At 38.6% G+C, this 121,896-nt stretch overlaps 2 protein-coding genes across 7 annotated transcripts in view; both read left to right on the top strand.

Moving 5' to 3' along the window:
* The first annotated feature begins 10,823 nt into the window (after positions 1 to 10,823).
* PPP6R3 (protein phosphatase 6 regulatory subunit 3) lies at positions 10,824 to 70,728 on the top strand. 6 transcript variants are annotated; one of them, XM_082058608.1, is made up of 24 exons: positions 10,825 to 10,979; positions 23,123 to 23,194; positions 33,543 to 33,775; positions 35,188 to 35,374; positions 36,252 to 36,389; positions 36,899 to 36,964; positions 39,227 to 39,339; positions 39,983 to 40,096; positions 41,253 to 41,382; positions 44,214 to 44,366; positions 48,386 to 48,535; positions 49,059 to 49,123; positions 52,322 to 52,437; positions 52,826 to 52,911; positions 53,223 to 53,309; positions 54,171 to 54,217; positions 56,258 to 56,312; positions 57,992 to 58,122; positions 59,341 to 59,459; positions 60,897 to 61,050; positions 62,056 to 62,162; positions 63,302 to 63,452; positions 65,969 to 66,082; positions 69,541 to 70,728. In XM_082058608.1, exons 3-24 carry the CDS (start codon positions 33,549 to 33,551, stop codon positions 69,590 to 69,592), a joined length of 2,562 nt encoding a protein of 853 aa, XP_081914734.1. In that variant the 5' UTR covers positions 10,825 to 10,979; positions 23,123 to 23,194; positions 33,543 to 33,548; the 3' UTR covers positions 69,593 to 70,728. The 6 variants fall into 6 exon arrangements, with proteins under 6 accessions (XP_081914735.1, XP_081914734.1, XP_081914733.1 ...); XM_082058607.1 differs by having other exon boundaries at positions 54,138 to 54,217; XM_082058604.1 differs by having other exon boundaries at positions 54,120 to 54,217.
* Positions 70,729 to 115,457: 44,729 nt separating this feature from the next.
* The window catches only part of GAL (galanin and GMAP prepropeptide), a 12,655-nt gene continuing 6,216 nt past the window's right edge, over positions 115,458 to 121,896 (top strand). Inside the window, exons 1-5 of the mRNA XM_082059395.1 lie at positions 115,458 to 115,598; positions 115,795 to 115,875; positions 116,592 to 116,646; positions 118,107 to 118,193; positions 120,478 to 120,555. Coding sequence (XP_081915521.1) covers positions 115,795 to 115,875; positions 116,592 to 116,646; positions 118,107 to 118,193; positions 120,478 to 120,555 — 301 coding nt within the window. The 5' untranslated portion in view covers positions 115,458 to 115,598. The remainder of the gene's footprint in view (positions 115,599 to 115,794; positions 115,876 to 116,591; positions 116,647 to 118,106; positions 118,194 to 120,477; positions 120,556 to 121,896) is intronic.

The following is a 121,896-nucleotide window of genomic DNA, read 5'->3' as shown; positions in this document are numbered from 1 at the left end:
AATTTAAAGAGAAGGATGTTGTGGTGGACCGTGTTAAAGACTTTACAGAAATCCAGATAGACAACATCCATAGCCTTTCCTTTGTCCACTGATGTAGTTACTGCATCATACTAAGTTGGTCAGGCAGGACTTGCCCGTGGTGAAGCCATGCTGGCTGTCTTGAACATATGTGCCATGCTATGAGGGCAGCCAGCTAGGAGAGATAGGAAGAGATGGTAGCTGAGATAAAGAAACCATCTTCATTCTCCTAAAATTACTGTGAAGGTAATTTCTCAACCTTACTGTGCTCATTTAATCAGCTACCAAAAGATGGGCTAGCTTATCATAGCAGTCTCTTCTGGCCTTCAAACAGGGAAATATCCTCCTACTCTGTTCCTTCCTACCCAGTGGAACAAGGGGGTAAAACCAAAATTTGGCTCTGTATTTCAAGGTTGCAGTACTTAAACTCTGTACAAGTTTCCATCTTGACCAATTTGGGGGATGACACACCCTTTACTGTGGTGGAATTGAATTGGAAGAAAGAGAAGGGAGAGGAAGGCTTAAAGCAAAAATAAATTGCAATTGCTGCTTATGACATGCACCTGATTGGATGACTATTCCTCATGTTCACAAGCTTGCCTCTGTGACCCAGCCTGTTTCTGTCATCACTTCCAGTCCTGGGCTAGTTTCACAGAAATGTGAACTCAGTAGTTATCAGGCAGCTATATCTTGGCTTGTTGGGAAATGACACACGATATTCACTTTGCACACTTGGAAAGCATTTTAATTTTTCTAGGAGAAGTACCACAAAAGTATTTTTCTAACTTGTTTTTCCACTGTGCTAGTTTAATCAGCTTAGCTATTAAAAGAGAACATGGGTTTAGGACTATCATTAGCCTAGAGCAGTCATGTGGTTATACTGGTAATTAGCACTGCTGCTGAACTCGGTGTTACTGTTTTTTTTTAAATAAGTAAAGGGATAACAAAAACACACCCATGACACATCTAAAGAAGCAAAAAAAAAAAATGAACACTCTCCCCAAATCTGTATTACCAATTATTTGTTTAGCAGCTTTCTTCCCTTTTTCCTTTTCTGTGATATTAGTGTCTCTATCCAAAGCATTTAACTGCTTGAAATGGGATTAAGACACTCCAGTCTAAAATTGCAATCCTGCAATCCTCCTGCTCAGCTGTTCTGCAAGCTTTAAGCTGTCAAAAAATCCCTGTGAGGGCTAAGCAGCTCACATCTGAATGACAATGCAGAAACTCTGCCTTGCTTGGCCTGGGTCCCCAGAAGTTCAGTTCAGTTGGCATCCCAAGTCCTAGGCAGGCTTCCAAGATACTGGACTCTTCACAACTCAGAGTCTTTGGTTATATTTTATTTTGAAGAGCAGCCATAGGGAAAAGAAATGGAGATGGGTGCGCCTCATATAAAACAGTCTAGGGGAGGGGTGTCAAACTCATTTTCACCAGTAGCCACATCAGCTCATGGTTGCCTTCAAAGGGCCAAATGTAATTTTAGGACTGTATGAGTGTAACTGCTCCTACATAAACATATAAACACAGTCCTGGTCTAGTGCCTAGCCCACTTAATGAATCTGCAGGATGAAAAGCTCCCATTCCCTTCTTTGCGCATGGGAACTTCGACCTGCACCTCTCAAGGTTACAAGATCTCCTGGGGTGGGAAGGTGGTGCCAACCTTCTGTCAGGCCAGTAGGACCCACAAAAGATGAGTGCTGCTGTAGTCCCATCATCAAAGACAACTTCTCTATGTCTGCTCTGAGCACTGCAAACATATTTTGCCTGATAAGTGTTTAATAGTTATTGAATTGAGTTCTGCTAACCTTTATCCCTAGACTTGAGCTTTAGCCTCAAATATTTGTATGTCATTGTTTCCTCTGCTGTTTTAGAAAATGAATGTGAAGAAATCACAAGAAGTACTCAGCTAAATAACTATGTTTCCTAGCTGTGCAAAACATGCAAGGAAGACCATACATATACATACATACACATAACACAGCATGGAAACACAGAGATACATCAGAGAGCTCAAAACATTTAAAAGGACCATATACTACTCATGTAACAACAGGACAGAATCAAATCTGAGAGAAGGTTCCTCAAAGCTCTTCACTACAGTCACATTCACCATTTCTAAAACATTATGGAGCCCTTAAACTTACCAGATAAAGGAAATCATGGCTTCTAGTCCTCTGAGGATTTTCTACAAGTGCATAAGACATCCTGATACTTGCAGACTTTTGTCAATGGCAATGTAATTGCTGTCCATCTGACTGCAGTTGGAGAAGTGAAGGAAACAGAAGTTTGAACAGCTCTTTAGCTCTCAGTATAAGGGTTTCTTGCCTCTGCAGAGATGACAGCCCAGCTGTAGAATTCCATAGTTTCTTCTGTACTCTTCTTTGTTACTGAACTTTTAGTTTGCTTCCTTCCAAGACAGACTGCTCTACAGAACCTTTGATACTAAAACAGGGATGTGTTTCTACTGATAAACTTGTGAATCTCTTTACTCTTTCCTACTAAAGCAAGCCCCTTCATCACTGCAACGCTTTCTTGGGAGAGAAGGCCAGCACCTTATACTTCCCCATATGCTGAGAAAGTTCAAATTTCCCCCCACCATGTGCAATAAATTCCTCTTGATGACTTCACAGCACTTGGAGTGTTAATCAGAATCTGCCTCAACCTCACCTATCTTTTTAATAAATATCAGCTGCCAGCTTCACCAGTCCTTCAGTGATTTCCAACTTTTCTGTTTGCAAAACCTCCCAGAGAGAGGACACACATTCCTACTAATTTCATACAAGCAACAATCTTGTCCGATCACATCCCAGACCCAAGGAACCTATAATTCCTGTAGGTTATTTCCTTTTTAGATTCCTTCTACACACCTTAGTAGTCTCGTTATAAGTAGGCCTCCCTGTCTCAGGAATCTCCTCACTGCTGCTCACTTACTTGCTCACCTGAACTGCCCCCTCCTACGCTTTTCCAGCAAGAGCAGCACAGAGCTCATGCTGGTGAGCCTAGTTGAGCTTATTAGGGATTCACTCAGTGTTTTGCCCATACTGCTGGCACACCTTGCCAGCATCCAACATCCTCTGAGAAAACATGAGAACCATTCTGCCAAGAGAGATGGGGTTGGTTAGCCAGGGCAGCTGTCATGTGGAGCCACCACACTTTCCTAGCCACCCAGCAGGCTCACACAGCTCATCAGTCTGCATGCTGTGCTCGCACTCTGTGCCTTGCTGGCAGATCACCAAAGCTAACACATTCTGTTTGCTTTTTGCTTCCAGGTGACATGCCATGATTGCTAATGCTGGGCAGGTGGGAAAAAATAAGTGAGGAGAGAGGAAGACAACCAGTACTGACATAAGCCCTCCCATGGTGATAGAACAGGGAATGGCTAAAGCTCACATGGTTCAGGTGAAAATCAAATGGGTTGGTACCAAAGCTTCCTTCCATGACTATACTCTTTCCAGCAAGGCCACAGGGATGGTATACAGGTCTCACCTTACTTCCCAGCAGCATTGCCTTAAAAATGCTAATAGGATCAGGGCTGAGAATGAGATTAGAAAACTGAATTTGTTTGAATTTTGTTTCAACTAAATGGATTAACTTGTGGATTTGGTACAGCAAAATATTCATGTTCACCCTCAGGAGCATAACCATGAAGTCATTGTTCAGAAATGCTCCTTTCTTTTTCTTAAAGCTTCTTAGTTTTCAGGATTTTAATAAGTGTTGGGCTAAACATTAAGTCATTAGAATTCTTTAAAGGGCTTCAATCTCTCCTGAACTATGAGGGCGATAAAGGATTTAGTAAGGCCTATGGTTAAATCAGAGATGTTTCTGTCTTGGCTGACCTTATTCTACAAATATTTAGTGTTAACACAGCTGGGGACTATTTGATGCAAGGCACCAAATTGTCCCACTTTTTCTAGGTTTGTTTCCTGAGTGTAACTTGTCAGTGTTCAGAAGAGTTAACTACAACCAGATTAAAACTGGTTTAAACTATGGCTTCATTTGTGCCCGTGGTGATCAAATGACCAGATGTTGCCTCTAGGAAGATTCAGCTCTAGACCTGTATGCAGGTGCTCCCGCTGCCTTGCAGACACTGGTTCTTCTCTGCTTCTGCAGGGAAACACAAGTCTGCAAACTGGAAATACATAACTCTTCATAAGGTCCCTCGCCTAGGTCCTCAGCCTGTCCTGGAGGGGCAAAGGGAAGACAACATATTACTAGGGACAGTACCATGGTTGTCCTGGCAGAGCTGAAGCAGCAGCACACCCCACATGCTCAGAGGCTGACATGACTATGCAGCAGCAAGTGGTGAAATGCTGCTGAAAGGGTATAGTCTTGCCTCCCCTCTTCTTGCGTCACATCTAGCAATCACAGAGCCACAGGATGAGCTGGCTTGACAGGCTACATCACTGCTTGGGAAGACAATCTTGCTCTCCAAGGTGTGGCAGAGCTGCTGAGTCACAGCAGCCCCTAGGAAACACTCCCCCTGGCACCTGTGCAGTGGGGTCCACCAGACCCTACCAACTTCAGGAGGCAGTAGCAGCTATGACTGAGGGGTTAATGGTGCACAGTGAGGAAATATGCTCAGCGTTGCTTGATGGGATGAGGGTGACTGAGCAGGCTGGTTGGTTGGTTTGTTTATTTGCATACTACTTTATGTTGAGGAAGTGGCTAACTTGAACGATCAGAGGAATCCATCAGAAGTGTCTGCCTCTTGAAGTGCACCAGACAGCAACCATTGCAAAGATACTGACATTTGCAATACTAACAACAACCCACTTTGTAAAATATTATCAAGCTTCAGTTCGTAGACCATGGCTATAAGTTCTCAGAGTTTGCCTGACAGCAATTAAATACTACATTCACAAAGAGCAGGCCAGTTTTTTGGTTGTTGGTTTGTTGGGTTTTTGTTTGTTTGTTTGTTTCTGATTTGCCTGTAATCACAGGTATAGGAATTGTGTGGCACTCTTCAGATTTGAACACAAGTCTCAGGGATAAAGGACTGGGATTTCAGGGTTTTGCCTCTGGTTTACCTTACTGTGTGACACTGGACAATCAACATACCTCACCTCCCTGTTTGACCTAACTGTTCAGCAGAACCTTGAGATCCTTCTTGTAGACATGAATTGTTTCTACCTTGAGATAGAAGCACCCTAGCACTACCAGCTGTCATGGAGGTATAGCAAAACTAATCCAAACAAAGGATAAGCTCAAACAAACTTTATTGCGCAACAATGCCAAAAACAAGTGACAGAAACCAATGTGAAATCGGGATAATCCAAAATCATGCAATGCTCCGATAACATGTAAGACACAAGTTCATTGTACCAGTTAGGGTATTATTACTGCACTTAAACACAGAAGAGTGATGATCGAAAGAATGAACACACTCACAAAGGGGAAAGTCTCTCAAGATATGATCAGTCACCTGGAGGGTGAAGGCTCTCTCAAGGATATATCCAGAAGAAATAATCACTCACCAGGGGGAGGAAAGAACACTCAGTCCTGGAAAGTTTCATCAAATGGCATCCCAATCTAGGGGGAGAGGTTCTGATCACAGACCTGCTGCTCCAAGGAGACCAACTCAAAGACAGTCTCTGGCAGGGGCCTGATTTATAACCTGGTCCTATCTGAGCTGTTGTCCTATCTGGTCATGGTCCAGAAGCTTCTCAGGGCTGAGGCAACTCATTGGCTGTGGACCTTGTCTGTTAACCAAGGGGTCCCACCTTTCTTGCTCCCCAAAATGGGAGAGACTGGGGTCACTGTACCCTGGTTTACTGGTTTGACTGAAAATGAGTTAATTTTCTTCATGCAGTTAGAAATCTTTCTTTTTCATAGCTAGCATGGTCATTATTTGGACTTAGCTTGAGAACAAGAGATAACACCCCAGGACAGAGTTAATGTTTTTAATTGCTCTGGTCTGAGAGCCAAGGAGGTTCTGCTCACAGGTGTGGGGCATTGAGGAAGGGGGACATGGATGGGCCAGAACTTGACTGACATCCAGACTGATAAATAAGAGTATCCCACCCCACTAGCATCAAGATTCATATTTGAGGAGAGTCAGGATCTCCCACTATCTTTCAATCTCTTTCTTTCTCATTCTTATTTGCTCTTTTTGTGGGAGCTGGGGGAGGTCAGCTCGGTATGTTTAATTTGGTCTTTTGCCATTTTGCAGAGGCCTTTGGGCCTTTCTGCCTTTTTTTCCTTTTTTCTCTCCTTGGGATCAGCTGTTTGGGACCAGGTTTTGCTTCCTGGGACTGGCTGCTCACTGTGGATGGAGTTTGTGAGGAATTGAATTGTGTATATTTTATTTAATACTCTATTTCTATTTTATATATATTTACTAGTACTGTATTAGTATTTTGTTATTTTATTAAACTCTCTTTATCTCAATCCAAGTCTCTCCTTTCCTCTTCCCGATTGTCTCAGGGGAGGAGGAGGGTGGGGGTGAGGAAGAGGGCAAGTGAGAGGCTATCATGGTTGTATTGCTAACTCATGTTAAACCACGACACTTGGTGAGTGAGTATGTGATAGCTGGCACCCAGCCAAGGTGTGTATATGATGACAGCCACAGTGGGGAGTTAAAGGCATGAAAATAAGGGCATGAAAGCACCAGCAACTGACATGTTAGAAATGCTGGTCTTTATCGAGGTGGATGCATCTGCCACACCAACTTATATGGTAATGGTAGTATCACCTAGGCAGTTGTAGATTTAAAAAATAATTACATGAAATCAAGATTTATAAATATATTGACAGGAACTCTGGAAGACTAAATCAGTGCCCGTGATGTCCCAAACTTCCCCAGAATTGAGATGGCAATGACAAAACCCTTGAAATTCAGATGTGTGCCAGTGTAAACACCATCCTGCTCGTTTTCAGTTGAAATCCATCCCTTACATCCAGGGCACATTTACTCAGAATAGAGGATGTGTCAACATCAGCACAGTTTAACAGCACTCTGTTGTAAACACAAGCCTTATGCTTGTCAAAACTGTACTATATACTTGGTAGTTACCTATTTTATTGTAGTAGCTGTTCTACACTCTATTAATCCTCTCTCCAGATACTGCCTCTGGTACTTGTTAAAGGTTATAACCTCATCACCCTTTTAACAACCTAGCTGTTTGTCCTGAGAATGCTGTTTAACATTATACTTTAATTTATCCACTATCTAAACCCACAGACCATTCTTTCCTATTATTTCCCTGCCTGCAGTTTCCAGGGCAATGTAGTTTGTACAGACTGTCATTGACAATTGACAATACAACCTGAACTGCCTCTATATACTTATATTGTGAAATCTCCATTTGCTGTGGTCAGTGCAGGTACTCACTGCTAGATGTGGAACAAATACAGCCTAGAGAGCTTTCTGGACTGAGCACCAGCTGAAATAATGAGAAAGAAAAAAAGAAACAATGTCTCATTTCATGATGATTGTTTTGAGGATAAACATTTTTTGTACATTTTATTATTACTACATTTTATTTGATTTATTATCTGCTTGCATGAAAAAGAAAACAAAATCAGGCTCTACACTCAAGACCTAACTGCACAACCCAGTGGATCAGCAAACACATTTCATGCTGCTGCATTTTCACCATGTGTTTGTGACACATTAAGATCACATGCATCCATAATTGCTGCAGCTCTATTAATTTCTTCAGGCAAAATAAGATGATAATGTGTCTGAGCCAGTTGTCAACAATCTCCTTCTAATGGAAGCAACCCACTGGCCCCATGACTTGGGGAGGGCTTCTGTTTACAGAGGTTTAGTGAAATAAGGATGTGCCACCATATGCTGAAGGGTAATGTGAGCAAGGTTGGCTGCTGTGCTATGATTCAGTCTTTGGGAGAACCAGTAATGGCTGCAGAAAGCACAGGAGCCAAAGGTTGGTCAACTTGTAGGAAAAAAACAGAAACAAAAAGAAAGCTGAGACCATGTCCCGCCTTTTATGCAATGGGCATTGTGAAACCAAGCACCTGAGCATCTGGCAAGAGTTTCTGCTTTGTACATGGACAGAGGCTAGGACATGTTAGCGTGTTTGCAGCTATTATATAATAAATCTGATGGCTACCTTTTCTTTACAAGAAAGCATCTTAACCTATCTTTCTGTATTTATTAGATGTTGGACTAGATAAAGTAGTCTATGATTCTAAAGTGATAAAAAACAGAGGAACTCCAAGCAGCCCACATCCAACTTTAAAGTCCCTGAACACAATGCCAGTGTGAAGTGGAAGATGTGATCTCCCTCTCATCTGCAGGCAAAATTCAGTTCTTACTCTGAAAGGGAGGGTATACACAGAAAGAAAAACACACAGCTTTACCTATTACATCTTCCCTTTGTCCACAAAACAACTTGAAGATGCTTTATGCTGAGACAGGCTCCCATTAAGACCCTACTCTTCTAGCCCAAGATTTGAGCCTATTTCTAGCTCGATTCACTGTTTCTCTCCTGAAAGAGATGCTTCTTTCTGCAGCAGCACCCTCAATTTTTATGTCTCTTTGTAATATCAATAATTTTGTTTTAATGGGAGCTAATCTGCTGAGTTGGTCATTGATTTGCAGCAAGATGTACAGCTGTACTGAGTTTTAACTTTGTATGTCAGATGAGCATGTGAAAGACCTGAAGACACGTTATTCAAAGTAGCATTGCTTTATCCTAGATTGCTGATTCATAATGAAATTAAAGAAATGTATCATTTTTCCATTCCTTTGGTATATGAAATAAACACAGGGATCTGTGCTACCCTTAAGTTCTCATGTGCTCTACAAGAGCTACCCCATCCTTAGGTTCTTTCAGCTCTGTTGTTTCTTCCCCCACTGTAAATAAATAAGTCATTGTTTTAACAATAGCATATCTGTTAATCTTCTTAAACATATTATAATGAGTAACTATCAAAACAAATATATGTAAATATAAAAAAAATAATTACCTCATGCATTATTCACACTCTTTATAAAACAGAGCTCTCCGCCGCCATTCACAGAAAGCACACGCCACCCTCATAATGGGCAAGGTAAATGCTAGCACGATGGAAAATCCGCTTTAGTGCACGTGGACTGCACCACATGACCTCAGCTGCTTGCTTACACACATTGATGAAGAGCTGCTAACACCATGCTATCATGGTGCTGCAGTGGCCTGATGGTGCAAGCCCCCAAGAAAGTTTGTTATGTCAATTGATAAGGAGAACAACAGGTTTTCCTGGCTCTGATACTATATATTGGGAAGAGGCACGGAGAAGACAGCAGGTGTGGGAGCTGGGACTTGCAGACAGGCTGCCTCCCTTTGCTCTAGAAGGTGACTCCCTGCTTTACACAGTGTCCCCTCCATGCACCTTCATTCACGGACAGGCGTACATTTTATAATACATAAACACCATAGTCAACCCTAAACTTTGGAAAAAAACCCAAACACACAAAATGTAAAGGGCAGAACTGCCACGCTGGGTCAGGCATAGTAGCATGGGCTCAGCAGAGCCCCTTTCAACTGCACCTTCCCTTCCAGGAAAACTGAGGTGGTCCCAGGGATGAGGCACCAAAAGTAGTTGAAGGTGGTGACCAGGCCAGTACTGCCATTCCAGAGTGCAACCAGACATTTTTGGCACTCCCCTGCCTTGCTGGTTCCACCTCCAAACAACAGCCTCCCACAGCTCTTCAAGAGCCACGTGCAATAGAACCAGTCAAAACCACACTAAAAACAGGCAAAACCAAATTGAAACCAGGTAAAAGCCCACCAAAACCAGACAAAACCTGTTGAAACCCAACAAGTCAACAGACCTGATGGCAGCTCTGCTGCCCACAGGTAAAGTACTGTTGACCACAGTAGGAGAGTGCCTCCTCTGGGGATGGGTATGTCATCCTGCCAATGGCAGGTCACTACCATTTTAAGCAAAGGTAAATCAGGAGGGTTTGTGAGGGAAGGCTGCAGGCATCCTGGCTAGCCAGAATGTGTTTTGTGCCTGTGACACAGGGCATGAAACACTGCATTGCCAGTGGGGTTTTTTTGCCAGTTGTGGGGCACACGAGGCCACCTCTTCACCCAAGCTTTTGAGCAGAGGTTCTTGCCAGTGGGGTTTAGCCAATTGGGGTTGCAAAGCTGCCTTCCCGGGTTTTCACACACATTTATTCTGGTGCACTTTGGTTAAAATATACTGCCAGCTCTTAGGTAAGAGTTGCAAGTCCCACAGGCATCCACATGGATGCTCAGACCAAGAGAGGCCCTACCTGTGGACACTGATCCCGCCATTTCTTTCATGCTAGGCAACTGCTCTACCATCTGAGCTGATTACCCTCCTCCCTCTCCTCACCCTTCCTCATCCAGTTACATCTCCCAGGCTGCGCGGGCTCCACTGACTTGTTGTCAGGCAGTTTGGCGCCCGCGCCGCGCCCTGAGGGGCGTGGCTCTATGCGCTGGCCAATGGCGAGGCGTAGGGGGTATGGCTACGGAGAGGTCGCCACCACAGGCGTCCATCCCTCCCGCTGTGGCCTCCTGCTGGGTGTGGATGCCCCAGCTCGGGATTGGGCGGAAATGGTTTATTTTTAAAAGGAGCCTACTTTTTCTATTGGGCGAGAGAAACGACTGTCAGGGTGTCGTTTCCTTGTTGCTAAGTCGGGAAGGTGGGAAGCGAGATGCAGCCGCCCCATGCGTTAACTGGCCAACAGGAAGCCGAGAGCCCGGCCCCATCCTTGTTCGACCCTGTTGCAGTCGCATAGCTGAGTGATTGACACCCACTCGGCCAGTGAGAAGCCGAACTTTGTACACCACCCAATAGAAAGGCGCGTGCCGAGAAGGAGGGTGGTGTTGGGACGGTATGATTGGCAGCCAGGGAGGAGGGAGAGGAGGGTTCGCAAGAGCTGATATGTCCGCCATCTTAGAGTGTCGGTGATGGTGGCAAGTGGTGGTTTTCCCGCCTGACCGGAGGCAGCCTGGGGCCTGTGGCGGGGGGACGCGCTTGCTGAGGTATGGGTGGGATAGCGGTGAGCTCTCCCTACCGCTGTTTAGAGCGGACCGGCATCCCGATGCCGGTTCATTTTGCGGCGGCGCGGGCCTGGCGCCTGCTCCCCTCCGCTTTAGGGGCTCCGGGCACTCCTCAGGTGCCGCTGGGCCGGGGCCTGGTGGGCCTGCTGGGGCCTGTCGTGTGCGGCGCATCCTCGTACGCGCACCATTGAGCCCGGAACGCCCGGGCCAGGGCGACGGCGCGGTTTCGGGGTGCCGGGGGCCTGGCCGCGTAGGGGAAGGACGGGGCCGCGCTTGAAAGGAACCCTGCCTACCCTTTCTTCTCGTGGTTGTGACGTTGCGTCCTTCGGCAGCTGCCCCAGATGTTCTTCTTGGCATCCGTGGCGCTTCATCCCGGGTGGGGAGCTGACCGGCAGCCACGGAGGGGCCGGGACGCCGTGGCCGTTCCAGGGCAGCTTTTGAGCGGGCAGTGTTGGCGCCCTGGTGCGGCGCGGAGTGAGTTGTGGCGCGGCTGAGTATGGTGAGCAGCGCTGTGTTTGTCGGTAGACCGGAGTAGCTATAAATTGGGTGAAGTGTTGTCGAAATGGGGGAAACTGCCTGCACTACTCCCTCCCCCGGTAGTCCCGTGTTCTGTTGCTGTAACTTAAAGAACTTTATTCTGTCTTCATTGTTATCTCTCGGGTAATAAAACAGATAAGCCTTACTCATAGATAATTTTGCGTTCACTTTTTTTTTTTTTTAAATCAGTGCCTCAGTATTTCTGTGAGGATGCTACTGGATTATTTTTGTTTGTTTGTTTTTAAGAGTGTAGCAGTGTTTGGGTAAGTTTTAACTCCTGTTAAATACTTATGGCAAAATCTGACTTTGAACCTGCCAGTTCTTTAGGTTTTGTCTTTCTTTAGTCACTAAAAGTTTCTTGAAGTAGAAGAGGCAATTATGTCACACGAGACACAAGATTATTGCACTAAGTACAACTGAGGCTAAAGATAATCTCTGTCAGGGTAAATGCTATTTAAGTTAAAACAGTAGGATACTTTGAAGGTGTGTGTTGCTGTTTTAAAAAAGTGTTTGTAGTGAATAGTGCAGAAAACTTACGACTGGGTCGTAAGTACTTTCTAAATCAGTGGTGCTTCATCCCGGGTGGGGAGCTGACCGGCAGCCACGCAGAGGGGTGGGAACGCTGTGGCCGTTCCGGGGCAGCTTTTGAGCGAGGAGTGTGGAGAAAGCGAGGAGCTTTAGAAAGTATTCCTTGTGAGATGTTGACGACTTAAATGAAAGGTTGTGTTACTGCTAGTAGTATTCGGTTTAAAATCTCCTCTAATGGAAGGAGTCTAAATGTACTCTAACAGTGTGATGTGTGTTTGGTTTTGTGTGGATTTTTTTTTTTTTAATTGGTGACTATTAAGCTGGTTTAAAACTTCTAGGTAGTATTTAAAGTAGCTTGTGAACTGCACAAATTACATGTGGGCTTTTTTTTTTTTTCTTCAGTAATACTGGAAGTTGGGAAGTCTCCCTGTTGCAGTTCAAATAACCTATTTGGAACACTGATATGTGTATTTTCAGTACAACGTGCATTCTAGTAAGAGTCTGTGGTTACTTAGCTCTGTGTTATTTATGTTTTCAATAGCAAGGCATGGACTAACTAACCATAGCTTGCAAGAGAACACTACAAAAGAACAGTACAGAATTATCTTGCAGTATAGAACTTGTCAATGAGACTTCATGCCAATGTGATATTCAGTCTGCACGTTTATTTCTTGACAGTTTGTAGTTCTAAGTACTTGTTTAAGTTCACTTAAGTGATTTTTTTTTCCTCTCCATCTGTGATATACCTTGAACAGAGGTGATACTACTTACTTGCTTTCTGTTTGAAAAGCAGAATGCGTAGGCAGTGTTGAATCCTGCACTTCCTGAGTGACTAAAGGAATTTGTCTTCTAATACTACCAGAAGATTTTTATTTTGGCCAGAAGAACTGTTGAAGAGGTCTGTTCTCAATGAACTTAAGGAGAACATTGAGTTAAAGTGAAAGCTGAAGTTTAGAAGTTCAGAAAAAGTGGCCTTTTCAACCAAAATGTCTTTAAGTAGGGTAGTTGTATTACAGCTTGTTTGGAAGCAAGTTATATTTATGTGTAAACTACTGTGACTGTGATATCTTTGTATTCTTTTAAATATAAATTAACTAGCCATTATTATTCTCTTATCAAATTAGAGATACTAAATAGTTTCTCTTCACAATACTGCCTGCAAACTGTTGACTTCTGTTGACTTGCTGAAGTGAGAAAATCTGACACCTTCAAGAACCCTTCTCTCTTCCACTTAACAGAAGTGATGTTATAGCCTTTATACCAGTCAGAGAATCAGGTGATGTTCTACGAGTGATATTCAAGTGAATTAATAGAACAGAATCAGAATGTAGTGGTATTAAACCAGAAAATTATGTATGTTGTTTTAGTATGAACAGATGGTTGAAGAGTGAACTCTCTTGTTATGATTCAACGACTTTGCTTGTCTACTCAGCTTAAGCTTGAAATGCATGTACTTACTATGAGATGCTGAAGAGCTGACTCAAAAACAACCAGTATGGGATTGAAACAGTCAGAAGGGAAAAAAGCTTTGAAGGACTGTCTGGTCTACTCTCCTTTATCTCCACCAATGTACTCTTTTGTCAAGTGTTTAAGAAGCCTTGATGTATTTACTGAGCTCTGCATTTAGTTAAGATCACTCTGTATCAGTATAATGAAGGTATTTCTAGCTTCAGTGTTCCAGCAGACTACCCAACATCTTGGTACGTAGAAGGCTTGCATATTCACTTCTTACGGTCTTTGGAAGCTATGATGGAAACTGTGACCTTTTTTGCTTGGGCAGAAGGGGCACTAGTATGAGCATAGTGATCTGTTTCTGTAGTAAGTTAGGATGCCTCAGGCATACTGTCTACCATCTAGATTTGACTCTCATAGTATCAACTTTATCTGTGACTCTTTACTCTGTTATTTGATATGTCAGGTTTAGGAATAGTGTGTTACCTCGAAGTAGACACCACATCTGAATTCCAGAAGACCAGATGTCTAACTGGATTATCTGAAGAGCAATATGTGGAGCCACTATTTTTGGCAAAACTTTCCACAATAATAAACCAAGTAGGAATAAATGAGAAATAATATCTTGTCTCATTTTGTTGAGTTGGAGGAAGAGAGTCAGGAACTCGGGGAAACTAATGATGATGTTTGATCCTGTAATTTTTGGGGTGGGAGGCAAGCCTGAAAGATCCATCAGAAAATGAATACAGAGTATGAACATAATGTTGAAAGCTCTGCACAGCATGTTTACTTGGTTTTGTGGTGTGTCAGAGTATCAGCATCTGTTTTAGAAACCATGTACTACTAAGCAACTAAAGTAAAATATTTTACTACTCTGGGGTATTATATGTGACTCAATAATTAGCTTGGGACGCTTCTCAGGAAATGGGATAAACTGAATTGATAGGATCAGGAAGACATTTGGTATAAACTGTTAACACCTCACTTGTCTGTAAAACACATATTGGGGAAAAAAAAATCTGTTACTGAGAAATAGAAGGCTCTTCATGACCTTTGTTTATTTAGTAACTTCCATAAAGTGTGAAGAAGCATGTTTAACGTGGTATATGTGGTTTGGCGTGGGTGAAAAAGTCCCTGACTAACCCTTTTTTCTTCTTGCTGTTACTCTGTATAGTAATCCTCTAATCCTGTTAAATGGATGTTACTTTTCCTCTTCCTTGGGAATTAAAAACTTGGAATGCTTAGTAGCAGAATCTAGGCAGTGTGTTGTATGCTAGCAATGGAAAGAATACCAAAAGTGTACAACTGGATGGAACAGTCAGGCTATAACATATTCTGCAGGAGTGGTGGTATGTGGTGTTAGGCACATTGACAAAAGGGCTAGGAAGAGCACCTATGAAACTTGAGGGTTAGTTAGTTATTTTCCTTGAAGGAAGTTTTGAGAACGTTCCTATTTCATTTTGAATGAGACTGTTCCAAGCATTTTTACACAGTCTAACTTGTGCATCTGCAAGGAGATGGAATGTGTGGCCTCGTGGTCTCCATCCTGTGTTCACTGAATCTTCTGGAAAATGAGCACTGAAAGACCATAGGCCAGCTTTTGTCAGTTGTGCTGGAAAATACTTATAAACATGAAGAAAACTCTAAAGCCTTTTTTATGATGGCCAGGCCCTGAATGAAGCTTGTGAAAGGGCAATTTGATTTCCAGTTTGGTAACAAAACATGTTTGGGATTGAGGATGGAAACCTCCAATGGTTATTGAAGTAAAAACTAGCGACTTGTTTCTGAGTTTATATTCCAGAATATAGCAATTCCAGTACTAAAAGCATTCTCATTGTTATTATGTATCAAGTAACCCTGGGCCTGTTTCGTCCCTGCTATGCAGTGACACAATCCTCACCTTGAACGACCACAGGTAGAATTTCTAACTGGATCTGAGTATATCAAGTAGGATTCTGTTGTGCAGATTTAATTTCTACTAGAGATTTTTGGAGTGAATCTCATTATATCCCAAACCAGTAGTAGAGAGAAGGATGTTTTCTGTAAATATACGTTATGCTTCTCTAGAAGAGTGAAGCATAAGAGGCTAGTCCCCAGCTAGGTGCTGCACATTTCTCACTTGTGGTAGTGCCTTAATTGATAATCAAAAGCAAGTTAATAAAACTTCTATTGATTTATACAGTGGTGGTAGGCAATGAGACCAAAGATATGATTACATCATTTTTTTTTTTTATTGTCCTGTAACTGGTTTGAGTGGTCAAATGAAAGCAGAAAACAAAGGAGTAATAGACATTTCTAAAGGCTTGGCTTCCTACAAATGGATGTTACTTCAGTGCTACTTGTGTTATGAAAGAAGTATCAGCTGCTGCCTCCACAGGGTAGATTTTTTCATCTTTTTACCAGAGTGGTTATACAATTAGTGTGTCTTGTATAGAAACTGTAAAAAACCAATGCTATTTGCTCTTGTTTTTTGTAAATATAATGAAAAACAAATCTTGTGGGTTTTATGGTTGGGGTGGGGAGGGGTGGTGTGTGTGGGTGTTTTGTGTTTTGTTTTGTTTGTTTGTTTTTTACTAAGAGTTGCAGTAGGTCAAAAAATCATACATAAAGTCTTGGTGAAAAAAACTCTTCTTTCTGTGAAACACACTGTAACTTTACCTTTAAAGCAGACATAGGGCTTTCTTCATATTCTGCTCTTACTCACTATGTACTGCTTTAACCAGCCTCTGATCTACAGAGCTCAGCTGGACACCTTAGAACTGGTTTGAACTACAGTAATTCACATTATTTAGTCTGTTGCTGCCCTGATGGACTTGTGAGATATCCAAGTATCTTTGGAAGCTAACTCTTCAAGAAAATAATAAATAGTAGATTACATTTATTTGAGAAGTTTAGATATTGTCACCAAACATTTTGAAAAAGGATGGAAACTCTATAGAGACTGCTAAAACAAAGCTGTAGTGGTGGCAGGAACATACCCATTTCTGAGTAGGTGGATTTCCTGGATGTTGTAAGTGGCTTGCATCTACAGGAAACCAACTTCAGATTAATGTTGATAGTGGTCAGCATGCATTTCAGATGGAAGTCCATTTGAAAATTGCAACAGCATAGGAGTTGCATTCCCATCTTCCATGTTTGTCTTTCTGGCTGTTACGAAGGGGGGAGTTTGTCACTGTTCAAGGCAATTCTGAGGGCTAATAGCATTTTGGAAAGTTTTTTTCCTGCTCATGGGTGAGAGCTGTGGAAGTTAGACTGACCTGGCTATGAAATAGTTAGTTCTTTTGGCTGTGATGAGCAAGCATTTGTCAAAGGATCTTTCCATGTTTACTTGATGCTGATGATGGGCTCTTCGTTATAGCTTCATGCCACATTTAATGGCAAAAGGTGTTGTATGCTGAAAATAGTATTTAGATGAAATTTGTCTGATGAAGGAGGTGGTAAAGATAACATTAGTGAGAGGTCTGCATTTCTTAATGGTCAACGTAAAAAAAAAAAAAACCAAAACTAAATGTGTCTTTTCATGCTGCTTGCCTTTACTGTAGTGATTAGTGTGCTGTTTTAATTTTAGCAAGTTGGCCTTCAAAGAAGGGAAATGGAAGAAGATTTAAAGGCAATGCAGATAGAAATCCAGTAGTTGATGAAAGATAATGTAATGCCACTGCACTTGTTGAGCTCTGCAGGTTGTAAGAAAAGATAATTGCTGTCATGGCTGCGAGTTGATAGTAACATTCTGTGCTTAATTTTAAGTAACTGTTAGATACTTGTAAAACTTTATAATTTCCTTTGACAGGGAGAAGCATTGAAGTAGAGCTTTAAAAAAAGATTATTTTGAAACTTACAGAGAAAACAGAGTAGGTTTGGCATTTCCATATAAAACTTTAGGGTTTTTTTTTCTTCACAAGTAGGATGTGTGTTGCAGTTGGAAGAAGGTGGCTTATTCTGCTGGGCAATCTTGGGGAAGTGGGGGGGGGCATGTATGTGTGTGTGTTTGTTTGTTTTTTCCTCTAGTATTTTCTATCAAAATAGAAGAATTCCATGGGGAAAGCATACTTTTGTTCAGTGGAGGCACCAGAGGCATCTGTGGCTGAAAAATGTGGTGTAATTGCAATGTGCATCGTTTGTAAAAGCACAGCGTGGCAAAACTCAAATTACTTTAGTGATTTTCTCCAAAACATGAATTGGCTAGGGGAAGGAGGAAGAAAGATAAGTTAATAGACACTTGAAACTCTTTGGTGCAAAATGCCTTCTCAGTGATCTTTTGTTATGTTGCTTGGCTTCTCATTTCTCTTCTACAATTTCTAGAACTGCTCTTCTAGAACTACATATTTTCATGTGGCCCAACATTTGATTTGCATCCAGCTTTCAAGGTCTAATCAATGAGGTGAAAAGGAGGATAAACTTGTTTATCTGAAGAGTTAAAGATTTTCAGAGAAAATGGGTATGTTTACTTGATACACTACAGTTTCTTGCTAGAAATGTCCAAGCCAGTTATGCATATGCTTTTGTTTAGTGTACAATGCAGAGTAGTGATTTGGGTTCAAAAACTCTGTGGCCAGTTAGCATGCTGATATACTTCGATTAATGGTGGGATGTGAGAGATGGGACTGAGTAGCTTTGGTACAGCAAAGTGTTTGATGCAGCCATATTGCCTTCTAGTAGCACTACTTCTGGTACTACCTCAAAGAACTCTTTATCATATTATTGCCAAATACTGGTAAGCATGCTCAAACAGTAGTCCTTTCGTCTCCTTTTCAGCAATGTTCTATCTGATGGTGTGGAGTGGGGCAGATTGAGTGAAATGCTGGAAATTAAAGATGTGGCTCAGGTCATGCACAGCATCATTGCAGACATGGTAACTGTATCCCTGTGATCTGATGGTAGATTCTTACACTTGGGGGAAAAAAAGACCACACACTTTTTGAGAGTACTAACTGAAACAGAATAGAATAAATGCCTAAGAAACCTCTGCTAAAATTAATGCATCTAACCTTAAGGCTGTTTCCTTAAGTTACACTAGTTTTTCCTTGAATGTTTAAACAAACAAAAAAAAAAGTGGACTGCTGAAACAGTCCACCAGCATTACTGATTTTTACATTTCCAGAGTAGTAGTGCAGGAATTAAGGACTCATTTATACTTGCATATTATCTGGTGGTTGAGACAATAGTAGAACTGATCTTGAATTGTCCAAGTTCAGCCTTACATGTCTTATTCTTATTTATCATCAGATTCAGGTGAACTTTTACTCTGCAATCCTGTAGCAAGCCTAAGGTGATATAATTTGGAGCAAAGATGGAAGACACAAATCCTGATTGCCCTGTCCCTAACGGTGTGTTCCTTCTTCTTGGTTGTGGTGGCCCTGATTGACAGACCCTTTGAGCTGATTCGGCATGTGAATTTGGCAGAAAAACTCCTTCCTGCCTTCTTCTACCAACTGTTGTTTGTCACCTGTTCAAATATATTTTTCACTTTGGTCAGACTTCTGCCAAGTAATTTCTGTGTCAAGGACCCAACAGAAGGAGACTGTACAGCAAGGGATGCTGTTGGGACTTCTTTGCATGGCCAGCTTATCTTCCTATAGCAGTCTTTGACAGAGACTGGATGGCATTTCAATCTTGGTCTTCATTCTGATTGTGGATGGTGACACTTCAGCGTACAAATGTTCCCTCTAAGCAAGGTGTTCAGAGCTAATAGACAAAGCATTCAAAGTTTGTCCTGGCGTAAGTGAGCAACTTCTTACAGTGTTTAGAAGTTGTCTTGATTATCATGCAGTGTTTTATAAACTTCACTAGTTGAAAAATTAGAATTTTGGACTAGATCAGATGCACTGATTTCTCTGCACTTCATCTGTCTCCACTGTACTTAATTATGGCTGTGGACATCATTTTAAGGCTGAGTTTATTTTCTTTGAAGACTATCTGTTCAAGGCATTGCTTAAATAGAAGCTTTTGGGAAGACATGATCGTGATTAACTTCTGTTAGAACGCTCATGTCTTCGGGCTTACAAGGAAGACACGTTATTTTTCCTGCGAGACGTTTGGAGAAGTGTGTTAAGGAAGAATGACGAGTCTTAAGTGATGATTTCATAGTGCACTGCCTCAAGCATTACCATTAAACAATTTTGTATTGCTAGACTGTAACTTCCATGGGGGATATTTCTGGGCCAATAAACCAGTGGCAAAAAAAGAGAAAAAAAAAAAGGTATTTTTCACTGAAGCACAGTATTGTACTGTGTACACTTGTACTTCTGAGTGTGACATGGTCCAAAGAGGTAATAGAAGTAAACCATTCAGTGGCTTCTGCTTCCCATTATTAGTTGCGTCCAGACTGCTTCTTGCTGTAGAGATGCTGATGTTCTGCTGGTGGTTTTGTCAGACTTATTGTCCCCATGATGGGGGTGTAGGGGCTGCAAAATGAAACTGGAATATTTTCACTGAGGTGTTTTACATTGCAAAAAACTAACATTATATAGCATCTTTATTTCAGATACAGTACCTTATATAAGTTACTGTTTTGAATGCATGGAATGAATTGATGTAAGAGCAGCATTCAGTAGCTTGCAGTTCTTGCACTTTTTTTTACCAGGACGTACAAATTGATTTCTATAAGCAAAGATACCTTTTTAATTTCAGTGTTTGGGTCAATAGATATGCATGGGATGGTTTTAAAAGTAGATGTTCCAGTCCATGAAGTGTTAATAAAGTTTTAGTCCTATTTATGACAACTGGTCACGTAGTGGTTAACTTCTCTACCTAAGAAAGCATAACTGAAGTTTATCAGGCAATACTTCAGAACAGACCTTACCATGCTATTGCACTTCACATGAAGTGGATAGTTGTGCCTTTCTTTGTTTTTTCAGGTATATCAGATAAACATGTGCACATGTTTTCATTGTTTCATATTTGAATGTTATATGTATACATGAAAATACTTCCATTCTGCTTTTTGCATGTTATCTTCAGGTTTAAATTTTTGATACCTTCCATTATGGCCCCACTTCCACCTGACAGAAGTACCATGTTAATGTGACTGAACTATTATTGCTGATATGAGCCATCCCTAGATGTAGGAAAAACAGACTTAAGTAGAATTGAACCTCATTCAATCAGTTGATTTTTTTTTTTTAAATTATTATTATTATTTTAAGGAAGGAATTCCTGTGGTTTTACTTTTTTTCCTTTATCTATACTGCAGTTCTTTTCAATAGCTAATCTGTGCTGTGGAGGTGAGCAGTCTGATCCAATAAACCATCCATACCACTACCAAGCTCTCTACTCTTGTAGACTGAGGTGCACTGAAAAGGTCCTGGTTGACCATGGCAGGCTTCTGGTGGAACAACCTTCCTAGGGTGTGCTGAAATACCTGCACTGCTAGTATCTTGTTAATTTCAGTTACACTAATGTTGTTATTTTCCTATATAATCGTACAGTTTGGAATTTGGAAGCTGACTGTTCTGGTGCTAAACAATGGTATTTAGACAATGAAGTTTGGGGGGGAGGAAAGGGGGTGTTTGCTTTTGGTTTCCATTTTGTTTTTCATATGAGAGGAAGAATAGAGAAATATCAGAAAGACATCCTTGTAAGGGGAGTTATGATAGTGACTTTCATTTGGATAGGTTTACTGCCAATTCAGGTCTCTCTGGACAATGCCTTAGGAATTTGTAAACACCTCTGAAAGTGCGTTAAGCTAAGCAGGCTTCTTATGTTGCTCACACATAATTAAGTGGTATTCTCTCCCTTCTTGGAGCTTTACTTCAGAACATAGGTGTGAAATGCAGAAATAACCAAGGAAAGTTTAGTAAAGCAAACTTAAGTCCATAAACTTGTTTACTTTTTCTGTTTTAGTTAGTCACTTGACTCAAGGGATCAGCAAGTCTATTTGACATGTGGACCTGAAGGTCTAAGGATGAAAAACATGTGACCTTTGAAAGTGTTACAGTATGTGTATTACATGGACCTTCAGTTCATGTGCATGCTGCTTACTAAAATAGCCTTAGAGAAAGTTGTGATTAGTGTTGTGTATGCTAGGGCTTGGAGTCTTTGTGCTGTTTTGAATAAAATGCAAATGTGGTGGCTTTTAATTCAAGAACCCCTGGAAATCACAAACATATTTCAAGCCACAAAACTCACTAGCCCTAACAAAGCTAAGAAAAAAAACCCTCATTTATTGGACAATTTTTTTTTTTAAACTGGAATACAAGAGTTTATTTTCATTGAAGAGGATTTTTTTGGTAGTATATTTCTTCAGGTTAACAGAGCCTGTCTATTAAAGGCAAAGATGGAGAAACAGCTTTGAAGACACAGCTTCTTATATTTAACGTGGGAGGTGTAAAGTTAAATAATTTTTTTCTGGCAGAATACTTTTGAAGTGCATGGTTTGGTTTTGTGGATTTTTTTTATTTTTTTTTTTTTTTAGCTGAAGATATATTTGTGAGGAACTCTGATAGCAGACTAGGTAGTCACTGACATGAATTAAGGAACATGCTACTATATTTGCTGCCCTTCATAGTTGCTAGTACTTCTACTTTTTTTTTTCCCATGAACAAAATTAGCCATGTTCCCAAAAGAAACAAAAGTCTTGTCTTGCTTGAAACCTACTTTGAAAAGCAAAATCATAAAATCTTCTGTAGCTGGTGGAAAGGGGAGGTTATTTTTTTTCTATTAAAAATTGCTTTTACAACTGCCAGAAACAGCTACATCAGAAAGAAGCATCAATTCATAAGATGCTTTTTCTTACCTGTTTAGTGCTGACCAAAGCATGGGCAGGTATCACTCTGAAGCCAGTTACGCATATCTAATTAAGCTCTTTAATGTTACTTTGCTTTTCATTGAAATAATTAAACTATCAAAAGGAGAGGTTGTCTTAATGATGAATTTTAAGTGACTGCTCTCTTAGATGGTTGCTTTGTAAGTCTGTATGTGAACTGTATTGGTTTTTGCTAAATTAAACTGTTTTCAAATACAAACTGGCTGAATTGTTTATGCAGACTTACGCCAAAATAACTGGAACTCTTAATGTTTGTATGTTTATTTCTGTGCAGGTTTGTGGATAAATCAGGTATTAATATAACAAGAGAATAGTTATGAGGACAAAAGAGACTGCTGCAAAAAACTAATAATGGGTATTTCAGGTCCTGAGATGTTGCTTCATATGAAATTGCTAATAGTTTATAAAAAAAAGTCTGGATTCATGTTAGATTCAACAGTCAAGTACAGATTATAAAGGCAGATTTATTTCAATGAGACAATGAAGTTTCCTCCTTTGTCTCCTAAAAGTAAAACGGGATGTTTAATCAAAGTCAGTTTAAAAATAAACTTAAGTCTTCCAGATGACAAGCTGCTTTTGAATTTATTCTCTGAGTTACTGCACTGAACTGACACTTTTCTTCCTAGCAAGTTGTTTCCTCCTTCAGTTCATATGTCTTATTCCTTGCAAAGCAATGTTTAGTATTCATGCAGTTATTGAGCTATTGAATAGAACCTGTTAACAATATTAAATTATAAATCTCTTTTTTTTTTTCATTGTAGGAAAAAATCTGCTTCATCTAATTCAATCCTGCTGTAGATTGAAAGTTGTTTTGTTTGTTTGTTTTTTTTTTTTTTTCCTCCAGGATACCCTGTAATGGGCAAGGAGCCTGAGAGAATACAAATAGTTCTGGTTTCCTGATTTTTGTGTTTAACAGGTAAGAAACTACTAAACTTCACCAGTAGATTTAGCCTTTTGCAAATATGAAGCTTCTTAAAGCATTCAGAAACCACGTAAAATGGGTTTCATTTCCCTGATGTTCATTAAAGGCTTATCTGCCTGAATTCTGTAGACTAACATTTACCACCTAAGCTGTTCTTCGTTCTGCAGTTCAGACTTTGGCCATTCCTTCTCTTTTGTTGCAGCTTTTTTGGCTGCTTTCTAGCTGGCTCTTTCTAGCTTTGTCTTTTAACACACTCTGCTGTTGTACTGTATGCTTTCTCTGCCTCCATTTGTTCTTACAATCAGGGGTCATCTAGACACATAGTTGTGGTTATTCTATTTGTTTTACAGGGAGCATTTTCATTGCTTTTGTGCCAGGAGGTGTATCTGCTGCCCAGCCTCCAATTCTGTGGAAGAATTTCAAAGCAAATGTGCTCATGAACTGACATACATTAGGCATGAATGATGTTTAGCACTACAGGTTGTTATATTGAAGTATGGTAATACTATCTTCTGCAATTGAATTTTTGGTATCTGCTTGCTCCAGTGTAAAATTGTCTTTTGAGTAGTTATGCATGGTTTAGCTTTTATTATAATATTATGGAACCATCTGCTTTTCTCAGTACATAGATCTCTTCACTTCTGTTTTGAAGATAATTAGGAGAATTCAAAATATGAGGAGTCTTAACTGAATTTTGTGACCAATGAGTATTTTAAATGTGTAAATGTCTGGCTGTTGAAGTGGAGTTACTGGAAAATGATTCATCTTTTTCTGCTGGGGCAGGGGACATCAGTGTCTAATTTGTAGGTTGCAGGAAATTAAGATTGGTATTTATTAACACTTGCTAACCTGTGGTTTGACAGAGTGTGCAGAAATTGACAAGGATACAGTTGTTACTTGGTATTAAATTGTGCTTTTAACTTCATTGCAAACTATAGGTTTTGGCTGATTTTTTTTGTGCTTTAGCTGGACAGTTACACCCTTTTGCATTTAGAGGGATTGGTGTCACAGAATGTCCTCAGATGGAAGGGACCCACAAGGATCATCGAGTCCAACTCCTGTCCCTGCATGCGACAACCCCACAGATCACACCATGTGTCTGAGGGCGTTGTCCAATCTCTTCTTGAATACTGACGGGCTTAGAGCTGTGACACCTCCTTGGGGAGCCTGTTCCAGTGCTCCACCACCCTCTGGGTGAAGAGCCTTTTCCTAATGTCTAGCCTAAAGCTCTCCTGGCGCATCTTTCTGCCATTCCCTCGGGTCTGTCACTGATCACTAAAGAAAAGACTTCGGCACCTACCCTTCCTCCTCCCCTTTTGAGGAAGCTGTAGACTGTGATCAGGTCTCAGCATAGTATCCTCCAGGCTGAACAAACCAAGTGAAGTCAGCTGCTCCTCATATGGCTTCCTCTCCAAGCCCTTCACTAACTTTGTAGCCCTCTTCTGGACACTTGCTAGCAACTTTATATCTTTCTTTATACTGTGGCACCCAGAACTGCACACAGTGCTCCAGGTGAGGCCGAACCACTGCAGAGTAGAGTGAGACAATCATCTCCCTCACCTGCCTGGCAGTGCTGTGCTTGATGCACCCCAGGACACAGTTGGCCCTCTCAGCTGCCAGGGCACACTGTTGGCTCATGTTCAGCTTCCCGTTGACCAGAACTCCCAGATCCTCTCCATGGAGCTGCTTTCCAACATCTCGTCCCTCAGTCTGTAGGTACAGCAGGGGTTGCTGTGTCCCAGGTGCAAAATCTGGCATTTGCCCTTGTTGAACTTAATGTGGTTGGTGATTACCCAGTTCTCCAGTTTGTCCAGATCCCTCTGCAGGGCCCCTCTTCCCATGAGAGTGTCAACAGCTCCCCCCAATTTTGTGTCATTGGCAAACTTACTAAGCAGTCCCTTAAGTCCTGTGTCCATGTCATTTATGAAAACATTGAAGAGTGCTGGCCCTAAGATGGATTCCTGTGGAACCCTGCTAGTCATTGGTTGCCAGCCTAACATTACCCCATTTACGAGAACCCTCTGAGCCTGGCCCATCAGCCAGTTGGTCACCCACTGCATTGTGTGTTTATACAGCTGTGTGCTTGCGATCTTGTCCAGGGGAATACTGTGAGAGACAGTATCAAACATTAACTAGTTTGGATTTGTTTATGTACTTCAGGATGTTAAAGCAGTTGATTTTTTTTGTTTTTTTTGGGGGGGTGTTCAGTAAAATTGTGTGTATGTATATGCACATGATGGATATGTATTGTCTATATATTATATAAAAATATATATATAGATAGATAGATCTGACCTAGTTAGAAGTGGCAGCTAGTGTACATAAATAGGGAGGCCAGTGTGATAAATAAGGGTGGAAGTGATTTCACTTCTTTGTCAATTCTTAACTGTTGTGCAGTCATAGCAGGTTCCTTCTTGGGGGCTATCACAAGTCAGTTGAAGCATGTGATTGGGAATAGCCAGCATGAGTTCACCAGGGGCAAGTCATGCTCAACAAACCTGATTGCCTTCTAGGACAAAATAACATGCTCAGTTGACATGGGACAAGCAGTGGATGGTGTTTACCTGGATTTTCTCAGTCTTTTGATATAGCTTCCTGGGTCTGCCTCCTAGGGAAACTGATGCATTACCTTCTAGACTTCTGCAGTGGTTGGGAAACTGACTGACAGGCCATACACAGAGGGTGATGGTAAATGGCTCCTTTTCAAACTGGCAACCTGTCATGAATGGGGTCCCCTAGGGATTGATATTGTGCCCAGCACTGTTTAGCATCTTCATAAGTGATTTGGATGTTGGGATCAAGTGTACCCTGTGAAGTTTGCTGATGACCCCAAATTGAGTGAGCAAGTGGGACACTTCCCTGCAGGGTGACCTGAATAAGCTGGAACAGTGGGCTAACAAGAACCTTAGTAAATTCAACAAGGACAAATGTGAATCTTGCCCCGGGAAAATATAATCCAGAAGTGCAGCACAGACTGGAGTCTACCCTGCTGCGGAGCAGGTCTGTGGAAAGGGACCTGGGGGTCCTAGTTGACAACAAGCTCGATATGAGTGAACAGCGTGCTGCTGCAAAAGTCAAACAGGATGCTGGGCTACATTAGCAAGGACATCACCAGCAGAGACAAAGAAGTCATTATCCTGCTCTACTCAGTGCTTTGTCAGGCCACACCTGAAATACTGTGTTCAGTTTTGGTCCCTACTATACAAAAAAGATGTGACAGGCTGGAGAGGGTCCAGAGAAAGGCCACAAATGTGATTGAAGGACTGAGAAGCCTGCCATATGAGGAAAGGCTGAGAGAACTGGGCTTTTTCAGCCTTGAGGAAAGAAGGCTTAAGGGGCCCCTCATCACCATGTTCTAGTATTTAAAGGGTGGATACAAAGAAGATGGAGACCTGCTTTTTACAAGGAGTCACATAGGAAAGATGAGCGTTAATGGGCACAAGTTAATCCTGTGGAGATTCCGATTGGGCGCAAGAGGGAAATGTTTCATGATGAGAACAATCAGCCATTGAAACTATCTCCCCAGGAAAGTGGTGGATTCCTTAATACTGAACACTTGAGATTCAGCTAGACAGGGTGCTGGGCCATCTTGTCTAGACTCTGCTTGTGCCAAGAAAGGTTTGACCAGATGATCCTTGTGGTCCCTTCCAACTAGCTATTCTATGATTCTCTCCCCTTGTCTGAAAGGGGAGTGAAAGCTCCTACTTAATAGATAAACTACATCCTCATTAGGTAGAGGAGGTGGCAGCTATTAAAGAGGATGTTATGAAAATTACTGTCTTCATGCAGTTTTCTTGATGTCTCAGGACTGCCAGGTGGTGTCCCTTGCTTGCATTTTGCTCAAGAGTATGTAGTTACCATTAGCCCTTGTCCTGTCACTACAGGCCCTGTTAAAAAGTCTATCCCTATCTGTTTTATAAGCCCACTTTAACTATTGAAAGGCTGTGATGTCTCCCTAGAGCCTTCTCCAGCCTGAACAACCTCAACTCTTTCAACCTTTCCTCATAGGAGAGGTGAGGTCTCACCAGAACAGAGGACCAGAATCACCTCCCTTGACGTGCTGGCTACACTTCTTTTGATTAGCCTTCTAGGCCACAAGTGCACCTTGTCAGGTCATATCCAGTCAATATGCATAAGTCCTTCTCTAGAAGGCTGCTCTCTATCCCTTCATCCCCTGGCCTGTATTGATACTGGGGGTTGCACTGACTCAGGTGCAGGACCTTGCACTTGGCTTTGTTGAGCCTCATGACGTTCACATGGGCCCACTTACTGAACTTTTTCCAGGTCCCTCTGAAGGGCATCCCATATTTGAGGTGTATCAACTGCACCACTCAGCTTGGAGTCATGGCATACTTGCTGAGGGTGCACTCAGTCCTGATATCTGTATAATTGATGAAGGTATTGAACAGTACTGGTTGTAATACAGACCCCTGAAGGACACCACTTGTCACTGATCTCCATCTGGACATTGTGTCATTGACCACCACTCTGGATGGAGCTATCCAGCCAATTCCTATTCACTGAGTAGTCCATCCAATTCATGTGTCTCCAATTTAGTGAGAATATTGTTGTGGGGGGCTGTGTCAAAAGCCTGACAGAAGTCCAGCTAAATTACATCAGTAGCTCTTCCTTTGTCTGCTGATGTAGTCGGTTTATCATAGAAGGCCACTAAGTTGATCAGGCCGGACTTGCCCTTGGAGAAGCCATGCTGTCTGTCTTGAGTCACCTCCCTGTCCTCCGTGTACCTTAGCTCAGCTTCTAGAATAATGTTTTATGGTCTTCCCAGGCACAGAGGTGGGGCTGACAGTTAACTTTCACTAGATCAGATTGCTCAAAGCCCCAGCTAACCTGACCTTGAACACTTCCAGGGATGAAGCATCCTCAGCTTCTCTGGGCAACCTCCTCCAGTGTATTACCACCCTCATGACCAAAGGCAGTTCTCTTAGTGTGTCCTTCTGTGCCATGTACCCTGGCCTCTTACCATCTCGAAGGCCCTGGGCTGGGCCCACACCTCACACGTTAGTGTCTTTCATGGACTAGGGAGACCAGGAGGGGACAGAGTCCATATGCAGTTGGAAAAGTACCAAATAAGAGTGTTTTTACTTGGTTTGTTGTTTGTTTGGGGCTTTTCCATGTTTGTTTTTGTTGTGTTTTGAGGTTTTTTTTGTTTGTTGTTGTTGTTGTTTCTTGTCTTTTTGTTTTGTTTTTTTTTTGGTTTTGTGTTTTATTTACCAACCTTGAAAAGAGCTCCTAATGAAGCACCTAGAAGAGACCTTAATGCTGCAGGCCAGCACATCTTCCTAGCAGAACTGCAGTGTTCTGCTTCTCTATAAGATCAGCTGTCTATACCTTCTTGGCTTGATCTGTTGCAGAGGCTGAGCTGATGGTAGGGTGCTGGCCAGGTGTTCCTCTGTGTTGATGGTGTCATGAAGGGGAGCCCTGGCATGGTGTTGTAGTACCAGGGTTAGCCATGCTGGAGGTGGATCCACTCCCATAATTTCTCGATCTTTGGGTGGGTCCACATCCATGGGCTCCATACCATCAGCCATATGAGCAGTGTGCATCACTACCATATGGCTGATGGTGCCCCCACTATGATGCTGCCTCTTCTTCGTGTGTCTCCTGCAACCACCTATCTGTCTTCCCTCACAAAATTATGTAGCTTCTCACTTTACTGTTGTGGGACCTTTTTTTCTCCAGTCATCTTCAAAAGCTGAGGGCCTTGAAGCTCAGTGAACTGTTGGCTAGCTCCCAGGGTCCGTGTATTTATAGAGCCTGGCATCAGGAGGCCACTGTGATGGTGATGCATGTGGCTGAACATGACTGTTCTGGGAGTTGGGGCAGCTGTGGCCTGAAAGATACCCTCATGTGGGAAAGGAGGAGGGTAGGAGGGCTGAGGGCTCCTTTCCTAGAGATTGCTCTCTTGTGGCATTCTGCTGCCCCTTGGGCACAGGAACTGCCCTCTACCTCCCATTGCATGCATGGCCTCCAGCACCCTCTTCATTTTGTGCCTGGGGTCCCCTCCATGAGGTGGTGGCAACAGTGTTGCAGAAGAGTCTGGGGTTCTCACTGACCTTCCACTGACCTGGCTCCCTGCAAGTGATGCAGTGTCCCCAGCCCTGTGCCCCATAGGGGCTGAGAGGGCGTGAAGTATCTGGATGTCAAGGACTCCTTTGGTGGTTTCTCTCCTTGCATCCAACAAAGTTGTCCTTTGTTATTTGCTAAAACCTGTTTTTCTGAAGGAGGCTATGTAATTTAGGATGTGTTTCAATCACGGAAAAGTTTATGCGAAAATAATTTCTTTTTAATCTGCATACTTGAACTGTATAGTAAGAAAATGTGGTACATAGAGAAAACTGAGTTACATTCTCAGTTTAGTTTTTTTATAATACAATCCTTGTTACAACTCTGGCATCTCACAGACTTTCATATATTACAGAATCTTCAACTTGACGCTGATATACTTTTTTTAAAAAAGTTTCTCTTGCTTGAAGAATGAAATTGGGTATTACTGTAATATCTACAAAGTTCCTACTGGAAGCTCTGTGTATATGCATTTAACATCCAGTTATCAGGTAAAACAGCCTTCAGCTGGCAAGCTTGAGGTCCTTCTAGTCCTTTCTAGTTATTCTAGATGCCCATGTATACTTGCAGCTACCAATAATATTTAACTGTTAGTTAGAGGTATGAGGTACCAAGCTGGAATTAACTCCTTGTGAAGTATGTTTCTCATGTTTGTTTTACGTAAAGCTTAACTTAAATGAGCACTTTAATAGTTTTCTTATTCTTATTAAAGCAACAAGTCTGTTTTGTAAAAGGTTCAATATAAGAGGCGTTCCTAAAATAAAACTCTGCTTGTGTGGCTAGAATTCATGTGTTTGTCCTGTAGCTTGAAAACAGGAATGTCTGTATCCATGAAAGTTATTTGATGGCTAGGTCAACTCAAAGCTACAGATAAACTTAGTGATACAATTGTTACTTTTTTTTTTTTTTTTTTTAAATGCATGTGGCAATTAAGGATTTGGCCCCTAGACTAACCACAGGCTAGTTACTGTTAAAATATGTACACTCTGGTTTTCTTCAGCTATGATAGTCAGAAGACTTCAATTTTTCCTTGTCTGGAAGAATTGCTTCTAAGCTTTATTTCTTCCCTTCATCAAACAATTATAGTGAGAATTTCAGTTACCTGTGTCTCAGAGGAGCTGATAGGCTTTCTTCATTTTGGTGAACTTTCTTTTAGATTTAAGTCAGGTGTTTGTTACATGTAATGTCATTTAGGCATTCATTTGGAGAAGAAAGAATCTATTAACAATATTAACTAAGAAAACAAAGCACTATTTTTGTGAATGATAGGTGTTCCTTGGGATCTTGAATTGTCTAACTTGTACGTTAGCAAGTTGATGTAAACTTTTAGTTCTGCTTATATGAATTGGAAGTCTGTTAGTCTCGCTTGCTCGGAGTTTTGAGATTATGGAAAGCTAACTCAAGTTAAAAAAGGCGCTCAAATATCTGAAGCAGCTTTACTATCTTTACCATAATTTTTCTTTCCACATCTGATAATTTTAATAGTATCCTGGATTATTTTGCTTCTTGTAGTATCTAATTTTGAGCAATGCCTTGTATTTGGCAGTCTTCTGCATCTTGCATTGAAACCAAATGTGATTTTTCTGGTCACATTGCTGATGTATTTGTACATGGGGAATAACACAATCCGATTGACCTGTGGAGTTTGTCCTAAATTTCCAGTTAGTGACATTTTGGGAAGAGCACTCCTGATTTGTGGACATAAGGCCTAATTCTGACTGTGAATGGGACTGAAATTTGAAAAAGCATGAAGATAATTCAGAATTTCAGAATTGATAGGTTTTGGGAGGGAGGGTAGAACTGTGGGAAGAATAACAGCTGTTTTAAAACTTCAGACCTATGGTAGGCTGATTCTAGATAATCACCCAAGGAAATTCTGTTCAGGGTTCCTGGACTTCCTCTTTGGCACATTTTATATTGTTTATTTTCCTTATTTCAAAGGATCTGGGCTCCTGTTGAAAAGTGATGGAATAATTTCTGGCCAGCACCTGACATGTTGAGGGAGGACCCCCTAAAAGAGCTTGCTTGGGAGACAGTTTGTGAAATAATGCAGCAACATGTTTGCAGTAGTATGCCTCCTTGTTGTTGTTGCTATTTTCCATTGTTGAATTTCTCTTGAAATAAGTAACAAATACATAGAAGCTACTGAAATGAGCTTTAATTGCTGTAGAGGGATTTATGTCTGAAGTTAGCATTGGTAGTGGTTACTTGTAAAGATGCTGCTTTCACTAAATGGGGCAAGGAGAGGGATTTGGTCTTTCTAGAGGCTTAAAAACCAAAAAGTCTGTTAATTTAATAATGCACTAGTTTCACTTGCTTACAGTAATTTTCTGTGTAGCCTGATTGCCCACAAGCTGGTGTTTTTAATAATGACTTTCTATAACTTGATGTAAGCTAAGATGTTTTGAACCCTGCCTGTAGGTTTACTAATACTTTTAGTAAATAAATTTTATTTATTTGTAACCACTTAATCCTTGTGTGGGATCTCAGATGATCATAAGTACTGATATTGCAAGTGAAATTATCTGGATCTTTTCCTGATTTATTTTGTTTGACTCCCATATCTTTAAACAGAAAGCTCTGTGATCTAGGGGCAGTTAAGTATGCTTACAGCCTCTCACAAAAGGCTAAGCAAAGTAAGGTGGTATTAAGTGATCAGTGTGTAATGATTAAAGCAACAATGAAAACCCTAAAATCAGTTAAAACTTCTTCATAGTGAGTATACCAGGCTTTTCAATATTTAGGTCAAATACTGGAAGTCTTGCTGATGAAGAGAGTCATAAGGGTTTTGCTGGATCCTTGGACTTGTATCTGTTTTCTAAACTTCTCAACGACTATAATAAATTTTACAGTCCACTGTTCTAAGTAGCTGTAGTGTGCATGCTGAATCAATTTTAATTTGGAAGTAAATGTTTAAAGCTGTTGACCTCTTTGCATAAGAATAAGATATTTATATTCTAGTTTTTGTAGATTTTTATAACAGTGCATGGCAAAAGCATAGTTTGATTATTGTCTTTAAGCTTGCTTCTGCATACAACCTGCAGCTTACAGAAGTATTCTGGCTAAAATAGTACTATTCACCTACTTTCTTTGTGGTAATTACATGTCCTTGCAGCTGGTGATGTTGCTAATGCACAGCAGTAATTAACATAATTAATTCTTCACACATGGAAGGCAGTTACTAAAGAAGCAAAAGGAGTGTTTCCTTATTTGAGTACTGCTCAAAACCATGCTCCTTCCAATTTTAAGGATGCTTTCTCTTAGTGGTCTCTATCTGTAGTATCTCTTTTAATCAGTTTAAATTCTGCATTCACATAAGACCAGCTGATACTGTGTCAGAGGTTGTCATATAAAAGCCTTGTTTTAGAGAGGGAGTAACAGAGTGAATTCTTATATTGAGCTTAAGAGATGAAATCAGCAGTTCCTTGGATCTATCATAGACTGATAGCACAGTTGTCTCAGTAGCAACTGGTTGCAAGGTGTCTAAGAGCAACAGGATTAATGTACAGGTGCCAAAGTGTTTTGTAAGGAAAGGTTAAGTTGCTCATACTTATACAATTCTGTTACGGCTTTTTCTGTGTTTCAGTGGTTGGGGCCGCTGCTGTTTTATGTATTAGCATAGGATACTTTAATTGTCCCTTCTTCTGTGTCAAGTTTGTGGAGGGAGGTACAGTGAGAGAGTAGGTCCTGTATTACCTCCAGTACTTTGATGTATGCTGCCTGCAAGTTAAAATTATTGTAATTCCTCTGCCTTTTATAGGTGTTTTCTTCAACAGTAGGGGTAGTATTGTAGCGCATTTATGCGGTGCCCATTTTATCTTCTAACTCTTAATTGCTGAGGAAGTTGTTCTGAGTCTGAGATTTGGTGCATAGATTCAAAACAAAGGTTGGGAAGAGCAGATGCAATAAATTGAAAAATGAAACTGAAGTTATCCTTTTTCTTTAATGCAGATTAGCATCTTCCTTTCATGTAAGTAAAACCCTGGAGCTGCCTAACTTTTCTTTTGCTGTTAGAATATTGACTGCTGCTAAAGGTACAAAAATTCCTATGGAGTATTCAGTCATCTTTAATCAAACCTGATTTTGTAGCTTTTGATCATTAGCATCTACCGTTGTCTCATTTGAGTTCTAGAAAGTTTCTGTGTATGCAGGTACCTTTGGGACTAGGAACTGTGAAATACTACTATGAAATGTTACTACAAATACTGCTTAGATAGATTGGTAAACTTAATGTTTTGTCTATATTCTTTTTATCCAGACCAGCATGTTTTGGAAATTTGATCTCCATTCGTCATCTCACATAGATACACTTCTAGAGAGAGAAGATGTAACACTGAAGGAATTGATGGATGAAGAGGATGTTCTGCAAGAGTGCAAGGCTCAGAATCGCAAACTTATAGAGTTTCTGCTGAAGTCAGAATGTTTGGAAGACTTAGTTTCGTTTATTATTGAAGAGCCACCTCAAGACATGGATGAAAAAATTAGATATAAGTAGGAAAACTTTTGGGGCTAGGGGAGACTTGGGAAGGTGGAAAGAGGAGTAACTTACTCCGGTTAATTTGATAGTGTGTTTTAAATTCCTGTGTGCTGGCATATAGTACTCTTCAGAGTAAGTTTGTGTTCAAGGGGCTTTGTGGAACTTTTAAATAAATCATTCTAATATTTGCGTATTTTCCAAATGGAAGCCTGTTATTCACAAGTGCTTCCAAAACCAGTTGCTGTCTGAAGGAGGCTTAAAAATTCAAATTGGAGCTCATGTGAAGAAACTTGTAGTTGTGATTTTTAAGAAAACAGTTGGATGAAAAACCCTATTTGGGTAGTATAGTTAAGTGCTTAGCTTTGTTTTATTGATGATTGGTAATATGTTTTGAGGATGCTTATAATAAGGTCTGTACCACTCCTTCAAAGAATATTCTTAACATCTAGTTGCTAGTGTTTTCCTTTGCAGAGCTAGAACTGTAAGAATTGAGTATGGCCATGACTTCAGCTAGTTTGTTGAGAAGGTTCAAACTCAAAAGTACACCTAGCAATTAGTATAAAAGCACTTCTACCATTTTTGGCCTCTTTTAGAGTTATGTAGAAAGCTGCTTTTTTTCTTAAAATAGTATCTAAAAAAATATTGTGAAATAAGCTACACTCTTAGTTGTAGCACTTCACCATTTCTGGTAAACCAAGCCTCCTGTAAGTGTTTCTAGTAGTGTTTGAAGTCAAAGCATCTTTCACTTAGCATCATCAGCTTAAGGTTTCTATCAAACTTAGCGTTAGTCTGAGTGGGTGATAATACTGTCCAAGGCAGGAAATAACTAGGTCTTGATGGCCTCTTAATTTCATTACTCAATGTCCTGAACTGTGCTTCTGACTCTGTGTCATGAAGCAGTGCTAACTAGTTTTGCAGGCTTTGTCAGACTTCGACTAGTTCACTGAATTTCTACATAATTGAAATATATCTATATATATATATCTATAATTCTGAACTTTTACTTTTGACCTTTTTAATAAAATCCCTGTTACATTAGAAAGGGTCAAACACACTGCTCCCTCCCCAGTATTGGTTCAGTACTATGTTTGCTTAACTTCTTGGTAACTAACTCTTTTTACCTTCAAAAAAAGAGGTTGATCAGTACTTGAACAGATGAATTTAACACTAGAGCTTACAAATAAAAGCCTGCATCTTATTTTCTCCACTTCCCTAGTGTTGTCCTATTGCTACTGAAGAACAAAGTAGCCCATTTCTTAAATGAAAGAATACAGCTTGTAGGCTGAAATGCAGTGATGCTTTAATTAGTACAGATCAACCCTGCTTTAAAACTTGGTCAGAAGCCTCACCAGGTTCTGAATTCAGAACTCGAAGTATGACAACTTTGAAGTATGAATGATGGATAATTTTTTTTCCTTTTCCCCAGATATCCAAACATATCATGTGAGCTGCTTACATCAGATGTCTCACAGATCAATGATAGGCTGGGAGAAGAAGAATCCTTACTTATGAAACTGTACAGCTTCCTCTTAAATGAATCTCCTCTGAACCCTTTACTGGCCAGTTTCTTCAGCAAGGTGCTAAGTATTCTTATAAGTAGAAAACCAGAACAGGTAACTATTTACAAGCTCTCCAGTTTAACAAGTGCTTTAATTAAGTTGTAGTACTCAGCAGTGCTGCCTTTAAGCTGCACATTTGAAGAATAGCAGTGGAGTCAAAAAAGACCATTCAACTTCCATACTAGATGAAGACACTTTCTTTTAACTGTATGCACAGGATTAAAAATATATGTGTATGAGTAAGTTGTACTTGGCTCAGATTTGCCTGAGCTATAATAATTGTGCAGTCAGTGTGTGAGTGCTTACCTTTTGGCTTAGCTCAGTATTTTATGTGGTGATATTTGCATTAACTGCTGTTAGAGGTGAAGGTAAGTGAACTGAATCACTGGGGGTGGGTCCAATTTGGTGTGAAGAATGGTTATAGGACATGGTGAGGGACATTTGAAGTCCTTATTTAGGAATGTTGTATGCTGCATTCATATGGCCCAGTACTGTGAAGAGCTGCTCTTGTCCCTGAGCAGATTAAGTTTGTGACTCTATTCTGTATCTTTAATTTGGTGAGTTCTGTATTTGTTTCTATTGTGTTAAGGTTTTACTGTGTCAAACTTTGCCCACTAAGCAGGGATGAGAGTAATTCATACCAAAAAGGAAAGCTGACTGTGCATTGGATTATAAGTAGTTGATGGTCAGCAAGTTGGTATTATAGAGGAGGCCCAAAACACTCTGTGATATGAATCTGTCCTGTGCCACTTTTGCTACTCTGTATGTATTATTTTATCGTGTATTAATTTATCAAGCTTTAAGTGGCAAAAGTGTTTAAAAAGTTCTCATTTATTTTCTCCATTTGGTTAGGAAGCTAAAACTGGTTGGTGTAATTTAGCATGTAACATACAGATAATCAGATGTAAGCTTACTTGTTTTTAATTTCTAGATTGTGGATTTTTTAAAGAGGAAACATGATTTTGTAGACCTCATTATTAAGCACATAGGGACCTCTGCTATAATGGACTTACTGCTCAGGCTACTGACTTGCATAGAACCTCCACAGCCAAGACAAGAAGTGTTAAATGTAAGTGAAATGTCTCAGAGTTTTTGTCTGACATGGGTGAACTGTAAAATGGCTTATCTTCTTCTGGTTTTACAAAGTTAGTTCTTAAATGTGCTGAAATTTGTTGTGTGGGTTTGTTGTTGTTTTTTTTTTTGCTTGGAGCTGCCCATATATCTTCTAGTGGAGCAACAGTGCTTGTGGGGACAACTTAAAACCTGAGTGGCAGGTCCCTTTCCCTGGTCTTTAGTATCTAACTTACAACTGGCAGATACAGTTTTTGAAAAGTTTTAGATCTTACTGAACACCCTTTCTGGCATCAGAAAGTTTATTTAAAAATTATACCTAAGGCTTTTTTTACAGTTGCTCAGAAACATTAATTTTACTCTTCCTTTTTTCTAAACTACTGATAGTCCTTATTTAGAGATACTGACAGTATGACTTGTGGCATTCTTTTCATTTGGTTAATTTTAATTAGTTTAATTCATTCACTTAGATAACATTCTTACTAATACACACAAACATTTTTGCAGTGGTTAAATGAGGAGAGAATTATTCAGCGGCTTGTAGAAATTGTACATCCGTCTCAAGATGAAGATGTAAGTATTGATTTGACACTCTTCTGGGTTTATCTGTTCAGCTAGATGCTGTACAGCATGGTAGTAGAAATCTTAGTTTTACTGATTTCTGCTTACTTTACTCAGTAAGCTGATTTCAGTATTTAAGTGTGGTTCCCTCTCCTCTGGGATCTAGAGAACTACTTTGTAATATTCCCTGGGAAGAAGTTTTTGAAGGCGCTGGGGTCCATCAGTGTCAGTCGATTTTTTTTTTAAGTACCACCTACTAAAAGCACAGGACCAGGCAATTCCAAAATTTCGGAAATCTAGCATATGAAGCAAAAAGCCAGGTCGGTTGAGCAGGAATCTTCTTGAACTACAGCAAAAAAAGAAACTGAATGGTCAGTGGAAGCAAGGTCATGTGTCATGGAAAGACTACAGAGATGCTGCTCGCTACTGTAGGGAGGAAATTTGTGTGGCCAAAGCTCAATTAGAAGTGAAGCTGACTAGTACTGTGAAGGACAATAAGAAAGGCTTTTTAAGATATGTTAATGACAAAAGGCAAACTAGAAATAACATTGGCCCATGGTCACCTTATAAACAGGGACATAGACAAAACCAAGACATTTAATGCTTTCTTTGCCTCAGTCTTCATCACCAAAGGTGGACTTGGGGGCCCACATAGCCCTGAGTTAGAAAACCATGGCTGCGTGAACAACAAACTCCCAATCAATCTGGAACTTGTACAGGATTTGCTACTCCGGCTAGATCCCTACAAGTGAATTGGGTATGACGGGACTCATTTGAGGGTACTTAAATAGCTGGCTGATACCATAGCAAGACCTCTCTCTGTGATTTTTTTTTTTTTTTTTTTTTTTTCTCCTGGAGACGTCCCAGTTGACTGGAAGCTGGTAAACGTCCCAGTCTACAAGGGCAACAGGGATGACCCTGGCAACTACAGGCCTGTCACCCTCACTTCTGTTCCTGACAAAATCATGGAGAAGATTGTTCTGGGAGTTATGAAAAAACATCTGAACGACAATACGGTCATTGGTCCCAGCCAACATGGGTTCATGAGTCCTGCTTATCAAACTTAATTTCTTGCTATGACGACGTTACCCACCTAGTTGACCAAGGGAAGCCTGTCAATGCGATCTTTTTGTATTTCAGTAAAGCCTTTGATACTGTCTCTCACAGTATTCTCCTGGACAAGATGTCCAGCACACACCTGTATAAACACATAATGCAGTGGGTGAGCAGTTGGCTGACAGGCTGGGCTCAAAGGGTTCTAGTAAATGGGGTTATTTCAGGCTGGTGGTCAGTCACTAGTGGAGTTCCACAAGGATCCATCTTAGGGCCAGCACTCTTCAGTGTCTTTATAAAATGACTGAGACTCAGGACTTGAGGGCATACTAAGTTTGCTGATGACACTTCAGAGGGCAGAGAGCCCTGCAGAGGGATCTGGATAAATCAGAGAACTGGGCAGTCACCAGCCACAGGAAGTTTAACAAGGGCAAGTGCTGGATTTTGCACCTGGGACAAGGCAACCCTGGCTGTACATACAGGTGGGGGAATGAGAGGCTGGAGAGCAGCTCTGCAGAAAGAAATGTGGGGATTCTGATCAATGGGAAATTGAACCTGAGCCAACAGTTGCTGTGGCAGCTGAGAGGACCAACAGTGTCCTAGGGTACATCAAGTGCAGCATTGCCAGCTGCTCAAAGAAGGTGATTGACCTGCTCTACTATGCACTAGTGTTGCCTCACCTGGAGTACTGTGTGCAGTTCTGGGTGCCACAGTATGAAAAAGCTACTGCAGAGTGTCCAGAAGAGGGCTATGAAGTTGGGGAAGGGTTTGGAGGGGAAGCAGCTAAAGTTGCTTGGTTTGTTCAACCTCGAGGAGACTGAGGGGAGACCTCATTGTGGCCTACAGCTTCCTCACAAGGGGAGGAGGAAGTGTAGGTGCTGATCTCTTCTCTCTGGCAACCAGTGACAGAACTGAAGGGAATGGCAGGAACCATGTGGCAGGGCAGGGATTAGCTTGGACTTTAGGAAAAAGTTTTTCACCCAGAGGGTAGTGGAGCACTGGAACAGGTTCCCTAGGGAAATAATCACTGCCCCAAGCCTGTTAGTATTCAAGAAAAGACAAGACAATGCCCTCAAATGTATGGTGTGAACTGTGGGGTTGTCATATGCAGGGACAGGAGTTGGACTCCATGATACTCATGGGTCCCTTCCAACTGAGGACATTCTATGATTGTATGATTTTGTTGCTGCCATAGTGCAAAGCTATGTTTTCCCGTTCCAGAGGCACTCAAATGCATCACAGTCACTTTGTGAAATTATTCGTCTGAGCAGAGACCAGATGTTACAAGTACAGAACAGTTCAGAACCAGATCCACTGCTTGCAAGTCTAGAGAAGTAAGTTGCCTTTCTGAATTTGATTTGATTTCAGTTCATAAAAAAATTTTTAACTTTTGCATATGAAAACCTTTAGAAATGGCAGGCTCTACTTTTCAGGTGAATTATTTTGCTATCCATCATCTCTCTGTATTATTTAAAATACCTCAGCAAGTAAAAATTGTTAGAAATCATTAAAAAATTTTCCCGCACTGCCAAAGTTAGTGGAATCAGACATGTGGAGGTCAGCTTGATACTGTGCAGAGCACAGATGGGATATTTTGGCCTTAATCTGTTACTTGTTTTAAGTTGATCTAAGTGTTTGTTTCTGCCAGAGAAGATTCTCCTGTATTCCCTTTTGCTTGTTATAGGTGTAGTTTTGTGTGGCTGTTACGGCAAGCTGCATCAGGTTTTTGATCTAGCTGAAAACTCCCTTTGTGTAGTGTTGGTTGTCATATCAAAAAAAAAATAGATCACTGGAAGGAATAAGAAAACACAATGGGGGCAGTATGGATGGGAGCAATTGTCCTGCTATCTTGAAATAGCTAGTAGTGTTCTTTGTATTACCACCTTATTAATTTTACATAGAGAAATGGTAGCTACTGATGTTAACAGCTGCTTCCTGAAGCAGTGTTACGTCTGATGCCAATACTTTTCTTTTCAGACAAGAAATTGTAGAGCAGCTGCTGTCTAATATTTTTCATAAAGAAAAAAATGAATCTGCAATAGTCAGTGCAATCCAAATACTATTGACCTTACTTGAGACAAGACGACAGACGTAAGTGTTCTTATTTTGCTTAAATTATGCTTGCATAATTTAACTCAAGTACTGTTCAGCAATAGCGAGTGTCTTCCCTGTACTTCTGATTGAACTATTTTTATGGCTTCTTATATCTGAAGAAGTAAAAGAGCAAACCAAGTGATTGCAGTTGGCATTAGTACACTTTCAGCAAATGACTGGTCTTTCTGCAGTTTTTTCCAGAAGCTAGTTAAAGTGCCAATTGGCAGATCAGGCTAATTGCATTTCATCAGTTTGTTTCTGGATACAAGGAATAGAGTAAATATATACACTGCAGTGAGTAGGTATTGAGTTTTTTAAAAAAAAGTTATTTGGAATTTTATTACAACTTCACTTTGAGAAACTGTTGGACAGATCATTGTGGAACATTCAACTTGTTGGCCCAGACCCAAGGTTCTATCACCCAGTGTGCAAAAAAAAAGCCAAATTCTAGCACACAGGTATAAGATATTGTTTATTACAGAGTTGCGCAAGTGTGGATGCTGGAATGAAGCCAGCATAACAGAAAGAAAAGTAACAGCTGTTTTGTATAAAAATCTTATCACTACTCAGGGCAGTCCTAAAGAGCCAATTTGTTACACATTTGCATATTGCATTACATAATCTTTTTAGCATATAATGAGCAATATTCACCTAAAGGACACTTTATCCAACAGTCTTGATGTTTTAAAGCAAGACTGCAACTAATCGTACAGGTGTCAAAATGTCTAAAGCTGCACGGTCAGTAGTCTTTGTAGTTTGTGATCAGGTGTTTTGCAAGACACCCTTACCTTTGTCAGACTGACCTAAAACTGAAAGGATTTACATATCTTTAGGTTAGCAATTGCAGACAGGATTCATTCTGTTAAGTGGCAGTCACAACAAACTTGTTTATGTTCAGGATAGATGAGTGAAGCTCTTTGTCTGCCTTAAAAAGCTGTAATGTTTTATCTCAAAACCATGTTGAAGATTTCAAGCACAATAAATCTAAAAGTACTGGGGCTAGTGTTTGGAAAAACCTTGTTCAACAAGTACTTCACACTATATTTGTAACCTTTTAACTTGCCTCTTAATTATTTTCAGAGAACTGTGTCACTCTCAAAGATGTTTTGCAACTAGTTTTGATATTGTCAGGTTTTCCTTATGTGTGTTTTAGATTTGAAGGCCATATAGAGATCTGTCCTCCAGGCATGAGCAATTCAACATATTCGGTCAACAGAAGTGTCTTAGAAGCCATAAGGGCACGACTTTCATCCTTCCATGAACTCCTGCTTGAGCCTCCAAAAGTAAGTGAAATCTTGTGTTACCACATCAATGGAAATAAGCCTATCACTGTGTGACTGTACTTTAGGCAGGTTATAATAACAAAATCCAGTTCAACAACTTTTGGTCAAGTGGCCAGGCTCCTTCCCAGCCTGTTCTGAGCTTTACTGTTCATTATTGTTGTCCCTGAGCCAGTGTGTTGTGCTAATTGATATGCTTTTCCAGCTTAAACTTTGTTTAATTAGCAGAACAGCCCTGCAGCAATTACTTGTTTCCAAAAACAATAAGAAATTTGCTATATATTCTGAAGGTGGGTCCTGTTTTCTGCTTGGAAATCCTATCTGGATAGGGAACATGGACTATGGAAACATGAAACTATGTTTCAGTTGTTTGGAACTTTGACATGGCCCACAGGAGGCCTGCTCAGTTCCTCTGGGCTTGGCAAGGACTCCAGGTACACCAGCTCCATGATGTGCACCCTGCACTGTAGTCAAGTTAAATTCTTTGGACTTTTAAATTGATTTAAGCGACTTATCTTTGTCATCCTGTTGTAAAAGATAAATATGAGATGTATAAATAGGGAAGTTACCGGTGATCTATTTTTCCACTCAAATTTTCATTGGCAGAATTACAGCTTAAGCACTGCACCCTCTACTGGGTGACACAGTCCATAAGAGAGGAGGACCTGTGGGCTGAAGTAAAAATGAAGACTAAAGGTGTATAAAATAGCAGATCAGACACGGTCAAGGTAGTGTTAAAGTTTTAGACTGAAGAAGATGAGACCTCAAGATTTCCAAATGCAAAAGAGGAAATAAAATGCAAATAAACTGTCTTTATTGCAACATGACAAGTTACAGGTATATATTACAATAGAAGCAGAGTCACATCAGATACTTGATTATTTTCTGATGATTAGGCATACTTAGCATCTGAGTCTCACTTAGTGAAGTTATTGAATCCGTTGCTCATTTTGAATACTAGTTAAATGAGCATCCTTTTGATTTTTGCCTTATGGGCTAAATGAACTAGCAGTATGTCAGTCATCTTTTTTTCTCCTGCAGGGGTGAAGATGGTCAAGCAAAAATGACATCCAGTATTACAGAAGGCAGTAGTAGGCTCCTTGTCAAAATGTGTTCATACCTTAAGATAGGAAGATGTTTTCATTATTAATTCCCCTGCTCATTGCATATTAGCTACTAGATTTTTAGCCCTTATTGTAGCTAATACCGGATTTTTCTTATTGACTGGCACTTGGCAGGTTAACAAGCCAGAAGAGTTGTCACATAACAAAAATGTGAATGTAAGAACCATGAAACTTATGATTGTAATATTAATACAAGAACCCATCAGGGCATGGAAAGAGGTTATTGTGGTGTTGGAGCTAACTCCTTCAAAGACAAGATGGAGCTTGTTTCTTGTATAACATTAGACTAAGCAGAGAAACTTGTTGCTTAATGAAATTGTTTTCAAGTGTATGAAGTTAAGGTTGTTGAGGCATTGCAATGTAATGAGAGACTGTCCACCTAGCTGTTTTGTGTATATTGTAGCTGTGTAGACCAGGGGTGTCAAACTCATTTTCACCAGGGGCCACATCAGCCTTATGTTGTCTTTAAAGGGTCAAATGTAATTTTAGGACTGTTTATACAGTCCTAAAATTACATTTATACTGTCCTGTTTTAAAAGGTCTATATAAACTTAATCGAATAGATTTAAGTCTTGCATTTTAGAATGCTAGATTTTGTTTTAATTAACAAAAGCAAATGTTTTTAATCTACTAGATGTGAAACTGGTTTTGAGAGCAACAGGAAGGTAAAAGGCTTTCAGAATAGAATCAGAAATGGTGTCTGCTTTCTTTCCACTCCATGGCAACTCAGTAGCACTAGTGGAAACTCAGTAGTTTCCACTTCATAACTGTATATTAACTAAAAAGGAGTAAAACATTCAGGTACTCTTATGCAGCCTTTAGCTTTTTGATACTTCTCTCTGACCCTCCTCATCCTCCAAACTGTTACACGTGAACACATTTCTAATCAGAAGTACCATAGAAATTATAGCATCCTTCACATTTCGCTTGAGCAAATTAAAATATTCCTGATAGCACAAGCAGAAGAGGGAAATGCTGGCATCATGTAATAATGCAGTATACAGCTGGTAAAATAATAAATACCTCAGGGAAAAACAGACAGAGCAAAGTTGTTAAAATAACTTTGCTGTGCTCTCTTCTGCAAGGCCCATTTGTTCTGTGCACAGAGCAATCCCAAAAGGTGTTTTCTCTAACCATAACTATTGCAGTGATAATCCTGTAATGCAGGTCTGTCAGACTCATTCAAACACCATGTTCCTGCAGCACAATGCCCATCACACACCGTGTGACCAGCATGCCGGAAGGAGCCTGGGAACAAGGAGCTTGGCACTGCTGTGTGGAAACAAAGTGCTGGGCTGGATAACACAAGGAGGCAGGCTGGAATCAGCCCCGCAGGCTGTGTGTTTGACACCTGTGGTGTAGACTGTAACTGTACATGGATTAACTAGTGAGAAACATTTACTAGGTAGTATTTCCTATTTCCTTTCAAGGTTGGGTAGAATGCATCTACTTTGAGATCCTGTCTGTAGTTAACAATCAATTTTTACAATGTCGTTGGTTTCATGTGGCTGGTTTTAGTGTTTCTGGTCTATATACATAAAATAAGCCATAGGGTTCAGAAATAAAGTTGCTTTTTTGCAGGGTAAAGGTAAGACTGTTGTTCAAGGACTGATTGTATATATTTTTAAGCACTACCCTGTCATTGTGCATAGTAATGATGGGCTGGATTTAAAGATATTTTAATGGATTTTATGTGTGTATCTTTTTCAGAGGAGTGTCATGAAGACATCCTGGGGTATATTGGATCCACCTGTGGGAAACACACGTTTAAATGTTATCAGATTAATATCTAGCCTTTTACAGACAAATACAAGCAGTGTAAATCAGGAGCTTATAGAGCTTAACAGTATAGGAGTAATACTGGTAAGAACTTTATGCTGACTTGTTTATTTTTAAGGATTGCTGTTAAGATCTTGATTGGTCTTTCTGTCACTGCAGATAACAAGCTTATTTTTTCATCTGTATGTTCTGAATTTTTCAGCCATGTTCAAGGCTTCCATGCTGTTTACATTCTTTTATTAAGTTGTTCCCTCAACCCATTTTCTTCTCTTAATAATATATTGCACACCAAATAGTATCTCAGCAGTGTCCTATAAAGAGACAGTTATTCTTGGTAGTTTGTATGCCTTCAAACTTCTGAAAGCAAGATGTTGCACAGCAAACCTTCAGTCAGTTAACTCACTGCTTTTGTGCTAAAGTGGAATGTATACTTTTAATACTTCCTATCTCATACTTCAGCTACAGTAGGACATATTTTTTTTGTATTTAGGTTGACCAAAAAATTCAAAAGTTGGTATTGGTTAAAAAATAACTACCAAAACATGCCAAAACTTATACTACAGTTTCTGAATACAGTATGTAAACTTCTGCTTCTAAGCAAACAGTTACAAACAAAGTATAAATATTTTCTCTGTTTTAGTATAAAATCCCTTTTTCCTTCAATTAATTAATACAGCTGTAGTTGTAACCATATCAATCTCTGCACAAGTTGGAGTTGTGGGCAGGTGCTAACTTGTATACAATAACTGAAGTTGTTCCTTGATATGTTGTGTAAGGGAATGTACACACTTTGAAAACTTGTATTGCTATCCATTTTTCTCATTGGGGACTTCAACTTACCAGATGTCTGCTGGAAATACAACACAGCAGAAGCAGTCTAGGAGGCTTCTGGAGTGTGTGGAAGACAACCTTCTGACACAGCTCATCAGTGGGCCAACTAGAGAAGGCCCCCCACTGGACCTGTTGTTTGTAAACAGAGAAGGAGTCATGAGTAATGTGTTGGTTGGAAGTCACCTTGGGCATAGTGATCATTAAATGATCAGGTTTTCTATTCTTGGAGAAATAAGGCGGGTGGTCAGAAGAACTGCTATCTTGGACTTCCAGAGGGCAGACTTTGACCTGTGTAGGAGGCTGGTTGTCAGAGTCCCTTGGGAGGCAGTCCTGAAAGGCAAAGTAGTTCAGGAAAGCTGGTAGCTCCTCAAGAAGGAAATCTTAAAAGTGCAGGAGCGGACTGTCCCTGTGTGCCAAAAGATGAGCTGGTGGGGAGGACTGGCCTGGCTTAATAGAGAGCTTCAGCTGGAACTTGGGAATAAAAGGAGAATTTATAATCTTTGGAAGAGGGGGCAGGCTACTCAAGAGGACTACAAGGGTGCCATGAAGTTTTGCATGGAGAAAATTGGAAGTGCCAGAGCACAACTAGAGTTCAGCCTGGCTGCTGCTGTAAAAGGAAATTTAAAAAAGCTTCCCTAAATATGTCAGCAACAAAAGGAGGGCTAAGGAGAATCTCCAGCCTCTGGTGGATGCGGGGAAAAACATGGTGACAGAGGACGAGTGAAAAGCTGAGGTACTAAATGCCATCCTTACCTCAGTAAGACCGTTTGTGCTCCAGGTACCCAGCCCTCTGAGCTGGAAGACAGGGAGTAGAACAAAGTCCCAAAAAATTCAAGGGGAAATGGTTAATGACCTGCTACACCACTTAAATACACACAAGTCTGTGGGGCCAGATAGGATCCATCCAGAGATACTGAGGGAGCTAGCAGAGGTGCTCACCCATCCACTTTCAATTATTTATAAGCAGTCGTGGCAAAACTGGGGAGGTCCCAGTCAACTGTAAGATGGTAAATGTGACACACATCTACAAGAAGGGCCAGAAAGAGTATCTGGGGAATTACAGGCCTGTCAGCCTGATCTTGGTGCCAGGGAGGATCATGGAACAGGTCATCCTGAGTGCTGATCCTGTGGCACATACAAGACAACCAAACAATCAGGCCCAGTCATCATGGATTTATGAAAGACAGGTCCTGCTTGACCAACCTGATCTCCTTTTATGGCAAGGTGACCCACTCAGTGGATGAGGGAGAGGCTGTGGATGTTGTGTACTTAGACTTCAGTAAAGCCTTTGCTGTTTCCCACACCATTCTTCTGGAGAATCTGGCAGGTCATGCATGGCTTGAATAGGTATTCTCTTCACTGGGTAAAGAACTGGCTGGATGGCTGGGCCCAAAGAGTGAGTGGAGTCAAATCCAGTTGGCACTTGGTCATGAGTTGTGTTCCCCAGGCCTCAGTACTGGGGCCAGTTCTGTTTAATATCTTTATCAGTGATCTAGATGAGGGTATTTTATGCACCCTTAGTAAGTTTGCACCTGACACCAAGTTGGGTGGGAGTGTTAAACTGCTTGAGTGTAGAAAGTCTCAACAAAGGGATCTCAACAATCTGTATCAATGGGCTGAGGCCAATTGTATGAGGCTCAACAAGGCCAAGTCTGGGGTCCTGCACTTGAATCAAAACAACCCCATGCAATGCTACAGGCTTGGGAAAGAGTGACTGGAAAGCTGCCTGGGAAGAAAATGATCTGGTGGTGTTGATTGACATCTGGCTGAACGTGAGCCAGTAGTGTGTCCAGGTTGCCAAAAAGGCCACCAGCATTGTGGCTTGTATCAGGAACAGTGTGGCCAGCAGGACTAGGGGAGCAATCATCCCCCTATACTCAGCACTGGTGAGGCTGCACCTTGAACATAGTGTTTGGTTTTGGGCCCCTTGCTACAAGAAAGACATTGAGGTAGAGGAACGAGTTCAGAGGAGGGCAACAAAGCTGGTGAAAGGTCTGGAGCACAAGTCTTATGAGGAATGGCTGAGGGAACTGTGGCTGTTTAGCCTGGAGAAAAGGAGGCTGAGGGGAAACCTTACTGCTCTCTACAACTACCTGAAAGGAGGTTGTAGGGAGGTGATTTTTAGGGACATGGTGGACTTGACAGTGTTAGGTTAATGGTTGGACTTGATGATCTTAAAAGGTCTTTTCCAACTAAAATGATTCTATTATTCTGCGTTAAATAGGTTATTTCATAAACTAAATTCAGTGAGGGGTGAATGTGCATAAGGGGAGGAAAAAAGTAATTACAAAAGGGGAGGAAAGAAGTAACTATAGCCATACAAACTTCTCAGTGCTTCCTGCTGTTTGCTGAAACAGCACATGCCTTACTGTGCAGACTTGACTGTTAAGAAAAGTAATTGTCTAGTTCCAGTAGCATATATTGTAGGATGTTATTTGTTTAGGAGAACTGAAAGAAAACTGAAGCTTTATTTTGAAGGAGACTGAAATTGTTTAATATGGTTTCAGTCACTGCACATCTTTCCATAACTGATTTTATTTTGTCAGTGGCAGCAATCATTTGAGTTTTCCAGTTAGAAGTAGTGTAAAATAACTGGACATAAAGTTTGAGAAAAATCTTTCTGGTGTTGAAGATGGAAGATGTAGAGACAAGGGAACATGATTGACTGAATGCTGTGTATTGTATCTCAGCCTCAGTATGTGTATGGCATTTAATAATCTTAAATTGCATCTAGGTTATCTGAGGTAGCCTTCTGTAACAGAAGAATAGAATTAGTAGATGACAACTCCAAAACAGGTAGATACGGTTTTGTAAAAAAATCTCACTAAAGTGAGGATGACTTTATAAACAGTGTTGCAGGTGTTAGAAGGTTAAGTGAACTCAAAAAAGAGAAATCTGTCAAGGGCTACTAAGGTCAGAGGTAACGCTTCTGGCTGTAGGACTCTCTGGGCTGCAGCTAGCAGAAAGAATATAAGTAGTGAGTGTCGTTCCTTCCTCTCTTTGTTCTCTGAAATTGCATTATTGCCTGCCCCCAGGATAAATCCAGTTACAGTGAGTTTGTTCTGATCCAGTATGATAGTCCTTGTGTTCAGATAATAGCAGGTACAAGAATAAACTTTTTTGTAGGTCACAAATTTTGTCTTGCACAATAATACTTACTGTAAAAATTAATTTGTTTCTGTGTAGTCATTCAAATGACTTTTAGAAATGAGACTATTGGTTGTGTTTCATGAGAAGACCTTTGTATAAACCTTGTTGAATTTGTTTTATAGGACATGTTCTTTAAGTATACATGGAACAACTTTTTGCATACTCAAGTAGAAATCTGTATTGCTTTGATTCTTGCAAGTCCTCTTGAAAGCACAGAAAATGGCACAATTACAGATCAGGATTCCACAGGGGGCAATCTCTTACTGAAACATGTAAGTTGTGGGTGTTTTGGGAATCTGTTGAATTTTGTTGTCTCCAGGCTACTGTAGCAGCTACTCTTATGTAAAATATGCCCCAATATTACTCTATGTATAGAATGAACAGGAATATTTTTCTGGTTTTTGTTTGTTTGGTTTTTTTTAAATGTCAGTTTAGGGTGTTAAACCTGAAAATGCCATAGAGTAGATTTTTGCTGATCCAAAGTGAGCATATGTGCAGAGCTGTAAGTATTTATTTTCCTTGAAAGTGTTCCTCTTATTTTTAAGAATTACAATAGCTTTCAATAGCTTGGTGCTACTACAACTCAGCAGCTATAAAGAGAAGTAGAATTAATGTAGTTTTAACTTTTAGGTTTCTGGTTGGGATCTGACTGCTGTTTCTCAACTTGAAACCTTTCAGTGAAAGTATTTATCCTGAACCTTATATTATTTGTCTTGTAAGACTTTGAAATCAACTGTAAAATGCGTAATAGTTTTCCATTTCACTGCTACTAAGTATATTTTGCTCTTTTGCTAGCTCTTCCTCAAGTGCCATTTAATAGAACGAATACTTGAAGCATGGGAAATGAATGAGAAGAAACAGTGAGTAACCAGTTGTTTCATTCCCTCCAATTGTTTACCTAAGACTTGAATTGTGAAATGAATTTGTGACTAATTCATAACTGATCTGGCCAGTTTTAAAAACACTTGTATGTTATTATTTAGATTAAAGCTTTCTCACATGGTATTAAAAGTCTGCCCACGTTCAAGTACACAAACATACCATAAGTTTTGACAGGACAGAAAATGCTTTTTTCCAGTAAGCAATTAAAATTATTTATAAACACATCAAAGCATATTGCATATCGAGGAGCAACAGACTCCTAAGCAGTAAAAGCCATGTCCTCAGCAATGGAATACCTTCTAAAAGTCTGTGTTTGTGATAGGATGGAAGTTTCAAGTAGCTAGTAGAAAAAAAACCCTCAATCTTCACCTGAGGTGGTAAAACAGCTCTCTGAAGGCTCCTAAGTTGGGCTTAGGAGATACCAAACAGGGAATGTTAGCTTTAACTTGTCGAAGTACTGAGTTAGCTGATTGGGATGGTGTTGCTGGTTTGCTTACAGTTTTCCCCAGAGTATTCCTGTTCCTATTTCATATGCATCAGATAGTAAGTATATGGCTAATATAATTGACCTGAAAATAGTGTTGAAGTAGGTGAAGAAGGTGGGTATAAAAAGAATGTGACTTAACTGTAGAAGACACTTAGGAAAACGTGTTTATCGTATTCTCCTGAGATTATAGAGAACTGTGAACTTTATCAGCAATTAGACTCTCATAGGAGAGATGTATGGGAAGTTATTTGCATAGATCCAACCTAAAACTATTCTGTGGTTGGATAAGAATGTTCTTGATCCAGTGCTTACCATATGGATGAATTAATAATTAATTAATTCATTTAGTTTCATATTTGCAAATACTTACGTGGAAAATACTGTTACAAACCTCAGATTGTGCTTTTATCTGGAAGTAATTTTTATTTGCAAGAAATGAGCTGAATGTTGTAATTCACCCCTTTGTCTAGTTTTGTACAAGTAAGACTCCAAATATAAAACATAAGTCTTTTAAGATAATCTTAAGGTATTTTTATCTTAGCTGCTTGCTATAGTTTAACTGCAGCTGGCAACCAAATACCACACAGCCATTTGCCTGCCCCCCCCACCCCCTTGGTGGGATGGGGGAGAGAATCAAATCAAAACAAAACACAACAAAAACACAAACAAACAAAAAACCACACAAAAACAACAACAAAACCACAAACACCAACAAGCACAAACTCATTCATGGGTTGAGATAAAGACAATTTAATAGCATAGCAGCCAAAACAGGGACACTTCTTCAGAAAATTGATTTTTTTCAGGCTGTTTTTTTGGTATTCTGATTTTGAACAGTGCTAGAAGCTTCGAGGGTGACTGCTTTCTGCTGGTAAAAATCTGACATAACAAAAAGCTGTTTGATTCGCTGAGATTAATAAGCATTTTCCTAACAGAAGATACAATTGTATTCTACACAGTTTGGCTTGTCAATCCACTTTATCAAATACAAGTGTTCTTTATGGTATATCTTGGATTAGAAATTATAACCTTTGCCATCTTTGCATGTTGCTTTTTTTTTAATGTACTTGTTATATAAGGAGTCAAGGAAATAAGACAGTAACCTCTCACTCAAGTTGTTCCTGTAAACAATGTAATACTGTTTCATTCATGACATCTCATATTGCCATGATATAACATAATTTCAGTTACCTCATGTGTTAGATGATGGTATTGGAAAATCAAGTAATGTGATTTGTGCTTGCATAACATAAGCTACTTCCTGAACTGCTGTCACTTTACAAAGGTTTCAGTCAATTTCATGGGAGGTTTGTCTAGCAATTGAGTACCTCTTTCTTGATTTTTTTTTTTTTTTTTTTTCATTACAAAGGACAAAACCTTAAAAAGCTGACCTGGCAAATGTCTGATTAGCTTGCAGCTAAATGCTAGAAATTTGATCCAAGTTGGAGCTCTCACTTCAGGTCTTTGGTCAGATCTAGAATGGTTACAGCTGATCATAGCTACTCAAAGCGCTACTCTAAAAACTGCTAATTCTACAAAATTCTGCAAAGCAGTTCTGTCAAATAAAAATATTTGAACTGCCTTGTAATTATACCTTTTGTATACACTTAAACTTCAGGAAAGCAGTGATCCTAACTAAAACTTCAGTTGGTCATACCATTCTAACTTTGTGTTAAATGTAATGTTAATAAACTCTGCAATACTAAAGCACACTTAGGATTTAAGATTTTTTTTTTTTCCCCTCTTTTTGTTGTCCCCAAAATGGGGTTCTTTTACTCGGTGTGCGATTGAGTCAAATTCTTGCACAGAGACAAGGTATTTTTTATTATAGAGTTGTGGAAGTCTGGATGCTGAAAGAATGCCAGCATGCCAGGAAGAAAAGCAACAGCCATTATATACAGAATCTTATCACTATTTTCACACCTTCAGGACAGTTGTGAAGAGACAATTGGTTACACATTTGCATATTGGTTATGTGCTGATTTTTAGCATATAATGAGCAACATTCAGCTAAAGGACACTTTATGCAACAGTCTCGAGATATATGTTGAAACAAGATTCAACTAGTTGTGCAGGCTTCAGAATGTCTAAAGCTGCAAAGTCAGTAGTCTTTGCAGTTTCTGATTAAGTGTTTTGCAAGTCACCCATATATTTGTTAAAGGACCAAACTGACCTAAAACTGAGAGGATTTACATATCTAGAGGTTAGCAATTGCAAACGGGATTCATTCTGTTAAGTGGTAATGACTATGTTTTGATCATGGACTCAAAGCTCTGAGAGAACATTCAGTGAAGTGGGGTTTTGAAAAATACTCTCAGCAAGAGAAATTTCCAGAAAACTCTGGATCTGTTTTTAACTTTGTAATTGTTCTCATAATGCTGTAGACTTTTCTTTCTACACACAGAAATGGGAAAGCAGAAATAATCGTCCAGAGACTCCTCACTTCCTTCTTGGTATTTTACATACTTGTTAAGTCTTCTGAATTGACATAGTAGTCAAACCAGTTGGTGTCTGAAATTCTGGAGTATTTTTGCTGACCTCTGGTTTTAGGGTACAATTCTTCTGCTTAGGAGCTCCCTGTGCTATTTCTCTTGTGTAATTTCTTGACTCTGGTAGAGTGTTTTCTAAGAAAATATAGTAGCACAGTTGCTCTGAGTGTGGGCAGTTGAATTCCTTTTATCTCTTGCAGGGCTGAAGGAGGAAGACGGCATGGCTATATGGGTCATCTGACAAGGATAGCAAACTGTATTGTGCATAGTACCGATAAGGGGCCAAACAGTAGACTAGTCCAACAGCTCATTAAAGGTAATGTTAGTGGTCTTAAGTTTGTCTTCAAGGCTTTCATTATCAAATTTCGAGGAAATGAATCAGACTTAAATTAAAAGACAGCTGTTAGAAGAGGAAAATATTGTTTCTGACGCATTCAATTTAAAACCAGACATGCTTAAACATATGCTTAAGTCTTCTTTTTGAACAATGTCAAAGCTCCTTGAAGTAAATGGAAAGAGATGCTGACCTACTTAATTTGGACTTGTTTGCTATATGGAGTATTCCTTATGGATTTAGGAGGATGTATATGTTCTCTGCAGTATTTCTGGTAGAACAGAAGAGAACAATTAAAAATTAAATGATGCTCGTTTGACAGTATCAAAATGTTTGGTGGTTTTTTTTTTTAATCTGCTTTGTATGCTAGAGCTTCCTGAGGAGGTCAGGGAGCGATGGGAGGCATTCTGCACAAGCTCTTTAGGAGAAACTAACAAGAGGAATACAGTGGACCTGGTAAGTAGTGATGGGTGAGTTATCAAAATTGCTGCTGTTTACTTGGACCCCAGTTTCTTTTTGTCAGCAACTTCCATGTACTTGTGTCAACAAGTATATCTAGCTGCTGAGCTATGGAACTGATAGTTCTTTAGTTTACTTTTCAACTAAAGCCATATCATTAAAATTTTATATGGGAATCTTGAAGTTGCTCAGTTTGTATACCTCATCCCAGGAAGTTATCAAGAAGGAAGACTTCTTTACAGCTTCAAGTTAGTGTCCTTGAAAGCTCCTGTCATGTACTATGCAAACAACTAAATTCCTTTTTATAGGTTACTACCTGCCACATTCATTCTTCCAGTGATGATGAAATTGACTTTAAAGAAACTGGCTTCTCACAGGATTCCTCTTTGCAGCAGGTGAGTTGAATTATTTTAACAGCATAAGTTGCTTTTTCTATAAAAATAAAGAAGATTTTTTTTTTTTTAAAGCAGTGGAACTTGTATTTCTATCACGAGCAAATGCAAATCTAGAAAGTTTAAAATATAACTTAGACATATGTGCATGCACGCAACTGTGTTTTATCAAACCCAGAGGTATGGTTTTTAACATGTCATGATATCTTGGTGTTCTGTTCAGTTTTTAGTCTTTGATCATGCTGTGAATGCAGATTTCTACTCATTATGCCAAATAACAGATTTTTATATGCCAGCTCTCTGGCTAAGTCGAATAGTTTCTATGTTAACTTTAGTTCTTAATAGCTGTAGAAGTTTGAAAAGGTGGCTTCTAATTGTGTTTTCTGGCAAGCATGAGCTGCTGTGAAAGCGAATATGGGTTTCTGTTTGGTTTTGCTAATAGTTGTTTTTTTTTTTTTTTAATTAAATATTGACCCTTATTTTAATGACTAAACAAGGAGGATTGGCTATTTGTTATTACACAGTTTTAATTTTTTGGCAAAATGTCAAACTGCAGTCATCACAACACTATAAATCAAGAGCTAAGTATACTCCTGTAACAGGTTGTATCTAGCGACTCTAGTGTGTTTTAACTTTATAGATGCTTGATCCCTAGTAAACCTACATAGCTAAATCTTCCCTAACTAAATTTCCAGTTAACTGTCCTTTATGTTTAGATTAGAGAGACTTATTTCTTTGGAGCAAAATGGGCAAATAGGATTTAGAGTATTATTAGAATCATTATATCACTGTCATTGGTCCTGGGGTTGCCAGGCCTTTTCTGATTATCAGATGCAACAAATGACGTCCAATTTTATTGACCAGTTTGGCTTCAACGATGAGAAGTTTGCTGATCAAGATGACATTGGCAAGTGAGTATAACATTATACTGGCTTTGACTATAGTCTTGGGAGTTTTCTTACTGAGTATTTGGCTGTGTTTTTGCTGGTGATAAATGCAAGCCTTTACTGATGTGCGGCAGTTGCCAGTCAGTCCTGTCCTTTCATACCATATGTGTGCACTGATAGAAGCCTCCCTGGACAGTTTACAGAGGAAAGCAACAGCTTGTTTTCCATTTCTAATGTCCTGGTTGTGCCAACATGAGAACACAGCGTTTGTGAATAAATAACTAAATTATAACTCAGCTTTTGAAAGCTATGTGTGTGCAATGACATGGCATTGTTGGGTGCACTTTCACTTCCTCTGTGCCTCAAAGTGGTTTGTTTTTTTTCCCCCCTGGTGAATTTATGTACCAGACCAGTTTAAGTTTGCCTGGAAAAGATGACAGGAACAACACATCTGAGTGTACTGTTTTGTATGGGACAGTAAGGAAAGGGCATTGTAAATCTACCTTTGCTTTCAAGGTCAAGGCAATTAAGACTCATTTCTACAAATAGGGTAAGTGATGAACTGAGAACAATCTTGGTCAGGTTAAAAACAAACAAAAGACAACAAACAGAACAAACCAACCAACTAAGCCAATACCATAATGGGAAAGGGAAAGAATGGGCCTTCTTGCTGTAAAGAGTTTGTCATGATTTTTGTAAGAATTCATGGCTTGGAATGCAAGAATATCCATATAAGAATAAAAAGCATTAAAGTAAAAGACAAAATGTCTCAGTGCTCTTCTATAAGATGTGTTTAGTAAGTGCTGGTTGACTGAAGCTTGCATATGCCATTTAAGAAGCATTGCTGCCTTTTTGCACCATAGTCTGCTGAGATTATAGATTAAAATATGATGGGAGAGGAAGCAACTCAGGATAGTCCTTAACTTTGTTAGAAGCAAGTGGATTTTGGCAAGGATAGGAGTTGGGATTCTGTTCAGATCATGCTGTTTAGTAGTATATGTTCTTGGTGGAAAGATGACGACTACTTGTATAAGCAGATCTCTTGAGGTATGTAATAGGTATACTGATGATGTACTCAAGAGCTGGGTTAAGATGTAGATAAATGATGCCTTTTGTGCAAGAATCAGTTACAGCTTAAATTACCTGCTTGCTGTTGTGCAGTAGTTCAGATGGTAACTTGCACAGTAACTCAGTCACATTTAAAACTTATGTTCCTTTAGACCACTTACCTTGTTCCCTACTTTATAATACAATGAAGATTAGAGGAATAGTAGTATGTGCTCTGCTGAATGCACTGCTGTATGTGGCTAGAGAAAGAAAATGTTAGCTCTTCTAAAAGTCTGGTACTGTTTCTCTTTTCCTCCTCTGTTTCTTTTTGCATCCCCTAGAGATTTATTTTGCCTAATGCTATTTTTAATCTAAGAAATGTTTGTAGTTACTCTAGTGAAACTGCTTGATAGCTTAATATGTGAGGGTGTGTAAAGCCTAATATTTAGTGTTTAGTTTGGGGGGGGAAAAAAAACAAAACTTCAGTGATTGAATCTCTTCTTTTTTTAAAAAACTTTTTTTTTCATTGGAAAACAGAAGTTGCTATTACATTTTTCACTTTCTTCCTGTTGAGAAGGTCCTTCTATAGAGTGGTGAAATCAGTTAGAAGGTATAAGAACTGGTAACATAGATCTTTGCAGGATTTTGAGCTGTATTATGTTAAGCCATAGTCAGACTAGACATTCTTTAGGCCTACTCTTTTTTTTTCTAGTGCATAACAGTACAGTATTTAAGATTTGCATATAATTTCAGTTATGCTTGCTTAGGCTTGTTGCATCTTCATAGCTTACTATAGGGTAGAGATGATATAGTTTTGTATTTCTATTTAAAATATTTCAGTTAGAAAATTCACATGAATGCCAGGCGTCCTCAATGTGGAGTTTGATTTTTATGTTGGAAACTATTTTGTCTGTTATGTTTTTAGATTGCTAGAAAATTAGAAATCTAAGAGAAAATAGATGTATTCATGTCATAATACAACATCTTGTTTTATTGCATTCATCTGCTTTTTCGTAGTGTTTCTTTTGATCGGGTCTCAGACATCAACTTTACACTCAATACAAATGAAAGTGTAAGTATGTGTTCCTGTACTGTCAGAATGATTATTGTGTTTTAAACTTTGGTGTGACCTCAAAGTTTTGGTGGTGGTTGCAACTCCTTTGTGTAGTTGTTGGGAAATAACTATCCTACCTTGTTCCTGTATCATGATATTTTCTAATTGGAAGACATAATTGTTGTTCTTTGTGAATAGTGTTAAACTGAATTGCTTTGAATTTCTCTCGTCAGGTTCAAGAACAGGCTTGGATCTGATTTGTGCATGTTGCATACTTGTGTTTTATGGTTAGAAGCTATTTCAGTCTTCCAATGAGATTGTGGTGACAGGAAAGTAAGGACAGAGACTTTAACCCTAGATACTATTTGTCAGTTGAGCTGAACTAAACCCCACTGCACAGAATAAAGCTGGAGTACTTGATGGTTTGGTTATCTGAAAAGCTCTTCAATGTCACTCCTGCATGCTGTTCTTAAGCATGATGGAAACTCAAATCTGTTCTTTGACAGTCCATTCAACTTGTTGGTAGCTGGGTACAACAAGCACCACTGAATTTTTTTCTTGGCAAGACATTCAGTTTTGTTCTGCTTTTAGAGGAATGTCCTTTTCCACACCGTTTTGAGGTTCTCTTCAGAATAGTCATATATTTCTGTCATGGAGGCACCCTGAGGTTAGTTTAAGGGACAACAGGGTCCAAAACAACTTTTATTAATCCGGTGAGAAACAGGGTTTTAGCACTCCAAAAGTGACTTGAATACAGGTTCGGATATCAGTTGAGGAAAATTATTGAGGGGCAGCAACTAATAATGCAGGAGGTCCATAGTGTGCATGCACGTGGCATCACCAAAACAATGCCGGAGTCGCCCCTGAGTCCGGGAAGAGTACACACTTGCCTGAACATAGTATGGGATTATTTTAAAGGGATACATGTGCTCGTATTGAATACAGAAAGTGTACACTCGTAATCCTGCAAGGGTAAATTTATAATACACTCGCAGTCCTGTGAGGAGAAATACACGTGCAGATGTGCACAGAATATTACACGTGCTTATGTGGAAGCACAGGAGGAAAATACACTCACGATTCTGCAAGGAAATAATTTTACAAATGCTCGTATTCAGCACGGAAAGTATGCGTGCATATGTGCACGGAAAGTAGATACACTCGCAATCCCGCGAGGAGAAATTTTACTCACGCTCATGCCAGCAAGGCAAGAGGAGTCTCCATCCCGGGGAGGGGGGGGACGCGGCTCTCGGCGGCAGCATCTGGCCCGTGCTCCAAGATATCTGTGACAAGTGGGCGGAGTCTCAACAAGAGTCCTGTTTTTTATAGCCTTATCAGATTTGACTGTAGGCATTCCAGAAGCTTCTCTGCACCCTCACCCTGGCTGTGGGGTGCCCCTGAAGCTTCCAAACATCCCCCACACTGGCCACAGGTGGCCAGTGGCTCCCTGGTGCCTTGGCACTCCCTTCTCTTTTCTCTTAAGGGCCCTGGCCAGGGTGCTCTGGGGCCAAACAAAAGAAGCTGTTAGCCTCAAACAGCAGAGAGAGCGGGAGATGTGTCTCTGTCTGCTCCTTCCATATTGAAGGAGGAAGGGGGAGAGAGGGGGGTTTGCTTTCTGCCACAATTTCCAAAATGTTTACTAGTGTAAGTAAAACAATGAATCGTAAATACAGATTTTATACTTTTGCTGTATTTAGGGCAATATAGCCTTGTTTGAGGCATGCTGTAAGGAGCGAATACAGCAGTTTGATGATGGTGGCTCTGATGAAGATGACATTTGGGAAGAAAAACATATTGCATTTACACCAGAGTCCCAGAGGCGTTCCAGGTAAGAAATGTGTTTTTCATCCAAATGGTAGTATAGTGATCCCTCAATACAAAGTGTGTCTTCTGATTCATACTGACTGTTAGCACAGGCTGTCCAGCATAACTAGCTTTTTCCATACTGTGGAGAAATTACTAGAGGGGTGGCTTTAGTGACAGCTTTCTGGCCATAATTTGCAGAGGGTGGCAGCAGTTGCCCTGTCTACTCAGCTCTTCCTGGACTTCAGCTTTTGTAACTTGTGTTTTTGGTGGTGGTGTGGTTTTTGTTTGTTTTTTCTGCTGCTTATTCTTTCCCTCTGCTTTTAAACCGGTTCAGCCATTTTTATCTTGGACAAGGCAATCCATCTCCACAGTTCTGTAGACCATGCTGTCCTCTCTACAGTACCAGTGTGGTTGTGGACAAAACTGCATGGGAAGCTGCCTTGAGAGGAAAGGAGCATGTTGGCCCCAAAACTCTTAGGGCTGTGCAACTTCCTTTCTACTGAATTTTGTCGCATGATAATCTTGGCTTTTCTGACCTTCTTGTGGCTTGAGTCACAAACCAAATCTCTCCTTCCCTTGTAACCTCTGAAATACATATCGTAATACCTTCTGTACAAAATCAATTATTTAGTTTGCTGGTGTTGTGGTTACTTAATGTGATGTGCTTCGGGGACATCCTTACCTTCTCGCATTACCTTGCTTTTTGTGTTAGTTGCACTCACCAGGAAGGGAGAGGTGCCCGTAGGGTTTAATTTTGTATGTAGTTAAAGACAATGGACTTGAATACAGTTGGAAAGATTTTAAAATGCATTTGTTGTTAGATTTTAAAGTAAATCAATTTATGTCTTGTTAGATTGATGTTGAAGAGAGTTGTATTTTAGCACTTCCATTTTGTGTGAAGAGACCAAATAGACCAACAATGTCTGTACAGAGCTCTGATTCCTTAATTTCCTTTTCTGATCCTTTTTGCATAGCAGGAGTAAAACCAACCTTTGTCTTTTACTTGCAAATGGGAGGGGGGGAAATAGATAACTTCTTTATGTGATCAAGTAAAAAACCTTAAACCTTGGGGTTTTGAGAGAGAAATCAGGGGAATACTAACAGCTAACAAATTATACCTCGGTTAATCTATCTGTGTTAGCTGTTGTAATTCTGTTTAGCCTCAAACTCTCCAGTATTTAATTCTGCCCAGTGTCTCATACTAAATGCAGAATGTAAATTCTCTCTTTGTATTTTTAAGTTCGGGCAGTACAGACAGTGAAGAAAGTACAGATTCTGAAGAAGAGGATGGAACAAAACAAGACCTGTTTGAATCGCACACCAGTACAGAGGACAAAATGGAAGTAGACTTAAGTGAATGTATGTAGCTTTTCTACCAGCTGCATGGAATTGTAGGAAAGTGTTAGATATAGCAGTCTTGTTTTGTAGGAGTTTTCCTCATTTACCATTTTTGTTTTAACTATCTTAATGAAGTAGTCCTTACCACTGTAAAGACTGCTTGCAACAGAGCCATGCAAATGTTGGAAGTTTCAGTTCCTTATGTGTCTTGAGTCTGGTTACTTTGTCTCTCTAAAATTTATGTTTCTACTCTTCAAGAGGAAGGAAAGAAGGAAGAATCAGAAATGGAAGGATGAAACAATCATTTATACATTTTGAATGCCTGCAAAACTCTAATAGGTTGTTAATCTTCAAATCTAAAATATGATTATTTTTACCTTTTAGACAAACTTTTCTTCTAACAACGCTCTTTTAAACAACTTCCCACAGAAGCCAAGTGGATTTGCATTGGTCTGGTTTCATGTGCGAATGAAAAATCTACATCAGTAGACTCTTACGTGGAAATTGGTTTAAAAGTTTTCACACTCAAGTCACAGTAGACTAAACTGGCTTTAGTTAAACTGGCAATATCTGTAGGTAAAAGCCCTGTGTTTATCTAGACTGTAAGGAATTAAATTAAAATAGAAGGAAAAGTTAAGGTTTTCTTTTCTTTTGTCAGATTGGTGTCGTTGGCATCTGTGTCTCAAACAAGTTTTGATCCATGTGGGTCTCCTCCCATATCTGCCTGGGTTGGAATTTCTAATTGCTAGTCAGAGCTTCCTTTTCAGCCTGTTTTTTTGTATGTAAGTGTTAATGAAAAACATGTTTCCCTTGGTTAGGTGAAGTATTTTGAATTGACCTATTCTAAATTAGATGCTGTTAAGTCACAGTTGCTCCAAAATTTAAAATCCCAATAAATATTTTAAGTTGTAAAAAGGCTTAAACTTTTCTGAAAGTTAGCAGTAGCGTTAGTGCATGAGAAATTATTTAGAGACTGCGCATACATAAGTTGACATGCTCATTTTCTATGTTCAAGAAAATGTGCTTAGGAAACTGAAAAAGGGATGAAAACTCTTTACGGTGTTGGGATTTTTTTATTATTATTATAAAAACTAGTTTGAAAAATGATAACAAATGTTGATGCTAGTTTAAAAAATAGAGTGGGATTATACTTGTGATCTAGTATGTGTGGTGGTTTTTTGGTTTGGTTTTTTTTTGGTTCTTCAGATAACTATTGATTTTTAGCAGAATACTCTGTTAATGTTTTTAAAATTCTGCCATAGTAGCAACATTTCCCTTTTAGGGAGTGTGCTTTTTTAACAGTGTATAGAGGATTCTTTTGCATGTGCTTTAATGTCTAGTTATGAATGTTGCTGCTCTTTTAGGAATGTATATATAGAGAACCAGTGTGTTTTGGCGTATGTGCACTCATGTTCTTTATTTAAATTTAAGTTCATTAACTTGGTGATGGTTTTTCAGCACCAAACTGGTCAGCTAACTTTGATGTACCCATGGAGACTGCGCATGGTGCCAATCTGGATTCTGTTGGGTCTGATGTGTGGAGTACAGAAGAACCTATGCCAGCAAAAGAAACTGGCTGGGCTTCCTTTTCAGAGTTCACATCGTCTTTGAGGTAAGAATGTTAATGATTCAGGGCAAGTTCTTCACTACTAAATGTAATGACAGCTAGCATTTTTGGAGTGGCTCTAACCAAGCCTGCATTGGTGGAATACAAGGTGCTTAATGTCTGAAGGACTCCATGTTATTACAGTATGTCTTTTTATGATCTGCCTAATCCCAGGCTTTTTGTAGGATGAGTGGATCCTGATGCATCATTGTTTTAGAGGTTTTTTAAAGAATATTTGGGTCCTTTAATATTGGTCTTTGACCAGAATTTGCTCTGTGATTTTATTTGTTGTTGCTTTTTTTTGTTAGTGTAGACTGAACTCAGTGAATGGTTGAACATGAATTGTTCAATGTAGAGGTCATAAAATGTCTTTAAAACATCTATAATGATTCTGTTTAATGGGTGTTATAAAACATCTGTGATACTTAGGCTACACTTTCCTTTTTGGCTTGAACTCTACATAAAAAAAATAACTGAATTCCTCTGTGTATTTCTGAGAAATATTTCAGGGGGCCAAATCTTGTCTTTTGAGTGCCTTCAGAATGAAAAACTGGTAGCTATACTGTACATAGGATTAAGTAGTAAAATCACTTCCATAGCGGTTGATGCGGACTGCGTTGGCAGTTGCATCAGAGAACCATATTTCAAGTTGCAGAGTGCACTTAATGTCAGTTAAAGTGTTGGAAACACTATGAGGAGCCAGTGATATTTGTATGCCTTATTTACTAGGGACATGTCCAGTACTACTTGTAATCAAACCAAATAAAACAAGTAAAAATAAAACCATCACCAAACATATACTCAGTCAGCTCAGTTCTGGTGGATTTTGTACTACTAAACTTCTGTTTAGCATGTCTTCCTAAGGTTCATACAAACAAACTTGCTGTCATTCAGTTTGGGTAGAGTTCTGGACCGCATAGTTTTGATATAGAACTAAAAATACTGTTTATAAGAACATTTCATTCTGCTATTCAGAAATGTTTCTAAAGTGCTTTTACTTTGTATTTGAAGCTCAAAAGATTCCTTAAGAAGTAATTCTCCTGTGGAAATGGAAACAAACACAGACCAAATTGATCCATTGAGTGCAAATCTAACTGCTCTTGCAACACAGCTAGAGAGTAAGTACACTGCATTTAGAAATGCAAACAGATTGATTTTAAGAGTTGTACCCAAAGAAAGATGTCCCTGAACTTTAAGATTTCCAGAGGCCTCTTATCTGGCTCTGCCGCTGTTCTGCCAGGTGATGAAAATGGCTTGTCAAAGAATTTCTGAACTGTTTAAAATAGTTTCCTATTTAAAACAGGAGCCAGTGTCACTATACCTGTAAAAAAACAGTACATCATGAACAGAAAAGCACTACAAAGAATCTTAAGTGTGTTCTTTTAGAGCAGGGTTGTCAAGCTCATTTTCACTGGGGCCCACATCAGCCTCGCAGTTGCCTTTGAGGGGCCAAATGTAATTTTAAGACAGCATAAATGTAACTACTCCTACACTTAGTCCTAAAACTATATTTGGCCCTTTGAAGACAACTGTGAGGTTGATGTGGCCCCTGGTAAAAATGAGTTTGATACCCCTGTTTTAGAGAATCCTCACCTGTGTCAGTACTTAGTTGGCTGAGCTAATACCCAGGAAGAGTATTTTGTCTGTGTGGCAATAGGCCAGTAGCCTCAACCTGTTCAAATTTCCCCTTTCTGCTCATTCCTTTCTAAGTGACCTTCACTATGCATGCATTAATTCTTTCTTCAACATGTATGAACTGGTTAAAGGCCAGATAATGTGCTAATTAGCTTTTTTTGGTGTATATTAACAGACAGAACAAAAAGCGCAGATGGGAAGTCCAGAGTGACTGGGCCTCCCAAAGGCTTGTATGTACTTGGAAACTTACTGTCAAATTTGTACTGTGTGGGCTCGTGTAATGAATTTGACTGTCCAGAAAAATAATACATCCCTATAATCCTACTGAAGTCTTGCTAAGGTAGATCTGTTGCAATAACTATTGTCAATCTAAATCACCAAGTGGCTTGCAAAGTGGAAAAAGTAGTTACAGAATATGACTTTTCCTTAAGCTGTCTGTAAGAAGTACTTATGCTCTATATATGTGTGTAGCGGGGGCTGCAGAAAGGTGACTTGCTCTGTAAGGATGAGTTCAAGAAGTGCACAAACTCCAAAAATATGATACTGGTTATACTGGCTTGTATGCTTCTTCATGAAATAAAAACTTAACCAGCCATGTACTAAATTACTTCTGTACATCTAGCCCCAGGAAGTGTTGCTATGGAGGCCAGCTCAGATGGAGAGGATGAGGTAGAAAATGCAGACAAGGTAACTGAAACAGTGATGAATGGCAGCATGAAGGAGACACTGAGCCTTACTGTAGATGCTAAAACTGAAACAGCTGTTTTCAAAAGGTGAGAGTACCTACTTATTGTCTTCCCATTGTTGTAAAATAAGCACTATTGATGGAACACTATTGTGTCATTGAAAAAAGTTATTTGCGAATGATAATTCTTTTGGCTTTAACTAGAAACCTTCTTACAAAGAAGTTGTTTTGAAATTTTGCTTCCAGTTAGTTACTATGACATATTACTTTCCTTATCAAGCCTTAATTTCGGTACAAGATTAGTGGAAGACTGAATCAATAACTCTCAACTGTGATGCACACTATTGTGCATTTTTCTGTATTTTTCTGTATTTTGGGGAGCGCTTTTATATGGTCTGCAGTCCTGTTGTGTTAGATGTTTACAGTTGGATTTCATTATCCATGATGGTTTTACGCATCTCCTTAAATTGCTTTAGTTCACAGGCACTTTAAAGTTCTGTGACTTCTGATACTGGTGCAAAAACTAAAATGAAGAGGCGGTATGTGGTGACAGTTCCAGCCCACCTTTGTGGAATTATCTGTTTGAGCTGTGGTGTAAGCACTTCAGTTCTTGTAGTTAAAAGGACACAGCTGCAAAGGGAGACAATATCATATCCTGTTTCCCTGAAAATAAGCCCTAGCATGATTTTTCAGGATTTTTGAGGATTCTCAAAATATAAACCCTACTCCAAAAATAAGGCCTAGTTACAATTCATTTAAAAAGTAAATTTAAATAGTGTCCAGGCAGCTATACATCTGAAAAAGTAATAAGTTTTGGAGCAAAAATGAATATAATACCCTGTCTTATTTTTGGGGAAACAGGGTAGAATCACCCAGGTCAGAAGGGACTTCAGAAGATTATCTGGTCCAACCTTTAGTAGGAAGGGGAGCCCAGATGAGATTATCTAGCACTGTCCAATCACATCTTGAAAACCTCTAGCAATGGGGACTCTGAGATCTTGATTTGGAAAGGGGAGATTAAGAAAACTGTAGGAGAAGGCTGAAAGGTGAGGTCTTAAATATGAAGACTACTCTAATAAGAGGTATATGGCCTCATACTGAGTCAATGCTCACATGGCTTTTTATAAACTGACTTTTAAATATGCCAAAACAACAAATGGGAGAGAAAAGTAATGTTTCCTTTGGCATGAATATTTAAAACAATGCTGAAAAAAAGTCTAGATTAAGGAACAATTAGAGTAGCAGGAGAAGGTCCTATTCTAGCCTGTGTACCTGGCAAAGTGGATGCTTCCAGACCTAAGTTTTATATAGGTTTCTACCAACAGAAAATTGATGGTGTTGAAAGTTAATGTTGAGGGGAGGAGGAGCATCATAAGCCCAGTAGTTAATTTGTGGAAAGCTGCAAAGGACAATATGGTTTCTGAACTTAGTTCAAAATGGAGAATGAGAAGGGAAGAATGATAGCAGAGACTCCCCCTTTCTAAAAAATAGTGTTATACCAGTTCTGATTGTGATGGTGACAAGTATTTTATTTTGAACAAATACAAAGAGTATCAAAGCAAATGAAATGGGGAAATCAGAGGGAGGGAAACTGGATCTTAATGAGATTGCAATGCAAAAGACAATATTTGTACAGGCTCTGTAGATATAAGGAGGCGTGGGAGGAAAGAGAAATTTGAATTCATTTAAATTTGAAGGATCCATTGAAAGGAGGACTCTAGGAAGAAAAATCAGCAGAGAGTGGCTTCAAAATGTTCCCAGCTTCTTGCATAAATAGATTTGTTGCCACAGAGGTGTAAGATTGTTTGTGTCTGCTTTGGAGCTAACTTATAACTATCTTTTGCAGGTATATGGTGAAGCTTGTGTTTTAGTGCACTCATAATGGTATGGCTGAGGTGGGAGAGGGTGGAATAGAGAGGCAGAAAAGCTTTAACGTAGTGGCAAAACACAGTTTGTGTGCTAGTGACTTTTGAGGCTGCCTAGTTACATGGTAATGTCTTATATAGTGTGAATGTACTGCTTTTTCAGAGGTTTTGTGTCCAAGAGGAAGTTCATGAGGTTGATTGGGTTACCATCTTAGTACTGTGTAACCCATAATACCATATTTCACTGTGGAGTTATTAGGCAGTTAAATAAAAATGGTGATGAGTTAATGATTCTGCTGATACATTTCATGGGCAGACTTCATCAATGCCAATTTCTGAGGGAATCTTGAATTTCTTTTATACTTTCTTCCTTCCATTTTTGCATACTTTTGGCTTCAGAGTGTTGAAATCCTATCGGTATGTATAGTAAAGGATCATGATGTGATTGTTACCACTTCAGGCATCACACACATTTCTTTTTTCCTTTGATCTTATTTGTAATCACTGTGTTTTCAGCCCTTTATGCAGTCAAGTTTAATGAACATAAGCATTGGTGCATTATTAGGTGTTTGTAAGGTCTAGAGCCATGTGTTTGATCTTCATGTTGCAATCATAACTTAAAATCCATTTACATGTGAAATATGGATGTGTCTCTCAGTTCTCTTCTGTTGCATGAAATTTCCCTTTAAGTAAACTTTAAAATTAAATAGCTTTTTACCTTTTTTTTTTTTTTTTTAAGTGAGGAAGGAAAATTGTCTACCTCACAGGATGCTTCTTGTAAATATGTAGTAGAAGAGGTTGTGGAAGAGGCTCCTTCAGCTCTGCAGCCTGCTAACAGCAGTCCAGAACAGAGGTAACTGCATTCAAGCATGCTTTCAATCCTCTAAATAGCAGTTTGCATATTGTTCTGATAGAGCTGATCTAAAGAAATTAATGAATTCCTGTTAGTTATAAGCTCTGAGTTTAGCTCAACCTACATGGGCTTGCATCTATTTTATAAAATTCTCACAAGTTATATTCTCTGTCAAAAATGTATTTGCCTTGTATTATTTCTCTTGCAGGGTGTTGTAAATATCCCCGTTCTGTTTTGTGATATGTTATTGAGTTAGAACGGGGAATCGATAAACTTCTGAAAATTATTATTAAAAAAAAAAAAAAATATTAGGGAAATAAGTTTGACTTTGTCCTGAAAATTTACATAAATTAGAGCTACCACTTTTTTTCATTCTGTATTCTGTACTACAGAACAGCTTGAGGGGAGTCCACTCATGCAGGTGTATGGAAAGGAAATGGTGCCTAAGGTCATGGTTGTTTGATTGTGAATCAGTTATTATTTGCACCCTTGTCTTCATCAGGTATTAATCTGAATATTTGCAGATTTTGTGAAGATTTTTCAAAGTACAAATAATTTTTTAAAATAAAACTTGCCTGAAATTTGGAGCAATATGAACTGTTCAGCATTCTTATTGGAGGAAAGAAAAGATTATGTTTTTCTTTGGCAGCTTGGCTACTAGTGCAGTCTTGGAGAATACTAATTCAAGATACAATTCTGAGAGGACCACCACCAAACAAAGCAAGCTGCTCTTGCATAGATTTCTTTCTCTTAAATTGTCAGGTAGTATGGCTTTCTACAAAAAAGACATTTGACAGTATTTCTCATTTAATTTCCTGGTGAAGTACTTGCTTGGGTTCTTTGCCTCCCAAGTTACAGTGCTGTGGAAACATACACAATGAACTCTTAAGCCTAGTATGGGTTCATCGAAATCAAATACACATAGGGTGACATTAATCACCAAATGTTAGAAATGCTTAATGTAGATGTTTCATATCTTGAGCTAGTTTCTATGCTTCAGTCAGATTGGGATTAATCTTTATCTTAAAAGCCTAAAACAATGAAGAGCTTAATGTGAGTGAGAAGATTTTTCACTCTTGAAGGCAGTATTCAGTGAAGACCTTGCTGTGGAACTTAGGTGTTCATAAGTACTTTAATATCTAGGCAAGAGTTACTAGTTTCCTAGCATAAGTAATGGCTTGTTGAACATCAGGTACAATCCCACAGGCTTGATTCTTGGTGTTAAGGCAAAGGATGGTACACTGCTGTTTTCCTGTTTGAGATGGAATTCAAAGATGTCCAGAGGAACTGTGCTGTCTCAAAGAAAACCCTTGTAAAAGGAAAATCTAAATGTGTATTGACTAAACCCTGAGTATTCCATAGGGTCTGCTCCTCTTCCTGCAGGGCAGGGCTTGCGGGGGTCAGAGCTATACATGATTCTTTCTTGTTGCGGAGCTGAAGGTGTTCTGAATGGGAGCTTGTTCTGAAGGAAGAGAGGATTTTTACTTAAACACAGTTCCAGGAGTCATTTTTGCCTTTCAGTATAAACAAGGGTATGACTCTAAAAATCAGAATTTAGAATATATATATATATACACACACGTATATATTTTCTGAATCTGTATTTAAATAGTTGTTGTAATAATTTTAAAGGATGTTGTGTTTCTTCAATAAATTTTAAACTATTATTAGAGAAGCAAATACTGTGAAAGAAGTAATTGACTTTTAAGAGTTTGTGGACACTTAGATATCTAGCTTTGTAGTGAGGACAAAATTGAAATGCTTTTGTAAGCAAAGATGTAGAGAACTCTGCTGCGTGTTCTCATTATACTGTATGCAGACTAGGATGCAAGCATGTTTGACAAATTTAGATTCTGTTATTTATACTTGTTTATGAGTATGTCTTACCTCTGTGGTACTGGATGTTACATGAAAACCCTGCTACCTTTTCCTGTAAGCCAGAACTTTCTACTCTACATTAATTCCATAAATTCAATTTAGAAGTGGATTCTAATAAAACTCTGTATACTTAGTTAAAGTGTGAAATACAGAAACTGTCTTTTACAGCTGCTTCTTCATCTGGAGGTAAAGTTTTTATCAAGACAGTATTTTTAATGCTGGGAAGAAGTAAGAATTGCAGGGAAGAAGTCTTTGGGAGCTAGGTGACTGACTGCCTTTTGAGTAAAGATGATTGGCTAAACCAACAGAGGGCTCTCAGAGCTAGCAAATTGTTAGATTGCTTTTTGAGTTGCAGGAAATCTCAAGGAACTCCTTTCATTGAATCCAGCTGGCTTCACCGAAGTTCAGTACTTTCTCTAAAGGTGGCTGTCACAGCAGATCCTCATATAAGCGCAGTATAAATATCAAGATAAACATAATTGTGCTTTTGGGGCTCCATGCATGTATGACTAGTGGGAGGAGTCCCCTAGGTAGGTCTTTGGCTGGTGGCCAGCAGTAGAAATATCTGCTAGCAGCTCTGTTCTGTCATGGACTTACTGTGGACTGCAGACTTCTTGTTCGTGCAGCACTTGGTTTTTACCTTCCAGGTTTCTCTAAAAAGTGTTTACTTTTGTATAGTGCTGTCTGTCTTTTGTCTAATGTGTACATATTTTTTTTTAAAAAGTGTTTTTAGAGCTTAGCAGCCAAAGACTTAGCTAGGGGACTCCTGCTGGTCATGTGCATGTAGAGCACGGACCCAAGAGTGGCTTCTCTGTGATGTACACCATCAGAGAACAAGAGTTACAGGTAACTTTTTTCATGTGTAGTTCCAAATGGTATTTATATTCTTTAAGGGAATCCTCAAATATATTGACTAGACTTGCACTGAATGGGAATTTGTTGCTTGCAGTTCTTAATGTTCTCATGTGCTACTGATTTGAGCTCTTTGTGTTAGTCCAGAGCAATTGAGCCCATGTTTACACTAAATTTCTTATTTAGAAATGTATATACTGTTATTGTTTCAGTTTTTGCAGGCTTGCTCCTTATTTTCCTCTATATTTCCTGAACTTTCCGTGCTATTAGACTGACATTCTGAAGTATTTGTGAAATGGCAGTTTGTGTGTCTTAGCTGCTTACTTTCAAATGCAACAGTAGTACTCCTGGTATCACATTTTGCCTCACAGAATAAGATTTAGAGAAGTATCGGGATTGTGCTTTTTATTAGTGATTCTCTTGGGGAGATACTGCATGTCCGGAGATCACTTAGTAGCTCAATTAATAAAGATTAAACGCTCTACAGTGGTGTGTTCCTGAAGTGCTGTGCTTAATTAGACAATAAGGACTCCAGAAATGCTGGACTCCAGAAAATAAGTGGGATGAGCATGTTATTAGTTTGTGTTTCCTCTCTTCTACTCAGGGGTCATGCTACAAACAAACTGGGGGTGGTTTTTTGGGGGGTGGATTTTGTACCTACACAAATTTGTTTTGGACTCTTCTTGTTTCCTCTATACTTACCTCTCTTTTTTTTTTTGGCCTCTTAGGACTGATCAACACACCCATTTAGGAGAGGCATCTGTTAATGGCCCTGTATGATATGTGATGTCCCCTACCTTGGCTGAAGAAAATGAACTGATATCCAGGTGTTTGAGTGTTTCTTGAGGATTTCATCTAGACCCAGTTTAAGCCAGTCACTGCTGCACTAATTTCGCAAGGGATCAGGACCAGCAACATTTATATTCTAGGTTTTAAGACATTGTACAGAAATTCATAAGTGTAAAAATATTGCACATTGGGAAATACCAATAATTTTTGCGTATGTTTATATTGTATTGCTCTAAAAAGTGGGTGGCCTGTGAAATAAGATCCTGCTACCCATGTAATGATGGCAGTAGTGTTACTATAGTTAAAATTACTGTAAGAATAGTTTTATAAAAAAGTGAATACACAAATCTAAGGTATTTGAGACACAACTATTTGACAATTAGTGTGACCAAAGTATTTAGCAGTTTTCATATGTTTTTTCACCTTGTAAAAGGAAAAGAAAAAAATGAATTTGTTTCTTCTGAAACTGCCCTATAAATGTTATTTTGGTTGCTTTAGATTACAAAAAGTGATTTAAATAAGAATTTTTTGGTGTTCAACATTTTACCACAGATTTTTTTAATTGGTAATTGTTTTCTGTATTGTTTAAATGAATCAAAAATGTAAGTCTATTGGTAGAGATTTTAAGTATTTATTGCTATAACATAGTTGACAAATTGATGTTACTGTAAAGCCATATGTTCTGTTAAGTCTTGTTTGCTTGAAACAATACCTTACAGGTGAAACACTAGAATATTTGAAGTGCACATGGTCTGTTGTGTTTAAGAGATTCACCTGCCTTTTAACCCATTCACCAAGATTTAGTTTAATACCAAGCATTATACAGTGGAACATTTCAGAACAATCTGCGTATTTTAAAACGCTGTAATCCTTTTAGACAAGTAAATGAAGTGCCCATGCTGCTAATGTAATTACAGTACATGTATTTTAAAAGTATATAGTGTTTTTTAATACAGATTTTGGCAGCAGAGCATGTTACTTTCACTGTACTGATCTGTGTGAGGCTTTCATTTGTATGTTCTAAACCAGTTTTTTTAACAGCTGGTTTGTGTATATATATATAGTGATAATGGAAACTAATTCTGTGTAATTTATAATTTTCTATGTCGGTGTAAAACTCCAACAACCTTCTCAAACAAACAGAAGCAATATACTGTATATTGCCACATTTTCTGGTGAAAGGGTTAAAATATTTCACCTCCTGCACTTTTAGATGCAAATCCATATTTGTTTCTGTAATAGTTATATTCATTTATTTTTTACATCACTGGTTTTCCTGACCAGTATTTAAAGCCAAAAGGATACTCTAAACAATGGTCAATGATTTATTTTAGAAGGCGTCCCAAGCAACGTGCCTAAAAGTTACATTGCATACAGAAATAAATAATTAAAAATTCCCGAAACACATGTATAACGGCATTGTTGTTATTGCTTCCTTTCTTCCATTTTCTACAGCAAATTTCAGTGGCACTTGTCACTGCAAATTGCTACAAACCAATCAGTTGTGCAAAAATGGAGGGGAAAAACACAATATCGTAGGCGGAATTGGTAACTATGGTTGCCCTTTTATTTGTACTTTATAAATTATGGAACCCCAGACAGTTTCTAAGTTGGTGGTTCTTCAGTTTAGAATTACTTCCAGATCAGCTTGACCAAAAATGTTATGTTAACTTTAAGATTGGCAACTGTCCTTTATTGCTTTCTGATCTGTTATTGAACAACGAGTTTTGGAAACAAAACTACTCATGTAAACACAGGAATTGCAATCTAAGTAGGAATTCCAAATACAGGAGAGCAGTGTTTTGGCTTACGTAAGTTTGACACTTAAAAGAAATAAAACTCTTGTCCTTTCTAGTGGAGGTATTTGTCCCTTGCTAACAATGAGCTACATAGGCATGAAAACTGACGGAGATACAGGCATGAAATTAGGTGAAACTCTATTTTAGCCCTGTTGACTGCAGTTCAGCGAAGTCCTCTGGTATGTTGTCCTTCCTTCTGTTAATGAGTTGTCATATCAGTCTGCTATCCAGTTCATACTGAGCTCAAAATTGAAAAGGCTTGCTTGCTTAGAGGTAATATCAGCTGAGTGGAGGGGTGAAAAGTGGTGGTGAGTGGAGTTCACCCTTCAGTGTAGTTTGCCTTTTATTTAAAGAATGCAGTAGAGGTAAACTGGGTTGATTTACTTAATGCTGATTCCAATGATCTTGGAGGTGTTCCTTACTCTTGCATTTATTGTTACTTTTAACAGCTTGTGTGGGTGGTGGGTTAAACCTGGGATTTAACCTAGACTGGATGTAGTGTGAGCTTTTTCTGAGGAGGTGTAGGGTGTGTTTTACCCACTAACTGCATTACTTGTACAAAGAAGTACAAGTCCTGAACTTCAAGGGGAAGCTTTGGAGGTGTGTGGTTTTTGGTTTTTTGTTTTTTGGAGAGTGTATGGGTGTGTGTACACATGCACACACATAGGCATTTTGCCATCTTTTACCAACACTTTATGCTGCTCACATGGGCTTATGAAGGTTTGAACATACTTGGAGAGTTCTTCTGAATGGCTGTGTTACCCAACATGTTTAATCAAATTTGACTTATATCAAATAGAATTTGAGTCTTCTTTATTAAAAGATATTTTTAATGCATTTGTGAGATGGACTAAAGCCTAATACCTTTTTACAGTTTTGACTTCCTACAGTGTATTTAGCAGCAGTTAAGATGAAATAAGCTTGTTTTGAGTGACTCATACTGAATATATGCATTGCCATATTTCACAGTGCTCTTTGAAATGGCTAGAGGCTGAGTCACTTGAAACTGAGGAATAGTGATGTCAGTTGATATTATATGGCAATGGATTTAACCTTCAGGACTTCTCTGGTAAAGGAGAGTGTTTTGCAGAAGTGGCCAGACCAGCAATATAAGCATTAGTTCATTGCCTCTTCAGTCCTGTGTCTCTATTAACTGACAGACTGGATAAATCGTGCCTTTTAGACCAGTGAAACCATTATTTTTAAGAGTAAACCTTGTACTAGATTTTATACTATGATTATTGCATTTAAGTAAAAGTATAAGCCATTGTCTTGACTAACATTATTAATAGTTAAGCAAGCATTCCCCCTGTTCAGATAGTTGAAAGGAAGTCCCTGGGAAGACAACAGGATAGTTGAAATAATCTCATATCATTGTAAATCCAACCCAGTGTTACTATGCTCTTGAGTGAAACTTACTTGCTTGCTCCTGTTAAGCCTTGCATCTACCTCTTGAAAGTGGTGAATTCTGTATTGTTACTCCTGTGGAAACTTACTGTGACATTCATTGTGTGAAGTTCATTGAGGAGTTATGAAAGCCTTATGAGGAAGATGAATCAGGTTGTTACTGTCCTTCATTATAAACTTCCTGTTTAAATTAGCTTTAATTTCCTTGGAGATTTTTTTGTTTTCTGACATACATCTTATATCAGGAAGTATTTATTGTATATAACTGATGGCTCTACTAGTATACTTAAATAATCATTTCTGACTGTCTCAGAATAAATAGTGCTTTCTCCAGTCTCATGTAAGTGCTTCAAGTTTCATTATAAAATTGTCTGTATTGTTTCCCAAACTTGCTGCAACAAGCCTCTTTAAGTTTTTAACTTATGTCTCTTAGTTTCTGCATCTTACTTTAAAACAGTTAAGGATATGGCATCCTTCTCTTCATTTATTGTTTGAATATGTAAGGCTACAGCATGGAGGAAGACGAAGGCAATAAAATTAAAACTACTCTTAGTGTAAAAATAGAGGCATCTTCCTGCCTGCTTTAGTTAGGACAGTTCATGAAATCCTTTGGACTTAGCCAGACCTGACTGCATTTTCTAGCTCATATTGTTCCTGTGTTTTCCCCTGTGCTTAGTCTTGGTTAATGATTTATGTGTAATTACACCTCATAACATTGCAAGGAAGTGTGAACTTCTTACTATTCTGCCACAAGCTGAAGGAGTAACAAGAACTGAACTTTACATTGTTTTTCTAGTAGTATCTTTCAGAATTTCTCTCTCATAGCTGAGTCTGGGATTAGTGTTTGGTGCATCTTTTTCCATCAGAGAGGGGAACTTTTTCTGCACTTTAATCTTTTCTAAATTGCTAAGTACCTTGCAACATGACGTAGCATTCCCTTTAGTTCATCTTTCTGGTCTTAGCTTAAGTACTGTAATTCTGATTCTAGTACCTTCTTCAGAAGGAGTGTTCTTCTCTCTCATTCTGGTTCTTTTCTGAGTGGTGTGGGTGCTTTCCTGTGATGCGTGTTCTCTGCATCTCAAAACATGGATTCTGAAGACTGTAATTTGGATCACGATTGTCTGTCGGTATACAGGCATCCAGTAAGAGAACCAAATCTTGCCAAGCTGTGGTTGAATAGATTTTGTGATTTGTATCTCATGAGATTTAACTTATCCATTTACTCAGGTCAAGTTTATCTGGTTGTCTCACTACTGCATCTTACTTCCTAACAGGTAAGGATATGGCATCCTTCTGTTCACTTATTGTTTGAATACATAAGGCTACAGCATGGAGGAAGACGAAGGCAATAAAATTAAAATTACTTTTAGTGTAAAAATAGAGGCATCTTCCTGCCTGCTTTAGCTAGGACAGTTCATGAAATCTTTGAATTATGAATAACACTTCATATATTTGTTGTTGAATTAAGAAGTCTGTGGATAATTAGGTAGGCTGGTTGTTGGTTCTCAAGGGTATAATAGAGATACTTCATTTTTTCTGGTGGAACCTGGATCTGTTACTTACAGATCTGTGGGGACTGCTTTAGAACTCTACCACCTATTACTCTTCCTGTCTTTCTTAAATGGGGAGCTGTTCTTCCCTTCCCTGGCTAGCTATACCAGTTATCTGTCAGAGCTTCATTTGCCAGGGCACGGAAGCCTGACTGCATGCATCATAAATAAAACTTGCTTTTCCTTAAGTCAGACAGAATTATGTGTTTGGAAAACCCCTCTTTGCTTTTTTTTTTTTTTAGATGAAATATATGAAGCGTTGTTTGTCTTCTGCAGGTTCTTGTATCAGACAATGGCACAAGCTTGCCAAGATAGGCCTACTGATTCTATCTACTATAACAAGTGACCTTGTTTCTGTTGTTGTTCTCCAGAGAACCTTTCCTGCTTATATCCTTATAGACAAACTTCTTGTTAATGCTGTATTTGTTTACAAGTGTTGTTCTTCTGTTGTCACTGCTAAATCATATTTTGACATGTGCTTTCAAATGACAGTCTGCTTTAGAGTGAGCCATAGTGTACTGTGCATAATGATCAGCCAGCATTCAAATGAGAAAAGATAGTGACTAGGTATTGTGAGGTGCTCATGGGACTATAGGGTCCTATTCTTTTTCTGTAGTCACTTCAGAATTAGAGAAAAGGGCTGAGGAAGTGTGCAGCATTTTTTTTTTTTAATGTTAGTATTGTGCGTGTCTAGTTTGAAGTACTCTGAAGACAATTCTGAACTCAGTGGGTGGGTGACTTCCTGAGAAGTAAATAGTTTCAAGTGTGTTAACTTACGTGATTCATACATAATTCATATTGATTGCCATGTCCAAGCACTTAAGAAAAATTTTAACTAAGCTGTATAAATAAGTGTATATATAGAGAGAGAGACACTTGTGTGCACATCAGTGGGTAGGATGTGTTTTCTTCTTAATATGGCCAGCTGCAGTGTGCATGGTACATTTCCTAAATGCACTGAACTGTAGAATACTAGGAAGAAGAAAGTAGTACTTGTGCACATGGTGTAGCCTGTTCTGAAGCACTTCAGTAAATATAAAATGTTTTTAACCTCCTGTCTTTATGTGTAGGCACTATCAGTGGTCTCTGGCTAGCCTGAGTGTAATTTGATGGGAGGAGGAACAGGTGACTCTGGTTCCTGAGGCCAACTTCAATGTTTATTGAAGATTTCTCTGCTTCTCTCATAGTCCAACCAGTTGATATGTTTGAGCCTTTTTGCTTACCTGTTTATAACTTCCCAGAAACCAAGGCAAGAATTTGTATTTGTGATTATTAAATCAACACTGCCCAGCCAAAAGTGGTTCATCTGTAAACTTGTACTGATGCTCTTAATGTATTAACCTCTATGCTTCTACATGCTGCATTAAATTCTTTTCGATACAATGGTGAGATCTAGCTGTTTCAGCAACTTGTCACCAGTACTATCCTCAAGAACCCACTGACAGGTTGACTGCAGCACTGAATTTGGTGTTGCACAGGTGTAAACCATTATAATACCCTGTGTGAGAAAGGTAGGGTGTCTCTGATGTGGTGGAACAAGCCTCTAGTTACTCTGAGTTGTCTAATGCATCCTGAAAACAGTCCAAAAGAAAGAAACTCACCTGGGTGGTTACCTGCTGTTCATTAGGAGCTTCCTGGTCTCTGCTGGAGGAACAAATTGCCCTTGACTTTGCATTAAGTCCAAAGAACAGCAGCTACAGATGCATGCAGGACCTCTTGCCCCCAGCCATCTCACTGTCTGAGCTGAGCAGGCTGCATAGAAAAGTCTTTGCAGATGACTCAGCTCTGAAGGAAGCTTTCTTCATAAGGTAAGGCATACCTAGTGTGAACCTCCAATTATTATATAGACTTGAGTATTTCTGAAAAAGGCTTTCATTCTAAAACTTAAGTGCAGGTTAATGGTTATGTTAAGCTTGTATTTGCATATGAGGGTGCTTGGTACTCTTTTGTCTGAGCTATTCTCCAACATCCTTTGCTGTCGTATGAGAAACTATGGACTATTAAATGACTAAGTAACCGGTTTCCTCAATGAGGGAGTAGCTGCTACTTCAAAATGCATTTTTATGCCCAGTGTCTGGAGAGGAATAAGGAAAGCAGTGTTGGGATAGTGTGGCAGATTCATACAGAAATTAGATCACTCAGTTAAACTGAAACATGTATTAGGACCAAGAAGTTCTTCATGTTCACAAATGTGCAAGTCAATCACCAAAAGGTTATAGGTAGGCAACAGAGTCAAATGGGAGGATATCTATTGCACATGTCAAGATACTAGCTTAAAAGAAATAAAGCAGATGATGAACTTAAGCTTTGAGAGCAGGGGAAAGGGGATTTAGAGTTCTTAATCTCAAACATGCTCTTGTTTCTTTTTTTGGTCATTCAACACTTAAGTGAGCTGGAAAAAAGAAGGTTAAGTCTTTCTAGCTGGCTAACCGCAAAATAATGGACTGCTGTAAACAACCTCTGAATGGCCTTGTGCTCCCAGGGGAATTTTTTCCAATAGTTCAATGGCCATGATGCTTGTGGCAAATTAATCATGAGGGAAAAAGATGAAGTTGTGGGTTGCACCAGAAGAGAAAGAAAATGAGTACATGGTAACTGAATCCTCTGAATAAGTCGATAACATAACGTCAGAATTTATACTGTGGTGTGGGCTGAGTATTATGTACTGAAATCTGACCCTCTGGAATGTGAAGATTCAGAAACTCAAATGATTGCTGCTACTAGACAAAAATTACAAGATTATTAGTTTTCTATTGACATCAGTTGTCTTAAGATACTCTCCTGTCTAGACTTGCTATGAGGACTGCATATTTAGTCTTCACTTTTGTGTAACAAAAGATGCAGACTCTGATAATACGGCATGTTTGAAAGCGTAATTAGTTAACTTTTGAGATTCGTGAAGTTTTTTTCCCTATGTTTCATGATACAGAGATTCAGGCATGGATTCCAGAAATTCTTCTTAAATAACTTATTTGCAAGGTACAGCATAGAGTATCTTCAGCTGTGTGCTTCCAGAAGAGGGACCCCCAGCCAAAAAAAACCTTTGACAATTATACCCTTACAATCTAAGCTTCCCACCCCTTGTGCATCAGTTTGGGTCAATTGTGAAGTTTAGAGTCTGGTTTCTCCCTGTTCTTCATTGGATCTCTTTCATCAAGTGGGCAGTTTCTTATCTTTGTGGGTAGTTGTGTTTTTACCACACAGGCTAGATGTCACTCAAAGTTCTGACCTTCAGATATTTTACACCTGTAGCTTGGAAGAAAAATAAGTTCTTGGCATAGCCAAAACACTCTTCCCTCTCACACCATTCTGTTCCTTTTCTGATCTCAAGGGATGTAGCTCCTTTATCCTCTAGCTTGAAAAGTCTCCAGGGCCCTTTTTGCTTAACGAGGCAGAAAGTTGAAAAGTTCACAGGTTGCAGCCTAAGCAAACTTATTTATGCTAAGCAAATTCTGTATAAACAGTTTCTGAACAAGTTTTATAAGAAGCATTATACCAAATAATTCAATAAGATAAGGCAGTCTATTCTCTAATGTTGTTTTTGAGATTGTTGTAACACCCAACCGTATATGACATCAAGGTATTCCACAGGTTCTTACCTGATTTTAGGACTTACTGTGGCCTCTGGACTTCTGGTTTGCACCAGCTTTGGTCCAAACTGGTACGTCTCTGCTTGAATACTTTGACAGTCTTCACTGTTATATTCTCATAACAAAAAAAGTTTGACCTCAGCAGAAAGGTTAATGGGGCAAGAATGATTTTTTTTCTTTTTTTTAATAAACAGTGTATGGCCTTGGTGCACACCTCTGCAAACCTCTAAGAATATTTTAGAAACTCAAAAATAAGCATAGAATTTTATACTAGCTACAGCTTTTATGTTGAGGAGAAGTAAAGGTAATGATGTCTACTGCTAAGCTGACATGGATTTATTACATCCTCAGCTTACTGAATATAAGTATAAAGATTGCTCACTGCTTTGCTGCTGCCATAGCAGCTTCTGTAGTGGCTGTGGATGGAATTGATGAAACACTGCAGTAACTACACAGCATGAATAGTACTTGAACTTTGAAACAAACTGGTCTTACTCTAAGAAGTGAAAGAGAGAGGAGAATCAGTGTCAATACTGCCTAGTACTCTTTATTGTAAGCAACTTTTTTGCCTAAGAACTATATAATCAGGATCATTTCTGGTAGAACTTAAGGAAAAGGAACAGTGCTAGAGATTAGGGGTTTTTTTTCTACACTCAAAAGATGAAAATTACAAATAGGGTGACAGATAAATTATTCCAGCTTTGAATTTTTTTTTTTTACAGTGCAAATAGCTCTTGCTTTCTATGCATTAAGAGTCCTGACAGCATTGTGTGTGGCATTCTCTCTTGCCTGATATCTCATGGAAGATTTCATGGAACTGAGATTTGAAACTGTGCAAAGATAGAATGAACTGTTATGAGGACTGCAAAAATCACATACCCAAGAAAGAGATTTGTGAAGTAGATGTTCGTTTTTCATAGATGTTAGAAGCTAAATGGAGATGAAGGGTTATAATAAAAGTATTCTGTCAAAGCTTAAAGAGGCAATTCATCTCTTCTGCAAATCTGTGTAACAAAGACTGGAATTTCACTTCATTCTTAATGCTATTGTTTTGAGCCCAGTAACTTGCCTCTGACTGGTGAATGTTATATTCATTGACAGCTTTTAATAGATCTGGATAAAATAACTTACTAGTAGCAATCAAAAAGCATACTATTTTAGTAGTCTAGTTAGTAATTGGTAATAGGTCTAAAATTCAGAAGTGGCAAATATTATATAAATCAAGGCAGTAGATCTGACTGAAAATTTAAAAAGCTGTTCTTACCCCATATCTAAAGATTTAAATGATGCAGAATAAAGGTCTTACATCTTCTGTCTTCAGTTTACTAGCTACCCATACAACTGTTTTGCATCTGAAATCAGATTTTTGTAAAATAAAAATTTAAGTACATTACTACATCTATAGTATGATGTGTCACACATTTTTCTTGGATATCACTTAGTATACTGCAGTTTTAGTAGTGGGGTTTTTTTGCCACAATGGGGAAATAGGTCAGAATTGCTTGGTTTATTTCTAGTAGTAATGTGAAATATAACTAACTTCTAAGCACTGATTTTAGAGTCATCTAGCAACCCAAAAGTTATCTACTGCTGAGCCTTTAGAATCAAACTTCTTGTAGCCTTGTTTCCCTGAGTGATTTTTTTTTTTTTTTCTTTTCACCCTCTCTAACCCAGTTAAGCATGCTAGATCAGCTCGGACTCTGGGTCTGCCGCATGATATGTGAGCAGCTCAGTTTAACTCTGAGTTATATACAGCATAATTCCAGCTCATCTATGCTTAAATTCTTGTTCTTTTTCTCCTACTTTCCTTTGCCCACTTCTTGAGAAATGGCAAAACTGTAGAAATCCAAATAGGACATATTTTTCCTCTTTGGGACACTGAAGCCTGCCTGTTTAAGGAGAGGAAAGTGATCTGTTCTGCTACAAGAGGAGTAAGAAAAGCCAGCCGGGCAGTGAGAAGAGGCTTGCTTGAATTCTGATGCCCAAGATGATGCAGAACACTTAATGGTCAACAAAGTCCCCAGATTTCCAGCCCACATGGTTGTCAATGGTCGGCATGAGTCCTAATTTGCAGGGTCCTCATGCCCTGGAGAAGTTGAGGCTCAGCTAAGTTCAATATCTCCCTTTGGTAGTAGGAAAAACTTCAAAACCTTCTGGGCTGCACAACCAAGTTGTGTTGTAGCCAGAAGGGAAAACATGACCACTCGTCCCATCCTATATCATTTGTTTTCTTCCACTATGCATTTTTACCCACTTTCTAAGCATTTAAAAGATTCAAAAGTATTTTCTGTAATATATTTTACTACTGGCACTATCTTTAAAGATAGACATTTCTTCATTTTGAAGATAGAAACTTGTTTGTAATACATTACAGGTGTTGAATAAATATATGAATGTTTAAATTGGTTTGATATTAAAGCTTTTTTAATTTTCGTCAAGTTGTACAACTATTTATGATTTCAGAGAATCAATAGTGATGGCATGTTCTCAAATGGTTAATGTGATATTAAAAGAAATAACTGCCCTTTCAAAAACAGTATGGGGAAAAAAATGTCCCCTTCTCATAGATTTGAGTACGGCTATTAAACAGCAATAGTAAAACTTCTCAATTACATATATCATCCATCACACTGTAATCATTAAAATAAATTCATTACTATTATAGCTATGAAAGAATACAGGAGGAAAAGCTAGATAATTTTATCTTTCAAAAAAAGTTTTAGAATTCTTAATGATGACGTACACCAGAATTATCTTACTGGTGTGGAGTAACACCACATAAAAAAATCTTTTCTAAAAAAAAAAGTTAAGTATCAAGAGTCTTGGCTGTAGTACTGGAATTCTGTCAAGGAATTTGTGACATTCTTTATGCATTCAAAATAAGTCTCTTAAGTCATTATACTGAGATTTAGCCAGAATTGGGCACTTTTGTATTGGTGAAACATTTGCTGGAGAGAATGCATTTGAATGATGACCAGGGTAACACTTTTTTTTTTGTAAATTAGTGGTATTGTGTTGTTGACATAAGACTAACATTATTAGTTGATGTGAAACTAGCTTGCATTTTTGACTTCTAAAACTTAGATTGGCTGTACCTATCTATTAATACGTTCTCATATTTATTTCAACTGAAAGAAGTTACTTAATTGTGTTTTATATTTGAGAAGGCCACATTCCTGAGCTGCAACAGATTGATCCAGAGTATTCCCCTGGAGGAATCTGCCTCTCCAGTGATTAACAGGAAAGTCTAGGGAACTAGCTGGCTCATGTAGCAATATAGTCGCATTAACTAAAATCAAATTATACAGGTAGTCCTTTATAAAATCTGAAGTCAGGGCAAGAATCATAAAGCTTTTAAATAACAAAAAGACAAAGCTTCAACTGAGAAGGGCAACGTGAAAAAGCAGTGACAAGAAAAATGCTAAGGAATTAAGTAACTATCCTATTACTTTGAGGAGCACTATACAAATGAGGTGCCTCAGATGCATATCAATTCTGATCAATAATTTATACTAAATGAATTCAAAAGCATGTTGCATTTCTATTATTAGGTTAGCTTTCCAGGGCACAGTCCCATTTGTAACACTGTATCTCATAGACCTGTGGGGCACAACTTCTCTTTAACTTTTCATGTTTGCCAAAGAGATCATATTTCATTTACTTTTTTCTGATTTTATTCCTAATTATAATCTCTGTTTTCATGTTATTAACTTGATCTCCTTAAAAACACCTAAAAATAGGCCCTGTTTTCCACTCCTCTTGTATGAAGTAGCGTTTATCATCTTGTCCCAAAAACATTTATTCTCTATTCTGTCCTTGATAGGCAGCTCTGATGTCAGAGGACTTCTCCCTTGTGCAAACCTCTTGGAGGCAAATACAACATAAGCATCACCATACTAACTGCTGCAGTCTCCATCTAAAATCCCTGAGGGCAAACATGAGGAACTTATAATTTGCCTTTCATTGCAGTCCCTCCTTTGGTTACAAGCTAAATTGTTTCTCCTCATAATCAGTCCATGAGATCTCAAAATCATTTTTTTGTGGTTGCATCATATTTCATCCTGCCCACTCTCTTCATCTCTTTCCAAGAAACATTTTCTGTGAGTCTTATGGCAGGAAATGATCCACCTGTTGGCTGTACTGACCATGTAGTGATAGTATACTTCTGTAACTGAGATGAAAGAGCATCTAAACTTGGGTCCTGAAGTTTTCGGTTGTAAAACGTTCTTGTAAAGCTCCTGTGCCCAGTCATCCACAGGACTAGGAGTCGTAATTGTGCTCCCTGGACAGGCTTTGAGAGTTCACAGTATTGGATAGAAAGAATGAGCTGTCATTAGTGGTGGTGCTGAGGTCTAAAAATCAAATACATAGAACTCTTGGGTATACAGAGGTAAAAGTTTAGGGCTCTTTTCAGAGATTTCACAGAGGTGGTTTACTGATTTTATGTGCCCGAGCAAACAGGACAACTGTTTCTTATAAAGTACTGCTGCTATTATGAAGTTGGGTACTTGTAAAGTTATTTAAGCTGTCAAAAATCTCCAGAGTCTGTTTGGACCACTTTAAGTTCTCAGAAATTGGAAGGTTTTGCCAACAAAGCCATCTAAAAGTTAAAGAATATTTTCTGAGATCTAGAAGCATAATGAGCCAATATGATAACTGTCTTCTGAGCTCACAAACAAGTTGCTCATATCTTTTGAACAAGAAATCATGAAGTTTGTGTTGTCAGCTGATAAAACAAAAGCTAATACCTGCATTTCTAGATCTGATTTCAGATTTATATATTTGATTTCAAAAATACCCCAACAAAACAAGACCGTTTGTGGTCTATTAAGCAAAAACAACCCAAAAATAGAATCTGATTAAGAACTTGCTGCTTTGATATGGGTGAGTATCATGCTCGTTCTATCTTTTCAGTTATTTTGTGAAACTTAAGTCTGTTCTGTGAAAGTGAGAGTACTGACATTAATGTCACATTAGCCACAGAGGTGGGTCATAGTAATGTATGTAATTCATATGAGTAATGTCATGCTAATTCCTCATTTATGAGGATTTTTATGAGTAGATCTGAAACTTAGTCTTAGAAAATGGAGAATTATGAAGAAAAGTCATGACCTGATCATACTCTAAAATGGGATTAAAAAATCACAAGCAAATAGATAACTTTTTGAGTAATGGATGTATACCTGAAATCTGAAGTTGAAAAAGACAGCTAAATTGATGCAAAATAAAAGGGATCCCCAGAGCTGTTCGTCGAGCAGATGTTCCTTTTAACTCTGCATCTGTCTGTGTAGGGTGAGATCAGTTGGTTTGCCTTTACTGATCCTGAGATGATATGATAGCTCTCCATTTTTATGTGGTCAATGAAGCTGTGAGGCATGAGGCCAAACATCAGCTAAACATAAATCCGTAATTCCAAGCAGCAGTAATTCTAAAGGTACAGTGTAGCAAACAAAGTAACACATGAAATTGTTACTCCATCCAGCGCAGGCAAAAAGCATCATCTGGAGAACTTGAGAAGACCTTCATATTTTCAGAAAAGTGTACCCATTTGGACAGAGAATGTAGAAAGCTATGTGAATTACAGAAGTCTAGTAAATGTAACTTAGAAAAAATACTTGCAGAAATTACTGGTTAGCTCTTCAAAAACTGAGGAGAGAAGGAAAACTTCAAATAGGAAAAAAGACTGCTGAAAAAAAAAAGGTAGTAAATTTTTGTCTTTAAAGTTACATTTTCAGCCACCTAATTCTTGATAATGTAATGTCTGCCCTTTTGGATTGGCATAGCAAATAATTATTGCTCTACTTACAGCTAAGAGTTTGTCTGTAATAAATGGTGCAAAAGCCAGAAAAGTTTGTCTTCCTGATAATAATTTCTTGCAAACGTCCAAAACAAATACAAAATGGATCTCTTGGCTCGTCTCTTTTACTGTGAAATACAGCTTATGGTCTAAATTGATTAGATGAATGTTCTGTTGCAAATAATTTACATCCTGTAGAAGGGGATAGATGTCAGATCATATGCAAAAGAAGGAAAATGCAGATTTATTAATTTAGCTGAAATCGAACACTTATTTCAGAATAAGTGACCTGGAAATGCTTCATATGTTGTTCTCTACTGTGCAGTTCTTTGTTTGAAAAGGAAAATCAACTTTTCTGTCATCTAGTGTAGTAAAAGTATTGTTGATACAATATAGGATATTTGATATCATATAGGAGAGAACACCAATGCTGACAACAGACAAGTGATTTAAAACAGAAGTGAAATTCCCTCTTTGTAGATAATTATAGGCACTGGTGATGACATTAGATGCATCTGAGTAATCACAGTTAATGCTTGCTGTTGCCAATTAGCTTTATTAGCACATGCAATTTGAGCACAGGATGACATTAATTACTGTAAGCAGCTTGTTCATTTATTGAGTAGTGTGCATTTAGAAAAGGGTTATTCTATCTGCAAATTATTAGTCATAAGCCTCTTTATCATTAGAAATTCAGGAACACTGAGGAAAAAAGACTTTACAATGCAGATAGAAAAAATTGCATGATGAAAGTTTGGCAATAATTTTAGTATTTTACTACTTTTTTTTTTCTTTTAAATAAAAAGACAAATGCTCTTGTATCATTTCTGTCTGAAAGCTGTACATGAGTGAAACAAAATTACTGCCATTAGAGTTAAGGCAAGACATTATAACCATTAGGTAATAGCAATGTTGATTTGCAAAGGTGTACTGCAAAAATAAGGGTAAAGGTATCTAGGAAAAACAACAACAACAAAACAACAACAAACAAAAAACAAACTACAAAAAAAACCCACCAAACATTACACTCCCAGCTGCACAAGAAACACAGGTCTTATTTTCTTAATTTTTGTCATATGAAGATGTTTATTGATCTGCGACACAGGTATAATTTTTTTGTAGAAATCTACATATAAGAATACAATCTTAAATGTGGAATGTGGATAATTCCATTAGCAATATAAAAAGAGTCATTCTACAAGTATGCTTACTCAGAAATGCTATAGCAAATGAAATTGCAGCTATGAGCCGATTTCATTTGCACCACCACAATGGCTCACAAAATTATTGCTACAGAGATCTCAAAATCATGATGTTTTGGAAACAGGAATTATGAAATAAGATTTCTTTTTTTTTGTGAGTGTCTCCTAAGTTTTTTTTATATACCAGAAATTGTTAGTTCTTAATTCAAGGGTAATAGATTTGAAAGACAAAACTTACCTTTCCTCTATTTTAAGTCCGTAGATAATTTGAGCTTGAATCAGGAATCATATTCTCCATGTTTTCCAGTAACTATTTGCAATTTTTCTTTTAAGCCATCTGTTGCAAATCTTGTTTTGGACAAGATATCCACTTTCAAAACTGAATTTTGAGGGGTCTTAAAGAATGACAGAGTCCTTAGCAGTTGTTGACTTTTGCACTGTTGTTATTCTTCTCTTTTTTTCATCCACAATTCCTGTAGAAGCAGTGCTGTCAGAGAAAGTAGCCAGTCTGTGGCTTGTGGTATGGTATGGGTATGTGTTCTCCTATGGTAAGACCACACTACATTATCAACTGTGGACTCTGCTATATGCAGGCCTCTAGGGTGTGTTCATTCCTGCTTCTGGGATTAAAAAAAAATGAGTTACTAGAGGCCAGCAAGGCTGAATAACGCTGGCTTGCCCTTGGCAGCACAATCAGCTAAGGCTGATGAGATACTGAGAGTTTGCACTGAGATGTGGAAGTGTCAGTTTGGATGATGTCCATGCCCATCATGGCGGGGAGGGAGCTAGGTGTTCATTAAAGGTCCCTTCCAACCCAAACTATTCTGTGATTCTGTGAGTCAAAGGTTCATCCTGCAGTGGTGTGGGGGAGCTCCTCAGGAGCCACTGTCTTCTTTTGCATGTAAACTCCTTCTAGGAGTTGTCTTCTCCTGAAGGAAATACATGTGCCCTACAGGCCTCTAAATAACTTTAATACTAAATTATTTTAGTAAGCACAAGGTCAGGTAAGGAAGGTTGGGTGACTTACACTTTGATGTCCCTGTTGCCTGTGTCCACAAATTTCCCATGAACTGTCCTTAAAATGAAAGCATATACTCAGTTTACATCACTGTTTTCCACTGCAGCAGCTGTGTTCAGTGTCTTATGTCTGTCTTTCAGTCCCAGGACATCTGCAACTCAAAACTTCCACCAACTTCTGACAAAACTGATTTTATCAGTACAGTAGATAGCTTTATTATACTGTGATGAAGGTTTAACTCTCCTGATACACCTGTGTCCACAGAGGAATAACTTTGCTGGTAGAGCATACTGATACTGTATACTGGTACCCTTTGTTATAAGCCATTGCGCTAAGCAGGCTGATGGATCCTCATCCTAAAGGATCTAGCCTTCAAACCTATGTTTGGTAACAGTCACCAATGATAAAACATTGTTTCAAGTGCACTTCAGTATTTTCAAATTCACATTAGCTGAAAAATAACTGATCTTCTTTCTCTGTAACCTCAATATCACTTTCCATACATGTTTTGATTCACGTAGAAGTCTCCAGCATGCACAAACTCCTATAAGTTATCTCCCTGAAAAGCAACAAAACTTTATTTGTCTTCCAGCCTTATGTCCATTTTCAACTTATTTGAATGCATTCAGCATTGAGAAGCTTTGTAAATACAGAGTTGTAGTTGTCTCAGCAACATGCTCTATACTTCCAGGATGCCAAGAGTATTAATAGGTGAAAGTGCTGAAAACACAGAATTAGTAGGTTTGAAGTGTACAGTCTTCATAGCAAGCCACTTAAAGTAACCCCAGGAACTGAATCAACAGAAGATACAGTGCAAGCATAATACAGATATGCAGCCCAAAAATAAACAGAAGAAAATAAATTACTAAATGGTTTAGTATTCTGCTTTTTGATGTGTTTGATCTGACACTACATTTTGTTAGTCACGTGCCTATGCTCCAGTTTCTTGTTGGCACATAATGAAGTTTTTCATTTCTGGAGCAACAGTTGCTTGTGACAGACTGTGACAACTTGTTCTGAGGATGAGTTTATTTGTATTAAGAATGGAGGCTCCCTTCTTATTTCTGTGCTGAAGATTATACTATGGAGCTCTCTAGCAATACATGAAAATGTGTAAAAGGGCAGGGGTGTATATACACGCACACAGGAGTAAACCAAGGGAAATTTTAGGATTTAAAAAAATTATAGCATTTGACCACTTGAGTCTGGCTTGTCAGGTGCTTCCGATTTTTGTAGCTTTGTTTTGATGGAGAGGATTCTTTGTTTCTTTGTTGTTCATTAAAGTCACAATTTGAAAGTTCCTTTCCTCTGGGTGCACACAGTGTGCAATGTTGCCTGAAAGGTTATGGTGCTTGTCAAAGACTGGGATCACAGCATTGTTCTGTGAGATAAAATAGCTGGGAGGCAAAGATGAGGTTGAAGATAAAGTGCTATTCCTGACTGCAGAGAGTAATTTTTATTATTTGCTAATACATTGAATTGTTACTTAGAAAAATGAAAACAATGCTGTGTTTTAAACTTAATACCACATTTGCATTCTGAAGGATACAAAAATGTCAGGCATATTTAGCAATCACACACCTGTATTAGCAAACAGTGGCCTGTAAATTTTCCTTTGTTGTTGTTTTGGGTTTCTTTGAGAAGCAATGAGGACACCATTGCATAGACACTGAGCAATTCTGATATTGTTCTGGACTTTCCACATATCTGCTGGCCCACAGGGATTATTGAAAAAAGAAATAAAAAAGGATTTTGTCAAAGTTCTTTGAGAGCAAAGCCTGAAGTAGAATGAAGTAGTACTTCAGGCTTCATAGTGTATAAGCCATTTTAATAGGAAAGGGCAGCCATTGTGTGCAGAGAAATGTGGAACAGCGCATTAATTTCAACAGATGTTCTTCACTGACTGAGCATCCCAAACTGCAGAAACAGCTTGGCACAATAGCTCTGAGAGCCTAAAACCATTCTGTTCTATAGAAAAATATTCCTCTTCCCCCACCTCCCATTCTTGGGATATACCACTGTTTAAAACAATCTTATTTACACAGGAATTTATGACATGTTAGTGACCCATGAAGATGCAATACTGTACCTGAGGAACCCAGTGAACCTATAATGCTGAATTTGCATCACTGCAACTTTTGCTACCTTTCCCCTGTAGACTAAGGAATAATATTTTGATCAGATTGGGGGTAGGAAAGAAAAGTAGGTGCAATTATGCCACCATAAAGTTGCTTCTAAATCTACAGAGTTGGTAAAAAGACCTACCAATGTTGTTGGTATTTTGTGATGAGGTGCAACTAAAAGCACAAATATTTTAGAATCATAGAATGTCTTGAGTTGGAAGGAACCCACATGGATCATCAAGTCCAACTCCTGTCCCTGCATATGACAACCCCACAGTTCACACCATGTATCTGAGGGTGTTGTCCAGTCTCTTCTTGAATACTGTCAGGTTTGGGGCCTTGACTGCCTCCCTAAGGAGCCTGTTCCAGTGCTCCACTACCCTCTGGGTGAAGAACCTTTTCCTAATATCCAACCTAAACCTCCCCTGGCACATTATCCTGCCATTCACTTGGAGGGAATCTCACGTTTACTATACACCCGGTACTTTGTTCTGATATTTCCAAAACTAACTATTGGAACTATTCCAAGCAAACTTTATTCTCTGTCCCTGCTGCTGGCTCTTCCCATAATGCTGCCAGCTACTGTAATCAGGTTGGTGATTGGGCCCTCCTCCTGCAAAACCTGGCTAGTTTGGGGTGTAGGTATCCTGGTTTCCTAGGTACAGGGAACAGACTCAAACCCTGCTAGTTCTGGCCTTGTCTCATAATTATTTGATATGCCCCTGGTAAACTTCTAATTCTTATCAGATTGCATTTGCACAGCAGTCAAATATTTATCTCCAGGTTTAGGCTGACAGAAAGAAATAATGTAGAAAAATATAGTTATTTTCTGTGTTTGTTTCATAATCTGAGATATTATTTTGGCTGACTAAAGTAGTCAGCAGCATCCTAGTCAATATGGACCATATGCAAATTTTACTTCTATAATGGATTTTCTGATGCTGAACTGCCCACCATACTCACATTAGAGAGTCACACATGCTTTTTACTCTAACACACCTAGCCATGTTGTTCACGGAACTAAGAAGGAACCTTCAGCATATGTACAATTTAAGTATGACTTGTGTTGGGACAAGGGGTGATGGTTTTAAAATAGAAGACAGTAGATTCAGACTAAATACAAGGAATAATTTTTTCATGATGAGGGTGATAAAACACTGGAACAAGTTGCCCAGAGATGTGGTAGATACCCCACCCCTAGAAATATTCAAGGTCAGGTTGGACAAGGCTCTGAGCTACCTGATCTAGTTGAATATGTCCCTGCTCATCGCAGGGGGGTTGGACTTAGATGACCTTTAAAGGTCCCTTCCAACCCAAACTATTGTATTGTTCTATATTTCCTTAGTACTGCTGATTATTGTATTGCCTTAGCACTGGTATTTCCAGTCATCTGTCATCCTCTGCTTTCTTAATACAATTTTGTTTGCTTGCATTCTTAAAATAAAAATCTAAACAAACTTGTAAGGTTCAGAATGGTCTGAAATACTGCATATTAACCCAGCTTTCATGTAGAGCAGCAGGAACACTTGCAAAATACAAGTTCAGTTTAAGCTCAGTCTCAAGGGGTTGTGAAGAAGAGAGCTTAAACTCAAAGCATGTAGGTATTGTTCAGAACAACTGAGTTATTCTGATCCAGCTGTTGAATCAGCCTCTTAAACTTCCGTGTCAAGCTATTTGCAAATATCCTGCCTTACAACAGAGTCCAAGTCCTGTTCACATACACATTCCACTTCAGTTTATTAGTATGCAGAGCTTTAAGTATTGCTCCTCCAAAGGCAGAGGATGTACTGGCTAAGTCATTAGAGTACAGGGACAGCCTGGTGTGTTTAGACATCTTATTGTTCTGTGGGATTGTATTGATCTAAATAATAATCCTTTAACTAAATTCTTAAACCACAAATTTAAGAAAAGGAACTACATAACTAAATGTGGAACTCACTGATATAAGTTACTGTGGAGCAAAACGCTTGGACAGATTCAAAAGTGATTAGACACATTAATGACAGACAATTAAAAAAGTCAGGACTTTTCACTCCTCTACTCAGGAAAACCACATGCTACAGACTACGGTAAATGGGGGTATACCAGGAGTGGTACCATTGTACTTGTCCCTTTCTTTCTTCTTTCCCCAGCCATCTATTACTGTGTCTCTGAGTCAAAGTTGCCTTCTTGAAAGAGTAAGCTCTGAATCAAATCTTTATTAAAATGAAGTATTAAAGTGTAAAACATTTCTCATTCATATAAATGGACATTTTCAAGTACAATTGGAAATTTTCTGTCAGCAATATTCAGATTTATTAGATGAGTTTATTCCACTCCCGCAGCACCTCCAACTAAGCAAAATGAATCCAAAAGCAATCTACTTAATATTATTGTGCTTTCATATAGCACCACCTACAAGGATAAAAAGCACTTTGAAAGTGGAGGTTGACTTCACACTCACCAAATTCGGTACTGAGATACAGTCCTCTTTTATTAGTTGGTTGGTTTTGTCAACTACAGCTCAAGAAATATTTTCTTTTGAAAGTTAGAGCTTGATAACACTTGATACCCTTTCTTTACACTTGAGTTTAATATCTACTTAGACAAAATGATACCATGGTGATAGTAAGTTAACTGTGCCTAAATTTGGATAAAATGGTATAAAAACTATTTTTATAACACTGTTTCTTATCCTTAAGAAAGTTTCCCCATGCTTTATGTCTTCTCTGAGCCTCTAAATACTGGATAAAATTTGGAATAAATGTTAGAATATAGTTCTTTACATTACAGTCCAGCTTTACAGCAAACCACACACCAAGAACCATTTTTTTCCCCTATTGACAAGTTCTGTATTAGAACAAGACTTACAAAAGGCTGATCTTTACAGAACAATTATTTTTCTGTTTTTATCAATGCAAATATCTATGTTTTCATTCAATAAAAAATTCTTATTAAAAATACTTTTTACTTTTCCATCTGCATGATGAAACCACTATACAAGTATTATATATTGATGTTCAGTTCACATGAAATATTTATTTATTATTCTGATATGCTAAATTGCCAAACTGATATTCTACTATAATTGATATTTACCTATGTCATTGGAATAGCTATAGATTATGAAAACGAACCCACAGACTAGTGGAAAGAATTTCCAGAAGTTTCATTTAAGTGTTCTATCACTTTATCTAGAAGCTGTGTTTCTGGAGAGTAGGAAGTATTTTTGAGGGTTAAGGACTAGGCAGTAGTAGAAATAAGTCTAGTTCTTTGATATCCATCCTGCATTCAGCATATAAAAAAATAACATTCCTCTTAAATAAATTATTGCCCCACTCCCCCCTTTTTTTTGTACTGCATTTATACATACTATGTAACTTTGAAAAAGTAGAAGTGTAATCATAAATAAAAAATATTTATAGAAAAGTTGGCATAATTCATTAAAGTCTGTAATTCTTTAAGACATAACTGTATAATAAAAAGGAAAATTTACATCTATGGCTAAGAAGGAAATATGCTATCGAGAGCAGGTATAATAACAGATGATAGCTAAACAAAAAGGCAGAATAGGTCTGGATCTGACCTGCATTGTGGGAAGTGCTGGAATCAGCTGAGGAAATGGAAGGCAGGCAAGAAAGGAAAGAAAGAAGGAAGGGAAGAAGAAAGGAACAGAGGAAGCCACTTGTATCATATTGAAGTCAGGGATGGTAAGCTGTGAGATTCTGGCAATCTCTGAAAACAACAACAACAAAAAACATTAATCAAAGCTGTAGTAGTAATTGGGTTGCTAAGCATTTAAGAACTGTCCTCAGGGGTGGGGGTGGTACTGAAAATTAGATATATATCACATAGGATCTCCAACTGGAGGAAAGAGTCTCACCAGACTTCTAGGAAAATCAGGGTTGAAGGGGAAATAAACACCAACTAGCTGTCAATAGAAAGACTATAATCACAGCTGATCCTTCACTGGGCAAAAAATTTCCATGAGATATAAGAAGTAACTCAGGGTCAGAGCCACAAACATTTTCTCTAATTTCATAAGTCATCCAACAGGTATGCCATGAAATGGAGGCTACTGAGGATAAAATAATTGCATTTTCAGATTTGTATGTAAACTGATCTGGGAATAGGTGAAACAGTGTTGGAGACTGGAGATAACAAAGCTGAGGCTTAAAGCTGTCATCTGTTACTTTTTATTAATATGTACCTGAATGGCAGACATATATCATAGAACAGTACCAAGATTGTAGAGTTTTCTCTCTGATGAGGCTTACTCATGAAAAACGGAAATGAAGATCTTGTCATAAACCATCACTTTGGTCAGTAGTATCTGTTACAGGCTAATGAGGATGGACAATATTGCCTCTCACAACTCATAGCAACGAGAAATGTCAACTCATTTTGGGGTTACAAGTTGCAGGAAGTCACTCAGACAAAAATGAAAAAGGGTTCAATACATGTGCTAAGGATTGATGACTTTCACATTCCAATATATTTCTCAAAAAGGTATTTCTGGACTTGTACCCAAGGCATTTTAATTTCCTGGGGTTTACAGTACCCAAAGAGGATCTGAATCCAAATCCTCACTTACACAATACAGAGTGAAAATAAACCTCTATGATAGGAATATGCCCAAAAAGGTACAGGTGAAGTTTGAAGACATACATAGGGAATGGAAAAGCCACCAAGCAATAGACAAAATGAAAAACTGAAGAAAAGGAAAACTGGAAAAAGAAATATATCTAGAAAAAAAAAGACAGAGTAGGAGAAAATCAGCACGGAAGACAAGAGCTAGAGGCTCACTGATAATTTTGAAGGAGAAAATATGGTAAAAATAAAAGGTGTAGCATAAAGCCAGTTTTAAGGCAAAGTCTGCAATACAGCTGAATGACTGAACTCAAGACCATATAGCCTGCCCAATGGCTCTGTTCAAGATACACCAAAAGACATAGCTTCATACCTAACACCCACTGCTAGGGTAAAAAAGCCACAGCTTGAATGCCTGACAGAGGGTGGATAAGCATAGAACAGACACTTTAAGAGGAGCAGCTCATATGGCTGTGTTCCTCAATGAGCTGCTCTGTGTGCCTGCACTCATCAGCATCTCATAATACTCATCCCGTCAATACATAATGGATTTCTGCGTCATGTTCAAAGGCCAGTCTGAGTAATTATAGTTTATTCCAATTTTCCTGTGAGATTTCTACTCAGATATGGTTGTTGATAGACTAACAAATAAATATTATTAAATTATGTGCTTTTATGCTTGTGCTGCATCAAAGTCAATGTCATTGTTGAAAATCAGTGAATGCAATTTACAACATATAACTACATGGTGAACTGAATCCTCACCTGATTTGCCTTCTTTAAAACCTCTGCAGGAGGGGAAAGTGAGGAAGAATGAGAAATTCTTATGATGGCTTTCCTTCTAAAGCCATAAATTAGGGAAGGAACAGCAATCATATTTTTTTGCTTAGAGCTGACTGTAATAGCTTTTAATTACATGAACGCTAAACGCTTGCTCAATATTACAAGGTAAAAGAGCTTGGAGAGGTTTTCTAAATAAGGTTGGATATAGGTTGAGGGATTGATTATTTTTTTTTTTTATTCTGATCCCAACTAAATGTAGAACCACAAAAAAAAATTCATCACAAATTTAATAAGTCTTATTATTACAGGCAAAGGGATGCAGAATTAGAATTTATTTAGAATTTAGAGGTAATCAAATAATATATGAAGGTATCAGAGTTAGAACCCTAAATTTGGTGGTGCTTTTTTTTTTTTTTTTTTTAATTTAAAAAATATTTGAACACTCAATAAGGAAGCTTGGTGGTGAACACCTGCACATACAGCATCTGGTATAAGGGTAGTGCTTATTCAAAAAGAACTGATGTATGACTAGGACAATAGTTCCATGCCCCCAACCCCTAACCAGTGTTAATACAGTCTTAAGCCAAGTCCTGCTCAGTTCCCTCAAGTTTTATGAAAAGTTTCATTGGCAGGGTGGGGCTGGAAACAGAGAAGTTCAGAATAAATAAAAGAGAAAAAAAAAGTCAAAGGATGAGAACTGTTTCAGCAAAATTCAATATGGAGAATATCCAAGGAACCAGACCAAGCAATAAAACAGTATCTGGAAAACAGAATTATAAAGATACATGGAAGTGGAAACAAATGAATGAATGTAATTCACATTGCTCACAGAGGAATAATTTGCCAATGAAATGAGTATTTTGCTATTTAATGTTTTCTGAATAGTCTATGAATTAGTACTTTGTTTTAAAAATGCTGTCTTGAGAAAAGATGAGTCTGCCCAGAATGACTCAAAGGCTTCATGGTTGACAGCAATTGCATTTTAAAGGTCTTCGTTTACAGAAGTACAATAAGAAGTATTTTAGACACCTCTAAATATCTAAATGGCTTTCAAAGTATTAAAATTTCCCTAAATATCTCATACATTCTTCAAATAAGAGTTAATGCAGGAATGAAATGCAAATAAAATAAGCAAGTGAACCATAAATATACATAAAATAAGTAAATTTCATTTATATAAACTATGAATGTCATTTGCTAACTGTATACCATACAGTGATAACTGACAGAAAAATGTGAAGCTCTTTAAAGATACGGTAACAATTTCTGAAACCAAGGGCAACATCTCTGTGGTGACAGATATGGAAAAGAAAATGACCTAGCTATTTCCAATATATGAGATTTGGATCAGAAAAAAAGCAGAACTGCCACTTCAAAGGGTAAGTTTTTTTCTAGTCTTCAGAAACTGCAGTAATTATTAGTATTATGCATGCAATATCTATAGGACTTTTGCAAAAAAAAAAAAAAGAAACTAGCTATAATACATGGCAAGTTGTGCTGTTCTATGCAGTCTATGAATCTTGCAGCATTTTTTTCATTAGCTGACTTTTTCATACCTGGGTTACAAGTGAAAGAGGAAAACACATTTTAACAAGCACAGTTTGAAATTTGAAACCACATTAATGAATTGAAAGAATTCAATGAAACTTAGGACAACATAAAATGAGGTTGCTCAACTCCGTGGTTAGGTTTTCTTTTGTTAATAAACCCGTTTTCTTCAGATTGAAGTCTGTACCAGAAATAAGATTTAATCTACAGCAAAATTCTTCAAAATTTCTTTGCAAAGTTGTTACTTATTATTGCAGTTAGCTTGCATGGTAAATGAATAAAATGAAGGAAAATTATCACTCATAGTGTCAAATCAAAGACATATATGCCATTTAACAGACGGGACAGTGGTCATTCTTTCATTCTGTTGCTCTTCTTGAAGTGTTCATTTTTCCCAGTGAAAACCTGGAGTGACTTAATTCAAAACTGAGGCATCTCATTTTATCTTAAGGGGAGCAAATGAAAAGCATGTCTCAGTTTTACCTTGCAACAAAGTCAAAGAAAGTTCCCTGATACATTCAGAAGCTGTCTGCTGCTAAATTAGGCAGAAAAAGCATTTGCATTGTTTCCCCACAGTATACAATGAAATCTTCCAACCGCTTATGCTCCAAGTTTAGCTCTTAAAATACCAAAGATTTCAGCAAGTCTTTACCAGCTGTTCGCAAGTGGGAGTGTAGATACTGTTCTAATGTTAAAACAAAAAAAATTGAAACATTAGAAGCTAAATTGTGAAAATATCCTTTTCAGAGTTCTTATTTCATCATTTTTCATCCATCATCTTTCTCTGTATTCATCTGAAGTTCAATTTCATCTCAGTCTTGAATTTATCAGGGAGAATAAATGCCTACTTAGAAAACATATAGAGTGTATTTCCTATAGCAGTTGACTGCTGTACTAGTTCTACTCACAAAAGTAGAGTTTATTACCAATAGAGTAATAAGCAGGACTAGAATATCAATTACTAGCAAAAATTTTTGAAAGGAGGCTTTGTATAAATGAACAAACTTTCTGACAAAGTCATTCAGGAAGCCAGTGCAGTCTGCCACACCAGTCATATATTCAGAATACTGAAATACATTGAACATACATTGAAGCTGAGGACAACTATCCCAGCTGTATCCTCTCCTGTACACTCACACTCTCACTCATATGAGAAAGAGAGGAAGCCTTGATGCTCTGCAAGCATTGTTCAGCAATAATTGAAACATTGCTGTTTTATCAACCATATGAGCTGCTACAAAGAAAATTAAATTTAACCCAGTCAAAACCAGTACATCTATAAAAGAGAAAAGAAGTCAGAGTAAACAACTGAAAGGTGATGGGGCACAGATGTCTTCCCCTTACAAACAAGCATTGTATTCTCATTTTCTATAAAGTAATCAGATTTGGCATGTTGCAAGATATAATTTTGGCTGCTTGGTAAGTACCTAACTTTTCATGTCCACAGTGTAGGTGTTTACATAAGAACTAGTTGTTCAAGCTGCCATTATAGTAAGAAGTCAGCTAGTCAATTGAATCTGGAAAGTGACCTCTCTTACCTTAAAGTACACAGTTATCTACAGTTGGATATATTTGCACTCTGGGTGTTCAGCAAGTAGTACCCTGGTCCTGAATAGCCCATCTTGGAGACAGAAGAGTGTAAAAGGCAGAAAGGCCCAGAAGCCTCTGAAAAATGGCAGGATGGCAAAAGGCCAAGCTAAAGAAATGCCCGAAGAGAACTCCACTGAAATGGAGCAGAACCAGAACAGGTCTCTGTCCCTTTCTGTCCCGACTCTGTCCCTAGCTGGAAGATCCCAACTCTCCTTAAATATGAAGCTTGATGCTAATGGCATGGAATATTCTTATTGATCAGTCTAGATGTCAGTCAAGGTCTGCCCCATCTATGCTCCCCTTCCTAGCTGCCTCACACCTGTGGGCAGAGAGGTCAGAGACCTCGGCTTCCAGACAACAACAACTAAAAACTTTAACTCTGTTCTGGGGTGTTATCTTCTTGTTCTCAAACTAAATCCAAACAGTGACTGTGCTAACTATGAAAAAGAAAGGTTTCTAACTGCATGAAGAAAATGAACTCACTTGCGGTCAAACCGGTACACCTAGAAAGAAACCTACAAGTAAAAAGACATTTTTTTTCCTTTCCTCCCCCCTCCCTGAATCCAATTTTGTTCGGTTTCCTGATATTCCTAATTCAAAATACCATATACAATCTCTAAAATCCTCAGTAACTTAAAACCTCCTATTGGGAAAACACTCTCTTTCCTGTCAAAATATGTAGTTTTTCAGTATTGTATTAGGGCTTTGATTACAAAACACTTCCTTTCAACTTTCACCAGAGCCTGTATTTACTAACTTTCAAGGATTAGAGAAAGCCACTTCATTAGCAAATGACAAATGGGAAAGCAAAGGGCTACATTTATGCATGTGTGCATGTCTTTACCCAATAATGGAGGCAGTCCTTTTGGCCACCCATGCTATTTCATTTATTTGCTAAATTGTAACATGTGGGTCATACCAGATTCTGCAGCTACTGATATCAATTCTTTTCACAAAGACATATAGAGGAAAATAAACTGGAACCAGAATAAGTATTCCTGTGTTTATCATGCTAGCAAAATCAACCTTTATACAATTGTTTATTACAGAAACATTTATGAAATTGCTCATTTTCTTCTTGAAGTGCACACCATTTACCTTTTCAAGACAGCAGATCTCTAACAAAAAACAGGCATAAGTATTTTAAGTCTGTACTGTAATGTTTCTTGGTTTGTTATGTTTTGTCTTGTTTTTTGTTTTGTTTTGTTTTTTTTCCAGTAAATATAAAGCTTATTTGATAAATATTATTGAATTACACAAGAAAACTAGTAAGCTAGCTGTCTGCTAGGCATTTTTTTCTGGTTTATTTAATTTGCTTTATTCAATTATTTGGGGGAAAGGAAGCCTGTAAATTTTCAGTAATAACTGAACTGCTGTTCTGGAAGGAAGGAAGGAAGGAAGGAAGGAAGGAAGGAAGGAAGGAAGGAAGGAAGGAAGGAAGGAAGGAAGGAAGGAAGGAAGGAAGGAAGGAAGGAAGGAAGGAAGGAAGGAAGGAAGGAAGGAAGGAAGGAAGGAAGGAAGGAAGGAAGGAAGGAAGGAAGGAAGGAAGGAAGGAAGGAAGGAAGGAAGGAAGGAAGGAGAACACACAGAGAAGTATATAACCATTGAACTAATCTGAAGAAAAACTACAAATTTATTTTACCTCAGAATTTGCACATTTACAAAATTAAAATTTCAGATGAAGAACGAACTTTCTATACTCTATGTAAAAATAAAAAAGTATTACTTTATAGTGAAGACTGGCTTATGAGGTCAAGCATTTGGCATCTGTGGCTGAAGTTCTGAAGAACAATCTTATATTTCTGTAAAACATTTAATTTTTTTTTTTTAAGGCTTGTATATAATGCAGGCAAGTGGGTTTTTTGGTTGGTTGTTTTTTCTTTGTTTGTTTGTTTGTTTGATAAAGGGGCATTCACACCATCTACATTTAGTATCTAACTAAAACTCTTAAGATAAGTTCTTAGCTGCTCAGATTTTCAACAGAGAGAAATTATTAAAACATATTCAGAATCACTTTCTTGAGACCTCACTGATTCCTAATTTAGGTACTTATATGCCTCTAGTTAGATTTCCTGTATATAAAAATTAAATCAGCTCTTTAATCATAGTCAGTGCTTTTCTAAACTTCTTTTGTATAATTTAAAAGAAGGCAAAAAATACCTGGCAGGAATAATTTTCACAGCAATATATCAATACAATCTTAATGTGAGAAGACATATTTGCTTTTTTTTTTCTTCTTTGTGAAACTCAGGTATTTACAGAAGCACCACTACAACCTATCTCAACAAAGCAATCAGAAGAAAAGTTAGCTAAGTGGACCAAAAAATAAGAGTTTAGAGAAATAGGGGCTCTGTGGGAAGAGGTGCACAATATGTCAACCTACAAAGTATGTGGTCTTGAACAGAATAAGTAGTTACATTGAGAAGATAAACTGCAAGGTTTTTCATAACAATGTAATATCAACATTTTCTATGACCTGGAAATGAAGCTTTTCTTTAGTTTCATACAAATTCAGTAGGAAAATGTAGGAAATGTACTGACATAAATCCATTACTGATATGGTCTTATAATAGCTGTTCAGATTTCCCCAAAAACATGAACTTTAACCAAACCTTATAAATTTCCCTGGTCCAAATCAGGGCATAAGTACTTTCTGTATAATACATACATGTAGTCATGTAGTTTGAGTCTTTTATGCACATAGAAGGCCTCTAATCCCTTGGTACAATAAACTCTGTGATTATCAAACTGGGTAACTGGGTTGCTTCTTTCTCTAATTCTTTTTTTTTTTTTTTTTTTTTTTTAGGAAAGGAGAGTCATGATAGATCTAAGACTAGGCTTAAATCTCTCATCTCTTTCAGACCAGAAAACAGGAACAAGCAGACTCCTTGATATTAAAGAGTTGACATCTAAGACTCTTAATTTGATTTCTAGAAGCAGCTAGAAGGCCTCTTTCCCTTCTATTTCTTGGGACGATAAAGTAAAATTAAGAAATCTGTGAGAACCTGTAACCCAAAGAATAAAGACTATGATTTTTTTCCTGGGTTGCATAACAGAAAGTGAACCATTGCAATCCGCCTGCCTGTCCTGCTAATAGAAAAACAGACCCTGATACTGTGTAACACTCAGAACAATAAGGTACTAGTTAAAAAGTACAAGTCAAAAGAAAGAGAACACACTTAGGCTTATATGAACATATGAAATTCATGCAGGGCTGATCTATAGACCTATTGCAAGTATTATAGAACTTTAGTACTGAAAATCTGGAAATAGATCAGGAAAAAGATGCAATTGAATTGTATATAATACCTACAGTTCTCAACCACATATATAAATGTATCATAATATATCCTAAAATTTAAACCCTGGAAATATGTACATTTTCTTGCAACATGCAGCTAATAGAAGCTTTTAAGAAGGGACATAATAAGGACTCCTTTCTGTTTCTTGTTTGCCTCTGAATTGTCCGTACTGTTAGTTAGTTTTATAACTTGGCTGATTAATGTTGAAGGCTGAGTGAATATTCACTTTATATCTGAATGGATCAGTAGGACTTAATTGGTCTTTGTAAGTGACAGCAGTTACTACCCTTTCTGGAGAAGGAAATGGGGTTGCTTTAGTTAAAAATGCCCCTTAAAACAACTTGAGGCTGTTTTGCTATCAGCAGGAGGCTGACTAGACAACCTCTAGGGGATTTTTCCAATTTAGTTACTGTATGAGTCCATGGAAATAAAAATAATTTCATCATTAAAGTTGCCATCATATAATGCCATCATTAAAGTTAATGAAACCTGATTTGCTACAGATTATATGTATACATACATAATGTGTTACGATTGATGGCATGCTTCATGTTAAGCTTTTTTTTTTTTTTTCCAAAAATCACATGTGGAAAAGGACAAAAGAGAAGACAGGAGAGTATTTCTTTAGGAAAACAGACTAAAAAGAATGGAAATAAAATGAGACAAGGATAGAAAAAAAATAAGAAAAGGAGCGATGATCCTACAGCAAAGCAGAAAAAATTATAGAGGAATTAATAAAGGAGATAACAAAATGTAACATGACAACACATGAGGGAAGCTAGGTAGTAAACCTGATGAATGTACTGGACGAGTACATGAAGTTAAAATGCACAATCAACAGTAAAAATCCAGATTATATCATTGCATAAATAGATCTGAAATATTTCTAAGAAATTCACTGTCTCTGAATTTTGTTGACACAGTGTGAAGGTTTGATTGCAGGATGGCAATAAACAGTGGCAGATGTATTGTTAACCCCCTCTCTCCCTCTTTTCCCCTTTTAGCCTCCCCCCCCTCCCCTTTTCCCACTAAGGATGGGCGATTGGAAGGCAAAAGAAGGACAGAGAGGAAGAGTTTGAAAAAAATTAAAAATGTTTTAATAATGCTACTAATAAAATAGAGAAAATAATACAAAATATACAAAACCAATCTTGAAAATCCTGGCAACTGCTCTGGCAGATGTAGGGCCAGCACCCGGAAGTCCTGGACTGGACTCTACAGCCAACCGGAACGGTATTCAGTCTGTCACTAGGCCTCAGTTTGCAGAGGCAACTCACAAGGTCCTCTCCTAATGTCAGCCATAGGGAAAAGGGACGAGATCCTCGTGATCTCCAACTTTTATATGAAGCATCATGTGAATGGGCTGGAATACTCAGTCGGTCAGCTTCAGTCACCTCCTGCTTGCACCTCTCGTGGGATGTGCATCATTATCAGCGATCTTGCATTCCATTGCTATGTCTACCAAAACATGTATCTAGCTTTCAGAAAAGTGCAGTTAGTAAGAAGACTTTAGGAAAATTCACTAAAAGAGAAACTTATTTTTAACAAAACCAGGACACACAGTGCGATAGTTATGCTTCCCCACTCTCCCCTCTGACTGATGGACCCCACACAGTGACTGTAGTCACTGCCCCCATACACATCCCCCCCACTCCAGATCAAATCTTGGTCTGTTATAAATGGAGCCTGCCAAAGACCCCACTCTTCTCAGACCAGTGGGTCTACAGTTGGGGACTCTCTCTGCTTAGGACTGGGACACTACCTAAGCAACTCCTTGAGGTTTAGTGCCCTCACCTTTGGTGACTGTGTCTTCTGGATTGTCCTTGAGTGCTCTTGGCTTATTGGTGAGTGATTATATTATCTGGGTACATATGAGAATCCTCCTTTGTGAGTGAATAATTGCGTGGTTTGAATCATCACTCTGGAGCTCTGGGAATTCCCTGTGTCCTGTGTGTATTGTCTATGTAGTAATTAGTTCCTAATCAGTATCCTGAATTTGCTGTTATAAGGTTGTCAGAGTGTTAAGTGATTTTGATAAACAATGTTTTTACAGGACTATTTCAGTTAGAATAAATTTTTCTTTGAGTTTGTTATTTGTCTGCTTTGATTTTCAAGTGCATCCATGACATGCAGACAGAGACATACAGGTAGAATGGAAAGAGATCATCCAGTTAGAGTTTTAAGTGTACCTGCATTATTTGTTACACGTTTGCTGAACCTGTTCTCTAGAGAAGCCTCCACATAAATCCTCTACTGTTATATTTCTCATGACATTATTTTTCTGACCATATAGTTAGAAAGTTTTTCATAATAACTAACCTCAACATTAATTCAGATCTACCTTCTTCTACCCCACATTAGGGACGGATGACAATAGTTCACTGTTTCCTAATATTTTTTTATTGTTTGAAAGATTGTCATAATGACTGGAGTTATTTACCATTGATTTAGGTCACTACAGGTGAGCTACTGTCACAGTTTACTGAAGGGCGACAAAAAACACGTACCCAGAAGTCCTGGGCTGGATCCCACAGTAAGCCAGAACTGGATTCAGGGATGCAGGGCCTGGAACTACACCTCGAATCACAGGCAGAACCGGCAGGGTCCTCTTCAGATGCAGGCCATGGACAAAGAGGGTGAGACTCTTGTGATTTCCTACTCCTACAGGGTATATGACTTGTATGGGATGGAATACTTAGCTGGTCAATTTTAGTCACCTGTTCTGTCTGCCTCACCTTGCAAATACGCCTCTCACATGGGACATGCAAAATTTATCAGTAACCTTGGCTGCCATAGCAATAAGTCTTAACCTGGGCTGCTTCTGCATACCATTGTTACCATTATCATCTCCAAAGCAAATGTCTGAAAAGCATGCAGTCAAATTCAGAAAAAGTGTAGTTACTTAGAGGAACTTAGCTGAAAGGAAAATTCACTAAAAGAGAAATGGTCTTGTTTCAAACAAAACCAGGACAGCCACATGTCAAATATTCCTTAATAGTCAAGGGATAGTTAGCTGAAAGAGTCACTGGAATCCAGAGCACTAGTCAACAAAAGTCACGTAGATATTTAAATTAGCTTAAGTGGAGTCACTCTTGACCATATGGATTGCCTCTCCACTATCATGGGAGCTTGATATCTTACATGTAATTCCTAGAGCTAAGCTGAATCCCATCCCATGTGTCCATCTTGCTTCTTCATTGTCAAGCTTTTTCTTGTGAGGTGGGGGGAGTTATTACTTCAACCCCTCATCTATTTTCTGTAATAGGGAAACTTGGGGGTGGAGGAGCACTGCTAAGGAACTGAAGTGAGTTTAGTGGCAAGTCCCCCCCCCCCCTACAGACATGCACACCAGCCACAGAAAATTTTTTCTCTACATGCCCTGATTTACTTCTGTTTTGTTGGGACTGTTTAGTAATTATTTTTAAATCTAGTATTTCAGCAGTCTCTGTGAGCCCCCTCTACACCTTAATAATCTGTTATTTGTGGGCTTAGTTTGACAAGAAACTCTTATTGCTACAAAATGGAAATAACCTGGCAACTCTCATTGTCTAAACCCTTTTCTAAATTAAGAGCGTAGGTGCCCTTTGTAGCCATTTGTTGTGGTTTTGTTAAAAACAAGACCAGTTCTCTTTTAATGATTTTTCTTTTAGGTAAGTTCTTTTAGGTGGCTGTACTTTTCTGAGTTTTAGCCTGCATATTTTTTCCTAGGATGCCATATTCAGTGCTGATAAGAGACCAACGGAATGCTGAAGAAGCTCATGTTTAGATTTATTATTATGGTAGCCAAGAAAGACTAATAAGTTTTCCCATGTTCTGTTGAGAGAGGGGCATGTTTGAGGAGGGGTGGATGGAACAGGTGACTAGAACTGACCAACGGAAGTATTCCATCCCATAATCGTCATACCCCCTACATAAGAGGGTGATCACGAGGGTCAAGCTCTCTTCGACCATGGCCGGCATCTAGAGAGGACCGTGTCTGCCTGTGATCTACAGGCCTCAGGCCCTGCATCCCTGTACTTTACAGTGCAAAAATCTGCACGTAAATTGTTCTTTTGATATTTAATTCATAAACATTTTTTTTTCAGCAATACAACACCATTGCATGGGCACCTTATTTAACCAATCCTGTGCATAACATCATTGCCATTTTTACAGTGCAAAACCATGGAAAAGGTCACATGCAGTACAAACATAATGAATTTTCTCCCACTTATTCCACTGGAAATACCAAAATTATTAACAAAATATTTTGAAATTAAAAAAAAAAAAAGAGGCCAATACATCAATACATCCAGCTTTATACGTAAAAAAAATATTGATGGAAACTAGGATCTTGAAAGATGATCAGCGCTTCTGTACGCACTGAGAATCAGAAATGTTGTGAGTCTTCAGTATACATCACAATCTCAGTATATATTCTACCAAATATAATAGAAGTTTTGCCTCCATATGAATCACAGATATAAGCAAAGACAACTTTAAAGTAATTCTTAGCTTTGCACAATCTCTTTTGGACCATATGTCTGAACATGTAATGAAATTCTTGTTTTCTATTGGAGTTGAAACTCCATTTTTGAAAGTTGGACCACTAAGAATCAGTATTTTTAGCCTGAGATCCAACAATTCTGGTTTTGGAGATTTTTTTGCTTGTTTTGTCTTCTGGAAGTTTTTTTGTTGGGGAGAACAACTTCTGCCTCAGAATTACTACTAGTGTATTCTTATCACCAAGGCATCAGGTGAAAAGACTTCCAGAGCAAAAAAGAACCCCAATTTATTTTTCCACTGGGAAGATCTGGAAGAACAGTCTTGTCTGTTCAGCTATAACTTTCAGTCTTCTTTGCTAGAGATCAAACGTGCTCAAGCCTTTCCACTTCTGGAATACAATGCAGAACACCAAATTTTCCCTAACCTGTTTTCAGATTACACAGTGAGCTTTTAAGACGGAATGGGTTATTTCTTACCAAAACAGAAAAAGACTAATTGGGTGAATTTACATTAGGATTATGAAGGCTGTGTAATATCATCCTGCTAATTCTATTTTGTGTTTTAACAAAATAAAAACCAGTAACAACACAGATACAAAACATTATGTCTAATTTTCTTATACTTAAATGAACTTAATATAAAAATATTTTGAAGAAATCTTTAGTGTAAATGTTGTCCTGTAACTCCATTTTGTATTACTGTGAATGTACTTCATCTCTCAAATGCCTGCTTAGGAGGCTTTTGGTATAATATTGCAACATACTTGTTAATGAAGCAATTTGCATTAAAAAATAAAAGCCATGAAAGCACTGACCTGTTTTCCTGTGGGTCCTTTATTTAGTAAACAAAATTTGATAACTCACTTATTGTAATTTAGAAATAATATTTTAAGTGGATTAACATAGAACAGCCAAAGATGGAAGGGTGTGATGGATGCATTCGACCCCGCCCCAGCCAAACCAGCAGCAGTTTGGTGCAGACTCCAAAGGAGATAAAGGCCTGAGCTGCAGTTGGGCCAAGAACTCCTTTTAGGAAACCCTAGTAGAACATCACACTGGACACCAATAAGTTGTGGGTGCTAGGAATCTCATTCATACCTTTCCCGCTGTATGCAAGCTCACTGTAAGCCAACCACTTTATTCCATAAATATGACAGCCTGGGTGACCCCACTTTGAGCTCTCTATGCTAAATAAGCTGGCAGTATGCATCATGGAGGTACTCCGAGGTTAGTTTAAGGGACAACAGGGTCCAAAACAACTTTTATTAAACTGGTGAGAAACAGGGTTTTAGCACTCCAAAGTGACTTAAATAAAGGTTCGGATATCAGTTGAGGAAAATTATTAAGGGGCAGCAACTAATACAACAGGCGGTCCACAGCGTGCATGCACATGGCTTCACTCAAAACAATGCCGGAGCCGGCCCTGAGTCCAAGACGAATACACATTTGCCTGAACACAGTGCGAGATTATTTTTAAAGGAGATACACATACTCGAAGTGAGTACGAGGAGTGTACACTCGCGATTCCGCGAGGGTGAGTTTATAATACACTCGCAATCCTGCGACGGTTAATTTACTTACACGTGCAAATGTGCATGGAATACTACACGTGCTTATGTAGAAGCATGGGCGGAAAATACACTTGCGATTGTGTGAGGAAGTAATTTATACACGTGCTCATATTGAGCACGGAAAGTTACGCGTGCAAATGTGCACAGAAAGTACACGTGCTCGTATTGAGCACAGAAAGTACGCGTGCAAATGTGCACGGAAAGTTACACGTGCAAATGTGCACGGAAGGAAAATACACCCGTGATTATGCGAGGATTATTTTTACACGTACATATGTGCACAGAAAGTATAAATATACTCGCAATTCTGCGAGAAGTTTTACTCACACCCGTGGCGGCACGGCAAGCGGAGTTTCCATCCCGGGGAGGGGGGCTCTCGGCGGCAGCATCTTGCTCGTGCTCCGAGAGACCCGCAACAATGGGCGGAGTCTCGACGAGAGTCCCGTTTTTATACTGGCCGATCAGATCTGACTGTAGGCATTCTAGAAGCTTCTCTGCACCCTCACACTGGCTGTGGGGTGCCCCTGAAGCCTCCAAACATCCCCCACACTGGCCACAGGCGCCCAGTGGCTCAGTGGCGCCTGGGCACTCCCTTCTCCTAATGGCCCTAGCCAGAGTGCTCTGGGGCCAAACAAAAGAAGCTGTTAGCCTCAAGTAGCAGAGAGAGAGGGAGATGTGCCTACTCCTTCCATACTGAAGGAGGGAGGGGGAGAGAGGGGGGTTTGCATTCTGCCACAGTATGGCAATGATATTCTACTACTGAATGAACCCAATCTAGGTTTCATATAAATCATTTAGCTTAAGTAAATGTGTACTAAATTGAATAATCACTTAGAATTATAAGGTTGTGTGATTTTTAATATACTGTCTGTTTCGTGTTACTCAGTAAGCTGAACTTGCTGAAATCTTAAGCTGTATGCTGTAAACTTCTAGTCATATTTACCTTCAGCCATAAATATATATAATCCTTCACCTATTTTCCCTTACCCTCTATGTCCCATAGGCATGCACCATTGATCAAGTCTGGGGCTAAGTTTGGATCCAGCCACACCTGGACTCCTCCCTGAGAAGGAGTGTAGAAACTGAATGGGAGGGCGTTCCTATACCCTTTCACATTTCCTGTCCCCATAGAAATCACTCTAAAACAACTCTCACCTGATTCTGCTTGGCATATTTCCTCCATGCAGTAAGTGATAGAGTGAACCTTGCCATTGAACTCTGTTAAGTTGCACTGCGGCAAGCAGGACCCTTGAATCACTCTTCTGTGACAAAGGGACCTCGAAAGATCACCTGGTTCAACCAATTATATAGCACCCAGTCCACTCGAATCTTTAAAACCTCTGTGATGGGGACTCCACTAAGTCCCTGAGAGACATTGTTTTCACTGTCATTTTTTGTTGTTGTTGTTATATCAGCGTGAAACCTCCCCCAGTGCAGCTTATACCCTTTGCCCTTTGTCCTCTCCATGTAGCTCCTTGTTAAGAGAGCACCTCCGTCCTCTTTTTAGCTGCCTTTTAGGTACTGGAAAGTTGTGCTGAGATCGTTCCCCCAAGCCTTCTCCAGGGTGAAGAAACTAAACTTCTTCAGTCTTTCCTCATAGATCAGGTTCTCCAGCCCTTTGATCGCCTTCGTGGCCCTCCTTTGGATACTTTCCAGTCTGTCTATCTTTTTTTTTAAATTCTGCAGATCAGGACTGAACACAGTATTCCAGGTATGGCCTGACAAGCGCTGACTAAACCAGGATGATCACAACTCTGTTGCTGCTAGTAATGCCCCTGTGGATACAGTCCAGGATGTGATTTACCTTCCTTACTGCAGTGGTTGACTGCTGACTCATGTTTAACTCTTTGCTGACCAGGATCTCCAGGTCCCTTTCCACAAGGCTGCTCCCCAGCCACACAGATTCTAGCCTGTACTGGGGTCTTTGGTTATATCACGGCAAATGCAGGACTTTGCACTTTTCTTTGTTAAACTTCATAGAGTTCTTGCTAGCCCACTTGTCCAGCCTGTCCAGGTCTCTCTGTAAGATGGCTCACCCTTCTGACATGTTCACCTCACCACCCAGTTTGGAGCTAGCACCAAACTTGGTGAAAGTGATTTCTATTCCATCATCTCCACCACTGATGAAGATGTTAAACAGTGTGGGACCCAGTATGGATCCCTTGGGGACCCCACTTGTGGCAGGCTGCCAGCTTGAGTAGAAAACATTGATCACCAACCTCTGCGTGAGGTTTGTTGGTCAATTTCCTACCCATCTTGCAGACTATCCATCCAATCTGTATTGTGACAGTTTGTCAAGGAGGAGACTATGGAGAACACTGTTGAACTCTTTGCTGAAGTCCATGTTTTCCCACATTGACAGAAGATGTTATTTTGTTGTAGAAGCTGATCAGGTTAGTCAGGCATGATTTGCCCTTGGTAAATCTGTGTTCGCTTTTCCCAGTCATCTGCTTCATTTGGCTTGTAATAGTTTCCAAGAGGACTCATTAGAAAGACTAATGGGCCTGTAGTCTCCTGGTTCCTTTTTTGGCCCCTTTTTGCAGGTGAGTGTCAAATTTGCTCTCTTCTAGTTGTCAGAGACCTCCCTTGACCTCCATGACTTTTCAAAGATTATAGGCAGTGGCCTTGCAACAATGTCAGTCAGTTCTCTTAACACGCCGGGGTGGATTCTGTCCAGGCTCATAGATTTTATGTGGGTTGGAACAATAAATTTTATGTGGGTCTGAGGCAAGAGGCCTCAAATGTGTCCTTCCTCCACGACTAGTCAACATACATGTTGTCGTAGCTATTTGATCCTATGATTTGGGGTCCAGCTACACCAGTGAAGACAGAAACAAAGAAGGTATTGACAGCCTCTGCCTTGTCAGTGTTATTAGTGACTAGTTTCCCTGATGCATTTAGTAATTGGCCTATGTCTTCCCTGTGCTTCTGCTTACTACTCACATATCTGAAGAACCCTTTCTTGTTCTTGAAATTTTTGGCGAATTTCAGTTCCAGCTGAGCCTTCCTGACTGCATCTCTGCCCTAACAAGGTTGCTGTTGTCCCCAGTGGCTATTTGGCCACCTTTCCACAGCTGGTATGCTTTTTTTCTTTTTTTGCTTTTAAGCATACCCGAAAGCTCATTCTTAAGCCAGGGTCATCTCTTGTACTGCCTTCTTGCTTTCTCTTTGTAGGGGATGGATCGTTCTTCTGTTTCCAGGAGGCTGTTCTTAAATATGTAACTCCCAGCACTTGTCTGCCTTTTCTAGATAGGTGGATACCACCTCTTCCCAACAGATTGTATTCATCAAAGAATGTCTTGTGATCATAGAAACCAAAGCCCTGGTGTTGAAGCCAGGTATTGATCTGCATGATGTGTAGACCTCTGACTGCATTCCTTCCTCTGACTGGCAGGACACTTGTGCCCCAGGGCTCTAAAGTTTTGATTAATCTTGCCCAGGTTTTGCTTTACAAGGAAAAGAAGTAGGGAAGATTAGTCTGTGCTTTTAACCAGTTGTGGCAGTTTCTCTGTGACATTCTGTGTCTTGGTTCATGGCAAACTTCCTTTCACTGTATAGAAGGCTGGTAGATGGGTGCCTTTGTGCCTCTCAGCAGAGTCACCCACTACTAGCACTTGCTGTTTCCTTTTGCTGCTTTTAGTGTGTACTGCTGGTGCCATTTCTCCCTGTGAATCTTTCTCATTGGCTTTGTCTACTGCCAAGGCTTCAGAGCTGTTGCTGGCTGGTACCTAGAAGGAAGGAGAGTGAAGTGATAGCTTGTTCCCATAGGTCACCAAAAGCGTGTGCCTTACTCTCCAAGGTACTGTCTGTTCACTGTTGAAACTCTTTGTTTGGTAGTCCTTAGAAGTCCGTGCCACAAGACGCTAATATTTCTTCTTACAAAGTAATAATCTATTTCTTTTTCACTATCCATAATACAGCATAGCCTGTTAACTTCCTCCTGCAGCTCCTCTACCTACTCCCTGGGTGATTTCACCAGAGCACAGCTTGCACTTCCACCATCGTCCAACAGTGGAGGGAATGTTCAGCCTTTCACCTGGATAGCTGCTTCCCTCATAGGAAGCACTGTCTGGGTGGCTCCCTTCAATAATTCCAGGCTAGCCTGGCCAGGTAGTTGATTCCTGTCTGCTGCAGCACACAGTCCTTGCCTAGTTTTGACCACCATGCTTCTGACAACTTCAAAGCACTGCCTAACAAGCCCTTCTGATTCCCTGGAGACCTCAATCTGCTGGGTAGGCTTGCTCAGCCACCATCAGGGCTGCAGCCTGAGTTTGTAGGTGAGCAGAGCAGGCAGCAGCCGAATAACTGGCAGAGTACGCAGCCATTCCTGCTGCCACACTCTAACCTAATGTTTGGATTAATACATTTTAGTCCCCATTCTAAAATACAGTTTAAGAAAATGTGTGGTAATTGTTTACATTTTGCAGACTTCATTAATCCAGTGATGCTGAAATAAATTCCCATGCAAAAAATTACAATATTTGCAGAATGTTGGTTACATCCTGATTTAAACACAAAGCTCTAAGTTAATAGTAGGAACCTTTCGCATCATGCCTCATAAGCACATTTTAAGAGCCTTCAAAGCCATTACAGAAATTCTAAATGAGATATGATGGTCTTCTTTTCAAAGAAGGAACTAATATTTTTAACACAGGAAGGATTTTTTAAAGTGACGGTTCAGTTTGCTTAACATTAAAATGCACAAACTACACAAAGATTATTTTATGTGATGTAAAAAAGGATATCATGTGGTATTATGCATCTGGATAGAGCTATTCACATGTAATTAATTGTATGTAATTAAAATGAGAAACAATGTAACAGGCTTATGATTTCACACAGAGTAGGAGATTGACACAAAATACTTCAGATCTGTGTTGTCTCTAAATAAGAAAATATTCTCAACTTTTGGTGCCCTTAGAACTTGCTCACTGTGAGACAGGCAGCTATCATCAGCTGCTCCTCACATCTTTTCTTATCAGAGGGTAGGCAGTAATTCCTTCTGAGATCTTGCAGGAACAGAAGTAGCTTCCTTGTGTTTGGTAGGTGTGAGCTTCCACTGAATTTACTGTTCAAAAGAGAAGGAAGTCATCATAATTCACAACTTGGGAAAAGAGCCTTTGTATCTACAAGTTCTGAATCTGCTCTCTGAGTCAGAGTTTCCCAGGTATTGCAAGACTTGGCCAGAGTTGCTGCCTCCCAAAAAGCTGAGTTCTAACATTAGCACAAGCTGAGAGCCAAGCTCTGTTGCCTTTAACAAAGCTGAGATATTGTATTTGCTTCTGAGAAAGGCAGTTGCTCTGAAGCCATCCTCCTCCTTGGCCTATGAAGAAAATTGCTGCAGCAGTGGGTCTCCTGGAAATCCAATGAGGCTTCTGGATAGAGCCACTTTGCCCAATTAGAAGTAGTCTGGGGATGCATAAGACTAGAAATGGCAGTAGGGTGTGCAATCTGTATTGATTCACTACTATCAGAACTGGAAACCCTTGCAAATGGTATTTCTTATAATATTTCAAATTCTTGGTGTTTTTCTCAGGTAAAACCTCATCAAGAGAGCCTCTGGTTTAGTGTGACTTCTTTAGCATATGAAGCTTATGTGATTGTGCTGGCTAGCAACCTGTCCTTGATAGATTTGAACCTACTAGTTAATTTTAACTAAATGGGACAGATACTTTATGCTCCTGAAAGTTTTATGAAGCAGAAACTAAGACTAAATTATTTTTATCATTTCTCACAAAATTATTGATGTATACATTAATTAACTTTCAAAATTTTTCTCTGAATTTTTTATTCTGTTGTTCCTCATTTTTAAAAGTTATAAGATGATCTCATGTGGTAGTCACAATTTTGTTGCAATGTTGTGTGAATAATAGCTCTGGTAGCATGCAGATGTAGTAAGAGGAAATTATTAGTTGATATCAATGTAATTCAGAACAGAAACTAGCCCATCATTCAGAAGGTATCTATAATACTTAGTTCTATTTGACACTGAGCTGCAGGTGGTAAAACAGGCAAAAGATTCACTCAGTGAAAATTACCTACATTTTACAGGAATTACAAAACGGGAAAACATGAATAGCAAAGGCTTTGGAAGGATAAAAAAAATTACCCTTCTCTTATTTTTTTTTCTTTTTTTTTTTTTTTAAATTTTACTTATATTCTCTATTCTGCATCCATTAAAGAAGAAACAAGTTTCCTTCTATACATGTGAGGGAAAATATAATCAAGAGGTTTCTCCAAGACTTAAAGAGCAAACTACTTTCAAGATTAAAGTTGCATATTGAAGTTCTATGTCGTCTTCAGATAAATGCAAACATCATCATCTTTAACTTATCTCTACTTGGGTTAACAATGAACAGCTGAGATGCAAATACTAAAGGGTGGGGTAATGCTGTTGAACAGAAAGAAAAACTCAAAATAACTTTTTAGCTCTGCAACAGTGTCCTCATTTAGCACTAAAATAAAATTAAGTCTTTAGATCAGCAAGACAATTGACAGCCTTGTTGGCAACTGGAAAACCTCATTGCTTCTGAATACTCAGATCTCTCAGTGTCTACACTCTATTGGAAATAAATTTGTGCCTTTCCCACTCAGAGCTGGATTTAGCCACAGAAAGCCTTGAGTTTGTGATCTCCATGTTCAGTTATGGTAAATCTCTGTATTCAGGGTTAAAAAAGTGATCTCAAAACTCTAATATTGTTTCCAATGCAAAAAATACAGTAACATAAGTTATTAGTGTCACTACGTGTTAGTGGTTCCCTGATAAACAATGAATAAAATATATATATTAAAATATAGACATCTTCAAATTTCTACAAAGAATAATTTCTGGTTAACTGGATGACAACACTTCCTTAATAAAGCAATTACTTTCAGTAATGTCAGCGTTTCGCTGGAATTACTCCAGTGTATGTGAGACAAATTTTTCTGATAACTTATCTCCCAAGGGTAGAATTCATTGCCATTGCTCATATAATATTAGAGATTTTGTGTACATACTTGAGGATGGTCTTAAACAATATGTTCACACTTGAAGTTACCAGGAAAGTAGGAAAAAACCTCCCCTGTCTTTCATGCAGAGGGACATCACTCTGTGAATGCAGTGCATTTAAATATTTGATTTTAATGGTGGGTGAGTTGTTGAAACCAAACCTGGCTATACAACTTTAACACAGAAGTAGCAGACACACATTTTCCTGCTTCATTCATTGTCTCCCAGCAAGCTTGACAGTGAGGAGAACCACTGCAGCTCCAGACCCTTCTAAAATATACTGCAAAATCCACTTTTATTCAGTGTTTTTCCTGAATATTAAACGAAGTATCCATTCTTGATGGTTTATGGTTTTTGTTAATTAAAAATAAAATAGGTCATCCTATCTCATCAGTTGTATATAAGTCAAATGTTTACCATCAAACACAGTGGAATCCTTAGGATTTAACAGTTGGTTTTGAAATTAAATCTCCAGTAACAAAAATGCAATTATTTTTTTCCCAAGCCAAAAGTTTCAATGCTCTCATTTGCTTAATCCATATTATAATTTCCTTAAAAAATGGAAACTTTTTACTCTGGCTGAAAATAATTTTCTCCCCTGTGTTTTCATTTAATTATGAAATGCAGTTACAATTTTAGAACAGAATATATGTTTTTGTGTGAGACAGACCGTGCTACTCCTATTTCTCAAGTATCTATTTAAAGACATTAGAAACAGTTTGTTATCAATGCTTATTGTTCTATTGATTTGAGTAAATTTTACATGAGTTTCATTGTGACTCTAATGGAGATGAAGAGATCATTTTACTCTGTAATTTGACAAGAAGATGCAAGTATTGTGATGAAAAATTGGAATAAAAATTACAGGTTAAAATATATTGCTTCAAATAGTTTTTTTGGGAATCTGAAGAACAAGCCATAGTCAAAGAGAACAGAATTAATATATTTTTGTAGTATTGCTTGAATGCAAATTTTGGCATCTTTCCATATAACTTCTGTGGTTTTACTCAAATAACATCAAGAAAACATTTTGCGTCATGGAGAAGCTTCTTCAAGTTTCAAAAATTACTTTTGGGGAGTTAAAAGTTGAAAGCTAGTGAACGCCAGTCAGAAGTGCATTTTTGATAAAGGAAAGCAACACTTTGCAAAAATTATATTACTGTTTTCCAGATCTATCTAATCTGAATTGTGGGGATCATGCAATGGCTGACAGAACATCAGCAAATGATAAAAAGCATCAAATGAAACCTGCAAAGTTGTTTCCCATTTCTGTGCATTATCATTTAAGAATTGTACAAAACAAACTTTATTCAAGCAGTATTAGATCAGAGATCCAATGACCTGGCTAGACTATTAAAACCCTATTGCTCTTGATAAAAGAGTGTAGGAAACAGAACTTCTGTTTCTAGCCTGGATTATGAACATTATGCTATATTAAATTTTAAAAATTGTTGGCTTTTAAACTTGTGAACATAAGGTATATTGCACTTTTCAATAACTCGCTCAGCTTCACACTCAAGTTCACACACACTCTGTGTAAAAACTGGCAGAGAATTTAAGCAGCTTCAGAAAAAAAGAGCTGCAAGCATATTCTGCGCAACATCTGCAATGCTCTTCCTACTGAAAGATTAATTTGAGAGGCTTGCAGTGAATAAACTCATCTGTTGCAGAGAAAATACAATTTGGCAGGGAAAAAAAAAGGGAACTAACATTGGAATATCTCTGCCTTGTAATTCAATTTTGCACATCCCGATGCCAGCTGTAACCACAACTAAGATAATCAAACTGGTGAAACCTTACTGTTTGTAAATAGACAGGCTGGGGCTAGTCTAATCACTAGGGAGAGCTACATCCCTAGCCATTCACATACAACCTTAAAAAAAAAAATAAAAATACTGAGAATGTACAATAACAGTAGTTTTGACTCAGTTCCTTTTGCTCTGATATTAGAGGTATGAGTTGAAGGGATTTTAAGGGACTGCAAGTAACCTGAATAACAGGGAGTTCCAGGGGTCACAAGCAGAGAAGGGGGTATGTGGAAGTCCTCAGTATTCACAAACACTGTGAATCTTGTTAGGCAGCATCACACACACAGACATTTGTACTTAGCTCTACTTCCATACCCCAGTCTCTGAAAAGTGATTTGTATTCACTTTATGCCTTTTTACTGCCCACCACCAACCCAAGACCTTGTGAAGCTGCAGCAGGTGACAGGTGTGGGCCAGGTTGCCCAGACCAGAGCTCTTCTCCCGGCTCACCAGCCTGCCCAAGGCCACCGTAATCAGAGGTAATTGCCCACGCTGTTATATCCTTGCAGCTTAAGTCGTGCTTCCAAATATCTCTAATTGAATTGCAATAATTTTTGCCCTGCCTAATGCAGTGGTTTGGCGAGGGGAAAATGACCCAAAGAGGCGGAGAAGTGGGCTGGGCGTCTCTCAGCTCTCTCTCAGCTCTCCCTCTCCTCTCCTCCCCTCCCTCCCGAAGGGCCCCCTTCCTGAGCGGTCGTACTGCAGCCCATAAAGAGCGGAGGGAGTGGGCGTGTAGATCTGCACCCGCGCACCGTGGCCATGCAGTGAGTGCCCACCGGCAAGACTGTAGCCGTGGGACAAGCTGCCGCGCTGCCAGCACCAGGTGAAACGCTGCAAGGGAGAGGCCATCGCGCCCCAGCTCAAGGTACTCACCTCCCCGCTTCTCAGTCTCTCTCCCAGTGGGAATTTGGTTGCCAGATCGGTAGCCACAGGCTCCCTGTCCCGCGGGAAGAAGGTTCACCCCCTCTTCCCACTGGCGATGCTCAAGTGCCCTGGGGGATCCATAACTCGAAGGCAAAGTGATAACTCAGAGCATTTACCCTAGTATGGTTTCTTTCCAGATGCAGAGGTTCATTAGTTTCCTGTTTCTGTCTTTAATCCTTTGTGCCACCTTGTCAGAAACATTTGGACTGGTTTTCTCAGTAAGTATTAATCTCACTGTTGGAGGACCTACCCATTGAGCAGTATCCATGTTTCAGCTGGCAAGTAACAGTAAACCTTGTAGTGTTATACACTGTATTTAGATATAGGGGTTGGACAAGATGCAGCACTCAAAAACATTTTGGGCAGTAAACAGGCTTTTAGTTAAGAATTTGGGCCTTTTGAATATAAGCTCCCTTGTAACAAATAATATGACCAAAGGGAAAAAGGAGTGTCTACTTCATAGACTAAAATTGAATGGATGTCTTATCTGACTCTGAAAAGGTGGTGCACATATGGACTTTTTTAAATAAAAAGACTGTCATGTAAACAATTAAAGAAAACACTGATGTTTGCTAAAGTGATTATCAGGTGGTAATATAAACTTGGAGTAGAGTCAAAATTTCTGCCTCCAAGGTGTGGTTTGCAGTTTCACTTTCATGGTGTGAAATCTTCACACTACATAGATGTCAACAGCAAAACTATAGACATAAATGGGGAGGGGTCAAGAGTTCACTATTAATATTTGCTTCAATATTAATCGCTTTTATGTTTTACAATCTTTCTTGATTTTAAGAAGACATTTTGATTTCAGAAGACATTTTGATTTCAGAAGACATTTTCTGCTAAGAGAATGTCCATTTGGTTGCTATCTGTATTGTGTTCAGAAAGCATAGTGTACTTCATGCAATAACATACTTGCATTTTTTTCTTAAAGGCAAAAGAAAAAAAGGGCTGGACTTTGAATAGCGCTGGTTACCTGCTTGGGCCATGTAAGTCAAGCACTTTTTTTTTTTCGCATTATTTCAAAATGCAGAAGTTTTATTATTGTAAACCAGTTTGCTGCAGTGTGCTACTCACTTTACCAATTAATACAGTAATTTTGTCTAAACCTGAAAGACTGAATAAACTCATTTGAGAGAATACTTGTTTAGATATTTTTTTGTGCCTATTATAGAATTGTGTTGTCTTAAACAATAACCGTTCTTTTCTAAAGCAGAATTGTGCTCTGAGGCTTAATATCCAAAAGCTCATCTAGTCACTCTTTGTGCTTCTGAACCTTAATTTTCATTTGAGAAATACTTCCCCTTTTCTCTGCCCGCCCCCTCCCCCCCCCCCGCCCCATTCCCCCATCCCCTTGAATAGTTACAAAATCTTATAAGCTCTTAGATGTCAAGGGAAGAATGACAAAATGTGACATTTTGGCACTTCTCAATGTATTTCAGAGTTCACCTTTAAATCTATTTGAAAATGGCTACACTACCTGGCTTTATCATATTACTTTTTTTTAATTAAAGCAAAACAAATTAAAACATGTAAACTCATGACTAAATATTAACAGTTCACTACATGAAAAATATTTCATGTACAAGGTGTTTAAAATACAGGAACACATTGGTTTACATAGGTGGAGAATCACAAATGCAGATTATAAGAAAACTGAAATGCAGTGGTAAGCTGTCTCAAATATCTGTCCTTTTACCATTATTTCTTGTTAATGTAATGACACTCATTACCATTTTAGTCTCAGTAATACATGACAAATACTACAGATATTTACTATGCCTCTCTTAATCCTTTTTAACTAACCTTAAGGGTACCTAAAAAAGAGATTCATGCATTTTAAACATATTAACTGGTTCTGTAAATGTCTGGAAGTATATTTGCCCTGAAGCAGATCTAACCCAGTTGACAAAGATACTGTGGGGAAATGTACTTGTCGAAGTGCCATTTATCTAAGACTAGATAAGAGGAATCATCCTTTGTTGCCTGTGGTATTGATCAGCTTTTACTGATAAAGGAAATGCCCATTGCAAGAAGGACAGAAGTAACACCAGGGGCATGTGAGACAGTTTTAAAAGATCATTCGTGTAAACTATTGGGGGCAGGGGTGGGGTGTGGGGGGGGTGGCGCTGAGTTGGTTGTTTTGTTTTTTTAAGCGGAATCACAGGCAACGTTTTAGAAAAACAGAGGAAAGGGTAGCAAAAATAATTTCCTCTCTGCATTCAGTAGTAACTTCAGCAAGCACGTAGTACAGGACTGGGTTTGTAAACTACAAAAAGCGTAAGCACAAATTCAGAAGAAAGGTTATTTTATTTAGTGACAAATTAATTGCTTCTTGGTAATTTTGTACAGTGCATATTGTTTTCTTTGAAATCCATGAAAATAAAGCAATATAGCAAAGCTGGTTGTTATGTTGATTAACTTCTCTGATTTTTAATTTATTTATTAGATGCAGTAGATAACCATAGATCTTTTAATGACAAACATCATTTCACTGGTAAACGTGAAATACAGTCTGATGAGGATATTAAATCAGGTAAGTAAATTTTGAAAGCAAATATTGTTGAGGTTTTTTTAAAGTTTAGTAATTTATCTATTGTTATTGAGTTAACTACCTACCTAGATACAGGACTATTCCTGCCCTTTATCAAGAATCCTAATAAACATATGAAGGGAAGAAAAATGAAATCCAGCCATTTGGTGAGCTCTTTGTACATGGTCATAGTTTAAAATATCTTGGTGCCCAGGGAAAGGTACAATAGTTACGTTGCTTTTAAAGTATAATAGATGATATTACTCTGAATAAACCTATTTTTTTTTCTTTTCATATATTCAAATAAGCATTTCAAATATCACCTTACGCACTCTAGAGTTAACTTTTTTCAGCAAAGAAGTGAGCCCATACACAAATCTTTCAGTAGGGAAAGCTATACTTTTTTTTTTTCTCTTTAATTCTGTTATTCCAGAGCTGAAACCAGACCTCAGAACTGTATGGCAGTTTATGTTGTAAGAGTCTCCACTATTAAACAAACAAACAAACAAACCACAATAAACCCCAAACCCCACCATGTTAAGTCTTATCTGTATTTAACTCTTTCCTGTATTTAAGCAAGATGGATCACCTTCATTAAAAGATTGCGAATCTGGTCAAAACTGGTCAAGTCAACATACTGTTTTGAGGTTGCATGTATCAGAATTTAGTAAATGGCAATGAAAAGGATGCAACCTTGTTCTGTGTTTATTATCCAAAGCTGGGCCTCTACAATTTATGTCTAGACCGTCTTTATGTGGAGAAGCTGGCGCTTTTAGGATTTATTTTGAACACCAACTTCAGGATAAGATTAGAAACGTCTAGAAAAACGTTTGTTTCTTCTGAGGAGAAACTAAATCTGCTGCAAACATACGAAGTGAGCTGGGATTAACATCATCTTTGGACTGTCAAAGTGTGATTTGTTCTTCACTGCAACCAAAGCAAGCAGTGCCTACTTAAGTAATACTGCACTCATCGCTAAAGGGCAAAGATACCCAGACAGCTCTCACAGGTTTTTTTTTGAGTCTAGCCAACACAATGCAAAGTTAGCTAACACTTAGGTAAATTTATAAATAAAGTGTGCTTGGTTACAATTTCATAGATGTAATTACTTTGTAAACAGAAGAGTAACACTAGTTGTTACATTCTCAGAATGACTGACAGTTTAGTTCTGATACATAGTTATGTATTGGGGTTTTGTGCAAGTCCTGTGTGTGTTGTTTTGTCGTTTGTGGGTTTTGGTTTACTGTTGGTTTGTTTAGTGTCATCTAACAATGCAGCTCACACTGCAACGTGTCATCATTTGTGGATACACTACCACCTTCTTTACAGGAATATGGTATTTATGGTTACAGAACTCCTTTGCTGCATGCTGCTGCAGCTCCACAACTACAAGTAAACCTGACCAAACTTGTCTGGATGGGATCTGAAGATTATATAACTTCCTCTGTTATGAACCTCATTTTAGATGCTCTTCTCTTACAAAAAATTTTCTTTGAAGTTGAATATTATTATAGAGCTTCTGTCCAAAGGAGATTTCAATACAGTAAACGGATAAGGTAGTCAGAATTCTTATTTTAATTAAAAATAAAAGTATTTCAGAAATAATTTTTAATTAAAATAAGATTTCTGAAATACTTTCATTTTTAATTAAAATAAGAAAGTATTTTTTTAAGGTAAATTCTGCTGATTATTTACGAAAGTATCTTAAAATGGCAATATATATACACCTCATTGCTGTAAAAGAATTCATGCAAAGGACTAGTCACTCTCTCTCCCTGAAGGACCACTGCAAAATTCACAAGCTCTCCTGATAACCTTGGAGAAATTGTAAGCTGTATTAGTTATATAACACTAGGTTGGAGGGTAGGGGTGGGGAGTGGCAGGAGGGGGGGATCTATGAGCATAGTAGGGAAAATCTGAAAAATTGTTTGCTGGTTTTACCCTTCCCTTCAATCTCAGGCTTGTGGACATAAAGGAGGGAGTTTAGAACAGAGGATAACACTCTTCTGCAACATAAGGCCTTAAAACCCATGACCATTAAGATGTTAAAGCAGTTTTTCTGCAGCAGTAGCATACAAAGCTGTGCAATTTTGATTCTGAGAACTGCAGTGACCTACCTTAAAGCAGATTTGCTCTTCCATGAAATGAGGTTTGCTAAAAGGATTTTAAGGAGAAAGAAATTTCAGACAGCTTTTTTTTCAGAGTGCTCATAAACCTAGCCACAAAGTCACATACAATAGGTCTTTATACTACATTAATGTTAAGTAACAACCAGCTTGTTTTACAGGGAAACTTGGAAGACCAGTGGCTGATGAAAACATCATGCGCACAGTAATTGAGTTTTTGACATACTTGCATCTTAAAGGTTAGTTAATAGCTTTTTAATCTTTCACATTTTCTGGTGTGAAATTTACTGAGAAGACAGGACTGTCCTTGAATGTACAAGTCTGCTATAGATTTGAGTGTGCAAGGCTTTGAACAGTGTGTCTTGTTTGGGGGAGGAACTGTCAATTCCCCTTTAGTGCGCCTAGGAATAGGCCCGATTTAGAGACGGTAAGTAGTGTCCTGCCAAAATGCAGATTAATGAATATCCAACATAGCAGGGTTCTAATACCATTTGATTACTCTGGGCACTGTGAAAATAATTACTACTTAATAATTACTACTAAAATTGTATGGACCCAGCTTTTAGAAGAGTTGAAAACTAACTATGTATATGGGAGTTAATATAAAACAATACAATAACATACTGAAGTATTGCCAAGAACAGTTTGTTGAAATTCTGAGACACTTGTCAGTGGCAAAAGAAATTCAACTCCTTTTCTGCACATGTTCTACACTCAGGTCACATCATGCAGGTGCAAAAACACTAAGCTGAATGTTGACAACCAGCTCAAAATGCTACTAGTAAAATCTCTGTGGAGTTTTAAAATTGTGAAAAGAATTATAAAACTGAGCTTACATCTGATTCTATAAGAATAGTAACTTTATTATAGCACTAGGTAAAGAAGAAACCTGACCACTTCTGAGTTTTCATTAGTTTTGCTTTGTTTAAAAAAAAAAAACAAACACACAAAAAGAACCTCACACATAATTCTAAGCTTTTAAAAACCTTTGGCCACTCTAAAACTGTCTACAAAATGTTCAAAAACATAATATATACATGTGAAGAAACAACAGGAAGGAAGAAATTATTTTAGTGCACATGTTTGAGGAATTCCGTGTCTCAGAAAGCAGACATTTCAAGAAATATGTAACTTGTATATTCTTACCTTTGTATATAAATAAGAAATATTGTGGTAAGTATATGCTGTGGACTAGTAACAAAGAACTGTGTGCTATATTTGTATTTTAATTTCATTATTAAAAGACACTTTCAAGAGATCTGTTCATTTTCTGTGTATTTAGGAAACAAAATTCTAGACCTCTTTGGCAACATTTTCTAAATTATTTTCATCCACCCAAGTGAAATAATTCTCACTACTGAACGTATCAACCCAGTGTTTATTGAATTAACTTTGTGTTTGAAACAAAAACTCTTTATGGTTAGTACTAATGGCCTGAGATAATTCAAATATGTATTTAAAGTAGATTATTAGCATGTATACTTACTGTGGACAAAGTAGTAGCTTGTTTGTTTTGTGACTATGAAGAAGAAGGAGCCCTGAACACTCCTTTACCCTGCTGTGTGAGCCTAGGAAGTAAA

This window comes from Streptopelia decaocto (assembly GCF_964273445.1).
Source record: "Streptopelia decaocto genome assembly, chromosome: 7".
NCBI lineage: Eukaryota > Metazoa > Chordata > Aves > Columbiformes > Columbidae > Streptopelia > Streptopelia decaocto.
Note: the sequence above shows the minus strand (reverse complement) of the source record. Positions and strands in the feature narration are given on the sequence as shown.

Bases quoted from the DNA above. Each gene is read 5' to 3' on its own strand.
- PPP6R3 (XM_082058604.1), top strand. From the start codon at position 33,549: ATGTTTTGGAAATTTGATCTCCATTCGTCATCTCACATAGATACACTT. The intron at 44,367-48,385 runs GTAAGAACTTTA...TTTGTTTTATAG, and splicing joins ACAGTATAGGAGTAATACTG to GACATGTTCTTTAAGTATAC. The intron at 48,536-49,058 runs GTAAGTTGTGGG...CTCTTTTGCTAG, and splicing joins GCAATCTCTTACTGAAACAT to CTCTTCCTCAAGTGCCATTT.